At 46.0% G+C, this 144,179-nt stretch overlaps 2 protein-coding genes across 2 annotated transcripts; one reads left to right on the top strand and one right to left on the bottom strand.

Annotated features, from left to right (window-relative positions):
- Positions 1–45,714: 45,714 nt before the first annotated feature.
- On the top strand, positions 45,715–124,714 carry EFR3B (EFR3 homolog B). Its single transcript, XM_066386334.1, has 23 exons — positions 45,715–45,923; positions 75,648–75,724; positions 77,502–77,629; positions 89,886–90,036; positions 99,163–99,284; positions 102,272–102,421; positions 103,624–103,758; positions 104,188–104,266; positions 104,951–105,086; positions 105,325–105,486; positions 106,262–106,373; positions 106,747–106,798; positions 108,387–108,559; positions 109,017–109,092; positions 109,510–109,671; positions 110,802–110,933; positions 113,134–113,201; positions 114,123–114,250; positions 114,980–115,071; positions 116,899–116,947; positions 118,288–118,394; positions 119,720–119,769; positions 120,198–124,714. Exons 1-23 carry the CDS (start codon positions 45,917–45,919, stop codon positions 120,301–120,303), a joined length of 2,454 nt encoding a protein of 817 aa, XP_066242431.1. The 5' UTR covers positions 45,715–45,916; the 3' UTR covers positions 120,304–124,714.
- A 2,230-nt stretch (positions 124,715–126,944) lies between these two features.
- On the bottom strand, positions 126,945–133,131 carry POMC (proopiomelanocortin). The gene is made up of 3 exons (XM_066384961.1): positions 133,031–133,131; positions 129,741–129,892; positions 126,945–127,727 (listed from the first exon to the last, which is right to left on the bottom strand). Exons 2-3 carry the CDS (start codon positions 129,870–129,872, stop codon positions 127,104–127,106), a joined length of 756 nt encoding a protein of 251 aa, XP_066241058.1. The 5' UTR covers positions 129,873–129,892; positions 133,031–133,131; the 3' UTR covers positions 126,945–127,103.
- Between the last annotated feature and the right edge of the window lie 11,048 nt (positions 133,132–144,179).

Below are 144,179 nucleotides of genomic sequence, written 5' to 3'. Positions count from 1 at the left end.
GGGAGTAACAGAAAAGGCAAATAAGGCCCAAAAGAAGTCAGGAAATACCAGGTTTTGGCATACGCTCTTAAAGGCTCCAGTGCCCTAAAAGGCTTCATAGGATTCCACCAGGGCCCTGCTCCAGAGTGGAAAGGAAAGTCATTGAACTGAAGGCTGCCAGGCTTCCTGGCCCCACAGGTTTACCCATTTTTGCTGTGGAAAAAGGGACACGAGAAGATAAACTGCCCCCTTGCTCCATGGAGGGAGAGTTCAGTCTCTTCTAGCCCTGCTCCAGCTACCTGTGACCTGACCTTGCCCAGCATGCTGGGAATTGCCACTGAAGGCCCAAGGACATCGTTCACGAGCCTAAGGTATTTCTTCCAAGTAGCAGATAAACTTATCTCATTTCTTGTAAACACAAGGGCCATCTACTATGCCTTACCTGAATATTTGAATTTTATTTATCCCTCAAAGATCTCTACTGTGGGTATTGACAGTCTGATTTTGTTACTTTATTTAATGTATAGCATCTCCTTTATTCCTCTTGTCTCAATGCCCCATGCCTATTATGAGCTGAGACCTGCTGCTAATTCCAGCTAGAAGCAGTGGTTACTAGGACTTAAACTCTAACTGCAAAGTGTAGAAATGTAACCACCCTTTCCCTAAGTACTTGCAGGATTTACAGGTTACTCAGCAAACTGTTCAAAGACTGTCCAAGAGGCGCTTCCAGCAGTACATTACTCAAGGACTGACTTTCATGTGGACAGGTCCACACACCACGATCCTGACAACTTCCACTGCTGCTAAAGTAGAAAAAACGGCATGCCTTACTCCAACCACAAACCGGAAGCTAGTTGGTCTACGTATGGCGAATATATGAAAAACTAAGGACTCTTTTAATTCAGACTTTGGAAAAAGGGAAACTAGGGGTGGCTCTTTCCTCCACTCTGACCATCTGGAGCTCAGAAACAGAGAAACAAAACCAACCCCTTGTCCATCAATTCTCTATCCACCTCTCATCCTGTATCACCCAATCACGGGCTTTCTACTTGTGTGGGACCAACACCTATATATGTCTCCCTACTAATTGGATAGAAACCTGTACCCTAATCTATCTCACCCCAAATATCAACCTAATTTTACCCCATGAGCCTCTTCCAGTTCCTAGTACACTAACCATCAATCTAAAGACCAAACGAGCTATACAAATAATTCCTCTTCTTGTTGCTTTAAGAATTTCTATAAAAATAGGTCTAGGGGCAGGGGGACTGGCCACTGCCCTGTCTTATCCCACTCTCCCTCTCTCTCTCTGAAGTCCAGCAAATTCGTAAAAAACAAACCAAGTCATGGAATCAGTGGTTTCTCACAAACTGGGTGTCTTGACTATTGCCTTTCATTGATCCACTCACTCTCCTATTTATTTTTCTAACTTTTGAACCCTGCCTCTTACGTTTGTTCACTAGTTTCTTACAGAACCGCATGCAGACCTTTGCCAATCAGAAAATTGGAAAAATCTACCTAACCCTACACACCAACCCTGAAACCTGCCCTCGTGAAACAGAAAACTCTGGAACTCTATAAAAACACCCCGACTCTGAACAATGGTGGAAAAAAACCATTATTCTCTATGCTAGCACCAATTATAGGACCAATCCTAATTTTGTTCCTAATTTTAATGCTTGCCTCTTTCTTTATCAAGTTCCTGCAGGCTCGAATGAGAGAAATCTCCAGGATTACCTACAATCAAATGCTTTTACAACCCCTACTCCAACTACCCCAAGGGAGAAGTTCATGAAGGAGGCCCCCAATAGGGATAACAGCAAGAAGTAGCTCCAGAAGATGGCCAGTCTGAGACAAACCTCCTTCCTGAACACCATACCCTTTCCCTTCCCCCACCTCTTTTCCTTTTTATCATACCACAGAGTTGAGAAATGATAGATATATGAATTTACCAGAACTCCAACTGCCCTTTGGTTGTCCCACCTGGCTGCCTGACCTCACCCTTACTTACTGGACAATCGCCCCTGAGGCAGAAGAGTGCCAGGAAGCTGATCAACCGCCCAAGGAGGAGCATTCCAGAAAGCTGAAATCCTAAAACCGTAAAAGGGAACATACCAGAACTTCTGACTCAGTACCCCCTCAGGCTCTCCCAAACCCTATAAAATTCACCTCATAATCTGTAACCAGTGCCCTTCTCCCCCGGAGAGGTGCCCGGTAGGATTCCTTTCTTCCTTTTAATAAAACCCTGTTATTCTGGTCTTTTTGGACTCCCATGGATTCCAACCCTATCAAGGTGTGTATGTGGTTGTAGCTAAAAGCTCCTTCATTTTTCTCCTCTCCCTGCCATCCACATCCAACTTAGCCCCATCTTCTGTTCTCGTCTTTCCTTTAGCTGACAATATGACAGTCAAATAATAATGAATTCTAATAAAACCACTGTTATATTCCCTCATACCAACAGATAAGAAAAGCATCTGCTTGATAAAAATCAGTCTGAGAGGAACTGTAATTTTTTTAGTCAATATCTTCAGTTACAGGAAATAAATAGAACTTGACAAGTGATTATTTAGTGCCCTGAAAAAGAATGGCTGCCAATTCCCCAGGACATGACAAGGGCAACAGTAGCATTGCTTGTGTTCCCACATAGTTTTAACATCTCAAACGCATTGCAGGAAGGCAGTGAATAAAAGCTCAAAATTTCATAACAGTTATTTTATTAAATTTTCAAATATTTCAATTAAAATTTTAAAACGTGTATTTTTTTTTAAAAAAAGGCATATTCTGGACTGTTTTCATAATCAACAAGTAATATTAACTTAGTTCAGTGAGAATTCTAAAATTCTTTACAAATTTGAAATATGTCATGGTTAGAATTTTGATAGTTTTAAGTTTAAAAGAATCGGATTTTAACTGATTCTCCAGATGCTGATCTCTTAGTATGATTTAATAAAATCAAGAAACATCTGTTTCTTTGACAGTTCACCTTTGACTCTTAATAGAACTGGACTGTTGTAGTATAAATGCAAAGTTTTTGTGATAGACTTTTGTGGACCTCTGGATAGATGCCTCCACTGACCAAGATGGCTGCGGGGGCAGTTCCTACATAGAGGGCTCCAAAATCTGGAAAGACTAATGATCAGAGCCCCAGCACCCCAAAAGCTAGACAAGTGAATGGACAGGGCAGAGCACACTAAAAGCTAGCAAGATCATTGGATAGAGGAAAAAGCCCTTCCCGCCTATGCCCTAAGAACCGTGGTCCTGAGCATAAAGGAGAAATGGTCTTTGAGACCGGGGTCCACTGTTGTCCCAGATTGCAGCCCCTGAATAAACCTGTTTCCTTTTTCACCAGCACCTATCTTGCGAGTTTGGCTTATGCAGCCAAATCTTCATTTTTCGGTTATGAAATGTCAAATATTTAACTATTAAAGACTGATTAGGATGATACTTTTGAACATATGGGCAATGAAATATTCCAAAGCTTAAAATATATTATGATTTTTTTATATTGATGTTTTTAAGGTTTGAATATACATAGTCATATTTTCTACTGGATATGTTAAATTAGTTTGGAATTGAAAAAGCAGGACAGTAGTTTTCTAGTCTTTAATACAAAAGAAGAAAGAAGCATGAATTCGCTGTGTGCAGTGTGGAGCTGGAAGATGTGGCAGTGGGTTAGGGGCATGAGGCTGGAGTCAGCCCTGTTACACTTTACGTTGGTAGACACGGGCATGTGGTGCTGGCAAGGATTGCAGGAGAAAATGCCCACGAAGTACTGGTATCCCCCACATGCATTCACTTACTCATTTTTTAAAATTAATTTTTATTTATTTATTTTATCTTTTTTTTTTTTTTTTTTTTTTTGCATTTTTCTGAAGCTGGAAACAGGGAGAGACAGTCAGACAGACTCCCGCATGCGCCCGACCGGGATCCACCCGGCACGCCCACCATGGGGCGACGCTCTGCCCACCAGGGGGCGACGCTCTGCCCACCAGGGGGCGATGCTCTGCCCATCCTGGGCGTCGCCATGTTGCGACCAGAGCCACTCTAGCGCCTGGGGCAGAGGCCACAGAGCTGTCCCCAGCGCCCGGGCCATCTTTGCTCCAATGGAGCCTTGGCTGCGGGAGGGGAAGAGAGGGACAGAGAGGAAGGCGCGGCGGAGGGGTGGAGAAGCAAATGGGCGCCTCTCCTATGTGCCCTGGCTGGGAATCGAACCCGGGTCCTCCGCACGCTAGGCCGACGCTCTACCGCTGAGCCAACCGGCCAGGGCCTATTTATTTATTTTAAAGAGGAAGGGAGAGAGACAGAAACATAGACTTCTTCCTGTGTGTACCCTGACTCAGGGTTGAACCCACAAGCTCCACTTATGGGGACAATGCTCTAACCGAGCTATCCAGCCAGGGCTCATGATTTTTATATTTATGTATTAAGATTCTACATATTTTAAACCTGTATTGTAAAAGTAAATTAGGAAATATATTGGACATAAAGCTATAAAGAATAACAGTGAATACCTGTATATCTACCACATTGCTGAAGAAATCAAACATTGTGGATACTGTGCGTATTCTTCGTCAGAATGTCACAACTCCCTCTCTACAAAAGGTTGCAACTATCTGAACTGGTACTTTTAATTTCCAGGCATCTAAAAATTGTTTTACTATATATGTGTATACACCTTAAAATGTAGTGTTGTGCTATATTTTTTAGAAATATTTATTTTGAAATAATTTCACTCAGGAAAGTTTCAAGAATAGTAGAAAAAATCTTATATACCCTTTATCGAGATTCATCAATTAACATTTTGTCTTGTTTACTCTATCAATTGCTCTATTTATCTATTCATTTGTCTATCCACATGCTTTTTTCTGAATCATTTGAGAGTAATTAGCAGGTATATTTCTTTATGCATAACTACTTCAATGTGCATTTTCTAAGACAAAGTCTTTCTCTTACATAACAACAGTATATTTATCAAAATCAGGAAATGGAACACTGCTGTAGCTCTCTTGTCTAATCCTGTAGTTTCCTTCCTGTGCACTGAGGTACCCCACAGTGAACTGAATTCACCAAGGGGGATTTCTGTGGGGTGAGATATCTTACATCCTAAATTCTCAAAGCAAACAAAATGAAATGTAAGTGCAAACCTTGAGGTTGTTTGCAATTTCTACAATAGATGGCGCCATATTCCTTAAATTTGTCATACCGTATTTTTGGGAAGCTGGTTTTTTTCTGTGACTGTGATAAAAAACCAAGTACACAGTACAATGCAAAAATCAGTGTGGAACAGGAAGTTAGTATGATCTTGTCCAACCTGATTCCAAGGTTTGAGAAGTTATGCAGTGCCCACCAGGTGCACAAATCCCATTAGTAAGTAACTGTGGTTAAGAATAAAATTAAAAACTTTTTTGTTCAATTTACACGCATTATTTTTTTCAAATAGCAAATATGTTGTTAGGATATAAGTACTTAATAAGTTGTTTGGACCAGATATTTCTTTCAACCGACGAAGATCATGAAAGAAGTTGAGACACTAAGGGTGTCTTGAACCAAAAATGTTTGGGAAACTTTAATCTAACCCACAGTTCACATTCAAATTCCACCACTTTCCCAAAATACCCTTTATAGAAAAATTCCCCACCCTTGCATCCCTCACCCACTGGAGTCTATTCCAGCATCTTAGTTGTCATATATCTTTAGTCTTCTTTTATCTGGTATGGTTCCTCAGCTTTTCTTTATCTTCCAAAATGAGTTATTTTTAGAATATTCCTCATTCTGTGTTTGGTGTGTTATTGTGATTAAATTTAGTTATGTTTGGCTGGAATATCACAGAAAAGACAATGTCCTTAGGGCATCAATATCACAGAAAAGACAATGTCCTTGGTGACTCAATTTTTTTCAGTTATTAGTGATATTTACTTTAGTTAGTTGGTTAAGGTATAAGGTATTACTAAAGTGAGTTTTTTCCTTTGTAATAAAGTATTTGTAAGGAGATATTTTGAGGTTATATAGATATCCTTTCTTCATTGAACTTTCACCCACAAATTTTTAGATTCACAGCTGAAGAGATTATTATCATGATGGATGCAAAATTGTGGTCTTCTAACTCTATCATTCCTCCTATACTTACTGTATTACTTGCTATTTCACCTTAAGAGAGAGCTTTTCTTTCTCATTAATTTGTTAATTGATTTTTTTTTTTTTAACAGAGACAGAGAGAGAGTCAGAGAGAGGGATAGACAGGGACAGACAGACAGACAGGAGTGGAGAGATGAGAAGCATCAATCATTAGTTTTTTGTTGTGCGTTGTGACACTTAGTTGTTCATTGATTGCTTTCTCATATGTGCCTTGACCGCGGGCCTTCAGCAGACTGAGTAACCCCTTGCTCGAGCCAGTGACCTTGGGTCCAATCTGGTGAGCTTTTGCTCAAACCAGATGAGCCTGCGCTAAAGTTGGCGACCTCGGGGTCTCGAACCTGGGTCCTTCCATCTCAGTCCAAGGCTCTATCCACTGCGCCACCACCTGGTCAGGCTGTTAATTGATCTTTTGTTGTTACTGTTCCACTTAACTGTGCCATTGATTGCCTCTCGTATGTGCGCTGACCGGGGCTCCAACTGGTGACCCCAAAATCAAGCTGGCAATCTCAGGATCGGCCACCCTGAGCTTCAACTAGTGACCCTGGGCTTGAACCAGCAACCTTGGTGCCATGGGACAATGCCCTATCCACCAGGCCACCAGCCAGGGCTTAATTTATTAATTATATCAGTATGGACTCATAAATGTTTATTTTACTTTATGAATACAGTTTTATTACTAGTGTTTATTTTGATGCTCAAGCTGGCTCTTATGTCTTTTTACTAAGTCACCACCTTTCTTTGAACACTTCCTTGCTTTCTGGTACAACCAGGAACACTGGTTTCCTAAGTCCTTTTAGCAGAGAATGAAGTTAAGTTCATTTATTTCTGTTTACATTTTACTTCAGTTTTTCCCTTTATATTACTGTTGACTTTAGTAATTTCTGAATATGTAAAGTTTATTTAGGTAAATTTTGAATATGTGATGTAGTTTCAGAAGTCAAAATAGTACATATTGGCATACTCAGAAAAGTGTCACTCTCACTCCCTACTCCACCTTCCTCCTGTGGGCAACCAATCAGCCCAGTTTCTCTCTCCTTCTATTTTTTTTTTTTTATAAAAACTAAGCAGTGGCATGCATATTTTCTTATTTCTCCTTCTTTCTTTCATAAAACGTAACTATATGTATGTGTGTTTTTTTGAACTTTGCTTTTCTCACTTAAAATAAATCCTGGAAAGTACCTTTTATTAGATCACAAAGATCCTACTCATTCTTGTTCATGGCTACATAGTGCTCCATTGTGGATGTGCCTTGGTTTTTTCAATCAATATATTTGGTGTTTATGTATTTTCATATTGTTGTGGATGTGTCTTCAGGGTAAATTTCTTAAAAAATAGAATTATGACCCTGACTGGTGGCTCAGTGGATAGAGTATTGGCCTGGCATATGGACATCCAGGGTTCGAGTCCCAGTCAGGGCACACAGGAGAAGCAACCATCTGCTTCATACCCCTTTTCTCTTTCTCTTCCTCTCCTGCAACCAGTGGCTCAATTGGTTTGAGTGTGGCCCCGGTGCTGAGGGTGGCTCCACTGGAGCGTGACAGCCTCAGATGCTAAAAATAGCTGAGTAATCAAGCATCGGCCCCAGATAGGGTTGCCAAGTGGATCCTGGTTGGTGTGCATGCGAGAGTCTGTCTTTCTGCCTCCCCACTTCCCACTTAAGAAAAAATAAATTAAAAAAAAAAACAACAACACTTTTGAACGTTTTTTTTTTTTTCATTTTCTGTGCTCTGGAATAATTCATGTGACAAAATTCATACATGTGCAATAGCAGAGAGAACGAGTTCATCAACACTTCACATACTCATTTCCCAACTTTTTTTTTTTTAACATTTTTTTTTATTTTTATTTTTTTATTTATTGGTTTTTTAGAGAGAGAGGAGTGAGAGAGAGAGAGAGAGAAGGGGGAGGAGCAGGAAGCATCAACTCCCATATGTGCCTTGATCAGGCAAGCCCAAGGTTTCGAACCGGCGACCTCAGTGTTCCAGGTCGAGGCTTTATCCCACTGCGCCACCACAGGTCAGGCCATTTCCCAACTTTTAAATACAATCTTGTTTCATCTATACCCCACACACAGTTACTTTGAGCAAAAGATCTATAACAATACATATCTCATTATATGTCATTAGAAGGTAAAACTCTTAATTACAAACATACCCACAATGCCATGGGCACACTGTGATGGGCAGAATTCCCTACAGACCCACTCTTCCACTGATAACTAATAACTCTGGAAAACATCAGCTATCTGAGGAGCATGAAAAGTAATAAGAATCAGTCAAGTGTTAAAGGGGAGTAAAAACTTGGAGAAGCTACTGGGGAGAGATGAGTTTCTCCTAGGCAATACAAGAACGCACTGGCTGAGAAGCCCTGTCTGTTTTACAGATTAGTATACAGGATTTTAGTCCTGAGCATGAACTACATCAGCTCAGAGGACGTGAATATGATGCTACCACGGAGATAGCTACGGACTCATTCTTTTACCATTCCAAACTATGTGGCAGTTTGTATTTTCCACAAATGGCTGCACAATATTTTCCATTTCAATGATAGTTTCTTTTAATTGTGGTAAAATTAGAATATATATAACAAGTTACCATTTTAACATTTTTAAGTGTACAGTTCAGTGGCATTAGGTATATGTACATTGTTGTACGACCATCATCATAATCCTTCTCCAGAACTTTTTCATCTTCCCAAACTGAACCTCTGTATCCATCAAACACTAACTTCCCATTGCCCTCCTCCAGATCCTGGTAACTACCATTCGCCTTCTGTCACTATGAATTTGACTACTCTAGGCACCTCATATGAGTGGAATCATACAGTATGTGTCCTTTTGTGACTGGCTTATTTCACTTTGCATAATGAGTCTTTAAGATTTCTATATAGCCTGACCAGGTGGTGGCACAGTGGATAGAACATCCGACTGGGACGCAGAGGACCCAGGTTCGAAACCCCGAGGTCACTGGCTTGAGCACGGGCTCATCTGGTTTGAGCAAGGCTCACCACCTTGAACCCAAGGTTACTGGCTTGAGCAAGGGGTCACTCATTCTGCTGTAGCCCCCAGGGTCAAGGCACATATGAGAAAGCAATCAATAAATAACTAAGGTGCTGCAACCAAGAATTGATGCCTCTCATCTCTCTCCCTTCCTGTCTGTCTGTCCCTAGCTGTCTCTGTCACACAAAAAAAGATTCCCATATAATTTTCTTATAATGGGACTGACACTCCTCCCCTTGAGAGGTGTGTGTGTGGGTGACTATGTTCTCTTTCCCTTGAATGTGGGTGGCCTTGTGACTATGGTATAAGTGACGTTATGACACTTTCAAAACGAAGTAATAAAATCATGCAATTTCCTTCTACTCCTTTTGGAATTCTCACTTTTGGCAGCCATACATCAAGCTGTAAAGACTTTCCAGTAGTTCATGGAGAAACCCACACAGAAAGGAGATGAGCTCCGCCCATCCACAATCACAACTGAGCTCCCATACACAGCACCAACATGCCAGCCATGGGATCTGGGGTCAAGCCATCTTGAAAGTGTCTAGGAGGCAATGAAACAAGGTTGCCAACAAGAGGATGTACAACGTAGTAATAAGGAATATGTGGCAAGTGATACTCAATACTACAGACAGGTACAAAATGGCCACTAACCCCACTAAGGAATGTGAATGCAGAGCAAGGCGTCAATTCCTTGGGATACATCCTGGAGTAGTACCACGTGCATTACTGAAAGAGCTCAAATGCCATCCTACTCTCGTTCTTTAGATGTCAAGTTAATTTGAATCTCATAGCCTTTGTCCCTAGTTTCCCTCTGCCTAAAATGTTTTCCCCAGATTTCCAAGTGCTCCAACCGTACTGGTCTGGTTGCCCAGGGAGGTGAAATTTGGCACAAACCAATGTTTCCATCTATATATCCAATTGTAGATAATGGCACCCTATTGTTTAAGATCAAGTTTAAGAAAGATGCCTGACCGGGGAGTGGCACAGTGGATAGAGCATTGAACTGGAACACGGAGGACCCAAGTTAGAAGCCCTGAGGTTGCCAGCTTGATCTCAGGCTCATCTGGTTTGAGCAAGGCTCACCAGCTGGAGCCCAAGGTCGCTGGCAAGGGGTCACTCGGTCTGCTGTAGCCCCCGGTCAAGGCACACATGAGAAAGCAATCAATGAACAACTGAGGTGCTGCAACAAAGAATTGATGCTTCTCATCTCTCTCCTTTCCTGTCTGTCTGTCCCTATCTGTCCCTTTCTCTGTCTCTGTTTAAAAAATAAAATAAAAAAGAAAGAAAGAAGGGTCTTGGCTGGTTGACTGAGAGATAGAGTGTCAGCCTGGCATGTGGAAGTCCTGGGTTTGACTCCTGGTCAGGGCACACAGGAAAAGTAACCATTTGCTTCTCTCCCCCCACCCATCTATCTCTCTCTATTCCCCTCCTACAGCCATGGCTTGAATGGTTTGTGTAAAGTTGGCTCCAGGCTCTGAGGATGGCTCCATGGCCTCTCCTCAGGCACTAAAATAGCTCAGTTGCCTAGCAGCGGCCCAGACAGGCAGAGCATCCCCTGGTAGGGGGCTTGCCGGGTAGATCCCAGTTGGGGTATATGCAGGAGTCTCTCTCTGCCTCCCTGCCTCTCACTTAATAAAAAACAAAAAGAAAGGGGAAGGAGAGAGAAGGGAAGAAAATGACAAAAAAGTAGTTAAAGAAGGAAGGAAATCTTTATTGCTGTGCCATAGGATAGTCGGCATACTCATTAGTCAGCAGAGCCAAATAGCAACAATACAATGATTGAAATTTCTTTTGAGAACCAAATTTTTTAAACAAACTATATAGGTAGGTACATTGTTATTAACTTAATTAGGGTACTCCTAAACTGACCTTTGCTAAAAACATCCTCAATCTGATTGAGGTATGTTCGCTGAGGTCGACCTCTTCCAACTCTCCCATCCACACTCATCTTGTATACTTGTTTCGTCTATCTCCTTTCGTTCATCCTCTCTGTATGTCCAAACCATCTCAACATACCTTTTTCAATCCTCGACGCTACATCTTCTTTCACTCCACAGCACTCCCTAAAATTAACTTAATAAACTTTACTTATAGTTTTAAGTCTTAGTTAAACTATAGGTACACTGAATAAAACTTGATATCATACTTAATAACAATATTATTTATTGATAAAATTAAATTGTAAGGTATCCATAAAATTAAATCATGACAATGACTGACAAACACTAATGTGAACAATGGCCTTGCATCTCCTTGGAAAGTTTGGGTAAGTCAGGTTTGTATGTTGTTTTTAATTTTAGCCATGATTCCAGGTTCTCATCAATAAGACGGCTTCTCAATTTACTCTTGATAAGGTTCATGCTTGAAAATGAGTGTTCGCATGAATATGTAGACCTGAATAAGGAAAGAACAGCAAACGCTAGTTTTTTCAGCTGATTATATGAGTCAGGAATACTATTCCAGGTGTTAAAAATCAACATATCTTCCTTCTCCAGGTCTTTCAAAGCAGGTCACTTGTGCTGTGAACTAAGTTCACATTTGTTTTTCTCCAATATTTCTATATCAGCACAAAGATGTTCAAATTTCGAGCTCCACAATTCTTTGTTTTTTAAATCCAGCAATTGCATTTCAAAGTTGCCAATGTCAATATTAAAGGGAGAAAAAATTAATTCTGTTACAGTAGCATTTTTTAACAAAGGCTAACGTCGCTTTGCTGTTTCTGAATTCCTGAAACCTGTTGAGAAAAGCTTCCCTCATATTTAAGTGTTGTTTTGAAATAGCAAATGTCAATATCAAAATTATTTTCTTGGTGATGTTTCAACAGGCTTGGAAAGTGAATCAAAGTTTCTCTTTCAAAATCTTGAGCAAAAAGAGATAATTTGTCTTCAAATGAAATAACTTCTTCTAACATCGAAAAAATTGTGTTTCCTTTCCCCTATAGTTTACGATTATGCTGATTTAGATGAGACGTAACATCTACCATGAAATAAAATTTTTGGATCCACTAATTGTTTGTTAGTTCTGGATAGTGAACACCCTTCTCAAGAAGAAATGCTTTAATTTCTGTTAATAAGGAAGCGAAACGTTTCAAAACATTTCCTCTTGATAACCAACATACCTTGTTATGCAGCAGATCTGCATACTCACTCTCCATTTCAACTAAAAATTCTTTAAGCCCTGGCCGGTTGGCTCAGTGGTAGAGCGTCGGCCTGGCGTGCAGAAGTCCCGGGTTCAATTCCCGGCCAGGGCACACAGGAGAAGTGCCCATCTGCTTCTCCACCCCTCCCCCTCTCCTTCCTCTCTGTCTCTCTCTTCCCCTCCCGCAGAGAGGCTCCATTGGAGCAAAGATGGCCCCGGGCGCTGGGGTTGGCTCCTTGGCCTCTGCCCCAGGCACTAGAGTGGCTCTGGTTGCGACAGAGCGACTCCCTGGAGGGGCAGAGCATCGCCCCCTGGTGGGCGTGCCGGGTGGATCCCGGTCGGGCGCATGCGGGAGTCTGACTGTCTCTCCCCGTTTCCAGCTTCAGGGAAAAAAAAAAAAAAAAAAATTCTTTAAATTGGTGATGATTAAGAGCTTTAGCTATAATGGAGTTGATAATCTTAATCACCAATTCCATAACTTTGCAAATTTCTTCTGGAAATGTCTGCGCACAAAGTGCTTCTTGATGAATGAAGCAATGATAAGTATCTCATGATTAATTTTTTTTTTCAAAATAGCAACTAACCTGTTTCTTATGTTGGTCATATGTTTCACTCTGTCTGTTGAAATTGAGACAATTTTATCGAGTGGAATATGATGTTCTTCCATGAACTCAATTACAGCATTTGCTATATATCCTCTCCATGTGTTTGACCTTTGAGTGGCAATAATTCTAAAAGTTCTTCTTTAGGACCTGTAGATGAAATAAATCGTACAAGAAGTGAAACTTTACTGTATCATTTATGTCACAAGACTCATCAACTGCTTTTGATAAAGCTGAAACCAATTTAAGATCTTTGACTTGCTGGTTGGTTATATTTGAAGACATTTTGACTGTTCTATCTTTCACTGTTTTAGTAGACAATGGTAACTAATGTTTTTTAGAATATCTGCTTTGTTCTTAAAAATCTCGAAATAGCTCTTCGGAAGCATTTATAAAACAACTTTTTATGTATTTGCCATCTGTATATGGTTTTCCTCTCTTGGCAATTTCTTTTCTTTTTTTTTTTTTTTTTTTTTGTATTTTTCTGAAGGTGGAAACGGGGAGGCAGTCAGACAGACTCCCGCATGCGCCCGACCGGAATCCACCCGGCACACCCACCAGGAGGTGACGCTCTGCCCACCAGGGGGCGATGCTCTGCCCCTCCGGGGCGTCGCTCTGTCGCGACCAGAGCCACTCTAGGCGCCTGGGGCAGAGGCTAAGGAGCCATCCCCAGCGCCTGGGCCATCTTTTGCTCCAATGGAGCCTCGGCTGCGGGAGGGGAAGAGAGAGACAGAGAGGAAGGAGAGGGGGAGGGGTGGAGAAGCAGATGGGCGCCTCTCCTGTGTGCCCTGGCCAGGAATCGAACCCGGGACCTCTGCACGCCAGGCCGACGCTCTACCACCGAGTCTTGGCAATTTCTTGACTAACCACAAAACTTGCAATATTAACATTGTTGGAAGATTACATCCAGTAGTTAAATACAGAACTTGATTTTTCTTGACTCTTCTGAAGTTTGAAAGTCAACTGCTTTCTTCCTTGCATCATCCACAGGATATTTAGTACTAAATGACACGTGTTTAGTTGTAAAGTGTCTCTCCAAATTTGACTTCTTGTTATGTGCCAATTTTTCCTGACAAATAAGACAGGTCGGAAGACCATTTAAGTTTTGAATGAACGCGAAAGTCTTGGTCCATTCAACTTTAAATTCACAGTTTCGTCTTCCGTCTTTCCTTGCTTCTTCTTTGTAGCTATGTCAGACAGGGCACCTAAAAAAATGTTTCATTTTATAATAATAAAGCCACCAACACAAAATAATTACAATTCTTAAATTGATGACAAAAATACTTGTAGGATTTGCAGCTAGTGGGAAAAATTTAGGTAACTTTATGCTTCGAGTAGGAGGTACTTTTGTCACCCACGCTCGGTTTGCGGAGGCCACTAGCACTAACCACCGCGCAGTGAGACTGCTGACTGACTGGCTCACTCAACTGGTGCATGAATAGCATGGGCCTCCCCCGCGCTGTGTATACTGTGGTCCACCTGTACCGCGTCTCCCGTCGCCTGCCCAACCAACACCCCTCGCCACCGTGCATACCTGCGCACCCGCACGTGGTATGTTATGGAAGAGCCACACTCAAGAGGCCAAAGAGCCGCATGTGGCTGTGGAGCCGCGGTTTGCCAACCACTGCTATAGGACATCCTTTTTACCCAGCTCTCTTTAATAGTTAAGGTAAATATTTAGCAGAGATATTGACAAAATTGTGGGTAACCATAAAAAAGTAGGAATTATGCTGATTCTGATGGAAAATTGAAAAAAGATTTAAAAAGACAAGTTTGCTGCTGATTAGTCATGCATGTTAGTGGTGTGATGCAATGTTAACTTTTTGCAAAGACCATCAAAATTTCTTATGTTCACATTTCTATGGGATTTTGATTTGTCATGGGATGTGTATATATTCAGCTTCGGTAGGAGCTGCCAAACTGCTTTCCAAAGTGGCGTTATCAATTTACACTCTCTCCACCTGTGAATGAGAGTTCCAATTGTTCCAAATTCTCATTGCCAGTCTTAATTCTAGCTTCCCTTATAGGCCTATAGTAGTATCTACTACTAGTTTTAATTTGCCTTTCTCTGATGACTAATGAGGTCGGGAACCTTTTCATATGTTTATCAGCCAATTCCTTTTATATGAAGTGGCTTGTTCAATCATTTTGCTCAATGTTTCATTGAGTTGTGCTTTTTTTTTTATCAATTTGTAAAAATTATTTATATATTCTAGGTACATATCCTTTATCAGATATATGCACCTTGCACAAGAATATTTGTAGCAATACAATTAGTATTAGTCAAAAACTGGAAACAACTCATTTGTCCAGCAGTGGTAGAATGGATCAATTGTGGCATATTCTTAGAATGGAATAATATAGTATTGCTATGTCCTACTGCTATGAATCTCATAAATACAATGTTAAATTAAAGAAGCTAGACACAAGAGTATGTCCTGGGCCCTGGCCCATTGGCTCAGCAGTAGAGCATCTGCCCGGCTTGTGGAAGTCCAGGGTTCAATCACCAGCCAGGGCACACAGGAGAAGCACCCAACTGCTTCTCCACCTTTCCCCCTCTCTTTCCTCTCTGTCTCTCTCTTCCCCTCCTGTAGCCAAAGCTCCATTAGAGCAAGATCGGCCCGGGCACTGAGGATGGCTCCGGCCTCAGGTGCTAGAATGGCTCTGGTTGCAACGGAGCAACGCCCCTGAGGGGCCAAGCATCGCCCCCTAGTGGGCTTGCCATGTGGATCCGGGTCAGGTGCATGCAGGAGTCTGTCTCTCTGCCTCCCTACTTCTCACTTCAGAAAAGAAAAATACAAAAAAAAAAAGATATGTCCTGGAAGATTTCAATTTTTTAAGTTCAAAACCAGGTAAAATTAATCAATGGTGTTAGTAGTCAGGAGTCCGATTACTTTGGCTAAAGTGGATGAAAAGGGATATAACAAGGTCTCCTGGGTGCTGGTCATGTTCTCTCCCTTGATCTGGGTGGTGGTTCTCTAGGTGTGTTTACTTTGTGATAATTCCTTGGGCAACACACTAATGATTTGTGCACTTCGCTATAGTATGTTACATTACTACAGCAAGAAAAGTTTGCAAAAACAATTTCTACTTAATGTTCACACAAAGGCCCAAGAGCTAGAAAACAGACCTGATTTCATCTTTTTCTCTGCTCAGAGTTCCTCATTCTGTTCCTGTGATAGATCCCGGTGTCCATGGAAACCAGACAGAACGGGTTGTGGGGGAGCAAGGGAGAAGGGATTGGAGCCTGGGGAGGCAGCACGTGTGACGAAGAACAGGCACTCAGCAGGAGTCTCCTCCCCTCTGTACTCCCAGACCCCACTCAAGCTACAGCCGGTTCTGCCGATGATAACTGTCACGGTTGCTACTCCTAACTTACTAGGAATCCACCCCAAAATTAGTTTCAGCTCATCCTCTCCGTTACTGGTTTCCATTTTACTCAACCCAGAAGGAAAGTTTGCCTGGTGGGGACTTGCAATAGAAAAAGCCATCTCTGGACAAGGCAGCTAATACCTTGTCACCTAGAGGTCACCCAGGAGGTAACCTGATCTCTGAAGTGGAACCTTTCTGAGGGCATAAGCCTTTGAGTAGTGACAGGGCATGTTGAGAGTCCCTGCGCTAGTGCATAAGCACTTTACATACAGCAGATCTCTTCAGATTCTTGCTCAGAGCCTACTAGTTCTTATTTTAAACTTAGTCGTATCACCTTGTTATCTGACTTTCTAGGTCTACAAAGAACCAGTTAGACATGGGTGGGTGACAATTTCCCCTAAGGGTACATATGTCTGGCTTTGTAAAGTCTGCGAATTATTCTGGATATATCTGGGTATGAGTGTGTGTGTGCAAGTGTGTGAGTGGAAGACTGTGTGTATAACAGCATGTTGGTTATGATGAGTGTATGAGAGAAAGCATGTGTAGATGTGCATTTTGTGCATCTGTGTGTGTATATTGGGTTTGGTACGTGAGGATATCTGTGAGTTTGTCATTTCCTGTGTTTATATGCATACGTGTAGTCAGATGTAAAGTATGTAAATCAGAATTTACACTTATGGGAATCTGTAGGATGATTAAGAGAGCATTTGTGGGGGCTGCTTATAAGTCTGTATCTTTGAGTTAAATTGTGAATTTGTATAATGGATTTATGTAGGACAGCCCAAGGCAAAGTTTTCACGTCATATGGTTGGACCATATGGAATTAAATGGGATGCCTGTAGGATTCAACCTAATGTGCATATGCGCGTACATGTGCTTACATACATTCATAAATTCAAGCTCGCATACCCTCTGTATCACATTAGTATTGCTCTCAGAGCTAAGGAGATGATCACCATGAGTGTGGGACCTAGGAAGAAATTTAACATGAATCTTGAAGGAGAGATGAGATATAGAAGAATGATGACTAATGCAACAGCAGTTCCATTAGAGGAATAATGAGAAATAAGCCTAAAAGTTCTTTACTCTAGGAAGCCTTCTCCAAAACCTGTTTTGTACTCATCCACCCCCATGTTTGCCTCTGTTGTGGCCTTCAACATTCACTGTGCACTTCCTCTATGGTAATGCTTGTCAGATTGAAGTGTAATTGTTATTTTAAGTGGCTAGCTTCCCCCCTGTACAACAAGTTAACTGAGGGCAGGAACTAGATCTCTGTAGCTCACTTACCCCCTAGCAGTTAGCACAAAGCTTGGTACAGAATAGGAACTTAATATTTGTTGAAGAATTGAATGACTAAAAGTGAGAGATATTCTGATAAATCTGTGCATGTGTGACTTTTGTTCTGTGCAATTTACAGACATTTTGAAGAGGGGATTAACATGCAGAGAATATCATAATCTAAGAGTTATAAAAAGAATAGACAGGGGAATAGTTAGCAGTCAGAAGCCCAGTAGTTACCCAGTATGTAGTAACAACAACAAAAAAACTAGACTACAGTGGCAATGGGAACAGACAGCAACTTTTAATTTAAAAAGTACAATAGAAGACTCTTGGTGATCGCTAGGAATGTGAGAAAGAGAAAGAGCAAGAAAGGATGACCCTAAGTTTTGGAGCCTGTGTGACTGGGAAGATGATTAAAACACTGATAGAAATAAGGAGGCACAAAGGCAACAAAGTAAACGTCGGTGAGCCCTGTTTTGAGCTTGTTGCAGATTTCAGATATATTGGAAATGAATGGAGGGTAACAAGCAAAAGAGCATGCCAATAAAGACCAACAGGCAGTTAGATACGTGAGAAGAGCCCAGAGAGGGAACTTAGGGTGTAGATAATCAGACATTCTTCAACAATATTTGCTCAGTACTTACATGCCAGGCAATGGTCTAGGTGCCAGACATACAGAAGTGAACAAAACCAGGTTTCTGACAACTTTTATAGTTTCCTGATCCCTGCAGATATTTGTAAGCTATCCTTTTACTTACTTAAATATAATAAGCATCATTATATTATAATCTGTGACTAAAAGTTCTACACCTGAAGTTTTTTTATTTTTTTTTAAATTTTTATTTATTGATTTTACAGAGAGAGGAGGGGAGAGAACAAGAAGTATCAAGTCATAGTTGCTTCACTTTAGTTGTTCATCGATTGCTTGTTGTATGTGTCTTGACCGGGCAAGCCCAGGGTTTCAAACCAGCGACCTCAGCATTCCAAGTCAATGCTTTATCCACTGCACCACCACAGGTCAGGCAACACACCTGAAGTTTTTGCCGATCTGTTTCTGCTGCCTGTTGATTCTCATTCACGCAGTCTCATTTCCTTCCATATTTGGTTATCTTTGACTTCGGGTTGAAAAATTATTTTTGGAAATCTTCCAAAAGGAAAAAAAATTAAAAGTATCAGTATGGGCCCCAGCTGGTTAGATCAGTCATTGGAGTGTCATCTTGAAACATCAACGTTGTGAGTTCGATCCCCAGTCAGGGCACATATGGGAACAACCAATGAATGCACAACTAAGTGGAACAACAAATGAATGTTTCTTTTCTCTCTCAGTCTCTTTGTCTCTTCTTTTTTCTCTCTGTCTCTCTAAAATCAATCAATAAAAAAAACAAAGCATATAGTGTGATTTAAATGTCTTTATAAAAAAATAAAAGTCTAAATATGCCAGTTTTCTTTAAATTAATCGATAGAACTAATGCTATAACAAGTACAATCCTGAAAGAAACCTGACAAGATGAATCTAAATTTTATATGGAATAGTAAAAGGCAAATTATTGTTTAGACACTCATGAAAAAGAACAACTTGGGGAAACTTGCTCTACCAGATAGCAAGACTTATTTTAGACCCTCCAAGGTTAAATATAAGCTCCTCATCCATGTATTTGGATCATCCATAATCATGTTCCACCTTATCCCCCCTATCTCATCATCCAGTTTCTCAGCATGAAATGCTTATTCCACTCTGTCTGATTTTCTCCCGTCTTCGAAGTCTGGGCTATTGCCTCCCCTCTCTTTGCCTTTACTCTTTCTGTTTTTCTTGCCTTTAATTCACAAATCCCTCATTTCTACCAACCCCTGGTCTCTCCCTGCTCAAATACTACCTCCAGAATCTATGCAGCTTATATACATTCTTATCCAGCTTGTATAATTTCTTTCCTCCAAACTCTCATTCCCTTGATTGTTTCTATCACCTATTTTTATATTTTTATCATACATAGCATCAAAAAAGAGAGGAGAAAAGGGAGAAGGGAAACTGGAGATGGGCATTCAGAATTGGCCATATGCAGACCTGCTCTACCTCATCAGGAGGTATACAGTCTCCTTGAGCACTTGTCTGAGACCTGCCAGAAAGCTCACTAAGAGCCATTAAACACTCACAGGCTGAGATAGGTGGGAAACGTCATGCAGTTCAATAAAACCCTACGGGGGCCCTGGCCAGTTGGCTCAGTGGTAGAGCGTCAGCCTGGCGTGTGGGAGTCCCAGGTTCAATTCTGGGCCAGGGCACACAGGAGAAGCACCCATCTGCTTCTCTACCCCTCACCCTCTCCTTCCTCTCTGTCTCTCTCTTCCCCTCCTGCAGCCAAGACTCCATTGGAGCAAAGTTGCCTGGACGCTGAGGATGGCTCCATGGCCTCTGCCTCAGGCACTAGAATGGACCTGGTTGCAATAGAGCAATGCCCCATATGGGCAGAGCATCGCCCCCTGGTGGGCATGCCAGGTGGATCCCGGTCGGGCGCATGTGGGAGTCTGTCTGACTGCCTCCCCGTTTCCAACTTCAGGAAAAACAACAACAAAAAGGAAAACCCTACAGGATCAGCGGTAGCCTTAAAGCTGTTGTTGGTACACAAGAGCTGTTTACACCTGTCTTCATCTGGTTAACAGTTTTGGTTATGAAAACGAAGACTAAAAGATCAGGAACAACCTATATGTTCACTAGGAGGAGTTTTGGTTTTATGATGGTACAACCACAGACAGCTAGTAAAATGGACAAGGCAGCTTGGTATCAGTGATGGGAAACTCTCTCCAAAGATAGGTAAGAACAAAAGCAAGGTGCAGACCAGCATCACTATGTGTGGGCTTTTCATTAGTTTTCATGTACTCTTGTAGTTCTGAACATGCAAAGAGACTGGTGACTGTGGGTGCCCACGGAGGGGGACTGAGGATTGGGAGGTAAGAGTGGGAGGACTTTTCACAGAAACACTCTTGTACCTTTTGTATTTGTACCATGTTCAGCTATTGACTATTCAAAAATTTGAATGTTTAAGAGAAAATAATAAAAAAGCAACATGATTGGAAATACACAGCAAATTAGTGCCAAAGAACAGAATTTGGATTTCTTTGCGCAACATCTTATGAAATGCAAAGGAATGCTAGCAAGCAAGGGACAGCATTACTACTTTTCAACGCAGACCTCTAACCTGGCCAAAAATACTAAAAGGTAAAGCAAAGGAAGCACAGAGCCAAGCTACACCTGCAAAATTAAGTACCTGCAAAAGATACCAGCAGCAGAATTACAACTGGGAGAGAATGGGTTGCTTAGCACTGACTGTGTGGTTCCAGAAAAAGAATCAAGTGAATAATCACAAGAAATTGAGGAAGCCAAGAAATTCCCTGTGTGGCTGCAAACCAGATACTATTGTCTAAGCCGCCTTCTGCTGGAAGGGGAGAGGCTGTCTGTCTGTGGTAGTACCGCTGGAGACCAGGTCCCAGGACCCACAGCTCTTGTGGCATTGCTATCATGCTGGCTTTGGAACTGCTGCTTCGGACTAATGATTGCTAGAGATCCAAGAGATTTCCAGAAAGAGCAAGGTCAAGGACCTGAGAAAAGTACCTGCGTCATGGTCAACACACGCCGATGCACTGGTTTAGGAGTGAAAGCCTTGGAGGCTAAGACATGCCACCAACCAAGTGACAATCTCCAGAGTCCCCTCCAAAGAAGGTGTTCATGGACTTCAAAACAGAAAAGCTCTTAGTTGGGGTCAAGCTTCTTTACTCTCTAAAGAAAGGACAAAAGGATGGATGGCAAATTTGAGGGATTAAAACATCATTTCATAACATGTGTCTGCAAGAAGATTAGAACAGCTCTTATGATATGTTCGTGCTACAGTGGGCTACTCTCAAGGAACAAGACTTGGAAGACCAGGAGTCGAGATAATGTGAGAATGATTGTACACTAGAAAATATGTAATCAACACATATCACTGCCTCACGCGTCCCCTTGAATTCTCAGCATTGGTGCATATTTCAGGGCTGAAGAAGAGAACAAGAAACCAGTTTGGCTATTAGGAAAGAGAAGAGATGGAGGAATGAAGGCCTGGAGCAGCAAGGGAAGTAGTAGTGCAGCTGGGCCTCTGCCCCTCAAGCCAGACCTCTGGCCAGTGAGTCTCAGCTCTTGGGGGGCAGTTGTCCTGCATTAGTGTCTGTTCAATTCGTGGTGATTTTATAGATATGTAGAAGCATATTTGTTTAACCATTATTTCTAAATGTTAACTACAAAAATAAAAGATCAATAGTATTCAAGTGAATATTGTCTTACTGTTCTTAAACCCAATCTTATTAATTATAAATAGGTACAAGCATCTGCCAGTTTTTTAAAAAATTTTTTTATTTATTCATTTTTAGAGAGAGAGGAGAGAGAAAGAGAGAGAGAAGGGAGAGGAGCAGGAAGCATCAACTCCCATAAGTGCCTTGACTAGGCAAGCCCAGGGCTTTGAACTGGCGACCTCAGCATTCCAGGTCATTGCTCTATCCACTGCGTCACCACGGGTCAGGCCTGCCAGTTTTATTATATCTTCAGGTTCCACTGGGCCTGAACAGTTATGCATTAAAATACAAATTATTTCATTATAAATTATTTTTCTTTATTTCTCCTTTATATCACAGGTATAAATCAATTTTAGGAAATTATGTGATTATGTAGGCTATATTGCTTATGAATTTCACTTTGGTATGTTACAACTCTTTAAATAAAAAGCTAATATTAGGTCTCATAGGATTGGAGCAACTGTCTTAAAACATTAAATGAACTTTAAGCATAGTTGTTAAGCTATAGTATATGCACATATACTAAGAGTCCATACATACTGTACCTACAAAGCAAATGCCTCTTCTAACAAAGCTTGTTGTTATAAACAATCAGATATAAAATATGGCAAATGATTTACCCAGGACACACAACTTCCTGTGGAAAAACTAAGTATCCTTCCCGGCCAGACTTACATTCTTGGAACAGGACCAAACTAAAACAATTGTGGTGTATATTGTTACTTTTCTAGCTTAAAAAGAACCATGATTCTTGTTCATAAGATTTCACAGTCCGAATAACACCCAATTTGCATGTGCAGTATATACTACATTGCAAGTTACAATAGCTGCAATTATAGTAAGATCCTTTTATAACTTTAGTATCCTCTTCCTTCCAAAGTGACATCAAACTGGACAGCTGGACTGTTGTGTGAACATATTTCATCTCATCATTTTCTACTTTAGTGACTTCAGAGGCCATAGAGGAGAACATCTTTGAATCTAGAGCATTTAGGTTCCAAGTTCAGAGGCCTTTGTTCTTTTGCTTTTTCTCCCCTCCCTCCCTGCCCCCCACATGTCTTTTCCTCCCTGACCTACCCCCCCCCCTTTCCTCTCTTTGCTCTGCCTCCACAGTTTGAGTCACAGGCTCCATCCTGTCTTGAAGGCGTGATCATTAGTCAGGGATGCAGACCCAGCCTTCCCTGGTTTTCCCTGGCTGTGCCAAGCCATGTGCAGAAGCGCTGGCTCTCCGTGGGCATCTGGGAGACTGCGGGCACAGCTTCGGCAGCTTGCATGGCCCAGGTATCCTGGAAATGTGGCTGAGCCCAAGGGGCAGCAGTGACAGCAGGAGGATCAGTGCTGGAAGCTGACGGAGGGTGAGCAGGGGAGGCAAGTGGAGCAGATGCATGCAGACCCCGCAGGTGACCAGGTAGAATGTCAGACCAGTGTTGTCACCTGCCTGGCCGGAGAAACCTCCACCAAATATGACCTGGAGTGTGGATATTAAGCTAATCATCTGCCTGTAGTATCACCTGACCCTAAGGATGGCCATGATAGGGAGTGAGAGTTCTTAACCGTGCCTCTCTCACTCTGTGCCTCAGTTCTCATCCCTCCTCCCACTCCCCCTAGAAAACAGTGGGCACGCGCATGCGTGTGAGACTTTTTAATAGTTGCTATAAGGTAAAGCTCTGAAATCTCCATGAACTCGGATTATATAAACCAGGGGATTCAGAGGAAGTAAGTGTGCTCTCAGTTCTCAGCCCTGGAGGCAAGAGGAAGTACAGTCCTTTTTCCTTTGCTTTCCCTAAGCTCACCACGCTGTTCTTCTGAAACACACTCATCACCTTTTCGTGTCTCCTTCAACTTAGAGTCCAGGACAGAGCTGAGAGCCCTGCTCTGTCGAGTAAAGGGGGACACAAAAGCCTAAAATGGCTGGAAGGGTGTGGCTTCCTACAGTGGTCCAATAGAGATGTTCCCCCTGGGGCGGGGGAACACAAAATAGCTTTGAAGAAATCAACTCCTCTTTTATCCGTGTCTCTTCATTGTTCTGAGTCTCTTTCTTGGAGAGGAAATTTGGTAGCAAGCACCAGAAAAGTTCAGGTTCAAGATTGAAATAGATTCCTAGGGGCTGAAGCTGAGAGAGGTGGTCTCCCTTTCCACGAAACTCAAGAGACACAAGACGGTGGACTCTCTTAGCACTTTCCATGCTTGCATTTCTAAGGACAAACTTGGGGTAGACCAGCAGCTATGGCCGTAAGTGAAATTATAGTTTATCTTGAGTATAACTCCTTCCTTTTCTGTGGCTCTCTCCTGCTCCCTTTCTCATTTGCACTCCATTTACTGTCTACCAGAGGACTATTTCCCCCACCCCCCACTGCTCTGCCCAGAAGTGCTCCAGCCAGACCTTCTGGGGCAGGAGTGCGTTCTATCAAATGACTTTTCCTTTCTCCTGCCACACTTCTTCACACTGGTTCCCTTGGGATGGAAGTAGGAGAAAAGTATCTAATTAAACAAATTCAAATTAAAGTCAGGAAAATGCTCCTCTTCAAGAGCTTGGCTATTTCTCTTTACTCCTAAAAATAGCCACAGAGAATATGCAATAGATAAATTGGACTTGAGAATTTTCTTCAAACCTAGATTCTCTCACTCCCCCCTTGTGTAGTCTCTAAGCTCTGCAGGCCACTGCAGAGGAGATCAGCCTGCTTCCCTGCTCTCACACCTTCCTGAGAAGTTTCCCAGAACTTTGAGGTGAGCGCTAGAAAATATCCTCACTTATGATTCCCTGAAGTGCACTTGGCATTTTTAACTTGATGGGTCCTTGAGCGGATATCTACATCTCAGTCTCGGGTGGTGGCCCCAATTCTTACCATTCCATCCTAGAGTCCTCACATCCCCAGGAAAAGAGCTTCCAGAAGCAGAGTGGATTGTTATTTATTTATTTATTTATTTATTTATTTATTTATTTATTTATTTTCTTCATCTTAGAGAAAAGAGAGAGACAGAGCAGAGAAAAGGGAGGGAGCAGGACACATCAACTCCCATACGTGCTTTGACCAGGCAAGCCCAGGGTTTCAAACTGGTGACCTCAGTGTTCCAGGTCTACTTTTTATCCGCTGCGCCACCACAGGCCAGGCCAGAGTAGATTGTTCTTAACCTTAGAAAAAAATAGGTGCAAATCAGCAAATACTATCAAGGCAAGGCCACAAGCACAATGTGGCCACAGGTGTGCACAAGTGTCATAAGAGCCCCCCAAAGGCACCTATTCAACCTTAGGCTCAGAGGAGCTGGTGCATGAAACAAAACTTGAAGGACAAGCGGAAGTCAGATGAGGTTGGAGACTGGGGAAAGGTCCGTGGGCAAAGGCACTAGTGTGTGCAGAGGTCCAGGGTTGTGAAGTAGGGTGCTGTGGCTGGAGAACTGTAGATCCTTTGAATAGAGTACACAAGTGAGTGCAGAGAGAGCTGAACCCGAAGGAGCCAGCTCACAATGAGCCCTGTGCAAAGCTCTCAGATCTGAGCTTGTCCGTGAAGCATTTTAAACAGGGCATGGATGTGTCCAGATTTCCAATGGAGCATGCTCCTTCTAGCAGCAGATGGAGTGGCGCGAGCCAGACTGGAGGCAGGAAGAGCAGTCAGAAGACTGCTGGGGGAGAGCACACAAGGTGTGATGAGGACTTTGTGACAGAGAATGCCAGCTAATAAAATAGGACAATTAGCAAAATAGCAAATAGCCACTTTGCAACTCCAGTTCAAGCAAGAAGTATGATTATCCACAGATGCTAAGATATGCATATGGTCTCAAAGACTCACCCCACAAATGATTAGCAAGGGGAAACCGTATCTTTGCAGTGAAAGATCTGGTGGTCATCTCCTTAACCTAACACAGTGGGAAAATTCAATGTTATGTGCCTTCTGACAAGATGCAGTAAGAAACAAGTAACATCTTTTATATAGTATTCTTTCCAAAGATGTTTGATCTGAATCTAATCATGAGGAAACAGTCAGACACATCTAGAATATGGGGGATTATCTAGGAAAACTGGCAAGAACTCTTCAAATATTCTGTGTCTTGAAAAACAGAAATAAAAACAAAATGTGAGAGGACTGTTCTAAATCCAAAGAAACTAAGGAGACCTAACAACCCCATAAAAATGTCACCTTTGCTGAAATGATTGATCAAAATCTTGAAACAACTATAAAAGACATTTTGAGGACATTTGGGAAATTTGAATGAGAAATAAATATTAGATATGAGTTTTCCTAGGTGTAATAATGCTATGTCTATGTAGAAGAATGTCTATTCTTAGATGATGCTGGAGAATTGAAGAGTTAAATGTCTTGATGTCTTTAACTTATTTTCACATGGTTCAAGAAAATGTGTAATGTATATGTCTGTGGATACGTGATAGATGTGGATGTTTTACATATGTGATATATGTGTAACATGTATAGACGCTCACATATATGTGCTCTGTATGGTGGGAGAGAGAGAGAAAGAAGGCAAAATGTTAATTTTTTTTCTTTTCTTTTCTTTTTTTTTTTTTGCATTTTTCTGAAGCTGGAAACAGGGAGAGACAGTCAGACAGACTCCCGCATGCGCCCGACCGGGATCCACCTGACACGCCCAACAGGGGGCGACGCTCTGCCCATCCGGGGCGTCGTCATGTTGCGACCAGAGCCACTCTAGCGCCTGAGGCAGAGGCCACAGAGCCATCCCCAGCGCCCGGGCCATCTTCTGCTCCAATGGAGCCTCGGCTGCAGGAGGGGAAGAGAGAGACAGAGAGGAAGGAGAGGAGGAGGGGTGGAGAAGCAGATGGGCACTTCTCCTGTGTGCCCTGGCCAGGAATCGAACCCTGGACTTCTGCACGCCAGGCCGACGCTCTACCACTGAGCCAACCAGCCAGGGCCCAAAATGTTAATTTTTGTTTAGGAGAAGGACACATTAGAGTTCTTGCATTGTTTCAGTTTTTTGGAGGTTTACCCAAGACAGTGGTAGTAGATTTGGGGAGCAAAGTTGGAATCGAGAAGTGCAGAAATTGTGGGAATCTGTCAAATTGGGAATAATGTTAAAGGATCCACCGGGAGTGAGTTAGGGAAGCAGAGAGACCCAGTCAAGATTTCCAGTCCTGGTCAAAGGTTACATGATGCATGTTCTAATGCACAATCACAGTAACAAAAACATGTAACTCACACGCTGGGAAGCAGAGCACTGTAGACTCAAGAGCACCGACTAGGACTCAGGATGCTGGAGTTCTATTCCCAGCTCCATCACTGAGCAGTTGTGAGCGAACACAACTGTGAGCTCAACTTTTCTGGAGCTTTTCTTTGAAAATAGGATTGAACCAGATGTCCTCTGAGGTCCTATTTAACCTTCTAAGGTACATAGCTGTAATTACCCTTCCTTGTTGATGGTACTCAGAACCATTTAAGCTAAGTGTTAATGAGATTTTGTCATCACCCTGCCATTGCATTCTCTCGGTCTTACTTTATCTCTCCTTCTGGCCACCCTCTCCTGACAGCCTGCCCTTGACTAGAGGAGCTCCTCAGTGAACCTTGCTCTCAAGTGGAGCTAAAACAGTTGCCAGCTCCTGACCCTGTCTGCCCTTTGACTTAAAAGCAGGGTTTTCTCCAGATTCTTGGAGATGGCTTTCTACTAATAACCCTCTGATTTTCTCTTTGTCATAGAGCTAACACACACTTATGGTAGAAATATGGAAAACTGTATAGAAGAAAATTTAAATTGCTTACCATTTCACTCTGTGTGTGTGTGTAGCATAGCTGATCTCTTATCCTATACATATTTTGTATTCTGATTTTTAAAGAACTTAATAACATATATTGAGCACTCTCTTGTGGGGAAATGAGACAGGTCATCATTCTGTAGTTTCTTTTTCAGAATTTTATAAGCTTGGAATGTCATTTTGGAACCTCATTTTTAACAGCTCTCAATATAATGAGACACTTTAAATACTCAAGATACATAATAAAATAGATAAAATATGAAATATGTTAAAATTAAATGTTTAAATATGTTCTTTATCAGTATTTGTATCTCCTTCTCTATAGGGACAACATTCATCATTTTAATATAAGATATTTTCCAAGTGATTTGGCAACTCTTTGCCCATTTCTTCTTGTTATGATGGAAGACTTACCTATTATATCATCAGTACTAATGGGAAAATAGGAGGAGAAAGGACAAGGGGAAGAAACAGGTTTAGAATTTCTCAGTTTATGATACCATGTTGTTAATGCTGGATCCCTAGAACCACTTCTGGGTGATGATGGTGGGATTTTCCCCCCCATTGACTTGAGAGAGAGAGAGAGAATGATCAATTCATTGTTTCACTTAGTTATTCCATTTAGTTGTGCACTCGTGTCTAAAATGTGCCCTAACTGGGGATGGAACCTGTGACCTTGTTACGCCAGGAGGACGTTCTATCCACTGGGTCACTGAGACAGGGCTGGTGATGGTGGGATTTGAATGGAGTGTGTGTGGTGAGTGGGAAGTAAGGGAGAGCCAAGTGGAGGGACTAGAAAGTGACTTAAAGAATATAGATGTTGAGGTACATACGGTAACTACTTTGAGGATTTCTTCTCTGCTGTTCTTACTAATGCCAAATAATGAAGTCTAACACCAATGTACTAGTATGTTTATGTGTATGTGAAAGAGAGCCATGGAGAGACATGGGGAGGTGCATTTTAGAATCTGTTTTTAAAAATTAAAAATAGCACTAATCACAAGTATTTTTTAATGTCATTAAATTAATTTAAAAACATCATAACAGTTGACAGATGGCTATTCTTGAATGTCTCCAAGGAAAAATCAGAACCATTAACTCATCCAAGCATCTAATATTTTGATCCAAGAAATTCAAACCACTTAATTCATCCTCATAGCTCCCCTGGGAAGACAGGAGAAAAGAAATTACTCTCCACTCTTCTTTATGTGATATATGTTTAGCTATATGCTTACGTTTTATCATGCATGTATCTTTACAGAAAAAGAAAACTCATAAACAAAGTACATTTCTCTAAAATCACGCATTCACTGTGCATGCTGATTGTCTTTCTAAATTTTTTTCACATATACACATTTCAGTGACTATCATACCTATTATTTTTAAAGGCTATATAGTATTCCATTTTATTGGTATGCCATAGTTAACTCAATCATATCTTTATTGTGAGAGCTTAAAAGGTTGTTCCTAAATTATATTAAGCATCATAGGTAATACTATGAATGTATCATTGTGTGAAAAAATTTATTTCCTTTTGCATTTTTTACTTAAATCTTATTGATACTGGATTTTATTATTTCACTCTTGCTAGACTTGTTAAAAGAACCTCTGAGCTGTTTGATTTCTAGTTACCTAATGTCTAGGGATGATTTAGACCATGGTTTCCATCTATCTCCTGTGTAAAAAATGTACTCTGACCAATTGCCAAGTAGAAGGATTAACCATATACATTTTTGTTAGATCTAGATTTTTTAAGAACGTCAGATTTTGAGTTATACTTGTCATGAATCATTTTCACATTCTGTCTTTCTTTTTAAAACTTTGTTCAGTTCATTATTGTATATGATTTATTTTTAGATATTAAGAAGAGATGGAACAGGATTTACTCAAGGGCTTTTTTTCCAGTGATTTCTATTGCCCTGGGAAACCTCCATGTCACCCCCTGCAATTCTGAACACTGGAATCCTCCAGTCTCAGAGCTAGAGAATAAAATACCATTGGCTCGAGGCGAAGTGTGGCCTGGGATATCTTAGAAATGCAGGACTGTGTGTGTGTGTGCGCACTGCCATCTCCCTGTAATCTCAGTTGTGTGTTACACTTGTGGGGCAGCCCCTCTTGTTCAGTGGCATTCAGGAGTTGTGATGTCTGGATGAATGCTTTGTCTCAGCAGCAGTGGGGAGGGAGGCTGCTTACATAGCTACTGAGCAGACTCAGCCATTCTGCTCTTGACCACCGCAGGTTATCTCTGCTGGAACGAAGTCCCCCCACCCCTGCTCTAATTCTGCCGAGTGTAAAGGCTGTGACCTGGATGAGAATTCACAATGATGCTGGAAAGGCTGGGAGATCCAGTGGGCTAAAGAAGGGGAATGTGGAGGGGAAGAGAGCTGTGGAAACCAGCAGACGATGGTTGATCACCGTGTTTCCCAGAAGACGTACTTAAAACTCTAAGATCAAAGGATGTATATATATTTTAAAAGAAAAAAAAATGTTGTTAAGAGCTCTGTCTGAAATGCTGTTAACAGCCTTCACTAGAGGACTGCAAAAAGCAGTATTGAGGAGATGCTGAGAGAAAGCTGTTCACACATAGGCAGAGTGAGGAATTTCAAGAACTAGACAAAAGAGGATAAGACTTGGGACAAATACTCTGTAGAGTTTAAGAGATGAGTAAAGGGAGGGGCAGGGCATGGCTGTTACTGGCACAGATGACCTTAAGCAAGGTGATGTACCAGCATTTTCCAGCCTAGTTTTACACAATAATAGCTCTTGAAACATAAGGCCACCAGTACTATTACTTGCGTAATATTTCAAATTTACTTTCTTTTTAAAACTCAACTATCTAGCCTTACCAGGCAGTGGCAGAGTAAATAGAGCATTCGACTAGGACTCAGAGGACCCAGGTTTGAAACCCCGAGGTTGCTGGCTTGAGCACAGGCTCACCAGCTTGAATGCAAGGTCGCTGGCTTGAGCGTGGGATCATAGACATGATCTCATGGTCTCTAGCTTGAACCCAAAGGTCACAGACTTGAAGCCCAAGGTCACTGGCTTGAGCCCAAGGTCACTGGCTTGAGCAAGGGGTCACTCACTCTGCTGTAGCTCCCAGGGTCAAGGCACATATGAGAAAGCAATCAATGAACAACTAAGGTGCCGCAATGAAGAATTGATGCTTCTCATCTCTCTCCCCTCCTGTCTGTCTGTCCCTATTTGTCCCTCTCTGTCTCTCTCTCTGTTACACACACACAAAAAGAAAATAAAACTCAAATATCTAATTTTATCTTAAGCAATGCAATCTGAAAAATTACAATTTTTCTAATATATATTAAAATGAACACAACAGTGAAAGGGTATAGTATCTATCTGGGAAGCAGCTAAAATAAGCTCAGGTACTAACTGGTGGTATGCACACCACGCTCTGGCAATCCATCCCCTGTCCCAGTCTGTTCAGAAATTCATTCTCTGTCCACTCATGTGAGTCCATACTTCAGCCATCATCTTTTACTAAAATTATTTAAATAGCTCCCCTTTTCTAGAAAGCTCTCTCCTTCCTCTTTGTCTCCTTCTCAGGGAAAAGTCTGACTCACTCTTCAAGTTTCAACATGGTCTTCACTTCCCAAGGCAATGTGCCTCTACCCCAAAACTCTTACCCCACGAGACTGGGGAAGGCCAGTCTACCATATGATTCCATCGTTTTGCTTTTTTCCATATTCACTCACTCCTTGTTGTTATCACTTATTTTATTATTTTTAACCTTCCATTGGTAGTGAACTCTGCCAGAGTTAGTCTTTGTTTTATCAATATATTGTGAAGGCCTACCCCACTGACAAGTGCATTGTAGCACTCAATAAAGAGTTGTTGAAACATGGATGGACCTTGATAACATTACACTGAGCGAAATAAGTAAATCAGAAAAAACTAAGAACGATATGATTCCATACATAGGTGGGACATAAAAATGAGACTCAGAGACATGGACAAGAGTGTGGTGGTTACGGGGGGGGGGGGGGGGGGGAAGAAGAGGAAGGGGGTTGGGGGAGGGTAGTGGCACAAAGAAAACCAGTTAGAAGGTGACGGAAGACAATTGGACTTTGGGTGATGGGAATGCAGCATAATCAAATGTCAAAATAACCTAGAGATGTTTTCTCTGAACATATGAACCCTGATTTATCAATGTCACCCCATTAAAATTAATAAAAATAAAAAATATATATATAAAAAAAGAGTTGTTGAATGAATAAATTCCACCATTTAGCACCCTTGTGCAATTCTCTCTTTTATTAATATCTTTCTTCAGATAATTTTCCATTTGAAAAACATTCAAGTATCCAGATTTAGAAAGAACTATCAAGCCAAATGCATAACTGTCCTGAGTGTGTGGTCCAGCTAGCCAGTGAGATCGGCCAAGTCTCTCCAATCACACTTACATGGTGGGGTCATCTGTTTTGCTTCACAAAATAGAGAAGCAGTGTGTGTGATGGTCGATGGCAGTCTCCAAGTTTGGGTGCCTGGGTTTTAGTCTCAGCTTTCTCACTTACTACTGTGTGACTTTGGGCAAGTTAGTTAGCTTCCCATGATTCAATTTTACCCACCTGTTAGATAAATCTTGGTTTCATTAATATCAGTAGGCACTTGTTTCCAGCTTTCTTTGCTCTGCCAATTCAGTTACCACTCATTCAAATATTTTTCATTTTCCAAAAGTTTGTTGTTGTCTCTAGTTCTGTTATCACTCTTAATTCTTTTATTCTTATGGATGTTTATCTTTCTTATTCCTTTAATATAACTTTAGTGGTTTTTACTGGGAAGAATGTAGCGATAAGAGATGGGGGTCATTTCACTAGAAAATTTTATCTACCTTTTCTACAATATAATTACCATGTTTTCTTTTACACTAAAAGCAAATAAAGGTATTTTTAACTTTATAAAAAAGGGGAGTAGTGTATAAAGGGTACTGGAGGTCAAATACATGGTGATGGAAGACAATTTGACTTTGTGTGATGAGCACATGATGAAATAAATATACAGGTCATGTATGCATCATAAAAATGTGCACATGAAATCTATATGAGCTTATTCATCAATGTCACCCAAATAAATTTATTTTGAAAAGGAAAAAAAGGTAAAGACACAGCTCCTATATCATTCTCAGGTTGTCTACCGCTATCCTACAAACCTATTAAATTTATTTGAAAGGAGCCCTGGCCGGTTTGCTCAGTGGTAGAGCATCAGCCTGGCGTGCAGGAGTCCCAGGTTTGATTCCCGGCCAGGGCACACAGGTGGGGCACCCATCTGCTTCTCCACCCCTCCCCCTCTCCTTCCTCTCTGTCTCTCTCTTCCCCTCCCGCAGCCAGGGCTCCATTGGAGCAAAGTTGGCCCAGGCGCTGGGGATGGGTCTATGGCCTCTGCCTCAGGCGCTAGAATGGCTCTGGTTGCAAAAGAGCAACGCCCCGGATGGGCAGAGCATCACCCCCTGGTGGGCATGCCGGGTGGATCCCGGTAGGGCGCATGCGGGAGTCTGTCTGACTGCCTCCCCGTTTCCAACTTCAGAAAGATACAAAAAAAAAATTTATTTGAAAGGAAAATAAAGATGGTTACTGTGATTTGTCCATAATAAATTTGTACTGGCTCCAACTGTTCATTTAATTATTTTTGAGGTGTCCACACAAGAAACTCTGTTTCACTAAGTAATTCTACTAATTGTCAGTATTTACCACTAAGCTGGTAATTATCAGAACTCCTTGTTTTTGTGCATACAAAGTCAACTCCATTTCAATTCCTCTAGCACCTTGTGAATTTTAAAGTGTATTGATAGTTACACTGCAGCCCCTTTTCCAACTTTCCTCAGCATCTTACGAAGAAATTTGTCTAGATAATGGAGGGTATAACTTATTAAAATAACCCATTGTATTACTTTTATTAAAATACTTTTAATACATGACTTCACTTGCCTTAGGCTTTAATTCTTTTTGCAATGTTTGTTTTAAGTCCTTTCAGTTTAAAGACTACACTGGACTTGTTCGAGGGGAGTGGAGTGGGACCACCTAACATCCCAATACTCTCCTCATTTGAGAGAATCCGAAACATGTGGCAGACTGGGCTCTACCTCCCACTATGGAAACCAAAGGGACAGCTCTCCTCATTTTCTACCAAAGGTATTAGTGTGTGGTCCAGGCTGGGTGAAGAACATCTACAGTACAAGATTTAAAATACAGCCATGTGTTGCTTAATGACAGGGTTACATTCTGAGAAATGTATCCTTAGGTGGTTTCGTCATTGTGTAAACATAGAATGTACTTACACAAACCTAAATGTTATAGCCTACTACACACTTAAGCTACATGGTATACCACTGTTATATATATGGCTTATCATTGACCAAAACATTGTTATATGACTGTAATGAGGGAATAATGCAAAGATACAGAAGGTGGGAGGCTCTTTTGTTGCAGTAATGGAGGAGTTAGGTGTCCTTTGTCAGTGGCACAAAGAGGACAGTGGCACAAAGAGGACAGCAGCAAGAAGCCAGGGGTGGTGGTGCCAATGATTATGGCTTTATTATGGTGGCATGATCTGGATGGTATTTGGCCTCCCAACTTCTCTTGGTTTCTGGTTGTGTTTTGATTTGGGGATTTCTATTGACTCTGTGATCTTATACCATTCCAGTAATTTTTTTCTTCTTAAGTTAGCCAGAATTATTTTATGTTATCTAGACCAAAACTCTTGACTAGTTCAGGAAAAGTAGTGCTGAGAGGTGGTTGCAGGCAACAGGACCGTGGGGAAATGGGTGGGAAAGGCAATTTGCTACCTGATCACTTAGGACTGAGAGCAATAAAAGTTCTGTTATCATGTAGGGATAATATATCTACAACATACAATGGTAGGAAAAAAATTAAAAGTAAGTATTGTCTCTGATCACTGCTCATTAAAAGCAACTCTGTAGGAAAGTCAGAAGGAATGAAGGGGTTTCTGGGTGGTGTAACTTCTAGTATGGCTCTAGCTTTCTTAAACAAAAATAGATGACAAGCCCAAATTCTTAAATTCTCAGGCCATAATGCAAATTAAAATATTTCCTAAGAATGCATGAAAAAGAAACTCATATAGAAGCAGAAAAAACTGAAAACCAAACTCCACATGTTGCCAAATTACAAAGTCAATTGAATTCAGAGCCTTACTAGGTCTCCATGTGAAAGTCAGAGCATCAACGGGGAAAGTGTTGTACCTCAAGAACTGGAATGGAAATATATTTGAATATCTGAAGAACTCCAGGAACCCTATACCCCTAAACTTCATTGAGCCTTCATCACCAGCCAAAACAGGACCTGTTTCCTATGTTTAATGAGACCATTATTGCTTTACGTGAAGATGCATCTAAGGGAGTAACCTTGTAAAAGGAAGCCAATTATCTGTATGCTCTACTCCCTTTACTCCTCATTAGCTCCAAACATATAACTAGAATTACGTACCAGAACTTCCAGGGGGACCAATTATAAAGTACAACCTTAGAATTAATGATTAGTACATACTGAAGATAAGGTGCCACCCTCCCCCAAGGTTTGCTAATTTACACGAATATGGGGGAAGCACACATGGGAATGGATTTCCTAAGGAGGAAAAGACAAAATTTTAGATTCAGGCAAATTTATCAAAATGGATGTATTTTTTAGAAATTTGGATTTTAAAATACTGGTTTGAATAGTTGAAAGTGTTTCTAAATATTTTCTTGGTTGACTGCCTAAAACCTAGACACAGTATAGGATAGTGCTAAATGAGGCTGAGATACAATGTGGTAATGTTGAAAAAGAAATTCAAAAACCATGAAAGATAAAAATATTGGAGGGCACTTATTATGCCCTCTTTCCATGTCCCAAAGTGGCCCAGAAAATACTCATGAAGAAAATCTTTGAGAGTACTTGAGTGGCTATTCTCAGTCCGCCAGGAGTGCCTGTGATACATCATAGCTGAGATGGTCCCCCCCCCCCCCACACACACACACCTATTTATCACAGTGAACATATCCTGGCTCAGCAGAAGTCAAATGATGGCACTTAACTGCCATTGGTAGGGAGACGTGATGTCTATCTTGGGTGGCAAGGCCAGCACAATAATCAAAACTTTTGAGGTGTTTTGAGCATGGGTTCTCATTAGCAAAATAAATTATTAGCTGCTAAGATCCTACTTTATCTAAAATATATTTAAAAATAAATAATTCAAAAATTAAAAAACCAGACTCCAGCTTTGCTGAAAAAACATCCAACTCAAGTAATGACAATAGAGTGACCGCCCCACACTCAATTATTAGACCCAAACTCCATGAAGAAGGAAAGGCCTGGGTACTTTGGATGAACCACACTGCAGTTCCACCACGGGTATAGACTCTTTCCTAAAGGGAACTATGACCATTACCAAGGTAATTTATTTTTGTCAGGGGAGATGACTCAGGGATTATTGGTCGTTGACTTAGAGCTAACACAAATTTTTCAGAACACTAAATACTGCTATTGCCTACTGGTCAGAGTGTGTATGCGTGTATGGGTGTCTAAGAGAATCAATTCAAGTTGAATTTAGCCAGAATCTAGTTCATAGTGAGCTCTATGACCCTCAAGTCCATTCCATAGTTATTTCCTCAGTTCTTGAGTATGGTGTTAGACCAGACATACGCAGAGAGCGGCATAATCACAGAAATAGATTCCTCACCTACAGACTAAGACCTATTAATAAATAGGGATATGTGGAAGTATGTTCAATTTCTCCTATATATCAAAAAATAGTCAAAAGCAATACTACATACCCAAGGAAATCATTAATACAGTTGCCACTATAATCTTGTTAGATCCAAGATGCAGACAACGTGGGTCCTCAGTACACTTGGGTTATTATAAACTTAACAAGGTGATGCCTCCAATTGTATCTGCTGTTACAGATGCAGTTTCCTACTAGATTAAACCAATATAGCCTCCGGGACCTAGAAGAATGTGCTAATGTCCTTTGTCCCAGTAATTACAGAACATCAGGAAAAGGTTGCTTTCACCTGGTAGAAAAACAGTAGAGCAATAAACCATATCCTCAGCATTATGTCATCCCTCTGTCTCTATACAACACTATAAATGCATGAGACCTGATTGTTTTTCTATCCCATTGGACATAATGCCCAAGTTACCCTAGGTTACCCTAGGTATCTTGGTAAAACACATGCAGAAAAGTGGGAAGAAGGGAGAGAAATTCTAAGAATACAATGATCTGTCACCTCGGTGAAGTTTCTAGAGGTCCAGCAGTCGAAGTCATGTCAAGAAATCTCATGCAAAATGAAGAACACTTCCATCACTGAGAAAGAGGTCCAATGTTCACTGTCTTTTTTTTTTTAACTTTCTAAGTAATGCATACCACATTTTGGTGTACTTCTCCAAACAGTTTACCAAGTGATTCGAAAGATTTCTAACTCTTGAGCAGGGCCCAAAGAAAGAAAATATTCTCCCAGTTGCAGCCATATGTGGCATAATGGCCCAGTGGATCCAAATGGCACTTGAGCTGTCAGTGGCAGATTGGATTGCTGAATGGAGATGGAGGGAAGCCTGACAAGAGAACCAGAGTGGAGACCTTGATGGTTTTGTACCCATCCATGACCTCTTCAGCACACAGCTACTGCTTTTGTAAGAGCTATTTCTTGGCCAGCCACTGAAAAAGCAATAAATGTCAACCATCAAGCATCTGGTGCCAGTGCTATCTTGAGCTATTCATCACGAACTTGGTGTCATCTGAGGCAGATGACAAAAAACTGGGTGTGGTTGAGCAGTGCACTCGAAAGCAGTGTACAAGAGAAATGGTCCAAGCAAGTCCTGAAGGCACAATCAATTATTTGAGAAGATTGCTCATACGTCTAGTACGTCAATTTCTGCTGCATTGCAGCCCTTTCCTCAACTTCATGGTGTCACATGGAGTTTCCTACCAGCCAGATCTAGTGACAAATCCATTTAGATTAGTCCTAAAGACTACTCTAAAGAGACGGAGAGTTTTCCCAGTAGGCAGAACTTCACACAGCATAGCTTACTGCCCATTTTGCCTTATAAAAGAGATAGCATGAGGTATGAATTCACAGTGAATCAAGAGCAGTGCCTGGTGTTTGGCTATATGGTGAGGGACCTAGAACAAGACTGCAAGAGTTTTGGGGATGAGGTTTTCGGAATGACCTCTTTGTGAAAAATAATGTCATTTTGGGGCAAGTCATTCGGGGAAGAAGAATGTAGAATCCTGATGGAATGCCACTTAGGTGAATTGATTACCCACTCTGTAGATATCATACAGCTTCCTTCCCAAGCTACTCCAATGCTTCCTAAATGGGGTCAGACAAAATGACCTTCGTAGCAAGGATGGGGCTGTGCATTAACCCAACTACTTTTCATGTCATGTCATTTCCAACTCCTGGGAAACTCCCCCTACCAATTTTTACTTGTGCTTTTATTTATTGACTTCAGGTAAATTCCCTCACTTTTATTTCCCTCTCCTGTCTATTATTTTACGTAGGGTATGTTGGTATTGGTTAAGTTTATAATTTAATTCAAGAATGCAAATATTAAGATTAGATCATGATGGAGTAAAGGAATAATGAATATCACTTTGAAATTCTAGACTTAGAGTTGAATTCAGTAACTGACAGGCTTAGGGGTGTTCTCCTCTTGATAAGGATATGAGTGTATTTTTAATTCTAGGAGAAATTATTGCATTATATTAAGTGGGACTATTTTTATGGTTGAAATTTGGAGAGAAGGGTGTATGTAGATGTTTTGGCTACCCAGGATCCAACTTCTCAAGCATATATGAAACATTCTCCAGGATAAATCACATATTGGGCCACAAGATAATATTCATATATACATGAATATCTCTTATACATAGTCTCATATTATAAGTATATATATGAATACACACACACATACACACACCACATTTTCTATATCCATTCATCCATTGATGGACACTGAGGTTGTTTTCATAATTTGGCTATTGTGAATGTTGCTGCAATGAATATGGGTGTTCAGATTATCCCTTCAAAATATTGATTTCATTTCCCTTAGGCTATATACCCAGAAGTTGGATTGCTGGCTCATATGGTAATTCTATTTTAATTTTTTAAGTAACATCCATGCTGTTTTCCATGTCAGCTGTACCAATTTACATTCTCATCAACAGTGCAAAGGGTTCCCTTTTTTCACACCTTTACTAACATTTAGTTCTTGTCTTCTTGCTGATAGCCTTCTTAGCAGATGTGAAGTTATAGCTCATTGTGGTTTTGATTTACATTTCCTGATGATTGGTAATGTCAAGTACTTTTTAATATATCCATTGGCCATTTTTTATATCTTCTTTAGAAAAATGTCTATTTAGATTCTTTGTCCATTTTAAAATCAGGTGTTTGTTTCTTCATTTGTTTTGATAATAAGTTTTAGTACATATTTTGGATATTAACCCCTTATCAGATACATGGTTTATAAATATTTTCTCCCATTCCATAGGTTGCCTTTTCATTCTGCTAATTGCTCCCTTTGCTGTACAGAAGATTTTGAATTTAATACAGTCCCACTTGTTTATTTTGGCTTTTGTTATTTATGCTTTTGGTGTTATATCCAATAAATTGTTGCCAAGGCCAATGTCAAGGAGATTTTCACTATGTTTTCTTTTAGGAGTTTATGATTTCAGACCTTACTTTTAAGTCTTTAATCCATTACAAGTTCATTTTTGTGCGTGGTATAAAATAAGTGTGTAATTTTATTCTTTTGCTTGTAGATATCCATCCTTTCCCCATTGAATGGGCTTTGACACCTTAATGAAAGTTGTCTGACCATATATGTAAGGGTTTATTTCTGAACTCTCTATGTATTGTATTCTCTTGGTCTATATGTCTGTCTTTCTGTGGGTACCACACTGTTTTGATTGCTATTGCTTTATAATTTAGTTTGAAATCAGGAAGTGTGATGCCTCCAGTTTGTTCTTTCTCAAGATCACTTTAACTATTCAGAGTCTTTCGTGGTTCCACATGAAGTTTATGATTGTTTTTTCTCATTCTGAGATAAATGCCACTGGAATTTTGGTAAAAAATGCATTGAGTCTGAAGATTGTTTTGGATACTATAAACATCATAACAATATTGAGTCTTCCAGTCTGTGAATGTAGAATGTGTTTCCATTTATTTGTGTTTTCTTCAATTTCTTTCAGCAACATTTTATAGTTTTCAGAGTCCAATTTCTAGCACTCTATTTTTATCTTTTTTCTGACACTTTATTTTTCTGTCTTAACTTAGCTTCTCTACTAAATGTGAGTTTTCTGGATGGCAAGGATGTTCTTATATCTCTCTCTTCATTGTGTTTATCATAGTCTCTGTGTAGTAGTCTCTCAATAAATGCATGTTCCATAAATTAAAGCATGAGTGAGTCCAGGACATTAGATACTAATGGGTTTCAAAATCAAATTGACTTCCTTCATTATATGTGTGTTGGTATATAGATATCTAAGCCTTTTCAATATTTTTAAATATTGCTGATCAAATATTGCTGAAAATTGCTGATTATCCATCCTATTTTAAGACTGAAATGAGCAGTCATCCTCGAGCCGGAAAAGTGAGAACTGGGCTAGAGATTTAGAAACTAAGAATTGGTGCTGAGTATCAAAGAGGGCTCCTGTGGCTGAGCAGAGTTCAGGCCAAGGGAAATGGGCATGGCTAGGGATTTCTAACTGCAGGGTTGCCGAAGGCAGAGCAGGTGAGTGCACCAGTCAGCATTCTTTAGGGAAGCAACAGAATCCAAAGCTAATACAAGGCTATGAACAGACAAGGCTGGAGAGCCGGAGTCTGGCTTGGGCGGATCAGAGTAACTTTCTTAGAGAGCTGGCATCTGGCCCCATTGAAGTCCTAGAGCTCTTCCTCCATCGGCATCAATTTTCAGGCCTTGGAGTTCAGCATCTTGAAAGTCCTTTCTCTAGTAGCCAGGCACACCATTTTCTGGAGGTGGTTTTCTCTCTGTCTTCTAATTTCATTTAAGCCATTGATCAGGACAGCCAGCCTCTGGACAAGCCTGTTCCTTTTGGCTGTGGTACCATGCAAGTCCGATAACCACAGTCTGGAAAGCCAGATCTGACCTTTTAAAATCATCTATCTGACCAGCTATTCACTTTCCATGTCTTCTTTTCTCTTTCCAGTCATGCCTATCAACAGATGCCAAGTTGATGCCATGGGCTTTCAGGTCCTGCAGGGTATGGGTGGGCTCTCCTCAGACACAGGCATCACTTAGGCTGAGGATGGAGGAAAGGTGCCTCCGGACAGCTAGAAGCCAGAAGAGAGTGAAAAGATGGAGGAGTGAGGGGTAAGGGCATGGTAATGCCTGAGCTTTTACCATGGATTTGAGTTTCCCCTAGGAAAGGAGGCTTTTCTCCAGGAGCCATAGGGAGCCATAGATAATGGAGGGAGCCTGACCCTGCTCTGGAGGGTGAACACAGGGTAGAGACCAAAGCCAGTGAAGAGGACAGTGGCTGGGAGAGTGTGCTTAGTGCTTTTAAACTTCAATGGGCAGTAGTCACTATCTCAGGCTTCACTCCCTCTCTGAGAAAATCTGGTGTAGAGGAGGTAAACTCTGTCTGCAGCAGCCTTCTCCACCTGGTACACTCACACCCTGATCTCATTCAAGGCAGCTCTGTCCCCACTGCGTCCCTCCTGCACCCAAGGTAGCTAGCTCCCAGGAACCGTGCCAAGAGCAAGTCCTACTGACCTGGCTCAGAGCTGTGTTCTGTGTTGTGGAGGTGCGTCTACAACCCTTGGTTACCCACCTGCTCTTATACTTGGGTATTGTGTTTATAGGCTGTTCTTTCCCTGCGGCTCCCGAGAAGTAGGTCAAGGGACCTGCTTAAGGGAGAGGTGCGAAGAGTTCGAGTCACCCCTCCTGCAGTCAGGCAGCAATCCTGAGTTCTGTCTCAGGCTTCACAGCTAATCAGCTATAGGACAATTTCAGGGGCACAGCCTCCCCTCTGGCTCTCCCCAGGCCCTTCTTTAAATCTCATGGTTTATTTTTCTCTGACACTGTATTCCCTGGGGCTGTCATCTTCTTCCCTCTGTCCTTGTAGAAAGCCCTTTAAAGCTGTAGGCTGCTCAAGGCTGGTGCCTGGAGCAAGAGCTGCCGACACTGGGGGGTTGGTGGCGAGATTAGAGGCTTTTGTGCAGACACAGTGCAGCTGGTTGGGGCTGTGGGAGCCCTGAGAGTCAGAAGCCAGACTCCTAGACTAAAGGACAGGCTTGTGTTGTGCCGTGGACACAGAAGTCTGGGATGCAAGTGTGGGCCCTGGCTTTTACATGATGGTTGTAGATTGCCTTCCACTTCTAAGCCTCCCTTTCTCTATAATGCAGGGGAATTCAGTTCATATGAAAACCCTGGAAGTTATGGTGCTTGCTCATGGAAGATGGGATCATTTTGTGCGGGTGCAGCAAAAGACATTGTTTATGGTGACTGTGTTAACTAGGATGCACTTTGGCCAAAGAATAATCACCTTTTCTGAGGCTTAGCTCCTCCAGCCTGAGCCACCAGTCTCTGGGCTCTGGACTTGGCCACAACCACAGGTTGTCCACTGATGATGGCCTCTAGGAGGTGGGGTGGGGTGGAAATTAGAGCACCTGCTTTGGTCTGGGTAGCCTGAGACCTTCTTTAATCTCTACCCTCCAAACCTAGGTAATGGGGGAGTGAAATATAGATGCGGAAGGAAAGCAAATGCAGGTAGACGAGGAAGTGCAGTTGTTACATGGATGTCAGTGTGAGCTGCAGGGCATCATGCTGTGGAGAAAAGAAGATGGGTCTTGGCAGAGTGTCTTGGGCTTGAATTTCCTGCTTGACTACTTATCAGAGAGCTGTCTTGCTTCTCTGGCCTCAGTTTCCCAACTGTGAAATGAGAATAACAGTACTGACCTTGCAAGGTTAGTGAGGCATTGCATAAGATAACCTGTGTCAGGTGCCTGGCACAGAACTTGTGGCATAGTGGGCACGCAGGAGATGTTCTTTCTTTTCCACTTTTTTTTCCTGCCATACCCATCGCTGTGTTTTAGGTTTCTGTAGATAAGTAAGAACCTATTTAAGATAGGGATCCCAATTCCGACTTTCTCTTCTTCCCACGGTTTACCTAAATAACTGATTACCTGCTCGGTGTCTTTTCTTGGTTACACTCTTCAATATATTGGGGACCCTTGGCTTCTGCTCTTTTGTTTTAAACTGTGAGAAGAATGTACTTCCCCAAGTCTCAGCTTCCTCATGTGGGAGCAACACCCCTACTTCTCTGGCAGCACCATTTCCTGCATGAATGTTATCTAAACACCTTGGCTATACCTCAAAGAAGCTGGGTGTGAGCTGAGTCCTTCACCACTGAACACACTGAGTCCAGAGGGACCTCAGCCCTCTGGCCAAAGCCCTGAGCCAAATCTTGCAGGCTGGCGAGAGTGATTCCATTCTTGTGCCTTTGGGAGCCATATACCAATGAGATCTACTTGGGAACACAGACTTGGGGGAGGGAGAAGGACTACTCTGGGCCTAGATCAGTCATGAAGATCCAGGAACAACCTTAAAAAGATGGCACTAATAAAATTGTCAGATAAAACCTGGACTGATTCTGAATTTCAGATAAGTAGTAAAACATTTTTAATATAATTATGTCCCAAATATTGCATAAAACATATATCAAAAATTGTGACTTTTTAAAAAATTTAAATCTAATTGGGCATCCTGTGTTTTTATTTGCTGAATATGGCAACCCTACACTTAACACAGAAGCCTTTGGATTGGGCACTCCAGTACTTCCTAACACAGCCCCACATGACCTTTCCAGCCTCCCTTTTTCTGCTCTGCTCCCTGTCCTCCTCTGCTCCAGCCATGTGGATTCTAGGCTGTGGCTCACCTACTCTCTCCCCTCTACCATCCTGACCTCTGCAAACTATAGTCCTTCTGGCTGGAACTATTTACACGATATTTTCACATTGAGAAATGTTCTGCCCATTCTTCAAAGCCCATCTTGATTTTTTTTAAATGAAACTCTACCCTACTCCTTCTACGAGCCTCCACTGTAGAACTTATTAGATTTTTATATAATTTTTTCATGTCTCCTGAGTACCTTTCACAGTATCTAGCACATAACAGGGAGTGATAACTAAATATTTCATAAAAAGAATGAATTAGCCTGATCAGGCGGTGGTGCAGTGGATAGAGCATCGGACTGGGATGCGGAAGACCCAGGTTCAAGACCCCGAGGTTGCCAGCTTGAGCATGGGCTCATCTGGTTTGAGCAAAAATTCACCAGCTTGGACCCAAGGTCACTGGCTCAAGCAAGGGGTTGCTCGATCTGCTGAAGGCCCATGGTCAAGGCACATATGAGAAAGCAATCAATGAACAACTAAGGTGTCGCAATGCACAATGAATAACTAATGATTGATTTCTCATCTCTCCGTCCCTGTCTGTCCCTGTCTATCCCTCACTCTGACTCTCTCTATCTCTGTAAAAAAAAAAAAAGAATGAATTAGCCTACCAGCCATGTGAGTGTCTAAATAGAGATCTGTGCCTCTCATGAACAATTTACTGTATTCTTTCTTTTCATCTAATGTTTTTATCAGTATTTGTCTTGTGCTCCTTGCCAAACATTTCACTCCTGAAGACATTGCATCTCCCACTGTGCTGCAGACACCAGTGAATAATGAGTATATTTTGTGTTGAACAGATTGTAGGGTGGGAGTATCTTCAATGTCCAGACCAAGCTAGTGTCTAAATTTTCCTTTCTGCCTGGTTGAGATGTGACTGTCAACAGACCTCAAAGCCACCTGACCTAGAGACAGAACTGTGTGAATCATCCAAGGGTCTAAATGTGAGTTCCAGGAACCCTCCCAAGGTTTCCCTGGGGGGCGTCCAGGACTCCCATGTGCTACTAAGAGAGGGAAAGAGGTGAAAGAACAGGAACAAAACTTGGAAACGGCAAGGAAGTGGGGGGGTGGGGGTGGCAAGGACAGAGAGAAACAGGAAACATGGGTTTGGAGTACAACATAGAGGCCTCTGTTCCAAAAACCCAGCAATCTGGATCCTCTCTCTGGCTTTGCCCCTGCCTTGGGTGAAGAAGGAAAAAAACAAATAAATATGGGAGTGCCCACTGTGTACTGTCATGTAGGTTTTATATCAATTTTCCATCAGTCCTGCAGGAAGCTGAGGTACACAAGGTGCTTTGTATCCAGGAAAAAGAACACAAACCAACCTCTGACAACCTCAGTTTCTTCTTCTGTAAAATGGGAGACCTTACATCCCCTCCCTAACTTCTAGTAGAAACATCAACCGCAGGGCAAGAGGAGAAACAAGAGTGGATATTGGAAGGTGAATGTGTGACAGAGGAGGCTAGGTGAGAAGCTTCAGGAAAGCTCAGAGCTGGGCTAGATGTCTTCAGAGTGCGCGGTGTGAACCTTCTGCCCCTCTGGGTCTGCTTCTCATACAGTCAAAGAAGATGGAGCAGCCAGCCCTGGAGTTCAGGTGGAGAGGATCCCGGCCCTGAGGCTTGTGAATGACACGTATAACTCTGGGAGAGAAAGAGCAAACTGACTTCCTGCAGCACCTGGGGCGGGGCGGGGGGGGGGGGGGGGGATGTTCTGCATACCTGGCCCTGGAAGGACGCCGTTTGGTAGCAATCATCTGGTCAGAGTGGCCGGGAGGGACACAGCTGAGGGCTTAGAGAATGGGGGTTAGCTAAGGGGGCCAGGGCAGGGTGGAGGCTTATTCTGCAATTCGTCTTCCTTGCGCCCCTGGCTCACCCTGGAGAAACCCGGGGCAGGGGTCCACCTGCGGCTTCCAGCGCCCCTGCTTACCATGGGGTCCACGGGTTAATGGCCTGAGCGTTTCAACAGGAGCAGGGAGTTTGGGTGGGTGACTCTGCCAAGGGACCGCTGCAGCTGGAAAGTCCGCCGCCCAGCACCTTGGGGCGACAGCCTGGGAGAAGGCGCATCTTAGGATCTGGGTTGATGGAAGGGTGTCCCGGCGGAGGCAGGCGGAGGGCGGGAACTTGCCGGGGCCGGGCGGGGCCGGGCGGGGCGGGGGTCGGCGGCCTGGCGGTGGCCGAGTCGCGGGGGAGGGACGTCTTATTAGCATAGTCTCCTCCCCCCTCGGCACCGCCCTGCCCAGAAACCCGAGCGGAGGCCGGCCGCGCTCAGCCTGGCTGCGGACTGGGCGCGCGGCTCCCGGCTCCGGCCCTCCCGCGTCCGGCTCTCGCTCGGCTCCCGCCCCGCCGGCCTCCGCCGGCCGCCGCCATCCGCCGCCGGGGGTGAATGAAAAGCAGGCGCCGCCGCGGGCTGGCTGCAGGGGACGCGGCCTCGCGGGAGGCGCTCGCCTCGCGGAGATGTACGGTAAGGAGGCTTCTGCCTGCGGGCTCGCAAACTTGCAGGACGCGGACCTTTGTCCCTCGGCGAGGCCACGGGACGCGGACTCGGAGCCCGGCTGGGCTCTTTCTGTCGCTCTGTGCGCGCGCATCTGTGCTGAGAGGACAAAGATGCCCAGGGCCGGGGACCCTGCGGTGCTCGGAGTCGTTCCGGCGGGTGGTTTGCAGGCGCTGGCGCGGTGGGCGTTGGTCCGTCGGGGAGCGTCCGCTGGGTTATCCCGAGCGCTGGGCTCTGGGTAAAGCAGGTCTCCCTCGGAGCTGAGCAGACAAGAGTGTTGGTGAAGGTGGTCATGTGTGACAGTAATTGCAGAATTAACAAAAGCGGGTGGTGCCGCGGAGTTTTCTGCAGGAAGCGGGTCCCGGATTTGGGGGTGGGGGTGGCTCTCGCTGCCCGCCTTATGCCCAGCTGAGGGGGGTGGCCCCCGGGGAGCCAGCCGGTCCTGCCCCTGCCGGCCATGGAATCCAGGTTCCCGAACTTCCAGATTGGCCCTCCGCAGTGATGGAGGAAGAAGACGTTGCTGAGGGCGCAGCGCAGCTCTGGGTAGCCACTTTCTGTCTGTCCCCGACTACTCTTCCATTCTTCCACCACCTTCCCTTCAACTGATATGCAACAGTTCAGCAGACCCTCGGGATGCGCTGGTCTGCTTTAACGTTGGCCAGCAATGCCTCTGGTTTTGGAAGCAGTGTGGGTGAAGAAAAGAGAGCACTTTGGGTCCCACATTGCAGCTCTAATACGTGGAGCACTGGAGACCCAGCCTAGTCTAGAAATCAGCTGCATTAGAGAGCATCTGAACACTCTGAATGCTGTGTGTGTGTGTGTGTGTGTGTGTGTGAGAGAGAGAGAGAGAGAGAGAGAGAGAGAGAGAGAGAGAAAGTGAAAGGATCTAGATGGACATATACCATCAGAACCCAGTTCTAGGTCCAGCAAAAGAACTGGAGTTGTTCTCACCTCCCACCTCCACTGCCAGGTGGGGGCTCAGGGGTCACTTGGGGGGTGAGTGTTGGGAGAAGAGGACATTCCCAATGTAACCTGTCACTGAGGCTGCTCAGCTGGCTCACTCTGCAAACACTGTGAGTCACAAAGTTTGTTGGAGGCAGAGGAAGCTGAGAGCTTGGTGCATAGGCTCAGCAATCATGGGCCTCACTATTTGGAGAGAGAGAGAAACTTTCAATCAATCTCCTTCCCTTCCTAGTTGATAATGCATCTGCATTTCTGAACCAGGTCAAGACATCAGCAAGCCCCCCTCAGTAAGTATTATTTCTCTTGGATGATCCAAGGGGGCAGCGAGGTGGGAGGTGAGGTTGACCTCAGAGCCTCTTCGGCCGGCCATGGAGACTCTGGGGGAAGGTAATAGGCAGTTGTGTTTTATAAGTGAGATGATTGTAAGGTCCCAGGAGAGAGCTATATTTTCTTACTATCTGTTTTCCCCCCTCTTATTTCTGCAGAGTAAGCAGCCTGAAGCTGCAGATCACTTGACAAAAACATGTGACTGCAGGGCACCTGCAGTGGGGAGGGAGTTAGGACGGCCCATCAGGATGGGTGCGAATTACAAACCCTAGTTTCTGCTGGGCCACCTAGTGGCATTTGTTCCCAGTCAGTTTGATACCTGAGTGTCGGGGTCCCGTGTGCCTCTCCTATATGAAGTAAGCCAAGGAAGAATTGAAAGTTAACATATCTGGGTACTATTTTCAAATACTCACAGATTTTTCTTTTTTACAATATTTATTTCTCCAGATGCAAACAGAGATGGTACTGCACACTAAGAGATTCATAGAAAGATGATAGTGGGAATCCTCTGGGCAGTGGACCACAGCAAAGGAAAGTCACACCAGTGTCAGTTGGGAGATTATCATTGTGTCTCACTGTAGGGCAAAGCTTTGTCTTTGGAAGTGGGAGAGGGAGCCGGCTCTCCAGGAGGAGGACTCATTGTCCTAGATCAGGGTAGTCAACCTTTTTATACCTACCGCCCACTTTTGTATCTCTGTTAGTAGTAAAATTTTCTAACTGCCCACTGGTTCCACAGTAATGGTGATTTATAAAGTAGGGAAGTAACTTTACTTTATAAAATTTATAAAGTAGAGTTATAGCAAGTTAAAGCATATAATAATAATAATTACTTACCAAGTACTTTATGTCGGATTTTCGCTAAGTTTAGAATAAATCTTTATAAAACAACTTACTATAGTTAAATCTATCTTTTTATTTATACTTTGGTTGCTCTGCTACCGCCCACCATGAAAGCTGGAATGCCCACTAGTGGGCGGTAGGGACCAGGTTGACTACCACTGGCCTAGATTTTAGGTTTTTTTTTTAGTTTTGTTTTTTTTACTTTCATGAAAAGAAAGGGTCTGACTGTGTGGTGCTTGCAATAACTCTTTCCTCAGAGTCAATAGAGTGAGGAAAAAAGATGTGGATAGGGAAATTGGAAAAGCATAGAATCACAGACCTCTTATGTTTCATTCTTATTTCCCCACATTTTCCAGTGAATTGTCCAAGGTAACACAGTGAGATGCAACAGTTCAAAATGCAAACAGGGACTTCCCAGATCAGTGTGCCTCCCTCCCACCCCCAATGCTTTGGGTGGAGTCTCATTAAGAAAATGCCACAATGTATTTTATTAACTGATGAGCAGCGAGCCCCTCGCCCCCCACTAAAGAGCCAAGTCACCTAAGAGCTTTAGGTAATGGTGTCCCTTGACTACCTACCTTGGTGACTTGATCTGTTATGAATTTGTGTAATCTAACTCCAGTCCCCACCTCTTGATCCCTCCTTACCTCACCTCTGCTCCTGACAACTCAGTCTTCCTGTATCCTCAGTTTCCTTCATCTGTTTCCTCCTGTCTGTGGGGAATAAGGGTCCCTTGTCTTTGCAGGAGGACTCAGTGCTATCTGGGACAGAAAGAATCCTAGACCTGAGGTCCGCCCATCTCAGTCTAAGAGGCAGGTCACAGAGTCATGGGTATGTGACCGTAGGCAAGTGGGCTCATCTCTTGGAATGATATCTCAGTAGAAAATGGTTGGGCACCCATCCCCCTCCCAGGTTGGTTGTGAACTTCAAAGCCTGGCACTGGCAATGGTGGGGCTTCAGGAGAAGTTTTCACAAGGCAGACTGCTCAAGACCCTGGCCCCTGCGGGGGTCTTGGGCCTTTACCCTGTCTCTTCCTCTCTGCCGACTCTGGAAGCTGTGTGTTGGTGTTGCCTTCCACCCCCTCAAACACACCAGTCAACTTGACCTAGCTCACGACGTAAGTCACTGAACTCAGCCCAGCTGCCTCCTCATCTCTCACTCATTTCTAAGCCCCAGTCCCTTGCTGGAAATGGCTGTCCAAAAGGACACAGGTGACATCCCACAATCTTGTTTATACCTATGAGCACAGATTGACAAGGAAGAAACCTAGAAAAAGAAAAGCACCAGGTTAGGAAGATTGTGGGCAAATTCTGTACAAAAGTGGATTCCCATTTGGTCTCCTTTGTGTTGGAATTATATAACTAGAAGTTTCCCTGTTCCTCTCCCCGGGGATGGAACCATGCTGGTCCTGCCTGAGAGCATCCCACTTACCCGGTGAGGTGAGGCAGAGCTGTTTGAAAAATGCCACCCTCCAGAATTAGGCCCGCCGGCCATGTGGAGAGATTGGAAAGGATTTCCCCAGACCCTTAGTCTGTGTGGCTCGGTCCCTCTATAAAGCTGCCCTGATGAGTCCCTCTTGCCTGTCGGTGCTGCATGCTTTGTGATGGAGCATGCTGACTAGGGAAAACGGCAATATGCACAACTGTCTGTAAGTGTGCTTCACAGAGCACATTACAGTATGACTGTTGTGGATGGCATACAACTGTGTCTAAATGTGCTTCACAGAGCACATATATGCAGTGTGACTGTTGTGGATGGTGTGGGGCCAACTACCCAAGGTACAAAGGGTCACCTTTTCAGAAAGTTCCGTTGGTCATGCTGTCCTCATCAAAGGGGACTTCCACAGCCACACACATCCATATATACACACATACACGTGCACACACACGCGCTCCAACCTCCTGCCCTCCCTGCACACTCCCCCATGCAGAGACACACACACACACACACACACACACACACACACACACACACACACACACACACACACACGTTCCACCCTCCTCGCCTTCCCTTCAGAGTCCCCCTGCCCCCAACTCCTTTATTCTTAGGAGGGGGCAGGGTGAGTAGAGCCTGTTTTCTCTCTCTTGCTGCTCATAATTCAATGAATTTGAACAATTGCAGTTTTTCTTCTTGCACGTAAATAAAAATAAAAAGTTAATATCACCAGAGAGAAAATCTCAAAAGGAGAGTAGTGGGGAAAAACCACCCATAATCCCATCCACTAAAGCCAGCCCTTAATGTTGTATAAATTAGCACTGGGGTTTCGTGCTTGCCTGCTTTTGCCCTTTCCTCTCTCTCTTTTGGGATCCTGTCTGTTAACCAAGGCTGCTGCTGAGGGTGCGGTGGGAGCCACCCTGGGGCCTGAGCCTTGCGGAGCCTGTTCCCTGGCCCTGCGGAGATGACAGCCTTGCGGAGCCTGTTCCCTGGCCCTGCGGAGATGACAGTGCCCACCCCACAGCAGAGATTACGTGGGATGGGGAAGCTGCCCGCCAGCCCCTTCCCTTTCTGTAACTCCGCTTTCCCTCTCTATTTCTTAAATTTTTTTTCACAAAAAAAGAACAGAGGAACCATCTTATGTCGCATAAGCTTAATAACGTTTGTAACTGTTTGTGAAACTGTTTCTTATATCAAGCAAAAGGAAAATCTAATTTACAAAACATTTTTTTTTCTGATACATGCCCAATTCTCCCAGAAAATCTGAGAAATACAATAAATTATAAACACGTATGACTTCTTTTACTGTTTTGATATCTTCCCTTCTGGGCACTTGTTTATGTGGTTGGAGTTATTCATTTTACATAATTTTTGTATTCTATTTTTTTCTACTTAACTTTAGAATATAAGCATTCCTCCCAAGTTAACAAAAACTTGCTGGCTGCCCTTTCTAATGACTGTGTAACAGTCCACCGAATCACTGTGTCATTTCCTTATTGTACATTTAAGTTGTACATAAAGATTTAATATTATAACCCTGGAAAAGCACCTGGTACCCACGGCTCTCTCTACATTCTGGAACATCTCCCTAGGCTGTAGGCCTCCAAATGGGTTGATCAAGGTAGATAAACATTATAAAGATTTGTTATATATTATCAAATTGTTTTCCATTTGTATCAGTTACACTCCCACTAGCAGTTGAGAGAGTACCTGTATTCCTGAACTCTCAAAGCATTAAATATTGAGATTTCCTCCCCCCTAATCTTTGCTAATCAGTTAGAAAAGTTAGATCATTTCAACTTGTATTCTTTATAACTAGTGGATTGAAACACTTCCTAGGTTTTTTAACCATTTGCATTTTAGTGCATTGTCATGTGTACTTTATTTATTGAGGCTATTGACCATTTGCCTGTCATTTGCTTTATGTTTTGTGTCTTGAAGGGGAATAGACATAAACTATCAAGTATTTGTAGTCAGCTATATGTGATACTATATAAGTTATCACGGGGGGACACAAAAATGTATAAAAGTCCTTTCTGCCAGGGAGATCACAATCTTGGTGGGCTAACAGGTTGTAAAATGCCCAATAATTACTTTAAGTTAAGTTGAGCAAAATGGGATGAAGTACCATTCAATGACGATCAGCCAGCAATATCTTGAAGTGGAAGAGACCACTTCAAGGTGGTCCTCTTTGGGAGGGTTTTGGGGGAGAGTAGGCATCTGTGATGGTTCTGACTAGGTAGGAAAAGGAGGGAGGGTGGGCCAGGTGGAGGCACCAGGGTAAGTCCCCAGAGGTGGGGAAAGAGAGGACCGGTCCAGGGAGAGTTAGGGGAGGAAGCTACCTGGGTTTAGGCAGAGTTTAGGTGGAGAATTGTGTAATGGAGAAGGAGATATGTCAAGATAAGGAATTTCCACCTATCCCTGTGAGCAATAGGAGCTGCTGGAGATTTTACATTGTTAAAGAGCTGATTTGGTCAACTAACGTTTCAGGGAGTGAAGCTGAGGCACTGTGTAGAGTGGAGATGGGGTGGCGAGTGAATGTGAAAGTGAAGAACAGCAGAGAGCTAGATACCAGCCACACAGGAGGAGCCCACAGAGTGACAGAGCTCTGGACCAGTTACAGTTATGTGCATGCGATGGAAGATGTTTGCCCTGTAAAAAAAGAAGAAAAAAGAAGGCAGTAGAACTGGGTGGGAGGGGGAAATGGGGTGTGGGATAGGTGAATTGAAACTTTAAAAAAATTCCCTGCCCATTAAATATGGGTTATATAGGCAGATATAGAAAATGGTGTATTTTGAAATAGGTGCAAGATTACCTAGAGCTCAAAATTTGTTATAATCTAATTTGTTCTAAAGCAGATTTGGTACATCTATTTTACATGCAACCTGTGCTACAATAAATAAAGGGGTCAAATCGAAGAAAATCTTCAAGTAAAACAGAAAGAAATAAAGCCAAAAAATAAAGTTATTTCAGGAAAAAATGCCTGCCAGCAGGCCCTGTTGAAAATTTGGTTTCGAGCTTCCTGTAGGCCAAAAAAAGAGAGGAGAGTTATTTGCAAGTCTCATAGCATCTATAAAAAATACAGCTTTTTGAGATGTTAAGAGCTGACAGAAATTCCTCCCTGAATTTCCTCCTAAAAAAAAGAGTGTTTTTACAATGTTGGTCTAAATTAGATTTTTCTTTTTAAAATATAGTTCCCTTAAATCTGCTCCAAGTGCAAGTTTGTGGGCTCTGATTCCTCACTTTGAAATTGCCACCAGCTTTGCTCTTGGCTTCTGGCCTGGTTTGCTGGGAGCCAAGGCTCCCTGGCTCCCACCCCTTGGTGCCTGTGGCTGCCATTTCTCCTTCCCCCATGACTGTGTCTTCCAAGAGTTTGCTGGAGAAGCTGCTCCTGCCTTTACAATCTATAGAGGTCGTCTGGTCACACTCGTCCACGTGTCTTATTCTAATTCACTGCACAGCCATTTATCACAATCTCTCATTTCTCTTGTCCTTGATCCCACTAGACCATCTGTGAAAGCAGGGAACTCATTTCTTGTGTTCCCTATTGCATCTTTAGGGCCTAGGGCACTGCCTGGGACAGAGCAGGTGCTCAACAACCTTGAGGAACACTGAGCTAGATATCATTTAAAGAATTTGCCTCTTAGGCCCTGGCCGGTTGGCTCAGCGGTAGAGCGTCGGCCTAGCGTGCGGAGGACCCGGGTTCGATTCCCGGCCAGGGCACACAGGAGAAGCGCCCATTTGCTTCTCCACCCCTCCGCTGCGCTTTCCTCTCTGTCTCTCTCTTCCCCTCCCGCAGCCAAGGCTCCATTGGAGCAAAGATGGCCTGGGCGCTGGGGATGGCTCTGTGGCCTCTGCCTCAGGCGCTAGAGTGGCTCTGGTCGCAACATGGCGATGCCCAGGATGGGCAGAGCATCGCCCCCTGGTGGGCAGAGCATCGCCCCATGGTGGGCGTGTGGGGTGGATCCCGGTCCGGCACATGCGGGAGTCTGTCTGACTGTCTCTCCCTGTTTCCAGCTTCAGAAAAATGAAAAAAAAAAAAAAAAGAATTTGCCTTTTTATAACTTCTGACACTCTGCACATTTGGGGCTTAAGTGTATCGTGAATCACAATACCATAACTATGATCGTAGCTCCCATTCATTGTGCACTACTATGTGCTCAGCAGTACTCCAAGCACTTTTTATATATTAACTGATTTCCTCTTGCTCAAATTCTGTGAGTTAGGGATTATTGCTCTCATGATAGCAATGAGAAGACTGAGACACTGGGAAGTTTAGGATCCTGCCCAGGCTGCACAGTTTTGCGATAGGGCTGGGATTTGAACCTAAGCATTCCAGTTCCAGAGTGTGGACTTGCCCTCCCTCTCTCACTGCCGTCCCTGGAATATTCTAAATGTTCCAGAGAATACAGGTCTTCCCTTTGTAGAGCTCACCGGATCTCACAGATGTGCACATTAATTAGGAAGAACAGGAGAGCACAGAAGCCATGGCTGAACCGAGGGCGACTACCTTCTCTGTGGTCCCAGGCCCGTCAACAGGGGCCCTCTGCCTCCTGTGACCATTCTCTCCCTGTGTACCATTGGTTTTGCTCATTGGAGAGAGAACGGGCTCCAGGAAGAGCCTTGGGGACCTAAGTGAGAATGGATAAATAAGAGAGCAGCCAGGACAGCAGGTAGGTGAGGATGGAGGACAGAATGTAAGAGCCAGTGATGGCAGGAACAGCAGGGAAGTGGGAGCAGACATTTCGGAAAGAGGAGGTGACAGGCATGCACAGGGGGCTGTCACACCAGCAGTCACACACCTGCCTGGCTGGCTGTGTTCTTAAAGGGCTGTTCCATGGTCAGTGCTAGGCCTGCAGGAGAGACAAGTTGGGGTCTCTGCAGGAGTAGCTCCTGCTTCTCTGATCATTTGGCCGTGAATGAACACCTCTTCCTTGGCTCTTTGGGTCCAGCTAGTCAGAATGTGGCCATCACTGCCTCTGGGAGGTGGGGTTAGGGCCAGGCTGTGTATGTGAGAGAGGGACAATGGTCCAAGTTCCAGCTGGCCGCTTTCTAGCCATAGCCCTATGCAGCTGGGTCATCTCTCTCTGAGCCCGTTCTCTCTCCTGTAGAGTGGGGACAGTTAGTCTGTCTTGCGTAATGAGGGGTCAAATGAGATAATGTCTATATACAGGTATTTATGTTACAAAACCCTGTACCTAAGAAAGGTGATATTATCACCATCCAAGCAATTTTTATGGATGCTTCCGGGGCATAGCCATAGCCTCTCCAGGAATAGTGACAGTCCCTGCGTAGAAGGATGGGGAGGTCATATTTAGACTCTGTTAAAATCCTCAGACATATAGGGCCAGTGATAAGATTACGTAAAAGCAGAGCTGCTGCAATGTTGGGCCCTACCTCGGTGAAGTCAGCCTGGTAGACTGGGCCCCTGAGAGGACACAACCGCAGTGCTGATTATGCTCAGCACTTTCCTGTCCTCCAGAGGACCATCTGCAAGTTTGGTGGTCCATGACTGTGCCCCTCTCACCCCTGCACCAGAAAGGTGAAAAAGAGGACAGATGTGACATCTTTATCTAAATCCTTATACCAGCCTAAATTCTTATGCATTTAGGAATGTTTATTCCATGTCATTCAATTCATTACCTCAACTCAGAACAACCCTTTGGAGGTAGAGGTCATTATTTCTATGGTTGAGCCGAGGACACAGAGTTACAGAAGTCCAATAATTTGCCCAAGTTCATGCAGCTGGTTGAAGTCCGTTCTCTCCACTGTCCCCTAAGTATGTGTTCACAGAGCTTTGTGGGAGATTAAAACACTGCTTTCATGCCTGTAGGCAATTCCATGTGCCTTATGCCAAACAGCAAATTTCACTTATAAGAGAAGAATTTCTAACTGAATATTTGAGTAGATTTGACATAGTTTAGTTGTAGCTTATATCTAAATTAATTCCATATTACATCTAGGAATATGGGTGTCAGACACCCATATAGACTTTTAAGCCCGTTGCTGTAATGTACATCCTGTGGTCTGACTATAAATCTTAGAATGAGGGTTTCTGGTTTCTAAGGCTTTCTCATTACCCTCCAGAAGGACCGAGATAAATTCAGGCATTCAGGAATCAGGAGTCTTAGATTCTTAGCTTGGCAGAGCTCCACACTTCATCATAATTACTCAGAAAGACTTCTCTCCCTGTCCTGACATGGAGTAACATTTATAAATCACATGAAAAAGAATCCCTAAATTACAAGAACAAGGTCACTTAGAAAGAACATTACGTGCAATAGAATGGTGCCTTTCCAGCCTCTCCGTGCTTCTCACTAGTTGAGCTGGAAGGATGCTTCTAGAGCCGAGGCATGTGGATGGATGCTGAAAACATCCCAGAGCTCTGCAGCCTCCTGCCAAGTCTTCTCTGCATCCCCACTGTATCTTATTCTTTGATGTTATTTTTGTCATTTATTAGTCACACTGAATGTCATTTTTCTCCTTATACACTGCATCTGTGAACCTCTTGAGGATACAATCTCTATCTTAATCATCTTCATTTTTTTATAGCATTTAGCAGAGGTCTTTGGTATGTAGTAAGAGCTCAAATGTTTGCATTGAACTCTACACTAATTATAAGTGTCAGTCATACATCTATACATACAAACCTAACAGCCCCTGTTTCCAGGGTACCAATGGTAGTGGGTTGGGATTTCAGAAAGAATCCTGTAGTGACAGCTGCAACAGTTCACCTTATATGCCCTCCCACGCTGATTAGAACTCTGTATAGAATAAAGTATTTGCCGGAATAGAACCATTTGACTTTTCCTCCAGACTTTGATGGAGGTAGTTGTTAGAAATAGCCACTTGGTCTACCCACTGAGATGGCTAAGGCAGGTAGAGAACTATTCTCACATATTTCCTCCTTGGTTTGTAGAGTCCAGAATAAGCACCACAAGCTTTGTCTTCTAAAAGGAAGGTCACTTAGTGGTATAATTACAGGCATATCTTTATTTTTATTTCCATTCATATTATTTGTGCATCATTCTTTTACCAAACAAGAAAGATGAGACCGCCCCTGGAGGCAGAAGCCATAAAATGTCTGCTTCTCATTGCGTCCAGGTACCTGGTGAGGACGTTCCCGGATCAACCACTCTTCAGCCTGGTGTGCCTTTGGTCCAGGAGCTGGGTGGAGAGTGGGGGTGCTGGGTGGAAGAGCAGGGATGCTGACCTTGGCTGAAGGTTATATACAGACAAGCTGGAAGAGGGAAAAAAATCAGTCTTCCCAGCTTCCATCAAACTCCTGAAGGTTCCTGGTATTACTAGCAGCCCTGGGCCCAGCAGCTGGTAAACTCAGTAAACACGTCTGTCTTTTTTTTTTTTTTTTTTTAATATTTTTAAATTTTTTATATATTCATTTTAGAGAGGAGAGGGAGAGACAGAGAGAGAGAAGGAAGGAGGAGCTAGAAGCATCAACTCCCATATGTGCCTTGAGCAGGCAAGCCCAGGGTTTTGAACCGGCGACCTCAGCATTTCCAGGTCGACGCTTTATCCACTGTGCCACCACAGGTCAGGCAACACGTCTGTCTTGAGAAGTTTTGTCCCCAGGAGGAGAGGATGGAACGGCTAGGAATGTCCTCGTCTCCTCCACATAGGCTATGGGGAAAGAACAAGGCTGAGTGGTCTGGAGTGGGATTGGTGGGGTTGGACATGGTCCAATGCTTTTCTTTTGCTGTTTCAGGACCTTCCGTTTGCACTGGGAGGGAGAGCTGGCCAGCAGGGCTGGCTCGGGCTCTGTGGCTGTGCAAATCTTGGCAAGATTCTCCACCTCCTTCAAATTTAGTTTCGCCCTTCGTACATTGGGAGAGCAGGACTACATGGTCTTTTGAGGGTTCCCCGGTTCTTACATCTGCAGATTGTTTAGACTACAGTGACTGGTCTGTCGCATGGGTGAGACAGCAAAGGCTGGGGCTGTACTCACAGCAGGAGTTCTCAAAAGATCTAGATGGTATTGTAGGCTCTGCGATCTCAGGTTCTCTATATGTAACCTGGCTATGCATCCATTTCCTCATTGATAAGACGGCCATCGTGATCCCTTTGTTAATTCAAACAGCGTGTGTCCTGACTAGACTAGGTGTGGGTAAGAGCTGTGTGCTGGGCATTACGATTCTTGCTTTACATACATTAAAAATTCACAAAAATCTGGTGTCGTAGGTATTCCTGTTCCCTCTCCCATTTTCAGGTAATAATAAAGCTCAAAGAAGTTAAAAGCCTGGTCCAAGGTTACCCAGCTCATTAAGTGGCATAGCCAAGAAAAGAACTGAGAGTATTGTATTCCAATGCCATGCTCTTCTGTTCCACCTGGACTGTTATTTAAAGCACCTTTATTAATTGGATTGCATCAAAGTGTAAAGTGTTTGTGCACCAAAGGGCACTGTGAACAGAGTAAAAAGGCAACCCACAGAATGGGAGAAAATATTTGCAATCATATATCTGATAAAGGATTAGTATCTAAAATATATAAAGAATGCCTACAATGCAACAATGACAAAAAACTTGTTAAAAATGGACAAAGGGGCCCTGGCCGGTTGACTCAGTGGTAGAGCATCGGCCTGGCGTGCAGGAGTCCCGGGTTCGATTCCTGGCCAGGGCACACGGGAGAAGCGCCCATCTGCTTCTCCACCCCTCCCCCTCTCCTTCCTCTCTTTCTCTCTCTTCCCCTCCCGTAGCCAAGGCTCCATTGGAGCAAAGATGGCCCGGGCGCTGAGGATGGCTCTGTGCCCTCTGCCTCAGGTGCTAGAGTGGCTCTGGTTGCAACAGAGTGGCGCCCCAGATGGGCAGAGCATCACACCCTGGTGGGCATGCCGGGTGGATCCCGGTCGGGCGCATGCGGGAGTCTGTCTGACTGCCTCCCCGTTTCCAACTTCAGAAAAATACAAAAAAAAAAAAAAATGGACAAAGGACTTGAATAGACATTTCTTCAAAGAAGATACACAAATGGCCAACAAGCACATGCAACATCACTAGTTATTAGGGAAGTACATCAAAACCACAATGATGTATCACTTCAAACCCATTAGGATGATTATTATCAAAAAGTCAGAAAACAACAAGTGTTGGTGAGAGTGTGAAGAAATTAGAACCTGTGTGTTCTGCTGGGAATGTAAAATGGTGCAGCCATTATGGAAAACAGTATGAATGTTCCTAAACAAATTAAAAATAGAATTACCAAATGATCTAGTCATTCCACTTCGGGTATACACCAAAAGTAGTGAAAATAGGGCCTTAAAAATATATTATTCAAAATAGCCAAAAGTGGGTGCATCTCAAGTGCCCCTCAATGGATAAATGAATAAATAAAATGTGTTATTTACATACAGTTGAATATTATTCAGTCTTAAATATGGATGAACCCTGAGGACATCTTGCTAAGTGAAATAACCAGTCACAAAAGGACAGATACTGTCTGATTCTACTTTTATGAGGTATTTTTTTTTTTGTATTTTTCTGAAGTTGGAAACGGGGAGGTAGTCAGACAGACTCCCGCATGCGCCCGACCGGGATCCACCTGGCATGCCCACCAGGGGGCGATGCTCTGCCTATCTGGGCCGTTGCTCTGTTGCATCCAGAGCCATTCTAGCACCTGAGGCAGAGGCCACAGAGCCATCCTCAGCGCCCGGGCAAACTTTGCTCCAATGGAGCCTCAGCTGCGGGAGGGGAAGAGAGAGACAGAGAGGAAGGAGAGGGGGAGGGGTGGAGAAGCAGATGGGTGTTTCTTCTGTGTGCCCTGGCCGGGAATCGAACCTGGGACTCCTGCACACCAGGCCGACGCTCTACCACTGAGCCAACCAGCCAGGGCCTATTTTTTTTTTTTTTTAAATAGACATGTTCTTTTTTTTTTTAATTATTTTTATTTATTCATTTTAGAGAGAGAGAGAGAGAGAGAGAGAGAGAGAGAAGGGGGGAGGAGCAGGAAGCTTCAACTCCCATATGTGCCTTGACTGGCAAGCCCAGGGTTTTGAACCGACAACCTCAGCATTCCAGGTCAACACTTTATCCACTGCGCCACCACAGGTCAGGCCCTATTTTTTTAATAAAGAAAAAAATCATATCAATAAGATGGAGGACTCATACCTATTACATTTTGTGAAAGTGGCTGGAGGAATGATGATCAAATTTGGAGGCAATGGTATGGGTGGTCTGTGTTAATGGCAGCTATGTATGTTAATGGGAGGGGTGCATGTCGAGGAGCTGGTCATTATCCTTCTGAGCAGTGAAACTGAGGTCCACGTGGGCAGAGGCAAGCCAGACATAGTCTACAACAGAAAGTAAACAGTGAATGCAGATGTCGGCCCCACCTGAACTGCAAATGTCGACGCCTTGAATTGCAGGCTGATTTTTGGATTGAGCTGCCTTGCACCTAGGTAACTAACAGGCCAACTCTCAGGTGAACAGCAACAAGCTTTATTTATTTAGAAAAAAAAATGCTAATAATGCCACACCAGGGAGCCAGTTTATAATCAATGCATGTCTACTAGCCCTGAAAGAAACCCACTAGGACACAAACAGTGGTTATTTCTGGGAGATAGGATCATAGATAACTTTTATGTTTTCTTTTAAAAAACATATTTTGTATATTTTGCATTCTGTATAGTGAGCATGTATTATTATCGTGGCAGCACATAAACAGCTGTAATTAAAAGTGGTTTTCACCTTCAAAGCCCCGCGGATCTTCTAATTACGTTTTAGAAATGCTTATGCAAGAAGACCTGCAAAAACAAACATGATGATGGAAATCAGAAACTACACAGTGGCTGGGGGAGGGGGCTGGACTGGAAAGGGGAACTTCTTGAGGGGATCAAAACGCCCATGTCTTGTCTGGGTGGTGTTACGCAGTATATAAACAGTTGTCAAAACTCAAGGCACTTAATGCCTAAGATCTGTGCATTTATTGCATGTTAATTATATTGCAATAAGACAGTAGGGAGCCCAGGAAAAGTAAAAAAAAAAAAAAAAAAAAAAAAAAGGCATGCCTGCAAACAATCGCGGGCCTGTTCTGCATCGCTGGCAGGCAGAGCACTAGAGGACAGTCAGGGACCTGGCCAGCTAGCACAGAGCTCGTGCCCAGGATGGTCCCCAGCGCCCTGGTAGCCACGCTCATTGAGAGCGGCCAGCCCGGGGCACATGCTGCTGGACAATGTATGTGCTGGGCAGAGTGCAGAGGCAGCCGACCCGGGAAGTCCAGCCTGTCTCTGGCAGCTGGGAGGCTGACGATGCCGCCAGGGTAGTAGGCAGAGGGTCCGTAGAGCGGGCCCTCTGGTGCCAGGCCTTTGAGGCACTGCTGACTCTAATGAGACCTCGGACTACAGAACAAAGCCCGGTTTGAGCAGGCCTGGGCGCTGCCCGTCTCAGCACCCACAGAGGCAGGACTGGCAGCTGAGCAGGGCCCCGCGTGTGTGCAGGACTGATTTTCCCGCTTCCTCTTGGGGCTTCTGAACCTCGCAGTCCATAGTGCTGTCGTTCTCCTGAGAATGCATGGCCTTTAAGGGCCTTATCGTTCACCTGTTTCTAAATGTGCTGGCGGTGACATCTCTGCATGTAGACCTATATCTCCCTGGTTAAAAATTGATTTATTTTCCTAGTGGCACATTGAAGTGAATAAATCTCAGTGTCTCCTTTGCCGCCCAGAGGCTAAATGTGAAGACCGGGACTCTGACAGGCATGGCTTTGAACCCCAGCTCTCCCATGTGACAGTTGTGCAGCTTTGGATAAGTTACTTAACTGAGCTCAGCCTCGTCTTTCTCATCTGTAAAATGGAACAATAGACCCCACCTCAATATTGTTAGGAGGGTTAAATAAAATAATGCATTCCAGCCTCTAAATGGTTTCTGATGCATAACGAGAGCTTCAAGTTAGCTTAATGTTAACAGGGAAGGTCAGAAGGCATATTTTACTATCAGCAGATCCTTTTAAATGACAGCATAGCAGTAACAGGGCCCCAAGGACTGCTTGGCTGGAAGCATTCTTCACTCCTTGTTTAGAGCTTTTTAAGGAGCTGTCCCTTCCTGCTAGGTTTCTGCTATCAGAGACCCAGTCATCTTAGCTGCTTGCTTGTTCTGTGTTTTGCTCCTTGCAGCGGGCGGAACCTGCTGGGAGAGCCTTCCTTTCTTGTGCAGGTACATCCAGGACACCCATGCGCACTAGAACTGCTTCATTAAAAATGGGTCTTGGCTGTGCCTGGACTGCCGCTTACTTGGCATTTTTCATTGGCTCAACTGAGGACTTGTTTTTGCATTTCTGCTGAATTCTGGTGCTTGCTCTTGATTCCGTTTTGAATTTCCAAAGTGTCGCTTCTGAAATTTCTCTCTGGCACCGCAACCCCCCTGGCTTTAAGTTTTTGTAGCTCCAGGCACAGTGCCCGTTTTGTGTCCTGGCACCACCGCTCGTCACCGCTCGTGCTGTGACAGACTCTCTGATTATAGACTTGGACTTTTGAATGATTGATCTTGGACTCCCAGCCTTTAAGAGTCTGCGGTTTAAATATGCTTTGTTCAACTGTGTATTTAAAGCTCTCTCACTTGCTCTCAATCAGTTTGGCTCCATCACAATGAAGCTCCTTCCGGTTTCTATAATTGAGACTGTGTGTTCATTTGGAAAGCTAGAGGTGAATAGCCCGCTTTTTATAGGCTGCCTGGTGGCCACGTTAGGAAACTGGACATATTGTGGAAATGGAGAAAGCATCAATGTGTTGTAAATCCCGACTCCTGATTTTCTAGTTCTTAGCTCCGAATCTAAACAAAATTGCCAATGAAATTTCTACCACTGTATTGTTTTTATGTGATAAATTCTACTCTCTGTGCTACAAGCTCTTTGAGGGCAGGAATTATTTATTAGAAGGCTTTGCATCCCCAGAACTCATAGGTAGTTAAAATAAAAGTAGACTGCCTTAATGGTAGGGAGGAGTAGGTATTCTGATGGATGAAGTTCAGATGAGTGAACTCCCACCCTGAGCCCAGAACACCCTACAGAGAGATACACACACAAATATTAAGGTTCCTGCTCTCATTCATTAGGATCCCCTGGGCTTAAAAGGCCTACAAAGTACTTCCTTCCATACATGTAGCCAATACACGACTTAAGCTAATAAACAAGTTTATAAAGTGAGTATCGATGAAATTATAAAATAAAATGCCAATAGTGCTCTGTTGATGATAATTTTATCATCAAAGCTACAAAATATATCCAGGGTCCTAAGGGCACACCTGAAGCCGAAGATGTCAGGGCCACCTCAGAAGCTCACCCCAGCCCAGGGTCCTCTGCCTACCAAAGCAGTGTGTCCGCCATGATTGATGCAGAGACAAGACAAGCATTACTTTCTTGTTAAATAAATGATTCACGTCATATTTCATGCTGCTTCTAAGCCAGCAGTCATTGAAGGTAAGATCTTGTGGCTCCTCCTCACTTAATAGTCATTCCCCACTTAACCTACCCTATTTGAGGTTCCAATGTCATCCCTGTACTGAAAACCTGCCCAGAAGGTCACCAGTGGAGGTCTGATAGCCGAGCCCTAGGCCTTCGCCTTCTTCTCCCTTCGCAGTATTTTATCCTCCTGACTGTTCCCGCTTTCTGAGGCTCGCCTTCCCCTCAAAGTGTGATGACACGGTGCCCTCTGGGTCCCCCCTCCCTTGTGCTCCTGGGCCTCCCTTAGCCACTTGCTGTGCAGATGCTGTGGGGCTCTGCCATTCCTTTGTCTCTAAATGTCTCCCCTAGAAAGTCCCTCCACTCACCCTTCAGCTGTCAGCTCTCTTTGGTGACTTTCATATGTGATGAGGGGAGAGGGGCCAAGGTTAGCCTGTGTTCAGCGCAGCACATCTCTGGTCCTCTACCGTGATCCCAAATGTCATCGCTTGGCTCTGGGGCAGGTGAGACACCAGTCAGAAGCCTCTGCTTTGGTTCTGACTTCCTTTGTCACTTACCTACCAGTTCTCTGGAGCTAGAGGCTGCATGTGCCCCGCCCACCCATGTTGCACACTCACCCAGTGTGACTCCCCCACATTTGTCACAACGCAGGTGGACACTTCTAGTTCAGGGTCTGGTCCTGTTTCTCTGCCAGAATAGTTTCATTCTTAGCAGCCTGTTGGGAGGGTCACACCATGCTCTATCTGTCTGTCCACTGGTAGCAGATTCCTTACACATTCTAAGGGACAATAAAAAGTGATAGTGGCTGTTATTTAATATAATGACAGGTCTTCCCTCTTGGCCTGGCACTAGGGGCATCTCACCCCTGGCCCCTCCCTATCACTTCCCCAGACACACTGGCCCACGGACTTTTCTCCGATTGCTCCCGTGTGCTTGGCTCCTCTGAGCTTTTGCTCACACTGTTCCCACTGCCTGGAATGCTCTCCTTTCTCTTCTTTGTCAACATATTATCTACGCCCCACACCTATCAGGAAGCATCTCAACCAAAATGACACCTCTACCCTCTGAGTCCCAATGTGCTGGCTCAGGTGACACTTGCACTTCCTTTTGTTATAGCTGCTTGAGCACATGCCCGAGGGGACAGGGACTGTGCAGTCTATTAGTTTTCATCTTCCACTGTGTCTCATGTATTCAATGTGTTTGTGTTGCATGCATGCTTGCGTGCATGAATAAATGAAATGACTCCCAGGTTTTAAATCAGCTCCAGCAAGACCCAAGCTGAGCAAGTACAGAAAACAATGTGTGTGTTAATGTTAAACTCTTAGATTCCAAATTTTTGAACAGCAAATTAGTCTCATCAGATCTTGTGAGGTGTTTCATCCTGAAGAGAAAATGGGAGAAACATTCAAAATTATGTTTATTTTACATTAAATGCATAATCAAACATTTCTGTTGGGGGAGAAAATTAAAATAAAAACTGAAGCTCAAAGAACTGTCCAAGGGACCTTTCTATGGTGATGTGAATGTCCTCTTTCTGTGTGTCCAAGAGGGCGGCCATTAACCACGCCTGGCTGCTGATCACATACAATGTGGCTAGTGTGCCCGAGGAACTGAATTTTAAATTTTATTGAATTAACCAGAGGTGACTGGTGACTATCCTAGTGGCTATCTCGTCCCCTCATCCCCAGGCCCCCAGGTGCAGTCCCCATACTGGACATGATCACCCATGGCCCTGCATTTTGTATCTTTACGGGCCTTTGTGCATTTACAGTTTATTTTATACACCTGTTTCCACACATGCCAAGTTGCTTGGCCTGAGAGTGTTTCACAACGTGGCATCATGCCATGTGTGTTCTGCCACCTCCTTTTTAATTGGCAGTATGTTTGGAGAGCTATACGGGGCAGTGCTCATTGCCTCTGCTTTATTTATTCTAGCTGCTGCATAGTGTCCACTACAGGAGGGTCCCTGGTTCATGTAGCCAGTCTCTTACTGATGAACATTTAGGGTGTTTCCAGACAAAGCCACCAGTCCATTCTTACCTGCTTCCTGTGCACACAGGCAATTGCAGATACTGTGAGTTGGATTTCTGAACCAAAGGGAGGAAAGGAATCCTTACCAAGCCCCCGCCCCGTGCCTTTCCCAACCCTGGTTCTTGACTGTGCACAGGGGAGTCAGGGCTGATGGGCTGCTCAGTTCCTGTGCTGAGATAGCCCTGGGGACTGTTATTATATTTATAATTATTTTGTCCGAAATCGACAGCCGTGCTCTCCTCTGATCCTTGTTTTCATTCCCTGCGCCAAGGAGCTGAAACCTAGATTTTAATCACACAGGCTGTGATAAACTCGGAAAATGCTGAGACATTAATAACAATTTGAAGATGACAGACACAGCCAGGCTTCATCCGCAAGCCGAGCTTGGTGCAGACCTGAGAAAAGCCTGGGTGTGCTGCATCTCGATTTTAAGTTAGATTTCTCAAACCGCGTTCACCCTACCCCTCTTGGGGCACAAACAGAAGATGATTTTGGGTTCAAAGGCCCATATTTGCTAGTATTTGCTATTGAGTAAAACAAAGATTCATGGTGTGACCTGTATCAGTCACTTTCTAAAGTGAGGAGACCCAGGCCTGGGGTGTGGCCGGGAGTTGGACAAAAGCTGGTACTTGCTTCTGGTGGGCACAGTTAATATTATCCAGTGCTCCCCCCCACCCAACCCAATCTCAAAGCATATAGAAATAAAAAGTGTTAAAGATGCCATGCCAAGTTTTTCCGCAGTGGTGATTTTAAAATTCAACCCTGTAGGAGTGAGTGATAACTGAGCTGGAATCAAAAATGGGGGAGATTAAAGTGGTGACCAGCAAGTAACAATATCCTTTCATTAGAAATGTCCCCCTACCCCTGCCGCAACCAACCAGGAAGTGAGGAAGGGAGAAAGGAGTGAAAGTGACAAAGGAAAACAGAACAGAGGCTCAGCAGGAACAGACCCTGCTAATCAGGCTCCCAGACAGCTACAACTGGGGAGAAATTGGAATATCTAACAGTGTCTGTGGGAATAAAAACGAGAAAATTCACTATGGTTTGGTATTCCGGGGGGTCCAGCCGGCTTCTTTTCCCCACCTCCCCTGCCCTAATTTAATTATGATTTCCATGGGGCATGCTGCAGATGGAGTTTAGTGTGGATGTCTCTCATTCAACACTACCCGAGGAATTTTTCCATGATATCACCTACCCTTCAAAGTTATGCCAGTGAGGTTTGCACTTAAGTAATTTATGAAAAATACCTTTCAGCCTAATTTATGAAAAATACCTTTCAGCCAGCTGGCAAAGTTTCACTCAGAGTTCCTTTGTTTACAAACACCTTGGTGAGAGTGTATCCTGGGCTTATGCTGCCAGGCCATCTGAAAAGCATGATGCGAGAGGCTCCCTGCAGGGTCCTCTGGAATTTTCACGGGCTTGTGCCTTGATTTCACCAGGTGGCGGTTTTCATAAGCTGGCCGCCATCCACTGTCTTTCTCACGGTACACCTCCAACCTTGCGCGCCACGCTGGTGATGTGATGTGGCTGACACTGTCATCCGGCCACGGTGGGTGAGCTTCTAATGCAGCTTCCAGAACCTGTGTGGCTAATGTGGTGCCACTGGGTGTGGACTGAGGTCTCCATTTGTGTCACTGATTCTAAGCTTTGGACGTCCCCCTCCTTCCCTGTGCTGTCACAGCTGCTGGTTGTTCTCACCCCGGTGTCACCCATAGGTCCTTCCTTCCTTTCCTCTTTTGCCACTGGCCCTTATTTTCCTTGGCCCAGGTTCCTGCTCATTCTCTTGGTGACCTTCTTCCTTCCGTTGTCTCTAAACTCCAACTGGCCAGGTTACTCTTGGCTGGTCTTCCTAATGGACTCTTCCCATCCTGACGCATCTCCTCTTCAGTAAACTCTCAATGACTCCCCCTCCCCTGGAAGACAAAGACTGAGATCTCACCTGGGCAGTCAGAGCTTCTGTGGTCTTAGCCCTCAGTCATGAACTCAACACTGATGCTGATTGGGACTCTGTGTACACTCGGCCATATTTGTTCCTGAAGAGGCAAATCACATTCTTTTTTATTATTATTATTCAGGGAGAGGAGGGGAGACAGAGACAGACTCCTGCATGTGCCCTAACTGGGATCCACCTGGCAAGCCCACTAGGGGGCAATGCTCTACCCATCTAGGGCATTGCTCCATCGCTCAGCAACTGAGCTCTTTTTAGCACCTGAGGAGAAGTCAAGGAGCCATCCTCAGTGCCTGGGGCCAACTCACTCCATTTGAGATTGATTTGAGTGCATTGGCCCTGGGCACTGAGGATGGCTCCATGGAGCCTCAGACTTAGGTGCTAAAGATAGCTCAGTTGCAAGCATGGCCCCAGACAGGGGTTGCTGGATGGATCCCTGTCCAAGTACATGAGGGAGTCTGTCTCTCTATCTCCCCTCCTCCCACTCAGAAAAGAAGGAAAAAAATTATTATGATGATGACAGTTCAGCAACAGGAAAACTGTTTATGAAGCTAGGGGGGAGGGACCAGAGAGCTCGCATTTATGGAGTGCCTACTGTGTACCAGTTCAGGCTAGGTGCTTTGCTTGTATCCCATGAGCGAGGAAACCAACACAGGGCCTCGCTGAGGTCATAGAATTCATAGTCCCAGTTTTGCTTAATTCGAAAGCAAATCCACACCTACACGACAATATAGTTCCTCTGTGGAATGTGTCCCTGCTAGGCCCAAGGCTCTGCCTAAATCCTCCCTCCCCTGAGAAGTCTTCCCTAACCAGCCTAGCCTCAGCAGCTTCTTTGAGCCACTGTCATGCATGAAAGTTTCCGTGAGAAATGTCAGTCCACCCAGGCTTGCTTATATTTTATTTTTCCATTGTGCCTTTTCTCTCCGACTAGACTGTCAGAGTCCTGAAAGCCAGACCTGCGTCTTGTTAATGCTTCATATCCCAGACAGCCCTTGGCACATTGGGGGCCATAATAGGTGCCCAATATACTATGTGTTGCCAACCCTTGTTTCTCTCTCCAGTGGGAGCCAGCCTAGTGTGGGGCTGGCTGGTCATTTAAAGGGGTTGTGGGAGAGGCTCTGGCCTGTGTCTGGCTCTTGTGCCCCTGCAAGCCCATCAGAGAACGATGTTAAGGTCTCCCACCAGTTACCACCTCCACTCAAGGAAGTGTCTTTGCCTTTGTTATATGCCAACGTTTAAAAAACTTCTTATTTTGAAATATAGATTCATAGGTAGTTACAAAGAGATGTACAGGATAGCCCGTGCACCCTTCACCCAGCCTTCCCCAGTGCCAGGAAATTGACATTGGGGCAATGCACAGAGGTGGTTCAGATTTCATCATCAGTTATATATAATTTAAAAAATAAGCCATCTTGAGAAAGTATCCTTTTCTACATGAGCACATTTCCTTCATATCCCTGCCTAAATATTTCCTCTCACTTCAAATCTGTAAACACCATTGCTTTGAAGTCAGAGCACCTCTCATGCTCTGTTCCTGACTCTATTCCTTGCCTCCTGTGTGATCTTGGGGAAATGAACTAACTAACCTCTCTGAGCTTTGATTTTCTCATCTGAAAATACTGATCTAATGGGATTTTTTTAAAGGGCAAAGTGCTTAAGTTAGGCACCTCCTATAATAGGCACTCAGGAAATGTCACTGGTTTCTTTCCTCCTTCCTGCTACACGGCAAGCCCTCTTTTTCTCACAATTCAGTAAAACCCTTCTCCTTTAAATAATGTTCAAAATTAGTCTCCTCTGACACATTCTCGTCCCAGCTCTAGTTCAGCAGTCCCGCTCTGTGTATGTGCAACATTTAATTAGTGTGATCCTGCTGACATGTTCCACATTCCTGTCCAATACATTTTCACTTCTATTTTTACCCATCAGCAACGTAAGGTCTTCGAGGGCAGAGACCTCGGTGCTTTAATTTCTACAAGTCGACAGATTGACTAAAAGCCTAGGTTTGCTGCCATCTGTAAAACTAGGGTAATTGTATCAACCTCACAGACATTCAATGGAGATTGAACAGACAGGCGAGTGCAGGTGAAACACTTAGCACGGAGTTGGCACAGACAGGATTAAAACACGCAGCGGCTGCCACTGTTTGCGGTAACAACCCCTCCGTTGTGTTTCTGTTGGGAGATTTGTCCTTGGGCATCTAAGAGGTGATGTCTGTCTACCTCTGATTTCTTAACAGCTGTTTGTGTTTCACACTCCAAGTATAAAATAAACTCAAAAGATTTTAAGGGACATGCTTGCTCTGAAATTCCATTTTATTCTATCCTGCCTTCTCTTTCCTAAATTGGGAAAGAGATTTTCATAATAATTATTGTAATATTATTGATAATGATAGTACCACATCATTACTTACTTACTACATGCCAGGAGTACTTACTATATGCCAGGAACAGTTTTAAAATTGGAAACTTTCTCATCTCCACCACAGCCCTATGAAGTAGGTTCTGTTATTCCCATTTTACAGATGAGTAGCCTGAGGCACAGAGACTCGAATACCGTGTCTAAATTTGCACAGCTCATGAGGGCTAGAACTGGAGTGGGAAGCCAGCCTACCTGGCTCCTGAGAAGAGTCGGAATAATTTTTTTTCCTGATGTTAGTAGGTCCCAAGAGACAAAGAGTGGAAAAACATTTCTGTTTATTTTTATCTATGACTCACTTGAAGAGTGAGACCAAAGCCCAGGGAAGCTTACAGTTAGAAAAGAATTGAAGCCCTGACATTAAATCAGTTGGACACATTTCTCTCTTTTTAAATCCTCGCCCTCGATTAAAGTGGCATTCAGATTAACCAAGATAGCCTGGGAAGGAGTGCACATAATGGAAAGCAGAGCTCTGCCAGGTCAGGCCACTGACAGCTACTGGTTTGTCTGTAAATTCAGACACGCACTGGCTCATACTATGTCCGCAGGGAGAATTCAGCTGCTGTTTAATTCCACTTCCAATAAAATCTGTCACTTGGACTCTGCCTCCTTCCCCAAACTCATTTTCCTCCGCATTTTCTGCTGATCCTGTCAATCCCAACCCTTCCCCAGGCGAGGGGAGACCGGTCCTGGCCTGTGCAGATGCCCCCTGCTCTACAGTCCCATGGCAACATGGTGCCATGTGACTTCTTTATCACCAATAAAACCAGATTAGGCTCCCCCTGTATGATTCTTGGCTTTAATTACCAAGGGCAAATTGCTGCATCACCCAGAATAATGAAAAACTGGAAACAACAATGGGAAATGATTAAATAAGTCAGAGTCTGGTCAAAAGATGGAGTAGTAAGTAGCCGTTAAAGTCAGGTTCTGAAAAGTATTTAATGGGAAGATAGTGCTCACACTATAAGAAGAAGAAAACAGGATTTAACACTGTACTATATGATCCCAATTTTATACAGATATTTTAAAAATAAGCATAAATATAGAAACAAAAACTAAAATGAATACACTAAATTTTCATAGTTAATCATGAATAGTGTGATTATCAGTAACGTTAACATTCATTTTTATTTTTTTCTTATTTTACAGACTGATACATGAGCATGTATTCCTTTTAAAAAATCAGAAATAAGGGGAAAAGAGAATTTTTAGTTTTCTTAAAATTTTCTCCTGTTGATTTTTCTTTTCATGAATTTGCCAGTACTTACCAGCTCACTACATCCCTAGAAATCCAGCTCAGGTCTTGCTTCTTCCAGGAAGCTTTCCTGGATTCATCAAACTCCCAGAAATTTCTTCAGTTGTATAGACTCCTTAGTCTCATTTTGGCAAATCATCAATTTTAAATGTGTGTGTGTGTGTCTCATGTCTTCAATAGAGATACATTATTTGATGGCAGAACTTATATGTTTTTAGCTTCCTCTTCTTCCCCACTCTACCCAGAAAGTACTGTGTGAACTACTGAAGAATAATTAACATCAGCTGGACACAAGGCCTGGTCCTTCACCGGAGACACTGGATACTGACGCCCCTTTCTCTCTGAGCTTTGTTCTGTTTCCTCCAATTCATTTGAAAGGGTGTCTGTGCCATTGGTCGTGGGTTAAATTTTATTGTAAATTGTTTAAAAAGCATTTAGTTTGCTTTGGTAGGGATGATCAAATCCAGCCCTTGCCTTTACAAGGGGATTGTAATTTTAAGAAAATAAATATGAACTATTTTGAGCAAAAAGGCATTATCCTTGGTGAATGGGGATAATGGTATTAATGTTTATAGAAAGGAAACCAAGGGCTATGAGAGGCGGTGACTTCCCTGGGTCGCATGCTGATCAAAGACATCACACATCACGCCCCTTTCCTCGAGCCCTGCTGTGCTTGGGATACTGTATCAAGGTCAGAAGAAAAGGAGACCTGAAGAATTTATAATTTATATGAGTGGAAAAATGAGTCACTGGAATGACTTAGCCTGAGCATGCAGTGATAGAAAATTGTACAGGATAATGTGGTGCAAAGTACATACAGACATCAGCTGGCCAGGGAGAAAGTGATGCCTAGAGCCAGGGGTTTATTGACTGAGGGCTTCCAAGGAGGACTGAGCAGGTACCAGGGTCTGGGAGGCCCCTCTAGCATGATGATGTCAGGGCCCCAGCTCAGACTCTTCTGCCCCTTCACCACGTCTAGATTCTGCCCTGTCTCTGTCACCTGAACATCCTATCATCCACTACTGTGGGGCTCTCCATGGCTGCAGGGCTCCCCAGTCTGCTCTGCCTCCCACCTCCCAGCCCTTCTCACAGTGCACTCTGATGTGGCCCCTGGCTGTGGGACAAGGGCTGTTCCAGGGGACGGAGCATGAGCGAGAGCCCAGCTACGGCACAGGAAGAACACAACCCCCAACCCCCAACCTTCACGGGCATCCCTTGCTGAATACTAGTTGAAGGGCTGACATTTAATGTAATGGCCAGCTACCTTAACTGCCTAACTATGAAACAAACTGAATCAAGCCAAGACTTGCCTTAAAACTACATGTAGGATGAATTGAAGCAAGGGGACCTGCCAAGTGGCATTTATAAGACTGGATCTCAAGTGTCAAGGAAATGTCCTAGTGATGGTGGCTATGGTAAAAGAGAGCACAGGATGAACCTAAGAAATTGTTGAGGTTATATTTTTGGGGAAAGTGATAGAAGAATTAGAGGAGCTTCGTGGCAGAGATGTACATGCTGTGTCACCTTGGGCAGAGCACTTAACCTCTCTGATCCTGCTTCTTTATCAGTTAAATGAGAACCACAGTAATACCTTAGTGGTTGTTAAGAGTGTCACCTGAAATATTTGTAAAGTGCTCAGCCCAGTGCTTAGCGCAGATCAGTTGAGGTAACAGAACCAGGCAAGCAGAGCAAAAAAGAAACAGAACTGCAGTTCATGAGAGTTGTGGGGAGACAGATGCTGCTGGTGGACCGGATGAGAGGTCCAGAGTCCACAGCGGCTGCCAGCTGCTGTGAGATCTGCTGTCACATGCTGGGCAGACAAAGAGCTGGGCAGGTGCTGCTCACTCTGGCTGTGCACCAGGATCACAGCGGAACCTCTGGCTTCTCCTCAGAGAGACGAGCCCCAGCAGCTCTGCCCCTCCAGCCATCTCCCCGTGGTCCATCCTGCAACCACAGGCTGGACCTGGGCACAAGGAACCCTGACCACATGCTACTCACCTCCCAAAGCTCTCCCCGCCCAAGAAAGATTAGCCTCCAGAGCCCTAGCTGAAGGCCACCCTAGAAGACAGGCTGGGCAGGATTCAGGAACTGGATCCAAAGGGGCTCCAACGTGAGCATTGCCCTGAGGTCCTCCCAGAACTGTCTTGCAAGCACCTGGAGGTCTTAAGAAACTTACCTTGGAGTGGAGGAGACAGAGAGTAGACAGATATGAAACATGTCAGTTGGTAAAAATGTGTTGAGAAGAAGAATGGACGAGGGTTAGAAAATTAAAGGAGAATAGCAGTCAGGGGAGTTCTCCACAGTTAGGTGACATGGGCAAACTCCATAGGGTAATGAATACGGTGACCTGGAGGATGTGGGAAAGAACATTCCAGATGGGGGAGTAAGTGCAAGGAGTCCACTGTGGCTGGGGCAGGGTGGATGGACCACGGGGAGATGGCTGGAGGGGCAGAGCTGCTGGGGCACGTCTAACTGTAGAGTTTTAAAGTTGGCAGAAGCCACTGAAATCTTGTCATTGGACACCTTGTTAATGCCCCTGATGTGATTTTTTTCAGTAGCCAGAGCACCTACTACTGGTCAAGTTGGCCATTATCACATTTCCCTCTCGAACCTAAAATAGGTACCTGTATAATCATATTAGCAACAGAAGAGAATCCCTCACAAAGTGAATTTCGGTGTCCCAAGTCTAGATCAGCCAGATGTGACTCTGGCTGAATTGTTTTCAGTGACTTTTCAACGATGACTTCTAATCATCGTGTCTCACCACCCCCTGTGCCCCAACCTGGTTGTGGCTACTTTGAATTCACCTTCTTCTGGTTGGAAGCTTTGTAGGTAGGGGTGCCTGTGGGTTCCCGTCACCTCCTGCGTGGCTGTGACACCCAGAGGCTGGGGGCTCCCGACCAAGACCTTCCAGCTCTTTGCCTTATCAGAGAGGAGGCCTTGATCTCCTGTGTTAGGCTCTGATTACCCACCAGGAAGTGTGGATGTTTCTAGGAGCTTTCTTCCCTCTGGCTGAGATCCCCCAAAGTTACTTTTATTGTATGATCGGTCTCTTTCCCAAGGGGAAACAGATAAGATGGCAGTGTAATAGCTGTAAGTTTATTCGGGAAGTTACCTCCCCACCCCCCCACCCCAGCACTAAGAGCCTCACAGCCCCCAGGAGCCCCTTCATGGAGGTTTCTGCCCCTAGGACCCAAAATGGGCCTGTGCTTTCTTGACAAGTCTGGGTTTCCAATAACCTTGAACCTGGCTTCTGTCCAGGGACCCCGGCCCCTGCACCCTTCACAGAGGTCCGTGGAAGGGACTGACGCAGGTGTTTTCAGTCCTAGCTTCTTCCTGTCTCTGTCTGTTCACACCCTTAAAGTACAAGGGTCCGTGTACAGTCTTAGGAACTGTGAGGAAGGAGGCTGCTGGGACGTCTAGGGTAGAAGCATCCTGACAGCGGCCCTGGCCAGAGGGCAGGTGCGCTCCCGGGCCTGCAGGAGGAGGGCAGGTTTAACTCCGGGGCCTGGAGGCCCAAAACAAGGATTGTGACCCTCGGGAGCTGTCCTATCAGGAGACTAATCTAGGGCCAGCCAGCCAGAGCCCTAATACCTTGTCCTGGGCAGGAGCATGCAGGAGACGAGGGGATGCCAGCCCAGCCAGCAAGACTGAACCTGGGGGGCCTGGGTTTGCCGCCCTCCCTGTGCATGGCCCGAGGGAAGCTGAGGGAACACAGCAAGCCCTGATATCACAAATCAGCTGTCAGATATACTGCCCTCTCAGGGTGCCCCTTAGGCTTTCCCAAGGACATGCCCGGTCCCTCATACCTGAATTACCCCAGAGCCCAAATCTCGGCTCTGCCCTCCGCCTGGTGCTGGTGCTGGCTGAACACCCCCCACCACCACCACCGTCACAATTACCTGAGCCCCTTGCTCGAACCCTGTATAAAGCTCTTTGTATGATTAAAGCAATTCCCACTAAAGTACTTTATTCTTTTCTGAGTAGCCATAAGCCTGATCCCTCCAGCGTACATTTGCGTTTCAAGTGGAGAGTTTGTACCAGCAGAATTCAGCGTTAATTGGCAGCAATGGGGGGGGGGGTGTAATTGTTTGGGGAGGAGACTTTTCCGGGGCCCTGCCCTGCTCTCCTCTCCCCTCAGCGGAGAGCGTCCACTTCTCCCACAGCTGGGGAGGAAGGTTAGAGAGGAGCAGTGGTTCCCAGAGGGGCTCGATTTTCTTCATCAGTTGAAAACTTTTTATGGTGGAACCTCAAATGGTCAACTTTTAATTTTCCCAAGAAGATTTTTGTTTTGTTGTCATTGATTTCCTAACACCATCATTTCCCTGCACCAAAGACAAAGAAAGATGTCATCTCAGAGTCTCCTAAATGGAGTAGATTCAGGTTTCTAAAACGTATCGCATTTTTCATTAGGCCACAGACTGCGTGGGAGTGGCTGGCATTGACAGCCAAGGACTGGCTGCCGCTGAGGCCCCGCCCAACTCTCGAATACAATTTTCAAACACCACGTGGTGCCGCCTTAAAGATGCCTTTTCAAATGTTAATAATTAATGGTGATGTTAATTTATCATAGTTTCACATAACATTCTATAATGGAAATGGCCCCAGGAGAGAGAGTGGGAGAGGAGATTGAGAAGCAGAGAATGACGGAGGTAGGGAGCAAAGGAGGGCCAGCGATGTCAGAAGAGCGGCCACTCCTCCAAGCTGTTTCCATCTCCTTACAGGTGAGAGATTCCTGAGCCGCAGGGGACAGTTGTATAGTTTTGCCTCAGTGTTAGAGAGAGAGAGAGAGTGTGTGTGTGTGTGTGTGTGTGTGTGTGTGCACGCACACGGGTGCATATAACTGGAATATGTAGGGGCAACGCTTGACCTGTGTGTAAGCTCCCACTCCAAAGCCTCCCCTCTCAAAATGCTCCTCCCTAGCCTGGTGTCATGAACAGGTGCTAGTCTGCTGGCATTGCCTTTGCATATGACACTGGGCCTGACCTCAAGCAAAAGCAGGAAGTGAGAAAGGCCAGTGCTAGGTCACCCCGCCTGACCAGAGGCTGTGCTCACGAGCTTCTCTCCTTCTTTCCAGGTGTGTGTGGCTGCTGCGGTGCCCTACGCCCCAGGTACAAACGGCTGGTTGACAACATCTTCCCTGAGGACCCCGAGGTGCGTCATGTTTCCAGCTGGCTTTGTGCTTCCTCTCTCCATCTCATCCTGGCCTGGGTTCTGAGGGCTGCTGCGGTGGACAGCAGGCCTCCAGAACCCCTCGTTCCCAGGCCCCTTACAGGAGCTGCTGGCCCTGCGGTTGAGGAGCTTCATATCCCTCTGAAGTCAGATCTGCGGAGGGCTCTGGAACTTCGCTGGGCAGGCTTTGGGCCATTGCAGAACAACTGAGACATCTTTCTCACTCATGTCTCTCTGGGCAATAGTTCCTTGGACTGCTAACTCTCCGGAAGGAATTAGTTCCTGCTGCTTAGTATGAGCACCTCCCTTCTTGGGTTTTGGCTCAGGAGCATATGTCTTCCCCCGGGTCATTCTGGTGTCCCCCCTGGTGTCTGATGTACGCACACAGGGGACCTGGCTTCTTGGCTTCTGGTCACAACTCCACCATGAGGCTGTGTTACAGGTTGTGTGGTATCAGGATTGTCAGAATCTGATGTACTTGGCTTGCTCTCTGGGAATCAATGACCTCTTTGTGATGGGCAGTGGCAGGGTCACGTTTCCAGTACCTTTTGGAGAATTCCCTGAGTTATATAGAGCTGTGTTCTTACTCCTGTTCATATCTTGTTGCTGGATATCCATGTTTTACTTCTGAGTTACTTTCAATGAAGCCTTCATACACGCACACAAATGCACACAAACACACACAAATGTATGTGTGTATAAACACCTATACACACATGCATATATATACTTTCATGTATATACACAGATTTGTGTACACTCATATATGCACGCATGCACACACACATATTATATATATATTTATATCACTCACTAGTTTTAGTTCTAGCTAACACACTTTGGGTTAAGTCATGAATTCCTGGAGGTAAGAATTATATTTTAATCATCTCCATATCCCTAAAACAAGGGTCAGGAACCTTTTTGGCTGAGAGAGCCATGAACGCCATATATTTTATTTATTTATTTATTTATTTATTTATTTATTTATTTATTGTATTTTTCTGAAGTTGGAAACAGGGAGGCAGTCAGACAGACTCCCGCATACACCCGACCGGGATCCACCCAGCATGCCCATGAGGGGGTGATGCTCTGCTCATCCGGGGCATTGCTCTGTTGCAACCAGAGTCATTCTAGTGCCTGAGGCAGAGGCCATGGAGCCATCCTCAGTGCCCGGGCCAACTTTGCTCCAATGGAGCCTCGGCTGCAGAAGGGGAAGAGAGAGACAGAGAGGAAGGAGAGGGTGAGGGGTGGAGAAGCAGATGGGCGCTTCTCCTGTGTGCCCTGGTCGGGAATTGAACCTGGGACTCCTGCACACCAGGCCGACGCTCTACCACTGAGCCAACTGGCCAGGGTGAACACCACATATTTTAAAATGTAATTCCATGAGAGCCATACAACGACTCGTGTAAGTTACACATTATCCAATAAAAATTTGGTGTTGTCCCGGAGGACAGCTGTGATTGGTTCCAGCCACCCACAACCATGAACATGAGCGGTAGGAAATGAATAAATTGTAATACATGAGAATGTTTTATATTTGTAACTTTTTTTTATTAAAGATTTGTCTGCAAGCCAGATGCAGCCCCATCAAAAGAGCCACATCTGGCTCGTGAGCCATAGGTTCCCGACCCCTGCCCTAAAATCTGCGTGTTGTCTGTCACATACATAATGGCACTCTGCTGATTAGATTAACTCCATATTTACCTTAAGACCTGGCCAAGTAGGGCTACAGTGAGCAGCCATGGTCTGTCTTTTACAGGATGGCTTGGTGAAGACCAACATGGAGAAGCTGACCTTCTATGCCCTCTCAGCTCCAGAAAAGCTAGATCGGATTGGCGCCTACCTCTCCGAGAGGCTCATCCGTGACGTGGGCCGGCATCGATATGGGTAAGGAGTATGGGAAAGAGAAAAAGATAGTTTCAGAAACTATGTTCAATTTTAGGGTAAAATATAGCATCCCTTTGTGAAAATGATACTAGACTGGACGATCAAACAGACTGAGAAAGTGAGGCTGGAACGGAGGGGTGGGTTCTGTGTGTTCTTCAAAAGGTGGATAAAATTTGATGCTATTGCCAAGATTTGGGAAGGAACAAATGTTGGCTTCCTAGGAGCACCCATTCAGTATCCATTTACCCTTGTGACTCTATCACACAGTGTGGGGCCTTGAAAAATTAGTCTAACCCAGAATATGTTGCTATTCTCGCCAAACCCATCCTACCTCATTCAACTTACTGTCTTACAAAGCAAGGAAGAATGCCTATATTCTAGTGAGAAGGCAAGAATAGGGGTAATTGGTCAATTAAAAATACTCTTAAGTGAAATATTTAATCTTCTGAGAAGAAAGGACTTGCAGTGTATAGAAGAGATAAGAAATCTCTAAGAAAATAATGGATCAATAAACTTAACTATTTAAAAATTTAAATATTCAAAAAAGAAACCATCAGCCTGACCAGGCGGAGGCTCAGTGGATAGAGTGTCGGACTGGGACGTGGAGGACCCGGGTTCAAGACCCCCCGAGGTTGCGAGACCCCAAGGTTGCCAGCTTGAGCATAGGCTCATCAGGTTTGAGCAAGGCTCACCAGCTTGAGCCAAAGGTTGCTGGCTCAAGCAAGGGGTTACTCGCTCTGCTATAGCCCCACGGTCAAGGCACATATGAGAAAGCAATCAATGAACAACTAAGGTGCTGCAAGAAAAATTGATGCTTGTCATCTCTCTCCTTTCCTGTCTGTCTCTATCTATCCTTCTCTCTGACGCTCTCTGTCAAAAAAAAAGAAAGAAACCATCAAAATTTAAAAGTCAAACAATGAAAATAAGTGTTTTTTAAAAGCAGACAAAGGATCCAAATTCATATTAGTAGCACATAACAGACAGTGGGGTGTAATGGGGAAATTGAGACACGTAAGAAGTTTGAAGCACGGCATAGGAAGTTCAACAAATTTCTAATCAGAAATGTGGATGAAATACTAAGATGCCATTTTTACTTATCAAATTGATAAAAAGTAAATATGATTTTTAGTATAAATCAAGTGATGCAATGTGAGAGGCATTTCTATTCTTTTCTAGAATGCATGCAAATTGGTTGAACTTCTCCAGGAAGTAGTTTTGAAATATGTCAAGAGCTTTGGAAGCACTTAGGCCCTTTGATTCAGTGATTCCATTTCCATTCGTCTGTCCCAAGGAATGGGCCTTAACTGTAATCTAGCTTTATGCACATGTGGAAATACCTTACATGTCCAGTAAGAGGAGAACAGTTTGGTAAATTATTGTGTTTATCACTTGATGAAATATCTAATTAATTTCATGGTGTTTATAAACATGGTTTTCATATAATATGGAAAATTCCTTAAGTAAATGGAAAATGGAATACATAATTATATATACAGTCTTTACAGGTTAAAATAAATAACAAATCTCAATGCCTAGAAAATAGAGTAAAAACAGACATACCATAGATGTAAAGCATACTCATTTTGTGAGCATTGTGGCTGGTGTTTATTGGTTTTGTTTTTCTTATCTACCTTTGGTGAGTGTTTTCTACATGTTCTCTATTGAGCATGTGTTACTTCCACAGCAAAAAAGCTGAACTGTGTGGCACATACTGTGTTTACTGCCCCGGCATCTCACAATTCCATGTAGGACTACCTATAAAAAGAATCCATCCTAAGATATCCCTGGTGGCACTGTTGATGGGCAGAGGGTGGGGAGGAAGGTAAGGTGGATTTAGGGCACTTGTTCCTAAGTCCCATTGCTTCCACTCTCCCCAAAGCCTTGTATATGCATCCTACCTTTCTCCTGCTGCAGACTTTTACTCTATTTTAGTCCAGATTATGTCAGTAGCCTTGGAAATGCCTCTCTGCTTCCCATCTTTTCCATTCTGGTCCTTCCATTAGCTAGCTATGATCTTCAAAACACAGATCCAAAGCTATGCTTTCTTAGTTCTATTATAATAAAATTCAAGCTCCTCAGCTTGAATTTGTAGGGTCTTCCAAAACCAGTACCTAACTCACCATTCCACCTAGCCATGCCCACCACACCTGCCACACCTGCCGTGCCTGCTTTAGACCCACTCCAGATGGACTGGCTGACAACCCCCCTGGCTCTGTGCTCTCTCCCCTTGACCCTCCCATGGTTCCCCACCACTGTCCCCCAGCCCCACCTCCCTCCAAAGCCCCTTCCTCCTGGTGAGGAAGATGGAGAAAGAACAAGAGTGAAAATGTTGGCCCTGGCCTGTCGGCTCAGTGGTAGAGCATCAGCCTGGCGTGCGGGAGTCCCGGGTTCGATTCCTGGCCAGGGCACACAGGAGAAGCGCCCATCTGCTTCTCCACCCCTCCCCCTCTCCTTCCTCTCAGTCTCTCTCTTCCCCTCCCACAGCCAAGGCTCCATTGGAGCAGTGTTTGCCCGGGCGCTGAGGATGGCTCTGTGGCCTCTGCCTCAGGCACTAGAATGGCTCTGATTGTGGCAGAGCGATGCCCCGAGATGGGCAGAGCATCGCCCCCTGGTGGGCGTGCTGGGTGGATCCCAGTCGGGCACATGCGGGAGTCTGTCTGACTGCCTCCCCCGTTTCCAGCTTCAGAGAAATACAAAAAAGAAAAAAAAATGTTGGCATGGTGCTGACAGCATGGAGAGGTCCACACCTCTGCAGTACCCACCAGCAAATCCAAAAACAAGCTGTCCCTAGCATAATAGCAAGACCAAGAATTAGGTCACACACTCAAGAAAAAGGGCACGAATATAGTGTACATGCTGATTATATAAATTGCCTTGACATATAACAGAGCAGGTTCACGCAGGTAAAAATCACTTTATCCTAGATTGAACTTGAAAGCAATATACGAGCAATAACATTAAACATTTAATACTAATTCTGCCTGCCCGCTCTGTAGTCCTCTCTTTAAAAATATTCTGTGGCCATCAGAGCCACTTAGAATTATCCCACTGTCCTCAGAACTGCAATTCAAAATTGTCATCGTTCTGTTAAAAATAGATATTGCAGCATCTAAGTATTTAAAGCCTTGGAAGCCTCACAGGGTGGGGTGGAGTGGGGGGCTTTAATCATAACCCTGTAGGTAGGGAAGAAGGACCTGCTCGAGCTGATTTCTCTCCCCACCTTCCCCGGCTTCCCTACCAAATCTTACCCATCATCATTGCCTTCCTCGTCACTGGTGGTTCGGAAAAGCAAAACCTTTGCATACAAAATCTGAGGGGCTGTGTCTCCCCGCCTTCATGCAGGGGTCGGTATGTATGGTTTGACCACATGGATGTGAACCGTGGAGGTTGGACCCAGGGGCGAAACCACCCTCTCTGCCCCACGGCCTGCTGGCGGCATCGTCCCGTTCCCGTCATGTGTGAACTCTGTGCTCACATGTGTTTAGCATCAGGGATGATAACCAGATGTGGGCAGACAGAGCATGAGGCGTGGCTGTCAAGGTGTTTTTCACTGGCATGGACTGTAATGGGGAGTGAATGAATGTGCAGAGCAGCAAAAAGCAAAAATTCTTCCTATTTACTCCTTCGTTTTTGTACAAAGCCCGTCCAGTGCAGCTGGACTGCTAGCACAGCCCCAGAAACTAGGGAGTAAGGTAGGGAACGGCAGTGCTGTGTGCAACTCAGGGCAGTTGACAATGACCATGGCATGTTGATCATGTACAGACACCACAGTCTGCCAGTTCCCCAGTGTCTGGAGCCCTGGAGGACGGAGCTGCCCACGCCAAGAGGAGTGGACTGCTCCACAAGGGGCCTAGCCCTGGAGCTGACCTGGCGGGGCTCCTGGGAGATACTCATTCTCCAGAGGCCGCTGAGCCTGGCTGGAGGGCGGGGCTGACCCTTCAGAGATACGACAGATTCCTACTAGATGTAGAGGTTGATCCCTCCCTCCATCACCTGAGCTCAGCCACTATACTGGGGCCACTAAAACTCAGAAGGTTCTGTCCAGGAGTGTGGCTGACCAACCACATCAAACAGCCCAGGAGTTCTTTATCAAGGCCACTGCTCTTGAGTAATTTTTGGGCAATGGCTGGCCTTGCTAAGGCTGCCTGCTCTTTCCTGCCCGCCAGTCCTCATCTCCGACCCTGGGTCTGTCTCTCCTCTCCAGCTAAGTCTGGTCCCCAGGTCTTGCATGCCTGCTTTTCCTTTCCGGGAGGCGCAGTCCTCCCTGGCTCCTGGGGCCGCCCCTGACTGGGCAAAGGTGTACAAACAGAGCCAGCTGCCTATTCTGGAGTTCAATACAAGGTGCTTCTTGCCTCACCCCTACACACCAGAGCTTCTGTGTATTTTCCTCGGTTGTTATAATTGACCTTCTGCCCTGACCCTTGACCCTGAGTTCCTGTTGTTACAATGTGCCAAGTGTCCTCTCAGGGACTTGGTCACTGCCCATGAACCCTAATCCATCCCAGATTCCTTGAATCCTGCCCTCCTCACCTGCTGGGAAGCCCTCCTAGTACATCCGGGCTCTTTTCTGTCACCTGTTGCTGTGGTCTGTAACCTGTTCTGCCGTCTCCCTTGGGCCCTGCAATGGGATAGTCCTCACCACCTCCTTCCTGCCCCATTCTGCTCTAGGTACCCAATCAGGCCAATTCAGTTTCCTGGATCTATTGCTACACTGGACACCTTTGAGGTCACCAAGCCCAGATCAGGTCTCTGCTGAAACCAACCTTTCTGACCCTAGTCCTATTGAGCAGTTGTCACCCTGAGAAGCCTGTGCTCTATTCTCTTTGAAAATGTAGGACATACCCTGGAAGGTTATGGTAAGAAAGGGCCAACACAGCAAGCATTGAGCTAGAGGGTTCCGAGGTCCCATTGACTTCCAATCTAAAATACTTTGAGAAGTTCAAGTTCCTAATCACAATCCTTCCATCCAGAGTAATGGGATCAGAGATGCGGAATGAAGACTAGTGTGTTCAGAGAACTAGGCCTTACTCTACTTTTCAGTTTCACTTCTACCATAATTCTGACTTTCCCTCAAAATTTCCGCTCCTGGTCAGTAGCCAATTTTTTTTTTCTAGCAAAAGATAGTTTTTCCTTATCAGGGATTTTCTGGGAATTTTTTTTACAGGAAAAGGAAAAAGCAACATTCTAAGCTCTGAGGTTTGGGAGGCCTTCTAGTTTCTTCTCATGCCAATTCCCACCCCACCCCTTCCTTTCCCTCATTTAAACTCTGTAGAATAATGGCGAAACCTTTCATGCGGGAGGATGCTGGGATGACTCACCAGAGGAGAGAGTTCCGTGCTGCCTGCCCCCATTTCTCACCTGCTGCGTCTGGTTGGCAGAATGTGGCCAGGTTTGTCTGCAGGGGAAGTCTGTCCCCTTTGGAAGGGCCCCAGCTCTGCTGGATACAGTCTGCTTCACTGGCCCGCACAGTAGACCTGAACCATGCTGGAACTGGGCCCGCCGGGCACAGCAGCTTCCCTGGACTGACTGCCATGGCCTCTGAAGGTCAAGGCTATAATAAGAAGGGCAAGGTTATAGTGAGCCAGGAATGGCCAGCCCCCAGAGCAGGGAAGAAAGGTGACTTTGTTCACTGGAGGAGCTCAAACACCCAATGCTGCCTTTGTATTTAAAAGACACTCTGTAGATAACAGCACGACCTGATTTATTTGTGAATGTGCCTAGAAACAGCTATTTAATAATTAATAATATTAAGTAGTAGTCAACAGTTCACATTTTAAAAGAGTGGACAGAAAAACTTCATAGTAGAGAGGCTGTGTTTCTTATGGTTGCTCACTGTAGAAGTTAACTCAAGGGTACCTAAGAAATGGTTTCTGATGTCTCAAAATAAAATTTAGAAGATGCCCTGACTCCTGTTACTTTATATGCTTGGATTTGCAAAGCTGACTTGTGTGTGAGACAGTTTTGACATTCAATAAATGAAATTAAGTGGCTTCACAAGAGGTATTGTGCAGCCTTGTGTTGTGGTCAATGCAGTTTCTATCAAAATACCAATGTCATTCTTTTCAGAACTAGAAAAAATATTGCAAACATTTATATGGAACCCGAAAGACCCCATATAGGCCAAAGCAATCTTGAGAAAGAATAACAGAGTTGGAAATATCTCCCACCCTGATCTCAATTATATTACAAAGCTATAATAATCAAAACAGTATGGTACCGGCACAAAAAAAGCCTGACCAGGCGGTGGCGCAGTGGATAGAGCGTCAGACTGGGATGTGGAGAACCCAGGTTCGAGACCCCGAGGTCACCAGCTTGAGCGGGCTCATCTGGTTTAAGCAAAAGTTCACCAGCTTGAGCCCAAGGTCGCTGGCTTGAACAAGGGGTTACTCAGTCTGCTGAAGGCCCCCCCCAGTCAAGGCACATATGAGAAAGCAGTCAATGAACAACGAAGGTGTCACAATGAAAAACTGATGATTGATGCTTCTCATCTCTCTCCCTTCCTATCTGTCTGTTCCTATCTATCCCTCTCTCTGACTTTCTCTTTGTCACTGTAAAAAAAAAGACACATAGCTCAATAGTCTATAATAGAGAACTCAGAAATAAGCCCTTGCTTATATGGTTAACTAATCTATGATGAAGTAGGTAAAAATATACATTGGAGTAGCAACAGTCTCTTCAACAAGTGGGGCTAGGAAAACTGGACAGATACGTGCAGAAAAATGAAACTGGACCACACTCTTTTACAACATATATAAAAATAGATTCAAAATTGCTTAAAGGCTTAGTTGTAAACCCTGAAATCATAAAACTCCCAGAAGAAAGCATTGGAAGTAAACTATCTACATCAATCTGAGCAATATCTTTTTGGTAATATCCCCTCAAACAAGGAAAACAAAAGAAAAAATAAACAAATGGGACTACATCAAACTAAAAACTTTCTGCACAGTAAAGAAAACCTTCAACAAAACCAAAGGGCAGCCCACTGAATGGGAGAATATATTTGCAAATGTATTTAGCAAATATATTTTGCTAAAAGGTTGATATTTTTTAAATTTTTTTTAAATTTTTATTTTTTTATTAATTTTACTCGGATGACATCAATAAATCAGGGTACATATGTTCAAAGAAAACATGTCCAGGTTATCTGTCGATCAATTATGTTGCATACCCATCACCCAAAGTCAGATTGTCCTCCGTCACCTTCTATCTAGTTTTCTTTGTGCCCCTCCCCCTCCCCCTTCTCCTCTCCCACCCCCCCAACCACCACACTCTCGTCAATGTCTCTTAGTCTCGTTTTTATGTCCCACCTATGTATAGAATAATGCAGTTCTTGTTTTTTTCTGATTTACTTATTTCACTTCATATAATGTTATCAAGATCCCACCATTTTGTTGTAAATGATCCGATGTCATCATTTCTTATGGCTGAGTAGTATTCCATAGTGTATATGTGCCACATCTTCTTTATTCAGTCTTCAATTGAAGGGCTTTTTGGTTGTTTCTGTGTCTTGGCCACTGTGAACAATGCTGCAATGAACATGGGGCTGCATGTGTCTTTACGTATCAATGTTTCTGAGTTTTGGGGGTATATACCCAGTAGAGGGATTGCTGGGTCATAAGGTAGTTCTATTTTCAGTTTTTTGAGGAACCACCATACTTTCTTCCATAATGGTTGTACTACTTTACATTCCCACCAACAGTGAATGAGGGTTCCTTTTTCTCCACAGCCTCTCCAACATTTGCTATTACCTGTCTTGTTAATAATAGCTAATCTAACAGGTGTGAGGTGGTATCTCATTGTAGTTTTGACTTGCATTTCTCTAATAACTAATGAAGATGAGCATCTTTTCATATATCTGTTGGCCATTGTATTTCTTCCTGGGAGAAGTGTCTGTTCATGTCCTCTTCCCATTTTTTTATTGGATTGTTTGTTTGTTGTTGAGTTTTATGAGTTCATTGTATATTTTGGATATTAGGCCCTTATCTGAGCTGTTGTTTGAAAATATCATTTCCCATTTAGTTGGCTGTTTATTTTGTTGTCAATTTCTCTTGCTGAGCAAAAACTTTTTAGTCTGATATAGTCCCATTCATTTATCTTTGCCTTCACTTCCCTTGCCTTTGGAGTCAAATTCATAAAATGCTCTTTAAAACCAAGGTCCATGAGTTTAGAACCTATGTCTTCTTCTATGTACTTTATTGTTTCAGGTCTTATATTTAGGTCTTTGATCCATTTTGAATTAATTTTAGTACAAGGGGACAAACTGTAGTCAAGTTTCATTCTTTTGCATGTGGCTTTCCAGTTTTCCCAGCAAAAGGTTGATATTTAAAGTGTATGGAACTCACACAACTCAAAAACAAAAAATAAACAATCCAATCAAATATGGGCAGAGGACATGAAAAGACATTTCTCCAAAGAAGACATACAGATGGCCAACAAACATCTTTCTCTCTCTCTCTTTCACATACACACACACACACACACACACACACACACACACACACACACGAATACTGTGCAACAATAAAAAGAATGAAATGCTGTCATTTGTGACAACATGGATGGACCTAGAGGGTATTATGCTAAGTGGAGTAAGTCAGGCAGAGAAAGACAAGTACCATATGGTTTCACTTATATGTGGAATCTAAAAACAAAACAAAAGCAAACCCATAGAAACAGAGACCAAAGGGATGGTTACCAGAGATAGAAGGTTGAAGGGATGGGTAAAAAGAGGAAGGGGAATATAGTAAAAAAAATTGTGGTAAGTTTACATGGTGACGGATGATTACTAGAATTAGTCAGGTGATCGGTCACATTGTAAGATATGAAAATTTCTAATCACTATAGTGTATGCTTGAAACTAATATAACCACTGTAAGATTGTATACCAACTATCCTTAATTAAAAATATATATTTAATGAAAAAGTCAACTGGACAAAAAAATAAAAAAGACAAAGACTAGCTAATCAAGGATTTTACCACTTTTTTTTTCTTTTATTAATTTTTTAGAGAGGAGAGAGTAAGAGAGAGAGAGAGAAGGGGGAGGGAGGAGCAGGAAGCATCAATTCCCATATGTGCCTTGACCAGGCAAGCCCAGGGTTTTGAACCGGCGACCTCAGCATTCCAGGTCAACACTTTATCCACTGCGCCACCACAGGTCAGGCAAATCAAGGATTTTAAAACATTTCCCTAACATTCAAAGATGGATATGATCTGGATTGCAACATAAAGAACATGTCTTTGAATTCATCCTTTATTATATGCACAGTGTATGAACCTGGCTTTAGAGTGTCAGGCAGCTTTAACACTTTCAAAGCCCATAGTGACAGCTTTACCGCAATCTTTAAGGACGGCCTTTTGCTATTCACTTTTGACCTAACTCCTTAGCACCTCAGTTAGGTGTGGGCGATCTCCATTCATTTTATCTTCCCTGCATTTTCTTTGTATGAGGAAGTACTTCTCTATTCCATGTGGTTAGGCTTTACAGGTGGAAGGCTCACCACCCTGTATGGCAGCGGTTCTCAACCTGTGGGTTGCGACCCCGGTGGGGGTCAAACGACCAAAACACAGGGGTTGCCTAAAGCCATCGGAACCGCTGCTGTATGGGCATGGAAGCCCACACTCTATGCCCATAAAGACTTGTGAAGATCTCACCTCTGGCAAGATAGAATTGTTTCAACTCTTCCTTCTCTTTCCTATGAAGTCACTCTCTTGGATTGCTTTGAATTGCTCAGGACTCATGTTTATTTGCACCATCAGGTTTCTATAGCACTCCTAAACCTGATTATCAGACACTCATGTTATTTAAGGAACAAAGAGACTAAAAAATACAGTGGCTCAAGCAATCAAGAAGTGGCTTTTCTCACATGTAACAGTCCAGACTGGGACTGTGGATCCTGCACCATGAGGTCATCTAGACACTTTCATCTCTGGGTGTCCAGTTGTTGCCACTTTGCAGCCAGCAGGAGGAGGGAAAGAGGACATAGAGGACAATTCTGTCTTTTAAGCAAGTGATGCTAACATTGCTTCCCTCGCCTCCCTCATTTTAATGGTAATATTCTAGTCATGTGGCCTCACTGAGCAACAAGAGAGGCTGAGAAATGTTCCTACTGAGCAGCCACAAACACAGCTAAATTCTAATTCACTATGGAAAAGGGGGGGGGGGATTCCAGGGATGATATTTAACATTCTGCCTCCAGAAGCCTAACTTCTTAGAATTATAAAGATTTAAACCAAAATAATTTTGACACATTTGCAGTAGCCTCCTCATTAGACGTTTAAAAATAGCCTTTATTTAAAATGAGTGTCTATCTTGTTTTCTTTAGAAGGCAAATGGTTTGTGAGGGAATATCTCACCATTTTTGTCGCTATCATGCTCATTTTGTCGCTATCATGAACAAATGTTGGGGTGAGCTTAGACATGCACTCCTAATTCTCAGTAGGAATTTGATTTTGGGCATTTTTTTCTTGGGATTTAAGAGTCACTGAAGAAGACAATGGCCACCAGGCTAATAGGGGTTGTCCTGTGAAGGCTGTTTTGGGAAGGATTTTTAGCATGGAGAAGAAAAGAACAAGAAAAATTAGATTTTTAAAAGTTGAATTTTTTGGATTGACACTGGTGCACTAAATTATACAGGTTTTTGGTGCACAATTCTACAACACATCTCTACACACTATATTGTGTGTTCATTCCTCCTGAGACTGTTGTTTTCAAGAAGTTGAAGGGCTGGCAGGTAGAAGGCTCAGTGCACTCTCTTGCTGCTCCTAAAAGTGGAATTGTGAGTGAAGGTTAGAAGTTATTAGGATTTGCTTGAAATCTAAAGTTTGTATTTTGTTGTCAAAAAACAGGATGGGTTGACTTAACTGGTAAGCTCTTCACCATTAGATGGTGTATATTTCTAGTCCTGAAGGTATTTACTCAGGTTTTAGACTTTAGAAAAACTAAGTAGTTAGGGAGTTAAAATTGACAAAAACCACCTTCTTCATAAGGTGAAAATAATTTTAATTATTTTCTTATCTTCTAAGAGATAAAAATACTCTCCAGGGAGGTTGAGTGTCACCCAAGCATGGTGATGCCGTCAACCATATTGTTTGTGTAGATCATCATAGAAATTCTGAGATCTTCAAATACAAAACTTGCAAATTTTATGTTCCTTAACCTTTGCAGTTGGTTGGTCCCAGGCCCATCTCAGATTCTTCATAAACTTCTTCATAAAGTTTTTTACTGCCTCCCACCTGGAGCCATCTCTTTCCTTCTTTGGAACCCTTATGGCAGGGGTTGGGAACCTATGGCTTGCAAGCCAGATGTGGCTCTTTTGATGGCTGCATCTGGCTCGCAGACAAATCTTTAATAAAAAAAATAATAACGTTACAAATATAAAATATTCTCATGTATTACAATCCATTCATTTCCTACCACTCATGTTCATTGTTGCTGGTGGCTGGAGCCAATTACAGCTGTCCTCTGGGACAACACCAAATTTTTATTGGACAATGCGTAAGGTACACAGGTCATTGTATGTCTCTCATGGAATTACATTTTAAAATATGTGGCGTTCATGACTCTCTCAGCCAAAAAGGTTCCCGATCCCTGCCTTATGGGATGCCATACATGACTTTCTCATAGCATTTCTTATTTTCTCTTTAGAGGAGATCTGTGTACTTATCGTCAGACTCTAGGCTCTTTAACTTGATAGACTTCTTCATTTTTACACCCCCTGCATTGACTATAGCAAAGCTTTTACTCAGTGGGTGCTCAACTAACCCTTTTTTAAAAACTAATTTATTGGTGTGACATTGGTTAGTAAGATTCTATAGGTTTCGAGTGTAAATTTCCATGACACACAATCTGTATTTTGCACGGTGTGGCCACTACCCAAATCAACAAATACTTCTTGACGTGGATCAAGTGATTCTCTGATCTCACTGGGTTTTGGTTCAGAATTTGTTCTTCTGGGCACCAGTCCTTTTAGCTTGTATTTACTCATGAAATGGTACACTTCACCTGTCCTCATGTTCTTCACTATAAAACAAAGGGCTAGAGGAATTGGCTTTAGGCTCACTTCTTACTCTAACCCTCAGTACAGCTGGAGTGGGCACTTGATGGAATGGCATCCAGGCATTGACAACTTGTAGAAGAGCCTCATTACCCGGATGCTGCCCAGGAAGTCACTGCATGGCCATCTAGATCGGCCCCACTGTGCAGTGCGGGTGGAATAGCTGTGAAGCTGAGTGAACGCGATGGGGCTGTTTTCCCAGGTATGTGTGTATCGCCATGGAGGCGCTGGACCAGCTGCTCATGGCCTGCCACTGTCAGAGCATCAACCTCTTTGTGGAGAGCTTCCTCAAGATGGTGGCCAAGCTGCTGGAGTCTGAGAAGCCCAACCTGCAGATCCTGGGCACCAACTCGGTAAGGAGCCGCCCAAGGGGCTCTGGAGGGTGGGACCTCTGGGTCAGGGTTATGGTCTACTCCTAAGTACAGCTCAGTGCTTGACTCAATGTCTCCCTTTATGTGAATGAAGGTATATTTAATTTTTTATTTGAATATAAATTGTATGATTTATATATGATAATTGATATAAATAGATCATAGATCAAATAAATTTTAAAAAATAAAACTCACCATAGGAAAGCATATGATTCAGTAGTTTTAGTATATTCACAAGGTTGTGCAACCATCACCATTATCTAATGTATTTATCTTTAGATTGATGATCTTTGAACTCTTTTTAGCAATAGTTTTTTTTCCCCTTAAATAATTTTAAGGGGGGGTCCAAAGAGATATAAAAATAGATGGAAAGGGATGGGGGTGTCTGGCACCCTCAGAGCCTGGCCCCTGGCTCCTTTGAAACCTAGCTCAGGTATTACCTCTTTCAAAACTAGAATAAACTGAAATCCATAGGACAGAAGTGCCAGATAAGTGGAAAGATCATGGGGAAGCAGGAATCAGGACTCCTGACTTAGTTCTGCCCTTATCTAGTTGTGTAACCTCAAGTGAGTTATCTTCTGTGGGCCTCAGTCTTTCCATGGGTACCAAGAGCAGATTGACTTCTCCAGCTCTCTAGTGCTGGCCTCAGTACGGTGACTGCTAACACAGGAGGTTATGATTTGGGGAGAGAAGAGCTGTCAGGTGTGTCAAGAACTCTCTTTTTCATATGTGTGTCTATACAGACTTGAATATTCGGGTCGCCTTCTTCCATTTCTTGCCCTCTCTCCTGTTCCCGCTTCAGGGTATCCTTCCAGCTCTGGTTCTTCAGGCAGCTTGGTGGTGAAACCTCTGATATGCTGCTGTGGTACAGAGATCACACAACAAAGTTTAAAAATTTCCCTCTTAGCATTCCCCTCCTGACTTCGGAATTGTTAGCGCATGGGTCACAACTGCTTTCCTGTGCTATGTAAGTTGATTTAACCAGAAAATAGTCTTCCAACATTCCTTTCTGAGACCAAAAATCACAACCTAGGCCCTTCTCTTTCTTCTCTCTGTGAGCCTTTGACAAATTACATATACCGTAGCTCTGGGTGAACTCTTTTGTTGGGTTACCCTGGCAACAGCTTCAGATAGCATTTCACTTGTCCTGTTTCAGATACCTATAGTCTGGAAGAGCACCTCTGAATGGAAAATCAACCAGTCATCCAGAGGTCGTGCCCCCACAGGGGACACAGAAGCAGGTGACCATCCTGCTTTCCCAACAGTAAATCCTAGCCCAGGGTTGGGCGTTCTGTTAGCTACAGCCTTGAACATTCAGGGCCCTGCACATTCTCAGATTCGCCATCACAGTGAATCACTGCATCAGGTTAGTGAGTCAACTAATGCTCACTATGCAGCAGTGGGGCTTATATAAGGACAAGCAGTTGTAAGTAAGTTAAGTCAAATAATTGCCATGGACTCCGAGTCCAGCTTCGGAGGCAGCTTTTGCTAGTGGTGTCTCTCATATGGATGCTCTTTCCAGCTTTCTGAACCTGGAAGCTTCGGAAGCCTTCCCAAGAAGAGCATTCTTTTGTTCCTCATCAGTTTAGAATCACCAGCTTGCTAGTGCTTAATGTAATCTTAGAGGGTCGAGCCTAGCTGTTTCAATGGTTTTCATGGAGATTCGAGGCTTTGTGGGGGCAAAGGAGAGAAGAAAAAAAAAAAGAAAACTGGGACTCAGTTACCACCCCCGTTTTGCTGGATTTTTCTGCCCAGAAACAGGGGCTCAAAGAAGTCGGGCAGCTGTCTATGCTCCCACGCTGGAGCTCTGGCTTTAGATAGCGATTTATTCAGCCCTGTGCTCTACGAGCTCTTGTCCCTGGGCCCAGCCCTGTTGAGGTCTTCTCCCCAGAGCCCAGCTGTGGCACCAGCCTCCCTGCGGTTAGGCTCACCCGGAGTCACCTCTGCCTCCTGGGAGCTTTCCCTCAGACCTGGTTCTGCTGCCTGCAGCAGCTCAGAACAAACCTCACCCTTCTGCAGAGCATGTCTTCAGAAACCGCCCCCTTTCCGGTCCTAAACCTGCCCAATGGCAGAGCTTCCGAAACTTACAAGCTCCCAGGTCTCAGCCACACCTACTAATCAGCCTCTCTGGAAGGGCACCTGGGAGTCCATGTGTTAGTTTCTCCTGTGGCACTAGCAGCAGGTTTGGGGACCACTGAACACTGTGGTCTTAAACCTATGCCAGTTTCCCACGCTCTCTTTTTCTGGCTTTCTTTTTATATCCATTGTTTCTCTCTCCGTGTCTACCCTTTTTTTTTTTTGCCTGGTTCCTTCCCTGAGTCCAAACATAAATGCAAGTCTCTTCGATTATAAAAATAAATAAACAAACAAGAAAAAACACAAAGTTTTATATTCTACATAGCTCATACCTTTAGCTCATACCTTTAAACAAAACTATCATTCCCTGATTTTAAAAAATATATTTAGTCCCAATTCAAATTTTCCAAATTATCCCTAAATTGTCCTTTCTTGCTATCTTTCAAGTCAGGGTACAGTAAAGATTATGCATTTGCTTTGTTTTCTATGTCTCTTAACCAGTCTCACATCCTCTCCTGCTGCACATTGATTCTCCTGACATTGACCTTTTAAAGAGACCAGGTCAATTGTATTGTAGAAAGCCCCACATTCTGGATTTGTCTGTTATTCCCTTGTGGTGTCATTCACTTTGCTCTCCTGTCTCCTGTACTTCCTGCAAACTGGAATTAGGTCTGACAGTTTGATTGGATGCAGTTAAAGACTTTGGCCATATTACTTCGTGAGGTGCTGGGTATAACACCGAATGTCAGAACCAGTGTCTGGAGTCCCATTTTCATGGGTGCTAAGTGCAACCCCAGGTTAGGGTGGTGACTTCCTCCATGTGCCCCTGAAATGTCTGTGGTCTCCAAGGTTGGTCCTCTGTCCTCTTCTTACTCTATATGCCAACCATGGACAATTTCATCATCTCTTGTTCTTAGAGACAGACAGAGAAAGAGAGAGAGAGGAATGAAGGGAGAGAGACAAGAAACCTCAACCCCTAGTGGCATCACTTTAGTTGTTCATTGATTGCTTCTCATATGTGTCTTGAGCCCGGGGAGATTGTGGCCAAGCCAATGACCCCTTGCTCAAGCCAGCCACCATGGGGTCATGTATGTGATTCGACACTCAAGCTGGCGACCCCATGCTCAAGCCTGATGAGCCCGTGCTCAAGCTGGCAACCTTGGGGTTTTGAACCTGGGTCTTCAGCATCCCAGGTCGACACTACCCACTGCAGCACCACCTGGTTAGCCAAGCATCTCTTGTGTTTTAAACTGTCATCTAGAAACTAGAAATGCTACCTTCTCCAACCCCAGTGTGGAAGTCAACACTGCTGGAGGCAGTGGGCTAGAAGAGGGCTCCATGAAGGCAGGTCAGGTCAGAACTGAGTGGCCCTTCAAACAGCTCAGGTCACGGGGTCAGCTCCAAAAAAATGCCTCTGCTTAGAGCAGAGGCAGCTGGTGCTTCCCTAGCTCTGTGCTTTCCGGGTGTGGGCCTTGGGGGCCAGCACATGGGGCTGCTCAGGGCCAGATGGGTCACCTTCTTGAGCAGCAAGAACTGAGCTTAAAACCACTCCAGTTATGCAAAAATATCTTGAAGCAGGGAAGGCATAATGGAGGGAGCAGGAGAGGATGTCCTAGGCCTCAGAAGGACTGCTATAGCTGGCAGTCTGCATATTGGCAGGACAAGCTCACATCACAGTGGGCTGGCTACTTCTCTGGCTACAGTGACAACTGTCCCCGGGAGTCACTACATACCAGAGCAGTTGGGAGGACAGGGCATGGGGTTGTTAATGTCAAATCTATGTGGTTTACAAGATCTGCTATCCTGCTAGAATTGTTTTAGGGAAGAAAAGAGGCAGTTCTGTTTCTCCTTATGTGGGTAAACACAGCGAAAAGGCCTGCAGTCCTTGGTCAGGCAAGAGTTAGGGTTCTCTTTCAGCCCAGCATTTTAAACTACAGTCCTGTTGTTGGTGACAGGAAGCTGTGAGGCTCAGAATGCCCATCTGTAGAAGGAGACGCTAACTTCTGCTTGGAGAGGTTCGCCTCGCACTGGAGCGAGGCCAGCTAGCCCAGCTTCCATTTTTCAGACCAGGGGGAGCTGATTTTGAAATGTCAATATTTGGGGCCTGACCTGTGGTGGCGCAGTGGGATAAAGCGTCGACCTGGAACACTGAGGTCGCCGGTTCAAAACCTTGGGCTTGCCTGGTCAAGGCACATATGGGAGTTGATGCTTCCTGCTCCTCCCCCTTCTCTCTCTCTCTCTCTGTCTCTCTCTCTCTCACTCCTCTCTCTCTAAAAAATCAATAAATAAAATATTAAAAAAAAAAAAAAGAAATGTCAATATTTGGAGTCACTCACTCTCTATTGACCTAGGCCCTTAGTAACTCTTAGTGTTCACACAACTGTGGCTCCTTCTTGTCTGTACCAGAGGGCTGGTGATCTGCCCCAGCAAGCTGGCTGCCCTGTGGAGTGTGTGAAGAGCTGAAACTTTGATCTTGAAAAGGTGGCCCTAGCAGTCCCCATGGCCTTTGAAGTGGCACAGGTGTAGGATTTTTAATTCATTGCTATGGAGACCTTTCTTATCATTGTAATTTTTTTTTAAAAAAAGAAAACCAACTTTATTATTTTATAATCTTATGCATTAGGCAATAGCATTTTCATAAAAGCCATTTGTAAGGTATGAATTAACAATGGTAGGAGTGAAACAGACAGAAAGTCCCTGCTTGTAAAAAAAAATAATGACCAGTGGCACAGGTAACTGGGCCCAGTGAAAACTCATAGAGTGTTGACAGCAAGCAAAAGTGTGCTGAGAGCAGGGGAGGGAGAGGAGACCACCACTGTTAATGAACTCTGACGGGTGGTCACGCCAAGTCTACAAGGCAGCTGCTCTTGTTAGCCTGTTTTTACAGATGAGAGACTGAGGCACAGGGAGCCAGATCGGCCCCCTAAGAGGTGGTGAAGCTGGGATTCAGAAATGACATTTGGCTTCTCCTTTGGGAATTGCCTGTCAGGGTCTGTGTTGGTGACATGGAATGGACAAGGGTCACACGTCACCTGAGCATAGGCCCAGAGCTGATGGGGCAGACCACAAACAGCCACTGTCACCGTGTGCACCTCAGTGCTGTTCCCCGAGTGCCACACAGTGCCAGACACTGTGCTGCTCATTGAGCCCCTCACTGAACCGTGGCAGCCACCCCAGGGCACCAGGTCCTAGCGTCCCCCATGTTACAGATGAGGGAACAGTGGCTTGGAAGTTACACGACTTGTCCACAGTTGCACAGATGACAGGATGTAGAGATGGGTGTCTGGTCATAGGCCCAGCAGATGTAGGGGAAACATAGTCTATTTAAGTAGAAGAACCACTGCATTATAATAAAATTTGAGAAAAAGACTCAAAATTACATTCCCAGGGGAAAAAAGTACAGAAGAGTAAAAATCCTGGGACACGGGATCACAGAAAAAAAGAATGAGGGTCTTCCCAGAGAGGTTAGCAGCTGTGGCTGGCTCAGTTGGAATAGATTCAGACGAAACCACTGGTCGAGTCTAGAAAAAAGCCACATGGACTTAGGGAAGGAGTCCCCAGGCATGTTCTCTACCCTCCATTACCTTCGTGGCTGTCACTGAATTTTCCATTTTAAAAAATTGATTATCATCTCAATTCTAACCTTGCAGCCGGTGGCATCATCATTGAAATATTTAACAGCCTGGGCAGCACAGTCAACAGCCCATCAAAACAGTCCTCAGGCACGAAGGGGCTCAGGCCACGCTGTCTGACTGTCAGCAGCCCTGCCCACAGCTCTATGGCCCTTTGAGGAAGAGGAAAGTCAAAGCTGAAAGTGAGGGAGACCTGATGGCACATTTCGTGCCATCAGGGGATGGGTTCAGAGAAGGGTCAGGGTGTGGAGAGGGGCTGGAGAGGGAGGAGGCCAGGGGGCCTGTCCGTGACCCTGCCTGTCTCTCCAATGTGGGCCCTGGACCATCGGACCATTCAGCAGAGCTTCCTAGGACTTTGTTCAGAGGTAAATCCCTGGGCCTTTTCCAAGACCGACAAGGCGTGTCTAGCCTGGTGGCAGAAATGGGCGTACTTACCAAGCCCCTGGAGTCTGTTGTACCCATAGTATTTGGAAACCAGGGTCCTCACTCCTCCAGCTCAATAATACCAAATAAGACCAAGCTAAAGTCACCCCTGGCCACCTCTTCATCCTCTGCTTGTTCTTCCCTGACTGTCCTGAGTCCGTTGGCCTGAGGATAAAAGCCAGGAGAGGAAGGTTTGCTTCCTGAAGGCAGAGCTCAGGGCTGCAGATCTGGGTTACTCCTGCAGGACCCTGAGGTAGTCACTTACTGTTTGCGGGTTTCAGTCTCTTCGTAAAATGAGACTAATAAAAACAGCTCTCTGATTTACAGTTATTCTAAGAATGGTGTAAAAGAGATGATGTATGTAAAATGCTTAAGGCAGTGCCTGCTCTATAGGAGCTTCTAGACTTGCATTGCTCTCAGCCGTGAACTCCCAAACCAGTGAACAGGAGGTTTGGTCATCCGTTCTGCTGACGTACCTCTGAATCCACGCCCATGCTGTCACTAAATATTAAGGACAAAGTCTTGGTTGGACTGCTTCTCCCTCTTCATTAGTGGCCTCTTATTTTTTTAGTCTCATTTTGATTATTCTCAAATGCGTGCACTTCTGCATATACAGTCATCAGTCTTATTTTAGGCTGCCTCATCCTATGTGAACTAAATAGTGTCTAAGTGAAAAAAAATGAAGAACTTTAGTGAATGAAGAGCAGGCTGCTTATTTTGCATACGAGAAAACCAAGACCTAAGAGGAGTTAACGTCCCACTCAGAGGTCACACCGCCAGTTAGAGTAGGTCTGCAGTTGGAACCCTATTGGCTGCTCTCCCCTCTGAGTGGGCAGACACCCTGCCCCAGCGAGGCTTCGCTGTGGGGAGTGCAGCCTGGGAACGTCCTGTTCATGGTTTAAAGCAGCAATGCACCCAAATTTAGCTTCAGACACACTTAACTTCAGCCTCTGTAACAACAGCCTAAATATGTGTTCTAGCCTTTGAGAGGTCATAAAGGTTGCAAAGCCAAAGGCTAACTTTATTGTTGTTTCTAGAACCCTGGACTTGTGTCTAATCGTTGATTTTGTGGTTACGTGGATTACTACGCCTCTTCTGCATAACCATATCAACAATGCCCTTCGGATGCTTTGCCTGCTGAGACTGTTATCAGTCAGCAGAAAGTAAATGTATATTTATTATTTTAAGAACAAAACAACTACAGTAATTAATGATGTTTGTGGAAATTGCTAATTTCATCCGAGAATACTGAATATTATGAGAACACACTGACTAGATAAGTTTAGGAATAATAGTTGTAGTATTGTGTTTTATAATAAATGTATATTTGGTCTTAGTCTCCATTTCTGGCACAGAGTTCTGAAAACCCTTGAAGTTTTCTAGGTAATGAGCACCTAAAGGTGAAATAGGTTTTTGGTATTCATAGCATCCCTTTCCACCACAACAGGGGTTTATGTTAATAAGGTGATTTTGGAGGAGACCCAACCATGTGATTAGAGAGCTGGAAATTTCAGTGCCCCTCACAACCTCCAAGGAGAGAAGAGGGTCTGAAGGTTGAGTTCCACCACCAATAGCCAATGATTCAATCAATCATATCTGGGCAATGAAGCCTCCATAAAACCCAAAAGATCGGGGTTTGGAGAGCCTCGGGGTTGGTGAACACTTGGAGATGTGGAGAGGGTGGCAATTTTGGAGAGAGCACAGAAGTGCCTCACCTCTTTTCACATACCATGCCCTCCGCACCTATTCTGTCTGGCTGTTCCTGAGTTAGATCCTTTTATTTTAATATATATAATTATAATATATAATAAAAACCAGTTTATTATAATAAACTGGTGATATACATAGTAAGTAAAATGCTTCTCTGAGTTCTGTGAGCCACTTTAGCAAATTAATAAACCCAAAGAGGGAGTAATGGGAATTCCCCCCTTTACACCTGGGCTTGCGACTAGAGTCTGAAGTGGGGGCAGTCTTATAAGACTGAACCCTTGACCGTGGAACCTGATGCTGTCTCTGGGTAAGTAGTGTCAGAGTTGAGTTGAATTCTGGTCAACTTCATGGTTATGGTCAGGTTCACGTCACGATCAGATTCAAGGTCATGGTCACGATCAATTCACATTCGATGTGTGGCTCCGGAGCAACTAGGCCTGTGGCTCCGGCTCCAGCTGCGGCTCCGGCTGCGGCTGCGGCTGCGGCTGCGGCTCCGGCTGCAGCTGTGGCTCCGGCTGCGGCTGTGGCTCCGGCTGTGGCTCCGGCTCCGGCTGCGGCTGCGGCTGTGGCTCAGGCTCAGGCTACGGCTCAGGTTCTTACATTTAGCTGACATCTATTTAAGGGTCTGTCAATTTCACTTTGTGGGAGAAGATTTTTTTAGAAGTTATTTATTTCTTTATTTCTAATGGAAATAAATGCAGAATTACTCATAAGATCCTGACTGCCTTCATGGAGTTTACCATTTTGCAAGATGACCAAGTGAAAACTAAGATACTCAGTTTTCTCCCTTTATTCTCCCCATTAAAAACCTAGCAAGCTGCTAAGGAAACAGTGCCATTCATAGATTCATAGACCCTGAGATTGTGTTTTTGACTTCTTTTGTACTCCAAACCTGTGTTGATGTTTGCTTTAGTGTCTGCAGAAAGCTGATGGTTTACGGACAGGTGCAAGGTCAAGTTCAAGCCCAAGTTCATGGTCATGGTCAAGCTTATGGTCTCTTCTGTCCTCTGCTCACCCCAGCTGGGAAGGGCTGAAAAGGACCCAGATCTGGTCTTGTCATGGAGACAGGAACTGGGAGCAGGATTTTGAACTCAGTGTGCTCTCAGAGGCGGACCAGCGCTGAGTCTGGGCTGGGTGGTTCAAGGGATGTGTTTGGCCCCTGGCTTTAATATGGCTGGGGGCCCGGAGACACCAAGTACCAAAGCTCAAAGGTGAGGAGCACAGCATGTCACCTTTCACATGCGTTTCTCTCTCCCACGTTGGATAGTTTGTGAAGTTTGCCAACATCGAGGAGGATACCCCATCCTATCACCGGAGCTATGACTTCTTTGTGTCCCGCTTCAGTGAAATGTGCCACTCCAGCCATGATGACTTGGAAATCAAAACAAAGTGAGTAGTGGCAGGCAAAGGGGTATGCACGGTTTGTGACAGAAGTATCAATGGGTCTTACAGAGTTCCCAGCCTGGGTTGTGTTATCTGATCCCACAGGTGTTGCCTCTGCTCTGACTTTTCTGGGTAGGAAAGAGCACCTGGTGGAACTTAGGTGGGCAAGCAGGCAGTGCTGGGCTCGCTCCCAACACGTGCTTTCTAAAGAAACAGTCCCTAGGGCAGAAAAAGAGGCAGATGTAAGATAAGGGTCCTGTGAGCCCAGTTTGAGAGCCAATGTCAGCCCACACACATGCATACACCTGTGCTCTTTTGTTCAGAGGTACATGCCTTTATGCACCCTGAAACACTCACACTAAATTAAAGTATCTGCCCACCAATAAAAAGCAAAGTCCTCGCTCACATCGACTTATCCCCACTGCCCTCCTGACTTCGTCTCCTCCACTCTCCCCCACTCCTGCCCCTCTAGCCACGCAGGCCTCCTTGCTGCCCCAGGGCCTTTGCAGAGTCTGTTCCTGTGCTTGGAATACTTCCTCCGTGGGTCTGCAGAGGTCCTTCACCTCCTTCAAGCCTGGATCATAGGCCCCCTTGGCAATGACTCCTGTCCCTGAACATCCCCCCACACCCTCACCCTGCTCTGTTTTTCTTTCCTCACAGTACTCATCCTCTTCAAACATGCTTCATAATTTGCTTACTATGTTTCTTACTCATTGTCTGATACTCCCCACTAAAATGTAAGACTGTGAGGGCAGCAACCATTGTTTTGTTCACTGATGCATCCCAAATGCTAAATCAGTGTCTGGAGAGCAGCAGGTGTTCAACAAATATTTGTTGAGTTTGTGAATGAATGAATGAATGAATGTTCCAGATAAATACCTTGAATTACAGAATACATTTACATACACATACTCCAAGGTGAAAAACACACTTAAATCACAGAAATACATTGGCCCACATAGAAATAAAACCCCTCAGCCTGACCAGGTGGTGGCGCAGTGGATAGAGCATCGGACTGGGATGCAGAGACTCAGGTTCAAGACCCCGAGGTCGCCAGCTTGAGCGCGGGCTCATCTGGCTTGAGCAAAAAGCTCACCAGCTTGGACCCAAGGTCACTGGCTTGACCAAGGGGTTACTCGGTCTGCTGTAGCCCCCCAGTCAAGGCACATATGAAAAAGCAATCAGTGAACAACTAAGGTGTCTCAATGAAAAACTGATGATTGATGCTTCTCATCTCTCTCCCTTCCTGTCTGTCCCTATCTATCCCTCTCTGACTCTCTCTCTGTCCCTGGAAAAAAAAAAAAGCCCCTCAAATAAAGTCACAAATTACATGACTGTGTGCTGACACAGATAGATAAAGCAGGACACGGCACCAGACTGAGGAAGCGGTAATGTAGGTGAACTGTGGCACCCATTGTCCTTGGAGCTGTAGGGTCCAAAAGGGTTAGAATTAGGTCCCTGCCTACAAAGTGTATTATCAACCGGGGGAGCTATATGAAACTAGAGGACGTGTTGGAAAAGGGGAAGGAAGGAGGAAGAGGGTCTAAGCTCTCCTGACAGCAAAGCTTCGGGAGGAGTCGGGGAAGAGGGGCGGCTGGGGGCTGGAGTTTCTGTGGCCAGCGTGTCCATGGTAGACCAGCTCTTCAGTGGTTTGTACCAGAACTCAGCTGATGCATCAGCACCTCAGAGGGGCCCCGTGTGTCACATTTTGAGCAACAGCAGGGTCAGGGAGGCTTGTGGGCACCTAACGACTGCTTGCTCCTCATAATTGATGGTCAGGGTTGGAGAAACAAGAAATGAATCCCTCCACCCCTGCCCCCGGGGTGGCCAGTTCCCAAAGCTTCCAAGACTATGTCCGTGGAATGACTCTGGGCAGGTCCCCTGCCTCCCACTCCCCGAACCAGTCATGGGCTCCCTGGGCTGTGCTCCCACGGTGCACTCGGATGGGAGAGTTATTTGAGTGTTGGGAGTCTTTCATTTCTTAGCTTTGATTCAATAATTCCACTCATGGCAATGATTTCAAATGTAGTAAAATCTTTGATATAGAAACGTCCATTGTAGCATTATGATAGTAGCTAAAAATTTAGAAACAACTGAAATGATCAATAAGGGACCAGTTTAGAAAGTTCTTATAAAAATACATCATGTATGTTATGAAGAGTTAATGATATAGAAAAATGATTGAATGTTATAGGGAAAATGCATATTACATATGGGACAGGTTCTTAATTCTGCTATAGTTTGCATGCAGAATAAAAGATAGACACCAAAATGCCAGTAATGATTATCTATGAGTGGTTACGGTAGGGATAATTCTTCTTTATACTTTTCTATACTTTGCATATATTATTTTATAATTAGAAAAAAAGTTTAATTGAAAAGAGAAAAAAGGAACTTCAAGCTGAAATAAATGGCCAGTAAAGAGGGACCCCTCCTGCAGGACCACACTGACCCTGGGGCAGCACATTAGGGACTAGGGGTGGGTGAAAGGGATCTCCGCTGTGCTGTGACTCGATTTCCCCTGTGGTTTCTCACTAGCTTAGCCCCAGCTAGCTAAACCCTTTTTTGCCAAGAGAACCTGGTAGCCCTATGCCTCTCCCTTCAGGTCCCCCCTCTTCACTTGCAAGTTGCTCATAGCCCTGGAATCAAACTGGTCAGTTCTTGGCATCACAGTGAGCTCCTGTATCTTGGGCTCAAGCTGGAACAAACCCAGCTGAATACTAAGCAGAGGAAGCCTGAAGCACCTGGAACCTTAGTGACATTGCCTGGGCGGTTCCAGGGCAAAGACAGCCAGGAAACCTGGCCTCCTGGGCTCGCGTCCTCCAGCATAAGAAGCCAGCCTCCCGGGAGCCCAAGTCACAGGAAGAGCAGAAAGGGGACTCCATTCTGCCCTTTGAAGGATGAATGCACCCGTGACCCCTGCACCTGCCACAGAAGCTGGACTCCTTTGGGTTGAAGGATATCATTGCCCTGTCTCACCCCTTTCCCTACAGAATCCGGATTTCGGGCATCAAAGGACTGCAAGGGGTGGTGAGGAAGACGGTGAATGATGAACTGCAGGCCAATATCTGGGACCCACAGCACATGGACAAGATTGTCCCATCACTGCTTTTCAACTTGCAGCACGTAGAGGAGGCAGAGAGGTGAGCAGGCCCGGGTAGAGCTCGGACAGCAAACACATGTTGCCCCCCGCCCCCCTGACCAGGCTGCCTCCCCTGGCTGTTTGCTAAAACCTAGCCATGAGGCCGGGGAGCTTGGCTTTATGGCTCGTTCTACAGTGAGTCCAGGGCTGGCTTTCTGCCAGCTTGCCGTGCCCCTGATGGTCTGTGTTCATGCAGGGCTGACCGTGGGGGTGCTGGGCTCCCTGGGGGAGAACAAAGAACCAAGACTCTGGTTATCGCTGTCTCTCTGGAAGCAGCAGGCCAAGGAGGTTTTAAAATGCCTTGCAGGGCTCCAATTACTGATGACTTTCCCTCCATGACCTTCCTTCCTCCCTCACTTCCTAATGGTATTTCAGGCCTTTATAACATGCCTGCCTGACCAGCCAGCAGCTCCTCAGTACAAATTGCAGAGATTGGGTTTTAATTCGGAAGCCTCCAGACCTGGCATTCAACCTGTCCCCACCTTTTGCCCTTCCCCTCTGGAGATGGGGTGGAGGGAAGTGTTCACGTCCATGTCCATCTTGGCTATACATGACACTGGTGGAAGGGGTTGGATCCCTCGCCTTCTGTCTGTTGAGCCTGTGCTGCTAGTCAGGCAGGGAAAGTAAGCTTGCCCTCTGGTGGCTGTTTCTGGATTCGCACGTCATTGACAAGATTGGCCTGTAGTCTCAAGGCCTGGAGTCTTGGGGATCCTTCTGTGCCGAACTTGGTCCACCTCCTGTGATGCAGGTACCACTGAATCACACCTGAGCCAACCTTTTCTCCTTTCTCTTGTCCTCTCTCCCACTTTCTTTTGCTTTCTGCTATCCTGCTCACCTCTCTTCATATCACATCTCTGTCTCTTCCTCCCAAAGCCATAGGGGCATGGAGGTTCCTGTGGTCTGTGCCTCACCAGGCCCCTGGTGTTCAGGGTATCTATTCTTCTGACAGAGGCCCATCAGGCCTGTCCTTAAGGATTTCCAGAAAAACTTTGTCCCTTCTCCCACAACCTTCCTCCACTCCCGGCGTCTTTACTGCATTTAATTTCTGATAGCCCTGACATCTCCCCTGTGACCTACATCAAATTCCGGCTTGTCCTGCTGCCACCATTTGCGTGGATGCAGCACGGAATCTCAGGCATGCACAAAGGCTGGCTCCCCGCTTTGCCCTCCATCCTCCACCGACCAGGCTGTGTGTTCCTGCAGCCGGTCCCCCTCGCCCCTCCAAGCGCCAGAGAAGGAAAAGGAGAACCCGGCAGAGCTGGCTGAGAGGTGCCTTCGGGAGCTGCTGGGCCGGGCTGCCTTTGGCAACATCAAAAACGCCATCAAGCCTGTTCTCATGTGAGTCCCCACCCCCAAGCGAACAGTTCCAGGTCCCAGCATCTACTTGCTGAATCAGGGAGAAAGGGAGGTGGTGTTATGGTTGTGGTGCTGTGCCCAAGCTGGTCCCTTCTCTGTGCCTGTGTTCCCTGCATTGGGACCACAAAAGCTACCACACTGTGGCCACAGTTTTGGGGAGAAGAGTTGGTAGAAGGGTCCCCAGAGTGAAGAAAGGTACCTGGTTCACTCCTGAATCCACAGCTGCAGAGCCCTGTCCCTTGATCTCTGGGCTTGGGACTGTCCTGAGGTCCCTCGTGCTTCCCTCTCTCACTCACCTGGACGATGTGAGGCTGGGTCTCTGGGAGGTATCCCTCTCCTGCCAAACTTATCTCTCCTCCCTAACATCACTTTGTGTTTCATAGCTCTTTCACCATATTTTCTCTCTCGCAGCCATTTGGATAACCATTCTCTGTGGGAACCCAAGGTGTTTGCCATCCGTTGCTTTAAAATCATCATGTATTCAATTCAGGTATGGTGTCTCCCCTGGTGCAGCTTGTCCCCCTGGCCAAGGGCACCTCTGGGAGCAAGACAGTGCTCTTAGAGACAAAGCCAACCGACTGTACCGGTTCTGCTTAGCCTTGCTGTAGAGAATGACCTGTTCAGTTTCATTTCTAATCCATCACAGACCAACACTTTATAAAGTACAATTTAAAAGAATTCGTAAAAAAAAATTAAATAAAAAGTATGTGCAAAGTAGAAGCCCACAGACCAGGCGTGGCCGCCACAGCAGTGCCCGGTTGCTTACTGAGCACTTATGCAGTCTCTGTACTCCTCGCGGAATAAACAGGCATCGGGAGAGTTTGAATTGTCATCAGACCACGGGCCACACCTTGAACAGCAGTAGACTAAACCATGGGGCCTCCCATGGCCCTTACCAATAAGACATGGGAAAGACATGAAAAGGAAGACAGTATTTTTAAGTTGACTTCTGACCCATTTGGAGTGAAAGGGCCCAGGAAAAATGTGGAAATCCAGGTCTTCGCTGGGATCTGGCTTTGCTCCTTGTTGGATCAGGGGCTCGGGGCTTGGGGAAAGGAACCAGGGCATCTCCCTTTTGTCCAGTCTGGCCTTTGGGTCCCACTTCAGGGCTGCCCTGGCTCCTAGGCCGTGTGGGGGTTGCTGTTTGGGGACCAGCACGTCTTCCTCCCTCCAGCCGCAGCACTCCCACCTGGTTATCCAGCAGCTCCTGAGCCACCTGGATGCCAACAGCCGCAGCGCGGCCACTGTCCGGGCGGGCATCGTGGAGGTCCTGTCGGAGGCCGCGGTCATCGCAGCCACCGGCTCCGTGGGTAAGGTGGGCCTGGAAGGAGTGGGGTCTAGGAACCCCTCAAGGACAAAGAACTGCGGGAGGCTGCTTCCCCTTCCAGAAAAGAGCAGGGCGCCTTAGGAGGCTTTGGAGCCGGTTTTCCTCTGGAGGACAATCAGCCGGGGAGGTGGGGGCAGAGGAAGCCCCTGGTGGAAGTGCAGGGCAGGGAAGGATGAGCGGTGCCAGCCCTGGATCTGGGGTTTCTCACCCGCCGCCCTCAGGGCCCACGGTGCTGGAGATGTTCAACACCCTGCTGCGGCAGCTGCGGCTCAGCATCGACTACGCCCTGACCGGGAGCTACGACGGGGCGGTCAGCCTGGGCACCAAGATCATCAAGGAGCATGAAGAGCGCATGTTCCAGGAGGCTGTCATCAAGACTATAGGTGCGGGCCCAGGGAGGGGCGTGTGGGCGAGGCCTGGAAGAGACTGCTCCCGGGATGACCCTCACAAGGACTTCAGCCCAGAGTATTGTAGGATTGTCATCTGTTCATGTTATTTACCAACACTGTGGGGAAATGGAGCCAGCCCACAGTGCGCTGCGCGCAGCCCCCAGCCAGACCTGAGCGAGAGCCCGGATCAATCTCCATGGGTTTCCCAGCCCCAACTTCAGATCACAGGCTCAGAGAGACAAACTCTTCCTGATGAAGAAAAAGCATGTCCCCATTAGGCCTGCCTGGTGCTTCCAAGTTTGTGGGACTAGAGGTTAGGCTGGGAGTGAGGAAAAGAAAAGGGAGGAAAGAGGAAAGGGAGACAACCGTGGAGAATATGTGCGTGCACATGGGTGTGGATGAGAACTGTAGAGCCCCCTCACGTGGAAGGCTCATCACTTTTGGTCAGGGAGGTATGACTTACTCAAGGTCACCCAGCAGACAGCCGGGACAGAGCCTAGGTGGGCACCCGGGGTTGCTGCCCTGCTCCCAGGGTCCGGTTCGCTATCCCAGAGACCTCAGCCTCGGGCTCGGGAATAGCAAGTGCAGGACCTGGTGCCAGGGGGAGCCCTCCAGAGTCCCCTAGGTTTCTCCTCTGGGTCTTAACTGTCCCCCAGAGAAGCAGCCTAGTAATGTCTAGAGTAGTTGCTTAGCTGAAAGGCTGAGCAAGAGACCCTGGAAGCTCTTGGCTTTGCCTGGGCCAACCCTCTCCACCATCTTTTTCCTGCAGGCTCCTTCGCCAGCACGTTGCCCACTTATCAGCGCTCGGAGGTGATCCTCTTCATCATGAGCAAGGTCCCGCTGCCTTCTCTGCATCACCCCATGGAGACAGGGAGGACAGGGTAAGTCGATTGTGCCTCCCTCCCGCTTCCTTCTCTCCTGGCCCAGGTCCCACCCCAGCTACCCTTTCCCACGTTGCCTTCTCTCTTCTCTTATTCTACTCTCAAATCCCTCAGCAGCCTTTAGAGGGGCCCTTGGGTCCCACAGCAGTTACTCGGGCTGCCACCTCCCCCCCACCCTCCCACAACTACCTCCTGCCTTAGGGGGAGCCGTTAATTCCCTGCTCTGCTTCCTGACTCTGGAAGTCACTCTCTTGGGTAACCCAACAAGCTAAGCCTCATGGAAAATGTAATCACAAGGGAGAACTATGCGGGCAAGTGTGGGGTCTCCGCCCAAATCACCATCCTGGTGAGTGTGTGTATTTCTGACCCGCAGGGAGAACAGGAACCGGCTGACCCAGATCATGCTGCTGAAATCCCTCCTCCAGGTGAGCCTCTCCTGCCCCCACTCCTGCTCTGCCTCTGCAGGGGGACACTCCTTCCAAGGCTGGGGACGGCTATAACATACCTCTGTACTGTGCGGGTTACACGCTGCACAAATGTGTCATCCAAAGAGATGAGGTGGGGACTGAGATCCAGCCTGTGTCCCGCTCACTAGCCTGGCTGGGCACACACAGAGCTGGGTCATTCAGAGCAGATGGTGCCACTTTCTAGTTTTCACAGAGGTTCTTTATCAGTTACTGATAGCGTTGTCCCTGGAGCATTAGCTCTGTATTGAGATGGAATCGGTTGCTTCCTGCCCGTTCCCCTCCAAGGAGCTGCCCTGACCCTCCCCCCCTGCGTCCCCCTTGGCACTGTGCTCACCTCAGGCTCCCAGCCACATGCTTCTTCTTCATCAGTGTTTTAGATTCCTGTTTTTACAGCTCTGCAACCATCACTGGGGATGAGGTTCGTTGCTCTCAGACGTCACCATGACCAACTTGTTACCTCTAGAGATTCCCTGAAGGTTCTGAGCCATCAGTCTGGGTGGGGTCTGTGACAAACCCCCAGTTATCTGTATGCACAGCCCTGGCCCAAACAGTGGACATCTAACCACCAGATGGTTCTCCGAGCTGCTCTTATCTCCATGTCTCCTCACTCACCACATATCACTCGTGCTTGCCCTTCCCCCTCCCCCGCCCACGCCTTTCATGTCACTGTTTTTATAAAGACTTTTCATGATAACTCTGCCCACATCAGGTTACCTCCTCCCTCGATGTACTCCTGCCATTTCTTTGTTGAGTGTACCCTCTTTGATTTGTACCCAGCATCTTATTAAGGTGACAGTTTGGTACGCGCTCAGATACATCCCCCTTTGGTGAACACCCATGTTACTATGGATGGCACCAGGTTTCGCTAGATCCTCCAGGGCCTGCTGAATCATCAAGGGCCTTGTTTTATAATATATGGACTTGACAGTAAATATGTTTTGCTGCTTTTGACTGCTCTGACATCACATATGATGTGCCAGTGCCAACTCGCTTTGATCAGAAGCCTCCTTTGTGGCCATGCAGGAAGAGATGAGACCAAATGCTGTGTGTGCTCATGGTTGTTGCCACAAGTGTGGGTCCTGACTCCTCAGCCAAGCTCTGAGTTCTTACACTGTCTCTCCACTTCTTTGTGACTGTTGCACTCTTAGTAGGGCATTGTTTTCACAGTAAGTCTTCTGTTGTGCCCTGAAGGCCTGGAACAAGAGTTCAGAGGCTTCTTGCCTCAGGCCCCCCTCCAAGGCACATCCCTTGCTTGCTTTTAACCACTTAAGATTCCTGCACACTGTCCCCCATCAAATCACATGCCTACTGAGCAGAGCTAAGCAAGTTGTCTGGGTGGATGTTGGCATATTCAAAAAAGTTGCCTAAGGCATCCAGGGCCCTGGGTAGGTCTCAACTGGGGGATCTGGACCAGGGGAACTGGACTGAGAGATGCTCAGGAAGGATGGATGCTTCTGACCCAACCTCTGCTGTCTGCTCTTCCATCTCCCACTACACCTGAGGGCGGCAGCACTCTTAAGCATGGTCATCCTGGGCTCCTTTGTAGGTCTCCACAGGTTTCCAGTGTAACAACATGATGTCAGCCCTGCCTAGCAACTTCCTCGACCGCCTTCTGTCCACTGCCCTCATGGATGATGCCGAGATTCGTCTCTTCGTCCTAGAAATTCTCATCAGTTTCATTGATCGTCATGGCAACCACCATAAGTTCTCTTCCATCAGGTGAAGTTGGGGTCTCCTCCCCTGATGATGTATGATGGGAGAAGACTCCCAATAGGGCCACACATGCAGGTTGGAGGACCATTCAGAGATCCGATGAGACCCACCAGAGAACTGACTATGGACATTGACCCTGGGGTCCCATGAGTGGAGGAGCGACTGAAAGGGCACTTGGCCTGGGGGCAAATGGGTATGGATTGGAGATTTGGGAAATAAAGAACACATGTACTAAAAGGAGTTTTCAGGTTGGGAGGAAGAGCATAATCTAGAACAATGTTTAAGAAAAAGGGACAGGAACTAAAGAACTTGGGAGAATGTAGCGAGCGGACAAGGAACCAGCACTAGAGAGCACCAGGGGTATTTGGTGCAACTAATGACATTGGGATAAAGCCCTGTGACACCACATGAGCTCTGACTGGCATCACACAGGGCTAAGGTGGCTTCTCATATCCCCTTCCAGTACCCTCAGTGACATCTCTGTCCTGAAGCTGAAAGTGGACAAGTGTTCCCGACAGGACACTGTCTTCATGAAGAAGGTTAGCAAATCCTGGGCAGGTCAGGCCCTGTGGACACTGACCTTCCAGCCCCCACGTCACTGCTGACCACTGCTCCTGAGCCAGCCTCCTCCCTCTTTGTCTGTGCTTAGGCAGGATGAGCAGCCGACCCCTCTGAGGGTCAACCCCAGGGTCATACTCATCATCAAGGCCAAATGAGTACCAAGGCCAGTGACTATTCTGCTCCTTTTGCTGCTGCCTGACCGGACCCAGCCATCCCTAAATATGCACTCCTGCACATATTTACGTCCACTGGGGTCTGCTTCAAGGCCTCCTCTCCCTGAGGGTGGGGCACACACAGCTTTCCCACCCCCTCCCCATTGGTTTTTCTATTCTCCTTGCTCCTCCTGTCCCCACCCTGACACTGTGGCCTTGCCCGTACCCTGGCCCCCTCCCCAGCACTCCCAGCAGCTCTACAGGCACATCTACCTGAGCTGTAAGGAGGAAACGAACATGCAGAAGCACTACGAGGCGCTCTACGGCTTGCTGGCGCTCATCAGCATCGAGCTGGCCAACGAGGAGGTGGTGGTAGACCTTATCCGCCTGGTGCTGGCTGTTCAGGTAGGACTGCTGTGGGCAGGCCATGGAACCTGTTGTGACCAAGCACTAAGTAGAGTGCTGAGGAGCAACTGCTGCACAATTACTTTGGAGCCCAGGAATACCATGCCCTTGGTTGGCCATTCCTCCATGAAGGCCACAAACCATGGCCCTGTAGGGGAACCACTGAAGAATGCTTAATTCATGGCTTTGGCCCATTCTCGGGCTAAAAGACACCTGGGAAACAGGGTCATTCAAAAAATACCTTTTAGTCCCTCGTATGTCAGTCTCTTGAATGGGACTCCAAGGATTGCCAAGAGGGCGTATAAGCCCTGAGTGATCCCAAAGCAATCGTGTGGTTCCCATACTTGGCTGTGCTTCTGAATCACCTCAAACATTTACTAAAAATTTGTCTTCCCAGGTCTGCCCCTGAGCCTGCGGGCCTGTCGATTCAACAGGCCTCTCTGTGACTCTTAGGCAGGCAGTATGGCACTACATAGGGCTTTAGACTTTTGAGGTCTGCCTGGGCGGAAGTACAGTGTAGGCAGCGGGGTGTGTCCTTCAGACCTCAAAATAAGGGTCTCCAGTGGCCTGAAGCTAGGTGAGCATTGTACCCTGAATTGCGGCAAGCCTGGAAGTTCAATGGTGGCGAGTCTTGGGCCTCCTGCTTGGCAGTGCTACGTTGTTCAAGGCTAACCCAGATGCTCTGATTGTCTTCATTCTAGAATTTGAGATTCCTTTGTATGCTAATCCCTTAGATCCCTTAGTAACTCCCATAACTTTCTCAGTTTAACATGTGGACCCAATGTAACAAGCCAATCCAGTCCTCCAAGAATCAGCCAAGGGCCATAGTGAAGGAAGCCGCAATCTAGAGGTGGGCGTAACAACAAGGGTTTGGACCATCAGAGTCACTCACTAAAGCTGGAACTGCAAAGTGGGGGGGTTAAGGTCACTGCCTCTCATGGATAGTTCAAGGGACCATTCACTTTAGCCTTAATAAGGATGGCTTCTGACTTCCAGGAAATTATGGGGCTAAACACTTAGTCTAGAACAGTGGGCCATCTCCTGATGGCTGGGGAGAGGTTAAGTGGAGGATAGGCACCGGTATATACTTGTCAGTTAAAAACTGCAAAGGCCCCTCTGTGTTGCTGCAGGACTTGGCCCAGGTCAATGAAGAGAACTTGCCTGTGTACAACCGCTGCGCCCTGTATGCGCTGGGCGCAGCCTACCTGAACCTCATCAGCCAGCTCACGGCAGTGCCTGCCTTCTGCCAGCACATCCATGAGGTTGGTGTCCTCATGACCCTGAGATGTCCTCGTGACCAGGAGAGCTCAGATAGCCCTCGACTTGGGCTCTCGCCAGAACTTTCCCTCAATTGCACGAGCCCTGGGCATATTCTAGGTATTGAAGAAAACAGTTGACATAAGAACTAATAATGTGAGAAGTTACTAGCAGCAGCATTTCCTCCTGTGTGATGATGTCACACGACAGGGTGGGCCAGGCACAAGCGGGGTTCTATTCCCCTTCTTCACCTGTTACCTGTCCCACTCTACTTCCTGCCCCTCTATGCTACTGCACACACACCCCTCATGTCATGGGTCTAAATTACTCATTAAAAAAGTTTTGTCATGAAAGTTTTCAAATAAAACAAAAACTGAGTAAGCAATGACCATCCTGATAGCTATCATGCAGATTAAACAGTTATGAAGTTTTCCACGTTTGCTCCTTTTCTTTTTCTTTTCCTTTTCCTTTGCTGAAAAATTTTTAAGAGGTTATCATGTCATTTCACCCATACATATATCAGTATTTATTATTATTTTTATTAAGTGAGAGGCAGGAGGCAGGGAGGCAGAGACAGACTCCTGCATGTGCCCTGACTGGGATCCACCCAGCAAACCCCCTACAGGATGATGCTCTGCCCATCTGGGGCCACTGCTCTGTTGCTCGGCAACCAAGCTATTTTAGTGCTGAGGCGAGGCCATGGAGCCATCCTCAGCTCCTGGGGTCAAATTGCTCAAACTGTTTGAACCATGGCTGTCGGAGGGTAAAAGAGAGGGAGAAAGAGAGAGGAAGAAGAGGGAGGGGAAGGTGGAGAAGCAAACAGTTGCTTCTCCTGTGTGCCCTGACCATGAATCAAACCCGGGACTTTCACACACCAGACTGATGCTCTACCACTGAGCCAACCAGCCAGGGCTTATATCAATATTTAGATCTAAAAAAATGGACACCTTCTGACATAATTGCTATGCTATTAACATACTTAATTAAACTATCACTAATGCCTTGGTATTACCCAATACCCAGTCTATTGTCAAATGTTCTCATTTGTCGCAAAAGACATTTTAAAACATACTGAAGTGGCCCTGGCCGGTTGACTCAGCGGTAGAGCGTCGGCCTGGCGTGCAGGGGACCTGGGTTCGATTCCTGGCCAGGGCACATAGGAGAAGCGCCCATTTGCTTCTCCACCCCCACCCCCTCCTTCCTCTCTGTCTCTCTCTTCCCCTCCCGCAGCCGAGGCTCCATTGGAGCAAAGATGGCCCGGGCGCTGGAGATGGCTCCTTGGCCTCTGCCCCAGGCGCTAGAGTGGCTCTGGTCTCGGCAGAGCGACGCCCCGGAGGGGCAGAGCGTCGCCCCTGGTGGGCGTGCCTGGTGGATCCCGGTCGGGCGCATGCGGGAGTCTGTCTGACTGTCTCTCCCCGTTTCCAGCTTCAGAAAAATACAAAAAATATAAAATAAAAAAATAAAAATAAAACATACTGAAGTATTTATAGGTGGAATGATATGATGTATAGGATTAACTTTAAAATGCATTAGCAAAACAAAAAACAAAACAAGATAGCCCAGGTCTCAGCTGGCCTGAGCAGGAGAGTATGGGGGACAGTGCTGTCGGTGTGTCATGGACCACCCCGAGCAAGGCAGAGCTCCCCGCCTCTGGGCTGATAAGGGAGTGCAGGAGAGGCGATGCCCAGACATCCCCTTCACTACAAAGAGTAGCAACATTGCATACCCACCTCGCCCACATACTTGCCTGCCAGATATCCTCCCACTTCTCACCTTCTTAAAATCTTTGACCTTGTCAAAAATTTGCCAAGGATACTGAGGGAAACTCAAGATGTCACTGTCCATCAGGATGTGTTTGCAATGCACCAGGGATTAGGGAATGGGGTGACCTATGCTCCATTTTTCAGGTTTAAAGGGAAAACCGGAGTAGGTCACAGAAGCAAGAAAGAACAGTCTCTTGGGAGCCAAGTTCCCTGCATTTGGATGACATTTAATGCATATGTGTCACTGGGGTCAGCTTGAGCAGACCTCCTGGGCTGTTCTGAGGGTCACAGTGACCCGAGGTCCTCCCTCAGAAGCCTAGCTGTAGGTGCTCTGTGGGAGGGAGGAAAATCTGAGGGGGGCAGGAGCTCTTTCATTTGCCTGCCCGGAGCCTCTCTCCCTGCTGAACGGAGTTCTCACCTTGTCATTTCTCCCAAATTGCAGGTGATAGAGACCAGGAAGAAGGAGGCTCCATACATGCTCCCTGAGGACGTGTTTGTGGAGAGGCCCAGGTGAGGACATGGTCCAGGATACCCAGGCAGCTGAGGAAGAAGGTGGGCGGTCTGAGGCAGGGCCGCGGCTTCTGTGGGCTCTATGGCCATAAGTGGACCTTACTTGTGGCCCATAGGTCCTGGGTCAAATGTGACTGCAATATGCACCTTGAGCCATTTTTATGTGTTGTATCATATAGGGCAGTGGTCGGCAAACTCAGTCAACAGAGCCAAATATCAACAGTACAACGATTGAAATTTCCTTTGAGAGCCAAATTTTTTAAACTTAAACTATATAGGCAGGTACATTCCTTATTGAGGTAGTTAGTGCCCACACGTGGTATTTTGTGGAAGAGACGCACTCAAGGAGCCAAAGAGCTGCATGCGGCTCACGAGCCACAGTTTGCTGACCAGGGATCTAGGGTATGTGATGCCACCTCTGGGAGCTTTGGCCAAGCCCATGGCAAAGAAATCCTGGAGTAGTTGTTCCAGATAAGACACTGCCATCAATCCAAGTGGCGTTGTCAGGCTGTATGTAGTCTTTGGGCCAATATTACTTCAGCATCAGAGGGACTCGAGGAAAAGATATTCTGAAAAAATAAGATGTCTATGGCCTATCCAAGCAACAGACGACTAGTAGCCCCTTTACAATGGTTTGGAAATTAATATGAACTATTCACTGTAGAATAGATACATGACATAGGTCATAGAACAGGGATGTGGGGTAGGGTGGGATGATGTGCATGTACATTAATGTATGTGACTAAAGAATTCTGCACACCGAAGGTTATCTCTGGAAGGTGGGACTCTGGGTGATTTTATTTTCATTTGCATCTCTGTCATTTTGTATAATGAATGATACCTTTATAATAAGGAAAGGCATTAGGAAATCATCCAGTTACCCATGGTTCTCACTTGCTTCTTCCCTCCTTGGTCTTCCAGGCTGTCTCTGAATCTGGATGGAGTGGTGATTGAGTTCCTGTTCCGCCAGAGCAAGATCAGTGAAGTCCTGGGGGGCAGTGGCTACAACTCAGACAGGCTCTGCCTGCCCTACATCCCTCAGCTGACAGGTATGAGCTCTATTCAGACTTCCAAACCTGCCTCTGGCTTTTCTCTGCCAAGTAAGGGCCTGAGTGTAAGGAACTGCAGTCGCCTCCCATGGCACCTTGGTTGTCACAAGAGCTGAAAGACATAGTGGAAATCGATGGTGCGATCCTCTGCATTTCCACACCTCTCCTCCTCAGTGCAGGGTTCTTAGAAGGAACAGCCCCAGGAGAGCTTGGGCTGTAGATGGGAGAGGCCCCAGTGTGACACATATGGGCTACGGAGACCCAGGTCTCTGAAACTTACTTCCTGAAAAATCTTAGACAAGTCTCTTGGCCTCTCTGAGTCTCAGTTTCCTTGACTGTAACATAATAATGTTAACGATGCTTGCCGTAGAGGGTTGGTGTGGAAGGACATGAGAGGATGAGGGCAAATGCATGTAGTAAATGCTCCACAAATGACAGCCACTAGTGCTCTGAGCAGATGATACTTATACAAATTGAGATGTGCTTTCTGGTCATAAGCAGATTCTTTGTGCTCATCAATGATTTCAAAACCTTAGCCCTAAAGAGCAGAACTCAGCAGAGGAGGCCTGCAGCCTTCCGTGAAGTCCAGCTGTGGCCTCCATGTGCACTGAGCCCTCCGAGGACTGTGGACAAGGCAAAGGCACAGGCTTGGGAAATGGCGCCAGGGACATGATCCTGGCACGCTCCCCAAGGGCTGGGAACTCTAGCTTCTGACTTCTCCTTTCCTAGATGAGGATCGCTTATCCAAGAGGAAGAGCATTGGGGAAACCATTTCCCTGCAGGTGGAGGTGGAATCCAGGAACAGCCCCGAGAAGGAGGAGGTGAGTGTCTCCTTCTCCATACACCGTCCTGGTGAAGCCCAGCGTCCCCAGGGGAGGGGACCTGCGCCTGCCTCGTATGCAGTCAAACACTCCAGGCTCCAGGCCCTTAACTTCACAACACACTTAAGATTGCATAGAAAGTAAATTTCTCAAGGAAGTCCAATTTTCTTACTGTCATCATATATATCAAAGGCATTTCCATCTGGAAAAAAGTATTTGTATCCACTTACTCCCTACTACACTCCCATGAGGATGTCATAAAAATAGCTCTTGAGAGATTTGCTGGTTGTCACTGGCCATTCACAGTGGAGACAGACATGCTCCATGTTGCAAATTGGAAAGGCCTAACAGGAGAGCAGAGGGTGAAAATAGCTTCCATGGTGTTTCTTCCAGATATACCCATAAAGGTGCTCTTTCAAAGGGAAGAGTGCAGCTCAGAGATAACCTCTTCCATCTCTTCTTGAGGGCTGTGCATATCTAACCTCTGCACACATTAATATGTGATATCTCTCCTGCCATCATTTCTGCTACCTCAGAAAATAAAGCGGATGTAACCATGAGTTAGGGAGAATAAGGAATCATAGTGGAAATACCAGATTTACTTCTCAAATGAGAAAGAAATGGGGGAGGGGCCGGGAGGAGGGAGAAAGGAGCCCTGAGGAAGTTGAAGTCACAACGTGCTGTGCCCTGCACTTGTTTAATGGTGACTCTTCCGGTCAAGATGGAAGGGATGGAGATGTGGGGAAAATGTCCTCCATGAGTGAGGATGTGGATATTGAAATTAGCACAGTCCTTGGACAGGGACAGTTTCTGCCCTGTAGAGCCTATAATTGCTATGCTAACACATTTTGCCACTTCTACTGAATTACTGGTCAAGAATCCTGCAAAGAGTCGGGCTCACTGAATATTTGTTGAATGACTTTATCCCATGCCTGCACCTCTGTCCTTTTCTATGAAAACAAGCATTTATTGGATGCCAAACAAATTAAAAAGTGTGCAGCTCAATGAATTTTCACAAAAGGAATGTACCCGTGTAGTCAGGGAACAGAACGGTGTCGTTGCCCAGGAGCCCCGCCTCTGCACCCCACCCCGACCCCAGCCAAGGGGGCCACTAGCCTGATTCATGTCACTTCTTGAACTTCTTGTCAATGAGGTCATTCACTCCTGTGTCTGTTTCTTTCACTTAATATTGATATTATATTTAAGTGAATATGAGTACGTCATGGGCCTTGCTTCAAAGAGCTCATAGTCTAGTGGGGAATTCCCAGAGCTTAGTCCAGACTCCTTTGTTACTTTCCACTTCGGTCTGAAGGCCACACACCATGGAGCACCCTCCTTTGGATTTTATTATCCTCCAACCCATTTAATAGGCTCTCTGGAGGACTGAGGTCCTGTGACCCGGGTCCCTGGTCCAACCTCAGCATTTCTTACCTTTATTTAAAACTTGAATCACCTCACTGGATAATGTAATATTATAAGTCCTCAAAAATATTATTCAGTTCTTGAAATCTACATTTGAGATTATATTTGCTTCCAATATTTTCTCTTAGGTCTCTGTAGATTTTTTTTTTTAACTATACAGTGTTTTCCTCCCACCAGCTTAATGGGACAAGCCAGGGGGAGGGACAGTGAGTTCTTTTAGGTGAGACTGATGAGGAATTAGCCTCCACACCTGGTGAGAAGTGGGTGTCCTGGGAGAGTTTCTGCCCAGTGACTCGTTCTTCTGAGAAGTGGGCTGCCAGATAACTGAGGAAGCCAAGGCTGCCCCCTGCCCCCTGCCCCCTGCCCCTGCTCCACCTGTCTGAACCCTTGTCCCCTCTCCCTCAGCGGGTGCCAGCCGAGGAGATCACCTATGAGACTCTAAAGAAGGCCATTGGTAAGTGGGAAGTCCCCAGGGACTCGGGTTGGAGGGAAGGGCAGGGCTGGGTCCTGGCTGCAGGTGGGTGTGTGTCACCCTGTCTGCTGCCCTCTGGAGGGCAGGTCAGCACGGACATGAGGGCAGAGGCTGGTGGCTTCCTCTGAACTCATTTCAACTACCAAAGTTGCAATCAAAAGTCGTGCTCTTCGGATGGGATCAGCAGTGTTGCCCCGTGTACCTTAGGTCCAGAAATCCTTTTGCTACTGACAGCTGCCTTTAAAAGTAATCCACTGAGGGTTAGAGCCAGCCCGGTAAAAACTAATTGTGTATAATTGTGTATTTGTGTATAATTGTGTCAAACCTTTTTTTGACTATCTTTTGGTAGAATGTGATACAAAAGAACAAGTTGACCAATGAAAGCTATTAAAGACAAATCATTGGTTATTTAATAATGGCAATTGATTTTAAAATGCAGTATTACGTCTTCTGTCTGAATTATTGGTCAATGGAGTATTCCAAATGACAGGATTTTTCTGATGCTGATGACTAATTATGTCTTCAAATGTCAAATCTTTTATTTTATTTTTTAATTTGAGAGAGAAAGAGAGAAGTAACATCGATTTGTTGTTCTACTTATTTATGCATTCATTGGTTGATCTTGCATGTGCCCTGATCAGGGATCAAACCTGCAACCTTGGTGTATCGGGACAATGCTGTAACCAAATGCACTACCTGGCCAGAGCCCAAATGCCAAAACTTTTTTATTTTGTTGTCATTGATGATACTCTTTCAGAACATATGCATTTTCTACCTTCGAATAAACAGAGAATGATGAACATATTTGAGGCCCCTCCCCATTTTTTTCTAACCCATTTGGGATACCAAGAGGAGTATGTGGAAGCTTAAATGGCCTCACGCTGCTCTGCCATGGGGCTTCTGCACTGGCTTTTGTGAGCTCTCTGGCTTTTTCATTGATGATGTCCCATTTCAACCCCCCACCTCCACCCACCAGAATACTTCTTGTCCCAGGAACTTCTGGTTAGGAGTGTTGGTGGCAGTTTAGCTATGTGGGGCTTTAAAAGCCCAACTTAAGGATCCATTCAACCAGGTCTCAAATCCTCACACAAAGAAGGAGGCTGAGTCCTCAGACAAAATCAGTAAAATGTCTAGCCCTCCTGGGGCCAAGGAATGGCACCACAGCCTCCATGCCACCGCCCCCTGCCCATCAGCAGAGGGGAGAGCCCAAGCCGTGGTCCCAGCCAGAGCTCCCGGGACGGCCCACCCTGTCTGCGCCCTCTCCAGTCCCCACCCAGCAGCAGCAGGGCGGAACCTGAGGGCCAGCTTACTCTGTGCCGCAGTGGACAGTGTGGCAGTCGAGGAGCTGGAGCGTGAGCGGCGGCGGCAGGTGGTGGAGAAGTTCCAGAAGGCGCCCTTCGAGGAGATTGCAGCACACTGCGGGGCCCGGGTGAGTGAGACCCACCCGGGCGGGGCCTCGGGGACCAAACGGACACTGCATTTGGTCCAGGGCAGGACTGAGTTTCTAGAAGAACTTGGTGCTTTTGTCACCCACAAATTAGGGTTCCGATACCAACAATGCCCTGGCCCTACATTGTTTCCCTGTGAACCCAAAGACTTGGCTGTCAGTCGTACAGGCCTCCAGACCTCACCCTTTTCATAGGAGAAGTCCTGACCTCAGGAGCTCCTGTATCAAACAGACAGATGGTAATTATTATCATAACAGCAAGTACTAAACAGCACTCACTGTGCCCCAAAACAGCTTGCATTAGCTTTGGTCATTCCTGTGACTACTCAGCGAGGTTGGTGGTGCCTTTGCGGCTGTCACGTGGCAGAGTGATGGGGGAGGAGCCATGGCAGAGGAAGGGTGGCCAGTATTTGCGGCAGGACCCACTCCCAGGCGGGGGCGGGGGCGGGGGCTGGGACCGCCAGCTGTGGGAAAGAGAGCCCATAGAGAGGGCCCCAGACAGGCAGAAGCAAGGACTCGTGTCTGTACTTAAAGGAAGAGCACAAACATTTCTTGAAGTTGATTTTATATGCCAGGATTTCTTGGTCACGGTGTTCATCTTGGTAACACTGAATTAAAATTGTAAACATCTAGAATTGACAAGTAATTCATATTATATTGCACTTTTTTCTATCAAAAGACATGTAATAGTCTTTCCTGTTATATAATATATATTTCCAATATACATATTCATATATATTTCAGATGTAATAATTATATCTAACAATATATAAATATGTATAATATATTATAGATTTTAGGGGCCTATATGATCCTAACTTCTCATCCCCTCTCAAGGGGTGGATGCTGCTTGTTTCATGAGCTCAGAGTTGAGGCCCAGTTACGGAACAGGCGCACAACTCCCTCTCTGTGCGTGGCCTTGGCTGGAGCCAGAAAGGACCACAGAGGGCCTCTCCCCTAACCCACCAGTTTTGCACAGCTGCTTCTGTGGAGTTAAGGGAAGCGCTGGAACCAGCTCCGAGCCTCCTGACTCCATGTCCCGCAGGCCCTCCCAGCCCACTTGGAGGAGCTAAGAACTGCCTGTTAGAGTCCTGCTAGTGTTCCTGGTCCCCGCGCTGTCCCCAGCAGGCCCTCACTTGATGGCTCTGCCTGACCTCACCCCACAGCCAGGGTCCACAGACACGTGCTAGCAACGACCTCCCACCGTTCCCTTCCTGAGGCTGCACTGTCCAGAATTCCAGTGCATGCTCTGGATGGGGGGCTCGTGACAGGGAGCCCCCACTCACTCTCGCTCTGTTTGTGTCTAGGCCTCGCTGCTGCAGAGCAAACTCAATCAGATCTTTGAAATCACCATCCGGTAAGTGGCAGCCCTGGCCAGGGGCCCCCTCCCTCCGTGGCCCAGCGTTGGGCCCCCTCCTCCCTAGTCCTCCTCTCACACCTGTCTGCAGTCCCCCCTCTCCCCAGCCTCTGTCTCCAGTCCTGGAGTCAGCCGCCAACTCTCCCCAGAAAAGGAAATCGGGACTAGAAAGGGAAAGCGAGAGTTCAGTGAACCCTGCAAAAGAGCCAGGGGCCCTTGTTTCCCAGGCTGACACTTCTTTCTAAAGCAGCAGTGTCACTGTAGAACCTGCCATGGAGCTGTAGATTCTAGAACAACTTGAAACTTGAGAGCCCATGGAGTGACAACTGCTCTGGTCCCTACTCAAAGGGACTCACAAATCCACTGCTCCATTTGGTTGCATGGTGTGGGGACCCCCCTCACTTTCTCCTCCATGCATTCCGCCCCAGGCCCCCTCCAAGCCCATCAGGAACCATCACCGCAGCCTATGGCCAGCCTCAGAACCACTCCATCCCCGTCTACGAGATGAAGTTTCCGGACCTGTGTGTATACTGAGACCGGAGAGCTGGAGCTCCTTGGAAGGGTGAGGTCTGAAGGAGGGGCTCAACCTCACCCCGGCCCCTACTACCTGCAAATGGAACTGGGATCTCAGAAAAGGTCACCTTGGATGGCAGCACCTTCCCAGTTAAACAAGGTGGAGCCCCAGGCCTGTCCGCTTCCCCTGGTCTTCCCTGAGGACATTACCACCTAGTAAGCCTCTCACCTACTCTTTAGTCTCCCCCTTTGTGTCAGCAAGGGGCCAAGAGTCGTGGGGCTCTGAGGTCCCTAGGAGCTCCTGTGTGGTGTAGCTGGTGAACCTTTTATGTGTGGGGGTGGGCGGGGGCACAGCTGCCATCCCCCAGGAGGGAACAAGATGGAAACAGCTGGTCACAGGAAGGCCTGCTGTGAGCGCTGGGTGACGGTGTGATGGGAGGGGCAGCCCCTCTCTTCGGTCCCCAGGCCCTGAGTCTCCGGTGTCTCTCCCGCTCTCCTCCTGCTCACCTTGCCAGCTGTCTTTTTGTGATTCTGTTATTAATTGATGTTGCACCCTTATAACAGGGGCTGGGGCAGCGACACCACAGGGGCAGCACAGGGTGACGTGCAGGGCAGGCAGCTGCTGGCCGAGGCGCTGGCTCTGCCCAGGCTGTGCCCACCTCCCCGAGGGGAGCAGCCAGCAGAGGCAGGCAGATCCCTCTGTAGCATCTTCTCACCTCCTGTGTTCAGAGCCAGCTTGCTCTGCCCTCCCAGGGTTCTCGCCCCTCTGGAAGTTTCTCTGAATGGAGCTCTGTCTTTGATGCCCTTCTGCCCGAGGAACCCCATGTGTTTCTACAGCCTCTGAGTTGAAGGAGGGCAGAACCAGATAATGTGGTTCTAGATGACTGAAAAAAGGAGGAACTGTGGGGCCCCAGGCCTACCAACATCACTTCCAATGGCCACGTCCTGTGAAAGAGGCTCCTGGCTCCACTGGCCAGGGTGGGGGAGCTGGCCAGGAAGAGTGGTCGTGGGAGTCGGAGCAAGGGACTCAAGGACGTCAGAAGTCAACCCTTTGGATGTTTCATTTGAGGAAGGAAGGATACAACACCTGATACTGGAATGATATTTTTTTGGACACAGTCTGGACCTCAGTGCCTACTGGCCAAGCTTGAGGCCTGGGGAAAGTGGCGGAGGGACCCTGGGAGTTCTGCGTTGCTCCTGTCTGTGTGTGAGGAAGAGCCAGGAGGCTGTTTGCTGTGCACCCTGCTTTCCCTTTCTCGTCCTGTCCAGGGGCCTTTGTGCCTCCAGAGTCACCTCAGACAGGAGCTCACCTGGGCCTCCTATGACAGGCCCCAAATCCCCAAAATAGTTCTCTTCCAGTTAAACTTCCCATAACTTTTCTGATCTGATGTAACTCGCAGTAAGGTGTAAATGGCCAAATAATTCCTCCCTGGAGAGTTTGTATTTTTTAAAAAGAGGGAAATTGAATATATTTCTTGACCCAAAGGAATCCCTTGCAGGGACAATTTTAGGCACAGGTGAGTGGGGTCAGAGCAGGCTGTTTCTGCTAAGGGGATGACAGTCTTTTGGGGACCCCCTTGGGTCCCACCCTGTAGGACCCTGCGCAGCTGCACAGTGAGAGCCTGATGATCAGGACAGACAGGTGTATTTCTCAAATCAGGACCTTAACACCCATTACAGTGCAGTCATCTCTTGGGCAGGGGCTTTCTGACCCTTGTTCTTTTGTTTTCCCCCTTGGTCGCTGCCTCTGCTGCAGGCCTGAAGCTTCCAGATGGCCCGCATGGTTACAGGGCCTGGGGGCTGGCTTCTGCTCCACTCGTGGCTTTTAGCTAATGCCGAACCAACCTTTTCAAGCATGAACTGAGATGTCTCCTTATTCAAATAAGTTGAAACAAACTTGAAGGCAAATAACCTTGGGAAGAAACTTCACAGGAAATCTTCATCTTGAGCCACAAACATCTTTCCTCACTAGTCTTCCTACCTGAGTCCCCTCCTTGGCTTTGATGAGAAACCCTGTTGCTTTCCTGCACCTACTTGACTTTAGGGTCCCACCCATGGCAACTGCACCCTGAGCACTGCCCTGGGGACTCTGGTTCTGGGATGTGGGAGGCATGGCCCCGGGGCCTCTTTCCTGAGCCAGCACTAGGACCAGAGAGCTGCAGGCCCACCAGGCGTCTCTCCCTGGTCCTCACCCCGGGAGCAGAGTGCAGACAGGTGCCAGGTTCCCATTCTGCACACCCTCAGCCGCTTTTCCTTCCTCTCTGCCCCAGCTGCTTGCAGAGTGCAGACGGGTGCTGGGTTCCCATTCTGCACACCCTCAGCTGCTTTTCCCTCCTCTCTGCCCCAGCTGCTTGCAGAGTGCAGACGGGTGCTGGGTTCCCATTCTGCACACCCTCAGCCGCTTTTCCCTCCTCTCTGCCCCAGCTGCTTGCAGAGTGCAGGCAGGTGCCGGGTTCCCGTTCTGCACACCCTCAGCCGCTTTCCCCTCCTCTCTGCCCCAGCTGCTTTCCTGTCCACCACGGCTGCAGGGCAAAGGTATGTTTCTTTTGGAGAACTGGCTGGGTTTTCTGTTTTTATTTTTTGAGGGTCCTCTTCCTGGTTTCAATTTAAACTTACACTCAGTAAAATATTAGGTTTTCTGCTGACAGGAAGTAGAACTTAGATTCTGGCCAAGAATCAGAAAGTTGAAGGTGAATGTTAACTCAAACAGACAATTAAATGATAAGTTAAGCAGTCTTTCACCACCATCCCCCCACCAGCCCTGGGAACAGATGCAAAGCAGAGTGTTGTGGGCGCCCGGGCCCTGGCCTAGCACCCATCACTGCCTCCTGCCTTCAGAGCCCCCTCGCGTCTGACAGCACCATGTCTGTCTTGTCACCGGCCCTTTTACCAGCCTTCCCTGTTGTGATTTTGAGCCAGCAAGCCCATGCAGACCAGTTGCTCCCCAAAGCCATCGAGGACTCTTGCTTCATGGGCCAGGGGTGGGTTTGGTTAGCACTCTGCTGACAGAACTTAATAGGCATGAATGCATTTGAGATTTAGAAGTTCTGTTCATGTGGTTGAGTCATGTTTGTGCATAAGAAGCAGGTCGGAAGAAAGCCCCAGTGTGTTCCTGGAGGCTTCTCCTGTTTTCCTGATAGTGGGTCCCCAGTGCCCTGTGCTGTGCCTGTTTCTGTTGTTCTCTCTCTGAAAAGTAGAAATAAGTGAATTCTTGACTCTTAAATGCCTCATCTCCAGAGAAGGAACCCAAGCAGTGCAGAAGAAGAACTAGAAAAATCCTCAGATACCCTCCTCTGTCCAGCTTACCACCTTGTACAGAAGTATAAACGGGTGAGCGTGCAGAGGTGGGGCTGAGCCACCTCAAGTGCTTGAAGAAGCTCGAGGGCCACACACACACTGCCCTTTGCCCTGGATGCTCTGAGTCCCAGAGAACATGTTTCAACTGGCTTAAGAATTAGAACAACCTTGGAGTACCTTTAAATGGCTCAAAGGCCAGACCTATTTCATTGTCCCTAGTCCTTCTGACCTGCTAGTGTCATTGAGAAGTGAGGCTCTTTCTTCTAATTCCTCTTCATGACCATAAAATGGCATTTGGCCATCTGGGGGCCTGTGGGGAAAGACTAGACCGGGGCTGTTAGGCTGAGTACTAAGGTTGAAGGTAGACAAGGAGATCAGCTCATCTGGGCCAGCCACGCCCGCTTCCCTGACCCATGGACCTGGCAGGCAGTAGTGCTGAAAAAGACATCTTCCTTACATCTGGGGAGATAGTTAAGGACAGAGTGATGCTTCATCCTGTTAACCTCAGAATTCTTCTGTCTCAAGTGGCCCCTTATCCCAAACCTGGCCGTTTCTGAAGACTGGAGAAGGATGGTCAATGGTGTGCCTGGCCAACCAGGGAAGTGGGGAGAAGACACAGGGGCTGTGGCTGGGGCTTTGTCGGGTCAGAAGGCAGACTCCTGTGCTCTCTTAGTGCCCGCCAGGTTGAGCAACACTTTCTTCCTCCAGATTTTAGGGCCTCATCATCTCCCCCTTTGAGTGCTTCCTTCATGAGTGTTGATTCTGGCCCGTGGAGTGCAGAGCTGTAAGTCCACAAATGCTGCAGCCCATCTATTATAACATGTCTTTGTCCATTTAGACCTTCATGACCTGGCTGAGAGTGGGTGAGCCCACGTGTGTGCATGTGTGTAATGTAATCCCCAGTTGACAATATATGTATATAATAGCTGATGTATTTAAACAGGAGTGCAGAATTAGTGCCTGTGGCAGTTTTCTGTATTTTAAACTCATTGAGTCAAATTAGTTTTAAGGAAAGAAAAAGGAGCTGGGGGGTAGGGGTGTGTAGGAAGGACTCTCAGCAAGATCATTCCTTAGGACTATTAGTCATGATTTCCCAATGAGCCTTTATGATGCCCTTTACAAATAAATGTTAATGTTGTCACCACATGGTTGTCTATTTGATTTCTTTAAAGTAAATGGTTTTTTGAGATGCAAACAGAATCTCATAATACCAACATTAACCACTGACATTTAGCCACCCCCACCTGCCATTACTTTACTTGCCTCAAAAGGAAGAATAGGGGGAAGGATGCCCAGGATGTAAACACGAGGCCCAGGATTCCCAGCATGGGAGCATTTTCTGATGGGAAAATGTGGGCCATTTCTTTATTGAAGTGGGGAAGACTTTATCTTAGGAATTTGGCTTTCTGATTCCTCTTACATCAGGGCATTCCACAAAATAAGTTGTGTAAGTGCCATAAACAAATGTTTCCCAGCCACTTTGATCTATACCACCCACTGGTATGTCTAATGCAGTTGACATACATGTGGACATCTCTGTGTGTAAGTATCTGTGAGTCTCTTGTGAATTGGAAATGTGTGTGGTTGCAAACCTGTGGCCCTAGCATTGTGGAAACATCATGGGGACATATCAAAGAAACCCAGCCCATGGCCTCTGCCTAGTAGCAGTTAGGTTTCCCTGAGAGCACAATACATATAGCAAGAAAGTTGTCATGCGAGCCAGGCTGCATGCCCTCCCCGGAGAGGCTGACTGCAGAAACTCTGAACATGAGCAGGTGTGACTGGGAGAGCTCACAGCTTTCCCAGTGGAAGTGGACTTGAGCCTGGGCTCGTGTTGAAAAATGGAGTAACATTAGGCCCTGGCCAGTTGGCCCAGTGGTAGAGCGTCGGCCTGGCGTGCAGGGGTCCCGGGTTCGATTCCCGGCCAGGGCACACAGGAGAAGCACCCATCTGCTTCTCCACCCCTCCCCCTCTCCTTCCTCTCTGTCTCTCTCTTCCCCTCCCGCAGCCGAGGCTCCATTGGAGCAAAGATGGCCCGGGCTCTGGGGATGGCTCCTTGGCCTCTGCCCCAGGTGCTAGAGTGGCTCTGGTCGCAGCAGAGCAACGCCCCCTGGTAGGTAGAGCGTCGCCCAGGGGCGTGCCGGGTGGATCCCAGTCGGGTGCATGCAGGAGTCTGTCTGACTGTCTCTCCCCGTTTCCAGCTTCAGAAAAATACAAAAAAAAAAAAAAAAAAGAAAGGAAAGAAAAATGGGGTAACATTCAAAATGGCGGGAAAAGGTGGAGAATTCCAGGAGGAGGGTGAAGAAGGATGAGAGAAGAGAGAGATTGGTAGATGGGAACTTGGGAAGTGGGGTTCAATAAGAAGTGTGAACTTCATTGACAAGGGCCCAGCACACCATATTCTGTAGTTTGAAATTAATGGAAAATTGGGGTGGGGTGACTTTTAGCTTTTGAGTCAAGAATGTGGGAAAAGCAAGATTTTATGTACATTACTATGAAGAATTTATCTGATGGGTTGGGAGGAGAGCAACTGGAGGTCAGTTGGTAAGGAGCTGTTATAATAGCAGAGGTCTGAGCCAGCAGCACTGAGGATGATGAAAAGGGCTTAGGCTAGGCAACATCAGGAGGAGAGAAGTGGGCATAGGTGGAGGAAAAGACAGAGCCCCCAAAGCTTGAGCCAATGAGACTGGAAGAAGTATCCATGTATATTGTGTTGTATTTATACAGACATGTCTCTGTGGGTGAGACCTTGTGTTTGAGAATGTTTGCATCTAGGAGTGCAGTCACATCTGAACTGATACCAACCATCAGCACACACTTAGCTTCTCAGTGGTAAAAAGATAATCAAACCCATTTTAAAAAATCAATCCACACAATTAGCCCTGACACAAGAAAGGGAAGAGGAATTAAAATTTTGAGCAGTCCAGAGACTTGCCTAAGGTCACACAGCAAGCTAGCTCCAGGGGGAGATTACCACAGCTTCCCACCTTACAGCCCACAGAGCCCTTTCAGTTGCAGTTGAGCTTCATCATTGTCGGGTTGGCTCTCGGAATTAGGTGCCAGGTGACTCTTGTAGGAATCCTGCCATTTGATGCCTCTTCTAGCTGAACAGTCTTTTCCCACCCAACACAGGGTGGCAAATGTAGCCACCCTGAGCCATTACCTAAATTATTTGGCCGCTTGAAGACCCATTTATTGCGAGGATTGGGAAATACATTTCAGTTCAGTTCTCACTGTCTTATAAAATATATTGCCTCTTGGTCATAGGGAAACTATTATGTCTCGACTCCACTATGTGCTGCTATTTGATGGGTATGCGTTTTTATTTCATTCACCCAGTCAATATTCAAAGTCACAGACAGGTGTGCAACTTGAAAGGTTTATTTCCTAACTACAAACAGCTTGAACAGGCTGAATATCTGCCGCTCCCACCGCCTGAGCGAGGAGCCCACCGATACTGGGAAGTGGCGGGCGCTTTGGGGTGGACTTTCAAGAGAGAGAAGCCCCTGGCCTCGCTGAGATCCTCACTGGCCCTTCTTGTGGGCGTTCTTCATGATGGCGTTTTTGAAGAGCGTCACCAGGGGCGTTTGGCTCGTCTCGGAGGTCATGAAGCCGCCATAGCGCTTGTCCTTGGGCGGGCTGCCCCAGCGGAAGTGCTCGATCTTATAGGGCCCCTCGTCCTTCTCGGCCGCCGGCTTGACCCCAGCCTCCGCCACCAGGCTGTCCTCCAGGTCGGCCCGGCCCTCGGGGCCGAGCGCCGGCTCCCTCTTGAACTCGAGGGGTAAGGCCTCGGCCGACTCGTCCTCGGCACCGTTGGGGTACACCTTCACCGGGCGCCGCTTCTTGCCCACCGGCTTGCCCCAGCGGAAGTGCTCCATGGAGTAGGAGCGCTTGCCCTCGCGCGAGCCCGGCTCGGGGCCATAGCCGCGGGGCCCGAGGCCTCCACCCTCGCCCGCGGCCACCACCTCCGCCTCGCGCTTCTGGCCCGCGCCGCTCCAGCTGCTGCCGTTCCGGCGGCCGAAGCGGTCCCAGCGGAAGTGGCCCATGACGTACTTCCGGGGGTTCTCGGTCAGTGGCTGCTCCTCGCCGTTGCCGGGGAACACGGGTGTCTCGGCAGAGAGGTCGGGCTTGCAGGCCCGGATGCAGGCCTGCAGGTGACAGCGCGCGGTGAGCCTGCGCCCTGCGGCTTCGCCACCGCACGGCCGGGCCCGCCCCGCGCTGCGCCCGCGCCCTCCGCACGTGCCGGCCTCCTAGCTGCAGTGGCCTCCCTGCTGAGGACGTCCCACACTGTCCCCTTGGCACCCGCGGCCGCCAGAGGTGCAGAGTGGACCTCGTCTCTTTTGTACTCTGTACACCTTAGTACTTCTGCCCAGTAACTACAACAAACACCCCATTCCCCTCGGTGGTTTACGTGTCCCAAAGCTTTTGTGAGCAGGGTCAACATCTTACCGGTACTGTATATACCTTGTATATAGGACTTAACCAGTCAATGGCAGATGGGTGGCAGCTGTTGCCCTTAATATATATTGAATAAATAAATACGGTTCAATATGAGTCTGCATGGGGCATTGGGCTGAAATTAAGGGGAGAATATCCCCCGTATTTTCAATAATGCCTCAACCTTACCCCAGTGATCTGCAAACCTACCTCATGTGCTACCCCAGACATCGCCTCCTGTCATGCCTCAAAACTTTCCCACACCCATCTGGCACTTTCTCTAGTTTTCTCAAGTCTTCTGAACTGATCCTGTGCTCTCCCCAGTCAGTGAGCTTCCCTGTCACCTCATTCTGATTGGAGGAAGGGGTAGAAAGCCAGGAGTACTTCCATTGCATGGGTCATGGAGCCTGTGTCTCTGCTTTCTCTAACTAGACAAGTTGACTGTCGTACTCATTTGCTTAGGAAAATAACCTATATCCTGCAGCCTTGAGTTTTCAGTTACTTAGCAGCTCCACCCACTCTTTTGAGTTGAGAATTTCATGCTCCATGGATCTGGAATTATAACACTACAGAATATTAATGGGAAAATAAAGAAGATCTCATTCTCTTCTCCCCTAAACATATGAAACAGGAGGCTCAGATGGGTGAAAGTTCCTTGACAAAGTTCTACAGCTCACTGGTGACAGAACTGGGACCAGGACCTATGGATTCTGACCATGACTAGTGCTCCTTCTCTAGTGAGCTCTACGCAAGAGATGCTGTGCAGTGGGTATCGCCAATCACGAGTCTCTTGGGTCTCTCTGAACTAGAAGCCTCAGAATTCCCTGGGCTCTTTGTTTCTATTTTATATTCTACAGGCAACCTGCTTTGTGTTCTCAAGAAAGTCTCTCTCTTACCTTAACTTAGCCTCTCCATTGGCGAAACACACATAATGTAATGAATGATATGCATTCAATCCTCACTAGGTAGGAGCTGGCAGCAGGATGAAACTCAGTCACTGACACCAGCAGTGTGTCTTTTAGTCCTTGGCTTCCTATAGTTTCTCATTTATGCCTTCCAACACACACACACATACACACACACACACACACACACACACACACACACACACACACACACACTGGTCATTTGGAGAGAACTCCAGCCTGGCACAAAGGACCTTTACATGCTTCTGGAAAGGCTGTAGAAGGTCGGTCTTCCAGAAGCATGAGACATTTGGCACCAGTTGAAAGAAAATGGCACCTGGGTTTTCCTCCTCCCTCTGGAGATGATTTGCAGTACTACCTAGCTGGCTTTGTAGCTGGTAGCAAATAGAAAGGGAAGAAAAATGGAATGAAATGTCAAATGACAGGAGGTTATTTTTAAGTGAATAATTTGGGAGCTAAAAGATTGAGAATGTAGGCTCAATTGAGGAGCAATTATTGTTGTTATTAATATTAGTATTATTTTACTGGCATTATCTCTAAATAGCTTAAATGGAATGACAGTAAGTAAAGATAATTGAGCAAAAATTGTGGACCAGACCCATCTCCCCGAAGCTGCTTCCTCCCCATCTTGGTCCAGTGCTGACTTCACCCTGGGGTTCTGTTTCTGACCTGGGTTGAGTTACCCGTATCTCTGGGAATGAATTTTCCCTTGTACATAGCACTTTCTCTTGTGCTGTCCTAGCCCCACCCCAGTTCCATCTAATGCCCAAATCAAGATGACGGCTGTGGCCCACATACCAGCAAGTTACTTTCCGTGGTGAGGTCCTGACATTGGCTGCTCTCCAGACACCAGCCACGCACTTCCATGGCAGCCTGAAGCAGCAAGGCAAGCAGCAGGGCCCTCGAACGACTGCAGCACGATCTAGGCATCTTCCAGGCAGGCTGAGGCTCTGCAGAGGCAAACAAGTTTGGTGGGACCCCTGTGGGGAGCAGAACAATGTTGGCCACTCACCAGGAAGGACCGGGAGCCAACACTAACAACACAATGACTTGTGGAGCTCAAGGCTTTTTGAGGACAAGAGCAGTTCAAGAAGGTTGGTGTGCAGGGTGATGGTGTGAGTTGTGCTTGAGAGGAGGGGTATAGGACCTGGGAAAGGCACATGCAATTTCTCCTTTATCTCCTATTAAAAATCAGACCCCAAAGAAGGTTAGGGCTAGAAGCTGTTTTAGGTCTTATTTGAGAGATGAGAAACTGAGGCCCAGAGAGAGAGTCAATAACTTGGATATTCATCACAAGTTAAGGCTAAGTTCTGTTTCTAGAAAAGCTTTCCTATTTCACCACCTCATGAAGCTATAGTTCTAACACTCCATATTCAAGGAGTAAGATAGGAAAGATAAGAACTTTCCTCAAGGTGGTCTCTCCCCCTTCTTCCCCACCAAGGTCCTACCATTCCTTAGAAACTCTATTTCCTGTGAATAGTAGGTTTGCATAAAGGCAAATAAAATCTCTGGCCAATTTAGCCAAAATCTCAGTCAACCAATTTGCTGTCCTGTACACAAATCACTCAAGTGGCCACTATTTCCCAGACTCCTGTGACTTTGGAGAGATTTGTTTTTTATAGCAACCCCCATTCTTTGAAAAGTGAGTCATCTTCTGAACACATTACATGTCAGACATCTTGATCTCTGATTTTCTCAGATATAGTCTGAAACAGCTGGACTCGAAGATGTTATTGGTGTAGAAAGGAAAGACATGATGGATACATGGAGCAGAAGGGAATGACCTCCCATTGCAAACACCTATCAAAGACACTGTCAAGTCCCTCTCTGCAGATACTGAGGGGCACGATGCTGCCTTTTGCTCTTGTGCCCAGCTCTCTAGCTCACACGCTGCCAAGTCCCTCCCTGCCCAGGTTGGCTCCCTGATGTGGCCCCAAGTTCTGTGATCAGCTCACCACCAACCCCATGATCATTTTGTATTTCAGAAGATCTTCTCAACCAGCTGTTAGGAAGAAACCTAATTAGATGAGAAAAGAAATTCACATTAAGGTAAGGATGACTAATTATTTGTTGCTGTTAATGGGCATTTGTATTTTAAGATGTGTGCTAAAAGGAACCTCTCATTTGTAGAGGTGTGGGCCAAATATTTTTTATAGGGAAGGCTCTGGAAGTGAAGGTTCTCTCTGGCTTTCATTGTCTACTTCGGGAAGCCACTTCCTCTTCTCTGCCCCCCCACCCCCACTTATTTCCCCAAAAGCAAGCCAGCTCAGGGCTACCTTCTGAATGTTGTCAGAGCAGCCATTAGATGGCGCTGGCAGCCAATGAGCCGACCCACCAGCATCCCAAGCACCTGGGAAAGTGTTGGTCAACTTAATGCCAAGATGTGACCAGGGATAGGCTGCTTCTGTTGTGGCTTTTTGACACTCCAGTTCAAATATGAAGCCTGAACTTGGTGGACAGTGCAGTTCATACTACAACTCTGAGACCACATAGCACACGGGGGTCAGGAGAATGCCCAGATTTACACCAGGAGCAGAAAAATAATTACCATGTATCACCGTGGCCAGTGTAAAATAACGTTAACATATTCATACAGAAAGGAGTAAAGTCATACAGCTCTGCCACTTCCCTCAACTCTATTTCAGTTCTCCTCAAAACTGGCAATCCAGTAGTGATTTGCATTTTCTAAAATCCTACCTCAGGATTTCAGGACCCCCGGAGAGCATGTCCTTACCTTCTGGCTGGGTGGGTGCTGTACACATGGTCACTCTCACTTCCCACCCTCTCAGAGCTCTGCTCTACGGCTAAAACTTTAGTGTTTCCCAAAAACAATTATTTTCTTTTTGCTTGTGTGTAGTCTTTTGTTTTCTACTATGGATAAATATTGCCTTGTGCCATTTTTTTAAAAGCAACATAGTAATGGGAAGATGTCAAATATTGTGCTTTTTGTATGTAGGGAGAGTATTTTAAAAGCCCTGGGGGGAAAAATAGAAATCTGTAATTTGTTAGTCTTGACATTGGCTTGTTACTAGAACTACATTTGTTAGAACTTCATATGTGTAGGCAAATTCTCTGAGAGAAACAAAAACATTTGGTGTTTGCTCTTAAAATTGCACTGTGCCCATGAATTTCTGTATAAATTAGAGTAGCTGAGGTGCGCAGTTTTGTCCTTGCACCAAGACACACATGCGTCAAGTGCTAAAACAGAAGTGTCAGAAGATCATTAAGTCATTAAGCCATAATCCGAAAATATCTTAACAATTGATAAAACAAATACACACCTTTACTTTCCTTGCTCCTTCCAGCCATTCTGTAAGAACCGCCACCTCCCCGTTGAGACACCTAGAATTTGAGGGGTCCAGATGCCCTGCAGACCCTCCCTTCTCCACTGGCTACCGCCTTTGCCTGGGCCGCCGTCGACTCGGACAGCTGCTTCCGCCCGGCAATCCAGGGTCTGCGCGGCCGGAGGTCCCCTCTGCGGTCTCACTGAGGGCACAGGCAGGGTGGTTCAGGACCTCGGACAGTTCCAACCCGGGCCACCTCTTTTAAACTCAGTTGGGTCTTGTAGTCCTGACCGAGTCGTTATCACAGCTCAGCCCCATAGGATGCGCTAAGGTGGGCGGTAGAACGAGGATTCAGGGGTCTGAATCCAAAAAAGTCTGAAATGCAGCAAGTATGTTGTAAAGTTTAGCCTTTTCTCTCCTGCTCCCGTTTCCAACGTTAATTTGCGCTAGAATATGTGGTATCTTTTAAGTAACATCTACCCAGAAAATTAGGAGAAAGAGCTGCCCTCAGAGCGGGCTCTACCGAGCTCTGCCAGGAGGCGGCAGGGGTCTCAGGAGCTCCAGCAGCCCCGGTCCCCGGGGTCCCCGGGGGAGACGCGGCTGCCAGCTCCTGGAAGACACCGCTCAGGGTCGCCGCCCATCGCTCAGTCCGGAGGCTGCCGGCGCCGCCCCGCAGCCGGCGGCTTCCCACGCTGGCGGTACACCAAGTTTTCAAAGAACCCAGGACCGCGGGCGAGAGCATCCCGAGTTCCCAGGGCCGCGAGTCCCCGGGTGGGAGCGACGCCCCGCGCGCTGCGCCCTTACCGGTCGCGGAGAGGCTGCTCCCGGGCGGCTCCCGCTGTGCCTGAGTGAGGGCGCTCGCTGGCCTCTCCCGGTGGGTCACGTTTCTCCCGTTCTTTCTCCTCCTCCCCGCCTGATCCCGGTCGCTCTCCTCGGTCCTTTTATACGTACGAGTTCGCCGGAGTGGGCGCTAGATGGAACTTCCCGGCAGAGCAGCATAACACGCAACTCCCGTCCAAGGAAAGGGGGGCGTGGGGAGGGAGGGGAGTTTCCAGGTAGGGGCTGAGCGCAGGGGCTGAAGTGCGGGAAAAGGGGCCTTCTCTCTGCCCCCGGAGGCCCGGAATTAACACCAGCCCGCAGAAGGACGCACCTGGCGGAGGTCAGGAAGGAATTTAATTAAGGACGGAGTTGGGTCTCCAGTTGGGATGAGCAGGCAGCTTAGCACCCCGGTGTGGGGCGGGCCTGGTTGCGCCCGCTGAGGTCGATGAGGAGCTGGCGAGGTTACTTGTGTGCGTACGTGGGCTGGCATCTGCCCCGTTGGCATTTGCAGGTAAATATCAGGCAAAGAGAGGACGTCAGTAATATCTCAGATTTCCCCAGCACTTGGGAACTGATTTGAAGATACCACCGGGAATCCCAATCCTTCTGTTCTAGGTTGGGGGGGGGGGGGGACGAGAAGATCCAGAGGCACTTATCTGAGGTACAGGACAGGTTGCCTTCTTCCAGAGTGAAACTGAGTTGCACTGTCGTCCCACACCCCCTGGGGCCTGCTCCCCAAGAGCCTAGCCCAGAGCAGCCTCCGCCTGCGCCCCACACCCCAGGGAGAAGGAGCTGTTAATCTTAGCCTATGAATGCGTGGGGAATGCTCTTTGAAGAGCAGTGAAGTACTTTCCTTGTGCCCCCAGAGACCTCCCCATAGCCATGAGCTGACAGAGTGCTCTGGGAACTCTCAGTCTCCTCCAAGCCTGGCCTTGGCATTCTGGCTTGGCTCTAGTCCCAAATGTCAGGTCAGGAGGAAGAAGACAGTACCTAAACCTGCAGTGAAAGAGACTCTGCCTTAACTTGGAGTAAAGAAGCAAAAGCAAATTGTGAAGAGTTGTAGAGGTAGGAGGGGTGTTGAAAGTAAACTGAACTTGAAATCAGTGGAGCTTGTTTAATCTGTCAATAGGAAGAACTTTCTTTATTCACAATCAGATGCTCTGTGCTGCATCCTGCAACTTAAGAAGAAGCAGGCCTGACCTGTGGTGGCGCAGTGGGTAAAGCGTCGACCTGGAACGCTGAGGTTGCCAGTTTGAAACCTCAGACTTGCCTGGTCAAGGCACATAGGGGAGTTGATGCTTCCTGCTCTCCCCCCTCCTCTCTCTCTCTCTTCCCTCTCTAAAGTGAATAAATAAAATCTTTAAAAAATAAAAAGGAAAAGAAAATGGCTTGATTCATGAACAATGTGATCTCTGCTTTATGTGTTTTTAAGAAATATAAAGAGTTACTTTACAGATGAGTTCCCAGGAGCACAGGACTCCAGTACTTTGGGGATGAGATCTATAACATCTAGACCATTGCTGACGTCAGCCAAATATCCTGCACCCTCTTGCATGCAGGATCCCCCAACCTCCGAATCCCCTGACCTCCTACATCCTGTTCATCAACTGACTGTATATTCAGTAACAAACTAGTAACTTTCCCAAAGATGTATGTACTAACCAGTCAGCTGAGACCGGGAAGACAGTTTTTCAGATCCAAGTCCACTGTCTTCTCGAGTTGCTGCAATTTGAATTAAAGACACTCTTGCCTGACCAGGTGGTGGCGCAGTGGATAGAGCGTCGGACTGGGATGCAGAAGGACCTGGGTTCGAGAACCCGAGGTCGCCAGCTTGAGCGCGGGCTCATCTGGCTTGAGCAAAAAGCTCACCAGCTTGGACCCAAGGTTGCTGGCTCCAGCGAGGGGTTACTCGGTCTGCTGAAGGCCCGCGGTCAAAGCACATATGAGAAAGCAATCAATGAACAACTAAGAAGTCGCAACGCGCAACGAAAAACTGATGATTGATGCTTCTCATCTCTCTCCGTTCCTGTCTGTCTGTCCCTATCTATCTCTGCCTCTGTAAAAAAAAAAAAAAAAAAAAAAGACACTCTTGGTCCCTATCTCTCATGTATTGTCTAAAAGGGCAACGGGCAACATGAATCCCAGCTTGTTCCAGGAACATTATATTTTACTCCAACACTACCTTAAAAATGCCTGGTTGGTGACATTGGCCTTATATTCTGCAATCCTTTCCTTTTGGACCACAGAAAATAACCAAACTCCTTCACACTAAAGAAGGCACTTTATCAACTGGCCTTGGCCTCTTTCCAAGGTCACTACCATCTTGCATCTTGGCACTTCAGCCTCCTACAGCACTCACAGTCCCATGAACACTAGTTTCTTAAGCCTCTATCCCTTTGCCCATGGTATTCCCCCAACTAAAACATCCCTCCTCTCTCTAGCCACCCAGGAAAATTGGGCTCTTGCATTAAGATTCGGCTCATCCATCATCACTTGTTCTGTGAAGTCCTCCTGGCCATTTGTCCTACCTGTGGCATAAAACGTGTCTTTCTCTATTCTCCAGAGAACCCCACTTCTGTCTCATCTGTACATACAGGCTTAATTGCTGGAACAAACTTTGTCTTCTGTCTTCTCTCTTCCTCCACTCTTGCCTTTCCCATGGCCAGGCTTATGAGTCCTCTAAATAAGATTGTGGTTTTATATTGTTTTTATTTGTATTGTAACTTCAAAAGGCAGCTGGTGGTAGCAGAAAAGCCAGACCAGGGTAAGTTCAGATTGATCCAGTTTCTGTCCTCCTTTGTCAGCCAAGTTCTTTTTTTTTTTTTTTTTTTTTTTTTTACAGAGGCAGAGATAGACAGGGACAGGCAGACAGGAACGGAGAGAGATGAGAAGCATCAATCATCAGTTTCTCGTTGCGCGTTGCGACTTCTTAGTTGTTCATTGATTGCTTTCTCACATGTGCCTTGACCGTGGGCCTTCAGCAGACCGAGTAACCCCCTGCTGGAGCCAGCTACCTTGGGTCCAAGCTGGTGAGCTCTTTGCTCAAGCCAGATGAGCCCGCGCTCAAGCTGGCGACCTCAGGGTCTCAAACCTGGGTCCTTCCTCATCCCAGTCTGACGCTCTATCCACTGCGCCACCACCTGGTCAGGCTCAGCCAAGTTCTTAATTACATACAATGTGCATGCAGCATAATGGAAGAGCCATCAGACCCCAATTAGAATCACTGGGCAGGTTGGGGAACCAAGATCCTAAAATGGGCAAAGACAAGGTGACTGTAATCATGGCCACAATTAGTCTGCTGATTGGCTCCAAGAAGAAAAAAAAAAACAACAGATCACTACTGTAAACAAGAGGCCACAAATGGCACTGTCAATACGATGGCATTGGACATCGATGTCCCTTCTATCCCCAGAATGAAAAGAAATAGGAGGTTGCCATTCTCACTTCAGCTGATGCCACCAGAAAGCATTGACCCTTGCTCTGGCTTTCTGGTATCACTAGCTCCTCTTTGAAAGCCTGGTGTTCTGAGATGATAATATAATTTCCCCCCTTTATTCTGGTAATTTGGTGAATTACACTATTGACTTTTAGCATTACACCTACCATGTATTTCTGGATTGAGCCTAGATTGATTATGATGTGTTATCTTTCTATAGCACTGCATTCAACTTGCTAATTGTTTCTTTTTGTTTGTTTGTTTGTTTTTTGTTTTTTTGTATTTGTCTGAAGTGAGAAGTGAGGAAGCAGAGAGACAGACTCTGCATGCACCCAACCAGGATCCACTTGGCATGCCCACCAGGGGGCGATGCTCTGCCCATCTTGGGCGTGGCTCCATTGCAACCTGAGTCATTCTAGTGCCTGAGGCGGAGGCCATGGAGCCATCCTCAGTGCCCAGGCCAGCTTTGCTCCAATGGAGCCTTGGCTGCAGGAGGGGAAGAGAGAGATAGAGAGAAAGGAGAGGGGGGAAGGGTAGAAAAGAAGATAGAGGCTTCTCCTGTGTACTGTGGCCAGGAATCGATCCCGGGACTTCTACACACTGGGCTGATGCTCTACAGCTGAGCCAACCAGCCAAGGCTGCGAATTGTTTTATTTCAGATTTCTGCTTCTATATTTATGAGATTGGCCTGTAATTTTCCTTTCCTGTAGAATTATTGTCAGGTTTTGGTATAAAAATTATGCTGGCCTCATAAAACAAGTGGGAAATCCCTTTACTCCACCCTCAATTTTTATAGTTCAGTAGAATTTGTGTACAGTAGTGTTTATTTCTTCCTCAAATGTTTGGGATGATTGGTTAGTGATGCCATATAGGTCTCTAAGATTGTTAATTGAGTGGCTTTAAGTTACAGATTTAATTACTTAAATAACACTGTTCCAATTGTCTATTCTTTCTTTTTTAAGATTTTATTTTTTGATTTGAGAGAGAGGAGAGATAAAGGCAGGGAGAGGAGTGGGAAGCATCAACTCATAGTAGTTGCTCTTCATATGTGCCTTGACTGGGCAAGCCTGGGGTTTCAAACTGGCAACCTCAGCATTCCAGGTCAACACTTTATCCACTGCATCACCTCAGGTCAGGTGTCTATTTATTTTTGTGTCAGTTTTAGTAAGATGTATATTTCTAGGAATTTGTCCATTTTGTCTAAATTTTATAATTGGCTTAAAATTTTTATTTTATCTTCTTATTACCTTTTTAGTATCTGTGGAATCTGTAGTGATGGTCCCCTTCCATCTCTGAAATTGGTAATCTATGTCTTTTTTTCTTGATTAGTTTTCTTAGGGGGTTATTAGTTTTACTAGTGTTTTTTAAAAATCAATTTGGTTTTGTTGATTTTCTGTCTTGCATGTACAGATTTTTTATTTCTAGAATTTTTGCTGTTATTATTTCTTGCCTTCTAATTTCCAATTAGCTATTCTTTTTCTGTCCTCTTGAGTTGGACATTTAAAAAATGCTTTTATTTAGGTAATTGATAATCAAACTTTATTCTTTCTTGACATATGTTTATGGCTTTAAATTTATAATTATGGCTTTAGTTGCATCCTCAATTTTTTTTTTTTTTTATAGAGACAGAGAGAGAGTCAGAGAGAGGGATAGATAGGGACAGACAGACGGGAATGGAGAGAGATGAGAAGCATCCAATCATTAGTTTTTTTTCATTGCAACACCTTAGTTGTTCATTGAATGCTTTCTCATATGTGCCTTGACCGGGGGACTACAGCAGACCGAGTGACCCCTTGCTCCAGCCAGCGACCTTGGGTCCAAGCTGGTGAGCTTTGCTCAAACCAGATGAGCCCGCGCTCAAGCTGGCGACCTCAGGGACTTGAACCGGGGTCCTCCGCATCCCAGTCTGATGCTCTATCCAATGCACCACCACCTGGTCAGGCGCATCCTCAAATTTTGATATGTTATATTTTATTACCATTTGGTTAACATATCTTCTTATTTTAATTGAAATATCTCAACTACCCTATGGGTTATTGAGACATATTTTGTTTAACTTTGAAACATTGAGGATTATTTTGGTTATGTTTTGATACTAGTTTTTAGCCTAGCCTATGTCTCCTGTGGTCTAGAGCAGTGGTCCTCAACCTTTTTTGGGCCACGGACCGGTTTAATATCAGAAAATATTTTCACAGACCGGCCTTTAGGGTGGGACAGATAAATGCAGAAAATAAAATTATGCGACCAGAGTAAAAACTGTGGTATTTTTAAATATAATTGTCGAACTTACAAGACAAGCATCAAGAGTGAGTGTTAGACAGATATAACAGAGGGAATCTGGTCATTTTTTTAAAGTAAAATATCATTCAGACTTAAATATAAATAAAACGGAAATAATATAAGTTATTTATTCTTTCTCTGCGGACCGGTACCAAATGGCCCACGAACCGGTACCGCGGCCCAGGGGTTGGGGACCACTGGTCTAGAGAACATGCTCTGATGTCAGTCCCTTGAAACTGGGGACAGGGGACTGCATAATGGATGAACATGTGGTCCATTTTGATTAGTGTTGCATGTGCACTTCAAAAGAATATGTACCCTGTGGTTGCTCAGATATTTTATATACTTTCTATACCTATACATTTTCTGATTATTTGTCATCTATTTTATTAGTTACTATTGATACATGTTTTTAAAATCTCCTCATTTTTGTGGATTTATCTGTTTCTCCCTTTGGTCCTAGTATAAAAACAACTCTTTCTAGAAATCTAATGGTGAGTGTAGGGCAGCGGTGGGGGTCATATATAGGGTCAAGGATAAAGGTAGCAGTAGGCACCAGAGCACAGCTACCTGCTGGTGGGAATCATTCAGGTGAGAGGGGGATTGATGTTGCAGATAAGAAGGGGAAAATCCAGTCATCCAGGCCTTAAGTAGCAGCAAGATGGGATCCAGAGGAAGAACGTGGCCGAGGCCAGTGGAGGGCCTTCCTCTTCTGTATGGGGGTGAAGGAGGAGGAGGAGGTGCAGACACAGACTTAAGAATAAGCCGTGGGAGTACGATGGACTTACGTCTGTCCAGAGCCTTTTCCTTTTAACCCAGAATGTCCTGGGAATTATCCTGAGGAATTTATTTAGCAGTTGTGCTAACTGCTGTTCAAGACTATTTATACAACATTGTTTATAGCAGCAATAAAGTGAAGTTAAACTAAACATCTATAATAAGGCAAAATTATTAAAAATTATGGTAAAGCCATACAATGAAATACATTGCAGCCATTGAAAATAATGATGTAGATATTAATTTCTAGATGTAAAGAAATGATCACTATATGTTGTTAAGTGGAGGAAGTGTGATAAGATATAAACGCAAATATAGATAGTGATGGAGATAGAAATAACGATGAAAAGGTTATCTGCTGCTGTGTCACAAACCACCTCCAAAACTCAATGGTTTGAAACAACATTTATTTTGATCATGAATCTGCAGTCTGGTCAGGGCTTGGCAGAGCCAACATTAGCTTGGCCAGCTCACAGGCTGGGGTGTATAATTATCTCAAGCCAGTCATGTACATGGTTGGTTCCTGGACTGGGAAGACTCAAACAGCTGGCGACAAGATGAGCTGGGCCTCCAAAGACACCTGTCTCTGTGTAGCCTTGTCCTGTGCTGTCTTCAGCATGGCAGCTTTAGAGGGGCTGGACTTATACATAGGCTCAGGCTTCCCAAGCTTGCACCTACAGGTGATTTTCCCTGCCTGGTAGAGGTGTCAAGTTGTCAGCAAGGGCTTCCCGAAGAAGAGGATGCTGAGCATGGATACCATAGGTCACCAGGATGAGGAAAGAAAGACATTCCGAGCAGAAGGAACAGCATATGGGAAGAACTCACAACAAAAGAAAGCCCGTATGTTCATGGGTGCACCTGGCCAGGGAGAGAGAGAAGACTAGAAGCAGTCAGAGACAAGAGGTGGAGGGGGAGTGGGGACCATTTAGGGATTGAGTCAGAGGAGAAATAGGACCAGGGTTCTATGGCAGTGCGGTAGGTGGTCACAGGGGAGGGAGCCTCAAGACAGCAAGGGATGACCAGAAGCCCAACAGTGCTCCAGGGCCTGGAGCCAGTCCAGCCAGAGTGGAGGCAGTGAGGGGGAAACAGGCAGAGGCAGGTTCATGAACTACTACAGGGGCGGCATCATTGTGGGGGAAGGAGCCACAGACACTCCCCTGTCTGATGTTGATTCGGCTGTGTGGGGAGCACAGTGCAGTGTCACGGTTAAGAGCACAGCTATGGAGCCAGATGGCCCGGTCCTAACCCCACTCAACATAGCAGTGTGACTCTGAGCAAACTCCCAACTTCTCTGTACTTAGATGTCCCATCTGTGAAATGAGGGGAATGATTGTATCAACCCATGAGGCTGTCATATGGATGAAATTATGTAATACCTGTGAAACTCTTAGAGCAGGGCTGGCCTCTCGTTAGACCCATAGAGTGCTAGCCCTTATCCTTATCATGGAAGCACTGGCCCAGGAGCACCGAGCCTAGAGTGGAGGGGAAAGAGGGAGGAAGGGAGGGAGGGAGGAGAGAGGGAGGAGCAAACGGAAGGAGGAAGGGAATGAGGGAAAGAGGGAAGGAGACAGGAGGCCTGGATTGTGAGGATGCCTGCGGCTGGGGTGAGCCACAGACACCTGTGCGGGCACAGAGCCAAGGCTGCTCTCATCACTCCTGCTTTTCACCTTTGAGGGTTTAATTAGAAAAGGGGTGTCACCAAGGTGTGAGTGCGTTTCAATGACAGGTGTGGGGGCAGCCTCCTGCGTGGGGAGAAGGAAGAGCGGGCAGGGCAGCAGCAAGGAGGGGCAGGCCGAGAGCCCAACATGGGGCGGAGGGCCCCAGGAAGGTGCCTTGCCCTCAGCCTCCGGGCACCAGGCAGTGGGGGGCATTTCGCTGGGAGAAGAGAAGACTTAGGGACAAGGCCGCCCTGTGCCTGCATTTGGCTGACTGTGCTGGAACCGGCACCATCGCAAACCTTGTAGGTCAGAGGAAGGGGTGGTCAGGAAGGGTTGCCAGCTCCACACTGGCCCGCCCTTCTTCAAACTCACTCTCCAAGTCTCCAGGACAAGCAGAGGGCTGCCAGCCCTGACATGTCAGAGCAGCTCTCCCTTCTCAGGGATCCAAGGGCCCACCTGCGGCCTCTGTTGGAGGGAACATTTCATCTGGGTTAGAGCAGCCTCAGACCTGCTCACTACTGCCCCTTGTCCACAACAGCAGAGTCCCCATAGTTAATGTTTGAAGCTCCTGGCAAGGTACCTGACAGAGTTGGTGCTCAGGAGATATTTACAGCGAGGGTGGGAGTGAATGAGAAAGGGCACCCTCCTTAATCCTCAGTTTGTAGAAGCTCAAGATTCTCTATAACTCTCTCCAGACTTCCTCTGTAGGATAGATATATGAACCCAAAATACAGAGGAGGCCCCTGCTTACACTGTGTCTGAGTTAGAAAGGGCCCAGCACCTGCCCCTGTTGTGTGGGTGTAGTGGGATGGACGAGAGAAGTTGGAGGTCAGCCCTCCCTAGTTGCAGCAGCCTAGGAACCAGGGGCAGCTTTGGGGTGGCTCTGGCTGCCCATGATCCCAACCTTAGTCACTGCAAGCTTTTTGCCTTCCAGTCCTCTCCCTTTCAGAGGTGAGGAGAGAGAACACTGTCATTCTGTGGTGGGCGCGGGGCTGCTACCTGCCCAGTGTACTATGGATGCCAATGAGGGACTTCCTAGCGGGAGCAAAGAAGATATGGAACCTCCAGGGGACAGAACAGGGACTCAGCCCAGGCACCCCAGCCCCAAGGAGGGTCCGCGGGAAGCATAAGGTGGGCAGATGGAGGGACCAGGGCTTTGGCAGGTCTTTCTGCCCGAGGAGAGGAGGAGGGAGTAGAGGGCAAGATAAGGAAACTGGAGAGGAAGCAGCAAGCTGAGGGACCTTGGCAAGGAGGGTCGGAAAAGGACCTGGCCAGGCCTTGGGGTCTGCCTGGATGCTGGGGAGAGAGGGAGTGAGAAAGAAGTCGGGCAGGATTTAGGTGTGGGGCCTGGGAACAGACTGGGAGGACTAGAAAGGGGGCGGGGCTGAGAACTGCTGAGACACGTTGACTTTGAAGGAGCTACTGTTCAATCTGTGCTCTGCCCAGTGCCAGGTCCCCAGCGGGCACTCACACGGTGACAACTTAAAGTTTACACCCAGCACAGAAGGAAACCGTTGTTGGGTTCTGAGCAAGAGGGTGACGGAATCCAGCTGAATTCCTTTAAAAGATGGCTCTGGTTATGGTCTGGAGAACCAATCAGAGGACAAGCAACCAATAGCCTTTTTGGGGAGTCAGCGTCAATGAGACCTAGAGCAGGTGCTGGAATGAAGCAGAAGGGTATTAAAGATGGCTCCGGATTTCTGGTTTGAGCAGCTGGACAGCAGGTCGTGCCATTTAGAGATAGGGGGAAAGACTGAGGGCTCATAGGTTTGAAGAGGAAACTATGAGCTCTGTGACCTTAAACAAGTTACTTAACCTCTCTGAGTTTCTCTAGGCTCCTTTAACACCCCCCCACCCCCCCACCCCCCCCACACACACACATTGCTTAAGAGGATTCTTGCAAGACTCATGAGCAGGTGTGAGAAATGCTAGCTACCATTAGAGTCTTGTCAATAGGAACACTAAGAATTCCTTTGAGGGGGGCCTGATTGAGGGTTGGGGGACAGTGTTCAGCCAAAGAAAGGCCCTGAAGCCTGAAGCACAGTGGAGGAGAAGGTCCTGGCGCCCCCGATGGCCCAGGAATGGGGGTGCCGCTGTCTGCCTGTAGCACACACACTCCGGGCCGTGGCCCCTTCACCCAGCTCCCCATTCAACTCTGCAGCTGGGCCCCTTTGCTGACCTTCAGTTTGACCCCAAAGGCAAAGAGGAATCAATTTGTGCAAAGAATTGGAATGAAAGTGATTTCAATTGACCTTTGAATGGGGTTTTAATTTGTTTTATTGAAGCCAAAGGGGCCTCTTGAAGAGACCCTTGAGACTGCTTTTATCCACTAAGCTAATGTGTCCATTAGTGCATCGGCCTGGGCCTTGTCTGGACCAGAGCAAGCAGGGAAGGCCAGAGAGGGCCCGGAGTCCACACCCCTGCCAGGACTAGTTTGCAGCCCCTCAGGGTCTGCAGCAGAGTCCGGAGAGGAGGAAGGAGCAGCGGGACACAGCCAACTTGGGTTCCAGCCCCAGCTCTGTGGCTGGATGGCCAGGGCCTGGCCTGGCACCCTGGCCTTGGGCTGAGATCCTGCCTTCAGTCTCCTTGTCTGAGCAGTGGCAGGGACGGGCATCTGTGGATTAGATGGTCTCTTGGTCTCTTCCAGGCTTGATTGTCGATGGTGCTAAGCTCACATCTAGAGTCAAACTCTATAGTAGAGCATGTGGCTCAGAGTGGGGACAGCACAGGCCCCTGTGTCAAGGAGCTAAGCTCTGTCCCTGGTCCCTAGGGCCTCTCTCATGCCCTGTTTTACTCTAGACTCCTGCTTCAGTCCCCTCACATGAGCCACCAGTTCTCTGTTCTTTCCACTCCAGTTCTCTGAGGAAACCCATGGGCCCACTTCATGACTTACCTTTTCTTCTACTGGGCAGAACCCTGCAGGCAGCTACCTGGGGAGCCCAAGTGGCCTGTGTATGGCCAACCCCCTGCAAAGAGCACTCTG

This window comes from Saccopteryx leptura, chromosome 5 (genome assembly GCF_036850995.1).
Source record: "Saccopteryx leptura isolate mSacLep1 chromosome 5, mSacLep1_pri_phased_curated, whole genome shotgun sequence".
In the NCBI taxonomy this organism is placed as follows: Eukaryota; Metazoa; Chordata; class Mammalia; order Chiroptera; family Emballonuridae; genus Saccopteryx; species Saccopteryx leptura.
This window is presented reverse-complemented; position numbering and strand designations above follow the sequence as displayed.

Coding starts and splice junctions, on each gene's coding strand:
- POMC (XM_066384961.1), bottom strand. CDS start 129,872: ATGCCTAGATCGTGCTGCAGTCGTTCGAGGGCCCTGCTGCTTGCCTTG. Junction 127,728..129,740: donor CCACGGAAAGTAACTTGCTG/GTATGTGGGCCA, acceptor TGTCACCTGCAG/GCCTGCATCCGGGCCTGCAA.
- EFR3B (XM_066386334.1), top strand. Junction 105,087..105,324: donor CGCAGCCACCGGCTCCGTGG/GTAAGGTGGGCC, acceptor CGCCGCCCTCAG/GGCCCACGGTGCTGGAGATG. Junction 105,487..106,261: donor GGCTGTCATCAAGACTATAG/GTGCGGGCCCAG, acceptor TTTTTCCTGCAG/GCTCCTTCGCCAGCACGTTG.